Below are 141232 nucleotides of genomic sequence, written 5' to 3'. Positions count from 1 at the left end.
TGTGTGCATGTGTGTGTGTGTTCAGAAAGAGGCGACCCCAGTTCAATAAGATTTAAGGTGCATCTATGAGAGGAACAAAGTAACGGCTATAAAACTAACAAAGGAGTGAGTGCAGATTACTGAATTCATTTTAAAATAAACTGTGAAGAACATGTTTGTGAGTCCAGCTAATGATGTATATGGATGTATGGATGGATGGATGGAGATGGAGGAAGGATAAAATAAGGATAAAACGAGGAAATAAAAAAATGACTGATGAGATGTACAGGAAGAGTCGTACAGGTGTTTGAACAAAGAACAATGGTTATTTCAGTCAGCAGGGTACCCATGACAACTGAGGGACTGAGTGAGGTGTGTATGTGTGTGTCTGTGTATGTGCATGGGCTGGCCTCGATCATCTGTCCATACACTCTTTCCACCGCAACTGCTCTCATTACCAGCTGGTATGATGTGAAACATGGATTCTCAGACTTACCTACATATTGCAGCTGCCGTCGTTAAGGAGGGCACATCTGGGTGAACTCAGCAGGTTTGTTCTGCTGGAACTGACGACTGCGACGCCACCTTGTCATGTGAGAGCAACCTTCCAATCCAGCTGGAATTCATTAAAACAATGTCTGTCATGTTCATTTTTCATAAATTGCACATGAGCTGACTCTTGCCATATAAGAGTGACAGAAACTAAGAGACACAAAAGACTCCTGCCAGGATGGAACACATTTCTATACATTAGAGGGTTCAATCAAGTACAAAGCATCATTGTATTATGTCTGTGATCCATCTGCACACCCATACGCTGGCATTTCTCATTGTAAAGAATATTCCATTGTATCATTATGCTGTAGATAAGTGCTAATTATTCCATTCTGATTGTATTTGATTAAGTCCTTCTCCTCACACTCTCAAATATCACACAATCTCATTGAAGGAGTAATTTTCTACTTCAAAAGCTAATTAAGCCAATCAGAGCACAAAGGACCGGCTCTTGCGATGACCCAGCATGCATGACTTTTAATTATCTAAAATTGCAAAAAAAAAAAAAAAAAAAAGTTTTTAATTTTCTTGTCTTCTCTTTGTGAGGTGCTTCGCAGTAATGTGGCCTAATAATGTGTTTAATATAGTCCAGCATGAGCTTTGTACTGAACCTTGAAACCTTGATTAGATGGCTGTGTTGTAGTTACATTACAGCTCAGGTTACTGTAAAGGACAAAGTGAAGTCAAGCCTTTGGTATGATTAGGGAAAAGATTTAAGGAAATAAAGAGAGGCCGAGGAAATTAAACACGATCAAACAACAGGGAAAAGTACTTTGCTATCTATTATTCAATTTTTCTGCTACTTGTCTGTTTTCTCTCTTCCTGTTTTCATGTCAATTCTGATGTTCTGAACTGAATATAATAATAACAATGAAAGGTGATAAACATTCAGTTGCTAAATTCCTCATCCTCATCCAAACAGGAACTGTCCAATCTGTGTGATTAGCGAAGCAACACACCTGTCAAACCGTGGATTTCTTTGCATTTTAAAACTGTTTGCAAGGAACAGAAATAGGAGCAAGAAGTCAGTGTAGGTTGCTACATTATAATGCTCTATATAACTGATTACAGTCAATAGTAACTGTGCGGTACTTTTTAAAATATTATCATTATTATTATTACAGGTTGCATCAGTGTTCTGTGCTGGATTTGAAAAATGATTAGTCTTTATATCAGTACAGTGAACTGAATTGACATGTAGGCATCAAAAGTGCATGATAAACATTAGTAGCCTATATGGTTGATTAATGTGTAATTTTTTTGAAACAAATCAGTGCTTCAGAATCAAAATGTCATGTAATGAAATCTTCCCTCAATCATTTTTGTTCCTTTTCTTTTGGTTCAACATAATCTGGAAGCAACAGTTGAGATGTCAGCTGGTAAAATTGATGATCACTGACTATAAGTGAGTCACCTGCTTTTCCCCACTGCATCCTAAACTCATGATGATCCATTGTTTTTTTTTAATAACCAAGCATTTCGAGAAGTAAATCTGATTTCACTTTATTTCTGCAGATTATGAATATTCACCTCTGGTCAATGAGATCTTGCTTCATGCCTGTTATTATTACTGGAGCACATTTTGAACAAACTGACTCTTAAAAGAATGTGTGTGTTTTTTTGTTCACTTGAGATCATATTGTTTACATTTCACTTTGATGAAAATCACAGTTGGACGCTGCTGTGACTCAAATTACTGGCAGGCTTCAGTGTTTCTTCTCGTATCATGTTAAGAATCCTTAGCATTCATGGCTCTGATGATGTTGCTTATAAATAACAAATTCATCTCTTTCACACGAATGTGCTTGTAACCAGGGAGGAAAACTGACGCTTAACTAAGCCAGTTGATAGTACAGTTTATCCAGGACAGTCAGCATTAGGTACACATTCAAGATAACTAAGAGTTACCGCTTCGTAGCACAGGCCTCTGTTCTCTTCTTTTGTAGTGTTTCCTCACAGTAAACATCTGTTCACTCCGTCTCTCTAGAGGGACAGTGGACGCTTTCAGTACATACCTACTGCTGTGAATCTACAGCTAATGAGACTGCCTGACACATACACACAAACACAGAGTCCTATACACACAGAGGCACATTTCAGATTAATCATATGCATGTCTAATGCCCTGAAGGATTTAAAAAAAAAGTACTTTCTGGGGTGGGGGGCATCAAACATATCAGTCAGTATAGTAGCTATATGTTCTGCATCATCAGCACCGTCAAAGTAAAACTCCAGCACACTGTATCTAATTAATCACATGTTCAACAAACCGGTCAACTCACTGAAGGGAGGAAGGGAATTGTCACTTAATCTGTTCAGCTGTGACAAACACGTAACGAGAGAGACAACAATTGCCTTAAACATTGTTTTCACTTACGCCTGTGACTTTAGAGTTTAAAGTAGTGGGGTTATGAGAAAAGATAAGACTTGTGGTTTTATTCTGATGCCTTTGATGTGATTCAGTGTAATTGCAGGGTGAGTTGGAGCCATCAGAGTCAGACCTTTCGTTGCTGAACCATTTTATGTTAAAATGGACTCATCAATCAAAGCAGTTAAGGTGGTCTGGGCCTCCCAGATGCCTCCCTGTGGAGGTGTTCTGGGCATGTCCACCTGGGAGAAGATCTTGGGGCAGATCCTGAACACACTGGAGGGATTTCTAGTCCCATTTGGACTGAAAATGCCTCTGGATGTCTCCACAGGAGCTGGAGGATCTGGTTCAAGAAATGGATTTAAAGGCCTGTGGCTCAGTAAAAAAGAAACTGATGAGGTGAAGGTAACTGAGGTCCACACACTCCATGAATTCAAGCAGTAAAAGACACTAAATAAAGATGGCAATAGTAGTAATGCTCCATGAAGGATGAAACCACACACACTTTTACTGCTGGAGTGTCTTCCGAGCCTAAAGTTTACTGCTACTTTAAATATAGCTTTTTGGGTTGAATGCCAGTTTTTGAAGGGTCAGGGCAGTATAGGAGAACAATGTTGGAGATTTCAATCCCTGGTTGGACTTTTAAGTCAGTAGATGTAGGTATATTTATAGTACACAGTCTCCTGTAAAACACTCACTGCACACTTCCAAACTCATATGAAAACCTACTGAGTACCACGTACAGCATGAGACTGAGAGCAACTGTCCAGTGTAGCAGGGCAGGGAACAATTCCTGCAGGATTGTAAAGTCTAAAAATATAGGCACTCAGACTATTGTGATGCACTTGTGTATGTAGTCATGGAATCTTCCCATCTGGACTGGAAAACAGGGAGTGTATGAGAGGTCTTTGTTCCAGCTGGTTCAGTGGTTAAAATGCACCGACTATGAGGTGTTTTCTTTCTTCATCTCTTGCAACATTTAGCTTTCTTTTGTTTTTCTCGACCAAGAGAAGAAAATACTCTACGAATGAACCAGATATGTCCAAATCTTCTTAGATGGACAAAGAGACTTAAAACCACATATTGTTGCAGGTCCATGGACTCAAAACCAACACACACACTGCTGACCTACATATAGTGGCCACTGACTGTGTGGTTTGGTTTGGTTTGATGGGGAAAGAGCATGTCCACTCATTCTAACAGTACTGTCCAAAGAGGACTGAAATTGGTGCTTTTGCATGTGAATACCAGGAATACACTGCATGTGAATTATGATGGCCACCACATTAGACGACTCTTTGTCCAACCGCTGCAAGGCTACTGAAGTTACTCAAAGTGGCCCTCAGTAAGTATAATGTGGAATAACAAAATGTTTTCCACTGCCCCACTAATTGCTTTTACCTTTACCTTAAGTAATAGTCGTGGCATTAAGGTAAGTGAAGGACGATGCCCATTGACGTCCATGTATGAAACATTCACTATGCCTCAGCAGACTCATTACCGTCAAGCACCACCACTTGCCAACAAACGGTCAAATGTCCTAAAGTTACAATTTAAGTAATTAATTTGCTTATCTGATATTGGTTGTGCTGGCATCTCTTCTTTAAACATTATGAAACATCATACCTTGGACTTAATGCTGCATGTTGCCAAGCAACAAACAGCAAACAGGAAGATGAGAGTAAAAGAGGAGGCTGGGCTCATGCTATTAAAATCCTGGCTGATTAACACAAAGAGTAATCTCAGTGATTGCTCTCAAATTGTGTCCATGGTCAAACAAGAACAGAGAATAGTGGTGGATCTCATGCAACACAATATTACTAATTTTCAGAGTGGATACACTCTACACAAGGCTGGACCGGGCAAAATGAACCACTGGCCTTGGGCTTCAGGCCCTGAGGGACCCCGAAGGCTGCAGTTTCACTATGTTTGTCATAATTTGTTTTGCAGTGGCCTATATGCATGGCTACACAATGCAGAGTGAAATGGTAAAAGTCCTTCTCAGCAGAACTTAGACTCTCATCACTCTTCTCTTATCTTTCACAGCCATTCTTCTTAGCTGTTAGTAACATTATTCCACCTCTCTCTTTCTCATTATTCCTCTCCTCTACATTGCCTCAGCTGGATGTTCAGATTTGAATCTAATTTTATGTACTCCGCAACAGACTATCTTTGTGATTTTGTGCTGATTCTGCAATCTACAAAAACACACACACACAAACAACACACATTCCAAGTACCAAATTATTAGTGGACTATCTGTCAGGTTAAATACTTGTCATGGGCCATGGCATACAGCAATAAGCCACCAACTCATCCAATAACTGAGGACACATGCAGAATGACATATTTGAATTTCACATGCTGAGGTTTTTCCCCATGCATGGGGATACATTTATTTACATACATTCATTGTTTTCCTCAGTGAAATATAACTGGTAATGAAGGATCTTTAATTCATGCACTGCATCAGCCCCTTACCCCCTAAACACATGCATAATGTGAGTCTGGGTGTGTGTGTGTGTCTCTCTCTCTGTGTGAGCAAGGTACAGTATATGATACTATACAGTATGTGCCTCAACCTACTTGTAGTACAGGACCTTGTAGATGGACAGGACAGTGACTGGTTTGGGAATGGGTCTCAGGTTCCAAAGGTCTTCACAGAAGAATATGTTTAATAATTAAATTAACGTTCTGGTGTCCACATACATTTAAACATATTTGCATCTCTCTGTCTGCCTTGTAAGCAAGAGATGAGATTTATTGAACTTATTGCTTAGGCATTAATATATCAAAAAAGTTAAATACAAAAATGTGTTAATGCTGCTAGTTTTGTGCAGCCATGAAAACAAGATTTCCACAAAAACACGTAACACATCCATAAATAAATCCATCACCGCTGTCCCCAGTCCACACACTCCTAATCCATTTACCCACTCTATATAGGCTATACATGCCTCCCAAAAGGATACACTCACAATACTCACAATGGCTTACATATGTGACAATATGGCAACCAGAGCAAATCAAATGGACCATGCAGTGCCACAGCATGCCTTTCTCCCCATGAGCTGTCCACTGTAATAGACCAGTGGTACTGGGTGGCATATAGCCTCTTACATACTAACTCTAGGATTCTCTTATAATAAGTCCCTTTTTTCTTTCTTCTTGTTGTGATGTTTCCACTGCACCTTTTGGAAAACACTACACACAATGTTTGCTGGAGTGGGAACAGAGACACTAAAGATTGTAGGCATTTGATTAGAAGCCAAGCTCTGGGAGGAAGTAGTTAGGTTCACTTCCATGCAGCTTTTGTTGTCTGGGCTTGAAATCAGAACTAGTAAGCTATTTCCTAATGTGCTACTTTTTAATGACATTATAAAATATTCATACTGTATTCAATGACTGCTGAACTACAGAATGTAAATTTGCCACTGGACCGTGGCACTTTAAACACTTAAAGCAGCGTCTATGGTTAAAGTGAAACAGAAGCACAGAGAAGTGAAAACCTGGGTCATGATTGTGAAAAGGGTTTAAAAGAACTGTTACAGTGTAAGCGAGGTAACTCATGATTAAAATCATGTACACAGTAGGTAATTTCTTCTCATTTGAAGGTTGGACATAATCGGCCGTGCTCTAGAGTTAGACCTGACATTATTACTGATTTTATTTTATTTCTGCAAACGGCAAAGTGAGGCCTTTATATTGTCTTCATGTCAACCATGCAACATTTGTTCTTCCATCTTAAAATTGATTTCTAAAACGTAAAATATAAAATTATAACCCTTATTAATTCATTGATTGCAGTATATATTTTACTACTTCACTCCAAATCAAGTTTTACAATTTATTTTCAAATTTTACAGTGAGATATCAATCACAGAAAAATAGACCTAGTTTTTGTATTAAAAAAATCTTGTTTTTGACAGCAGGACAGGTGTGGGAAAATATGTTGAAGGATTATCACAGCCAGGTATATGTCAAAGTTAAGTCAGGATACTGTTGTGAAACCATTTTAACACAGTAACCAATTACACCATAGTGGACTTGTCAAAATTGACCCAGGAAGAGCACATATGCGATCAAAACAGTGATCATTAATTACATTTGCAAAAAGTGTGTTAAGGAACCATGCATGTTAATTTCAAACAATTACACCAAAGAAATCTACATTTCTGATATGAAAACATTTGAAAATTGATCAAATTTGGGGACAACAGGAGGACTAGGCTACTCACCCAAACAGGAAGTGAAAGCTGATCAGCAGAGGTGTTTAATGATGGAGCATAATGACATGTTGGTGGCAGTGACCGCAGTGACTAAATAAGTATAGGACTGATGACAGGAAGTAAGTGTGGATTTAGACAGGAAGGAAATGTCACAGGATCTTCTGAATTGCTGCTGCCGCTTGGAGCTGACTGTTTAAGAGTGCCATCTAGTGTTGACAGGTGGAAGCAGTAAATGCATCCAGTCTTGGCCCAAGACCCAGCTTCATTAAATGTACTTGAGCAGAATGGGGAGCCCACAGAGGAAAAAGCATATAGCCCCATTTTGAGTCCCCGAACAATAGCTGAAGAGACATTGATGGAAATGTACTTTGTAATATAAAGTAATTCTGAAAATTTTCTTTGCTTTTTTTCCCCCCATAGTGTTATTCCATTAGCTGAAATGTGCTCTGAAAGAACCTCCTCTCTCTACATCCATCACTGATCATTATGGCATCTTAGTGTAATTGCCCTCCCTCTGTTGTGCATGCACACTCGCCAGTCCTGAATGCCAGCAGTAATATCTCTGGTAGCAAGAGAGCGAGCGAGCGATGGAGGGAGAGAGAGAGAGAGAGAGAGAGAGAGAGAGAGAGAGAGAGAGAGAGAGAGACATATGCAAACCCAGCTCATTTCCACCGCCAATCAAATTACCTGACCCAGCCGCAATACATCACTGCCAAACTGTTTATTAAACAAAAAGCCATGATTAAATTATTAATGACAGAGATTAATTAAGACCCAATGCACCACACATGCACACGCACACTTGCAGAGCATGCACGTTCAAAGGCAGTCAGTAAGGCAGGCACACATGCACATACACATAAATCCATACGCCATGATCCGCACACGGGTGAGGAGCTCATACACATTGAGGCGTAATTCGCCATTAGTCTTTTACACACTTTTCCAGCACACAAATGGATGCACTAACACACAATAAGTTACAATGTCTGCAGCTGCTCCAAACAGAGGGGGAGTGGAGGGGAATATCCTGATGTATGACTTCTATATGTGCATAAGATACAGAAGGAGGAGCTGCGTACACAGCATCAACAAGAAGTAAAGACATTAATGAGTTCATCGTCAGCAAACTTTTCTTGATGTTACCACGAGGGTTTGTTTATTGTGGTGCTTATGCTGCTTTAATGGTTTGTTAGGGGTAGCATCTGTTGCTGTTTGGGGCCTAGCGTGCTTGTGTGTGTGCAACTGTGTTTGTGAAGAATATGATTTCTTGCAATATGCTCAACTCAACTTATTAAAATGTCAACTTGTATTTACATATGCAGAATGGTTTCTAAAGTTTGTTGCTCTTAACTCTAAGAATGCTGCATAAACAACCACAGACAATGAAATGTAACTGCGTTCACTGGAATCCATCAACACATGCATTAACTTTCAAGTGACATCAATGAGCTGCGGCCCGGGCTGAAGGAAACGTGATCTACCAGCACGTTAGGAAATACTGTTAGCAACCCTGCTGTGTTGAATTGCAAATGCAATTACAGCCATATACAGTATGTATACAGGAAAGAAAATCACATAAAGTGATGCTAATAAAAGGAAATCTTTTCATTTGACCTTTTAATACATCTATTTAAGAAATGTCTCTTGAACTTTATTGTTTATTTATCAGGTGCCGTGTGTGCTGTCACCAAGGCAACAGCTCCTTTTCCTGATTCAACAATGTTCAGCACCCCAAAAATAACATGTTCAATAAAAAAAGAGAGATGGAATAATGAAAAGAAGTTACATTTTCTGTTGCACAAGTAAATACCAGTTGAATTACTGCAAAAAAAACAAAACCTTTAGTCCTACAGCTATCAGAAACAAGAAAACCTGTTTGACAGAGTTGGACTTCAGTCTCATATCTATTGTCTCTTTCCTACCAGGTTTTCAGAATGAATGAACTGCAGTGTTGGGTCTTAAATGCACATCTCCAGCATGGCCACACTGACCACACCACTCATTTTACGATAAGGGAGATCTACGGCTTGAGACCAGCCCCAGGGCAGACCAGTAGGCACTAGCTATAAAAGATACACCAGCCATAAAAGTATGGTAATGTGTCTGCATGCGTATGGGTGTGTAAAAGACAAAGAGTGAATATGCATTGTGTGTGTGTGCGTGTGTGTGCGCGTGCGTGTGTATGTGCATAAAAGAAAAAAAAAACCTTGAGAGACCAAAACAATCAACCAGTATCAGCACTTTATGGTGGTGAATACTATATCACCGTGACAACAAAGGCAGTAAAGTGCTGGATGGTGCTGTAAAACATTGTGTGATTCTGCAGTGAGATGATCGTTAGCACAGCTGGTTAATTGCCTGACCACGACTCTCCAGACGCACACACACACACACACACGCACACACACTCACCAAAACAGAGCCACAATGAACTGCAGTGTACGGACGTGTGCACTGAGAGACTATAAGCTACACATACAAGTACTGTACAAACTATTCCCTGGTGGAGCGGTAAAGATGTGTGATGGATGAAGGAGGAGATTGTTCAGTATAATCTGTCAAAGAGACAAGGCAGCATTCAGATGCTGCTTGCCGTTCCAAGACAAATTCATCATGCTGCAATTAGTTTGCAAGACTTCAACCCTGCAGTGTCTTTATTACTTTACCGATGCAACCCCACATGCAGTGCACCTGTAGTGTTTGTCAATATGGCTTGCGCCCAGGATTTTTTGCAGTCGTGTCATCACATCCAGAGCATAATATGTTTTAAAGCTGCACCAACTGCATAATGAGAAAGTGTCGTCAAGTTTTGTGTTGACTTCACCAAAGTTTCTCTTCCCCTTTTCACATTATGGAGCTTGTGTCCTTGAACTTATTATTTTGACTTTCTGGGCCTGCAAATGTACTGATTTGGATCACCGCTCTCATCAAATAGCTGTTCACGGAAAATAAAATAAAACAAAAAAGCAACTGATCATCTCACTGATAAATTCACCATGCATCACCTGCCCTGCACCAAGCAGCAGACAAACAGTGGAGCCCTGAGCAGCTAAAGAGGCAGATATTTCCCTCAGGAGCTGGAGGAGATCAAAACAAGAGTTTAAAAGGAGACTGAGTAATGACCAGATACATGACACTAAAGGACAAAAAAAATCAATGCAGATTTAGTATGGGCAAGCTGTCGAACTCAAAACTGTATATTTTAAGGCAAACTCAACTGTGAATGTTGGCGTGAACAAGCTGCACAGTCATGTTTAAAAAGAGGATGTTGTAACATGTGCAGCCCAAAACCTTATCTCCAAAGGCACATACAGTATACCCTTTTGTGTTGTCTGACGTTTTGCCTGTGATTTGAAATTTTGACTTAAAGGACAATTCCGGGCAAATTCAACCTGGGGCTATAGTTTCTTAATATTTTTGGCCTAAAAGAAGGATTCTGATGTTTTTCTTTTTAATTGCTCCTGTTGTAGTGGTTCTGTCTGTCCATGCATCGTCACAGCAGCGTTGAATGGGATCGGACCAATCTTACTCTTACTCTTACTTATTTACATCCCTCAAAACTGCATTTTTTTCCCACAGACAGCGTCAGATGGCTATTCAAACATGCACCGAGGGGTTTGTTTACTTCAAGCAAGCGGACATGTTTGTAAACAGAGCTGTAATACAAAGTCTTGTGAAGTCTCACGCGAACTCGAAACTATAGCTCCAGGTTGAATTTGCCTGGAATTGTCCTTTAAGCAGCACAATCTTTTAATTATAAAAGGTGAAGACAATGGAGACAGGCCAACCAGAAAAAAATATTGCAAATGCATAAAAGACAAAACCAATTGTCTAAAACTGTCCTGCATCACCTTTCTGTACAGCTAACAGAATTATGTTTATACCTTTGAAATGAATGAACTGACTTGCCAGATGTGTTCAGTCAGCGTAATGAGAGATCGTGGCCATGGTACATCTGGACAGAGTAAAACAGCAGATAAAATCAAAAGTGTCAGAAAAATAAATCATCCAAATGTTATGCCATCTGTGGATTGCGTACTGATAACATGCTTTTGACTGCAGGCGTCATATAGTTTGGTATACATTTTTGGCACATCCAGTATGTTTACCCAAAAAATTCATTTCAGTGTTACCTTGCCTTGGCCAGTGCACTCAATGATCCTTTCAGTCTTTTGCGTAGAGAGGACGCCCAACATGGCTCACTATGGCGCGTAACCAAACCCTAAGACAACAGAGACAAGCACATAGACAAACAGGGGAAAGTACTTCCATATGCCTCTTTGTGTATATATGTATGTCTATGTATATGTGTGTGTGTGAGGTCTGATAACACTAACATATTTGCAAACAGGAGAACGAGTGTCAGACTCATAAAATGCATCTGTCAAATAACTTTCTTCACTCTGCATGGTTTTCTCATATGAACAGGACAGAGGTATCTGTAGTACAAACAGCAGCGGTGTCCTGTGACCTATAAATCAGGCCGTCTTGTGTTAACAGTAGTGACTGCGTAAAGGGTGTGTGTGAAGGATCATTTGAATTTAACCACTGGAAAAAAATAAATAAATCACACGACCTTTCCATCTTTCATTTGTCAGATTCCTTTCTACTCCTCTCCTCTCCATCAAGAAAACATAAACGATGAGATCATCCATGTGTTAACGGAACATTGCGTCTCCTACATGTGAGACGTGGCTTCCCATGCATAGCTTGTGTGATGCTTTATATCATAATACATGACCTGCAAAGTCTGGACTTCCTCCTGCGCATTCATTTTTGGCAGCATTTTGAATCAAAAGAAATATGTTTCATTAAATGTCTGTATCGCACTTCATTTGTTTTGGGATCGTGTAATGCTAAGGAAATGTATGAGCTCACTTTTAAGTGGATTGAACAAGATCTCATATATTGAATACAAAGTATTGCCAAAGAAAACTGATAGAATCAATATGCTCAGGTTTAGAAGTTATTAGTACCCCAAGAGTACTCTACTCATTCATACAATCACACATAGTAAACCATTGTGTAGCCAAAAGATCAGTCAACTGGATCTGAATCATGACCTGCATCCTGTTTCTGCTCTGATTCTATTGTGTCCCACCTCCAGGTTCCCCTGCTGTCTAAAGGTTGAATAGGTTTCTTGGACTGGAGCTGTGTCCCAGTTTAGGGGCTGCATTTTGTGGACGACGTGGACTGCAAAGCTGTGGCCCTTCATAGTCAGGGCAAGGGCCAAACCAAACCAAAATGAGACAGTCTGACCAATGGAGGATTAAAGCCTTGCGTCACAAGCTGCGCTCACCCTCACTGTTGTCTTGCAATGTGTTGTTCCTGTTGCCTAGAAACCTTGACAACACATAACTTAATCTCAAAAACTTGAAGTTTAGAGGCCCATGGTCTTAACTGTTGAAACGCTTTTGAACTGAGCTGAAACCCGATACACAAATTAATAGTGTAAGTGTAATCCTCGCCTGTGCTGTTTGCTTATATTACTGGCACACATGAATCTTGGGATAATTTGGGGCACAAAGGATCCACCCATTGGAGTCCTCATTGACCGAGAGAAGAAGTAACCATTTAAAGGAGCCATCGCTGTGATGTACAGTAATCAATCTTCAAACAGATTTGGACTGCAGCTGGTGACAGTGGTTCTTGTTCTATTCTAGTGGAGAGCTGATATGTGTGTGGCCCTCAGCTGAACTTTGAGAGGCTGCAGACAAGAAGTAGATATAGCATCTTCTAATGATGTGAGATCTGTGATTAAATAGGAAATCATATGGCAGTGTAAGATCATCATATTGCCCGCTCCTTCCACAATGTAATGTATATTGCGGAAACTCAACTGGGTCGCATGCATTGAATTGTCGTGTCTATTTGCCGCTTGTCATCCAGTGGTTAAGAAACCGACAGATCTCCGGAGTGGAGATTGAAACAATACAATCTCTGCTGTTCCTCGCTTTTTGACTTTGTGTGTGTGCTCTGGATTTGCTCTGTGTGTGTGCAACAGTGTGTGCACAGACTATGCTTGTGTGTCCGTGTCAGCCAGTTTATGGCCAGTCAGCACTAATACATGCACTCACCGATAATGAGTAATGAAGGGGCATCAATAACAGCCATGAGCGACATATCTGACAGGACAGCTTTTAATAATGGCCACCGTCAGCAGAGACACATAGACAGATGGAGAAAAAAAAGGGATGCAAAGTGGAGATGGAGAAAGAGATGGGGCAGTAAAGGAGGGGTGCAGAGGAGAGGGGTGGAAGAGATGGATGGATAGAGACTAGGAAAGAGCAAAGGAGGGAGAGGTGGAGTAACATAGAGACAGAGAGTGACTGGAGAGAACAAGGTATGGATGGAAGTAGGGTGATCCATTCATCCATTAGTCCATTATCGTGGCCATGTATCATGGATACCAGACTGGAGCCTATCGGGGTATAAACTGGGCTGGTGGGGGTGACTGGTCTTGCCGACTACTGCATCAATGCAACCACACCAATCCACTGGGATCAAGTATAAAATCATAAAGCGGCTCTGTCACGCATGAGTAAACATCAAAACATTGTGTAAGCAACCTGGAGGAGACACTTTGTTTTTCTTTATACATCTAACATTTTACCCATTTCAATGCTTCAAAAGTTCACTGTGATCTCAAAACCACAATGTGGTTTGGTTTCATATCCATCAGCAGACAATGGGCGACTTGGGAGTGACAGGTTTATGGGACTGAACCTTCCCAGCAGCAAGCTCACACAGCTTCGTTAAGTCTTATGGAAAAACATTTCAGATGCTACCTATGCTGTTTGAAGCAAGCAATGTCTTTAAGACTTTAGTCTTTATGCGAGTTTGTATTATCACAGATAATGTGTGTGGTTCTAAAATTTCAGACATTTCTCTTCTTTTTATCAGTCCCACAGCGAGTTCATGGCTTTTTCCTGAAGGCAGTACGTACCCGTGTGCACTCAATATTTTTTTTAACTTGCAAAAAATCCCAGTCAAAAGTGTTTGGTTGTTCATTTTTGGCCAGCACTGCTCTGTGCCTCAAGTACCAAGGCAGAGCCAGAAGATGATTAACTTAGCAAAGTGGGAAAGAGGAACTGCTGTCTTGGCTCTGCCTTAAGAAAAAACATGCACACTTATCGCCTACCAGAAACTCCAAAGAATATTATCAAACCATAAATTATATATATATCTAGTATAAAATGTATTGCTTTCCAGTTGGATCTTTCAACTCTTGACCTGTACATTTCCTACATCCCATGTTGCTTTTCTCTGCTGCTGAATGGCTTCACTGTTACCCAACATATCTCAGAGGGTCTTCCCCCCTAAGCACCAATGAAATTAGACATAGGCCAATAACATCATAGGAAGCTAGATCATCATCATCATCATCATCATCATAATTGCCATCATCATTATGCATCTCATTCTCCTTAATTTCCCCATTAACGACTGGAGCATGATAATGCACATCCACTTTATTTTCCTTTATTTACTAAACTAGTGCTTGAGGTGCAAATTTCTAAAATGTCACACTCTACATGCATTTACCTGCGGCATATGTTACCCTGACTTTGGTTTAGGTTGACAATATACATATACCTATAGCTACTCCTCTGATATCTAAACAGAGAATCAGATTGACAAGAATCTAGTGTCCAGTCTGTGACATATTGATAATTGCGTTGTAAATATAGGAGATAGAGAAACCACTCCAATTTCCTTCCTTGTCTGTGGGAAATGACTCAGCTTTATAGAAAGCAAAACCAAAAGCAATTAAGACCTTTCGCAGTTCATCACTGAAATTGAATTGTGTGATATACAACCCAGTCGTTATTAGCCGGCTGCTGGGCCAGTGCCAGACACAAAGATATGTGTATTTTCTTTTTTTTTTCTTTTTTTACAAATAATGGGAGAAAGCAGAAAGAAAATGGATAGCATAATTTTAATTAGGCAAGAGCTATGTATTATGTGTGCCATGATAATAAAGAATACCCAGGGCCATGCAAGTATAAAGTGTCTAATGAATGGTATGTCTATTACTACCTTAATCAAACTAATTTCACACAATTCTGGTTGACAGAGAGACAATTCAATGGAAAAATCCTCTGCAGTCTTGGGAATGTGCATCGTTTTTCTCAGTGTCTGTGCAGCAATTTCTTACCATCATTGGACATAATATGCCTTTGATGTGTTTTGTGTGTGTATGTGTGTGACTGCGCAAGAGTTAAAGATGGTGTTAGAGAGACAGAAACAGACAGACGGGATGACAGGAACACAGGGAGATAAAAAAAAGCTTGATCTTCCGTCTTACTTAAAATGTAAATGGTTGTGTTGGGATTGGTTAGGGCTGCACTGCTAACGAGGCACATTGGGGTGATAGATGGAGCTTTAATTCTGAAAAGGAATTGAACTACAGGCCTGGGAAACATTAGTTATGCAGCATGACACTCTTCCCATCCATCTGTGCCTCACCATCCTCCCTTTCAGCTCTCCTTTCTGTCCATTCTGCCACCTTGGTTTACCATTAGTCAGACACCGTGTCCTGCATCGGACATTCGTCTATCTATTGTTCCCTCCCTCTTTCCACCTATTCACCACTCTTTCCAATTCCTCCACTTCTACATACTCTGTTTTCACCTCCAATACTTTACTTTTTTGGCAAATTTGCCTTTTAGAATAAACTCCTTCATTCTAACAGCATGGGTTGGGGTTTGATCGTGAGTCCGTTTGTCACCACTTTGCTCTAGTTGGAAATACCTCAATAACTGTTGGCTGGATTACTATTAAATTGTGTGCACATATTCGTATTCTACTCTGGATGAATTGTAATTTCTGTATTTTTCATCTAGTGCTGCCAGCAGGTCAGTTTTTTAATATATCCACTACTTTGGGTTTACCTGCAAGACTAATGACATTCCCCTCAGCCTCAACGCTCTAATATATTTTCTAAACTGATGAGAACCCACTAAAAATATTGTGATTATATCTTCTGAGAAACAGTTTGGGTTGTAGAACAAGAGGTCAAAATGAAAAAAATGGAAAAATGCAATGCAATTATACTTAATAATGATAACTTATGTGAGGGTAACCCTGCATTGTTATTCCTTTCATCATTCCTTCCCTTGCCTTATCCCTCCTTCCCCTCATCTAGCTTTCTTTACCTTCCTCCCGCCCACAGCGTTCATCATTCATCACCCTGCATCTGACACTGTTTCATTCCTGCTGTGTACTTACCTTCCCTCCCTCCTCCCCTACAACATATTATTCCTCACACCGACCATCCGTCCGACCGGTGCTGTCCCTCCCACTCTTACACTTTATCATCTCTCTTTATCTCACCCTCACATCTCTCTCTCTCTCTCTCTCTTTTTCCTGACTCTCTGCGGTGACACACCCAGCCAACCCTGCCGTCCCTGTTGCTGTTACATATTCCCCCATTTATCAATTCACCTCCTTTAAATTGTCCCTACACCTGTCCCCCCTCCACATCTCACTCTTGCACTTTACCAATTCATCCGTCTTCTTTACGTTGATGCTGTCATCCCGTTTGTATGTTAAATCCTTCCTCCCTCTATTCTCTCATCCATCTAATTTCTTCTTTGTCTTATCCCTCCATCCTAGCATCCAGCTACCTGCTCGTCTTAAACTGTCCTTGCGGTCAAATAAAGTATATATCAGCTCTTTTTGATAGGACATACCCATCATTTTGCAGGTTCAAGCCAGGTTTAGTCATAACCCAACAATCTATTCCTCTGCAACTATGGTCAATCCATCTTCCCGTCTTTCCCTCCCTCCCCCAGCCATCTACCTCCTCTCCTCTCCTTAGTGTTACATATGAGCCAGCGGCGATGTAATGATTGGTTTAAACAGGTAGTCTGTATGCATGGAGGCTCACTAAACTATACTAATGGTGTGTCTGTTTGTGTGTACCTACTGCTATCCCCTATGTGTGTGTGAGGCTATGCTTTCTTTATTATTGACTTCCAGTATGATGAGTGTGTGGAGCTCAGAATTCACAGCCCAGAGTGTATGTGTGTGTTCGGTGGGGTTATTGTCTTCTCCAGTAATTTATCAGGGTTAAATCAGAGTTTCTAGCCAATGGGGACACGACATCGACACACGTTATAAGATGTGGAGAAGAAAGGTTACTGTGTGTGTATGTATGCACCTGCGCATGTTTTGCATTCTTGGCATTGCAAAGAATAAAAACAGCTTGAAGGGTCCATGAAATGGTTTCATCGCCTCTTTAATCTTTATTCATTTCCTTTCCAAACAGCACACAAGACAACTGTAAACCAACTGGCTCTTAGCTCAGGCAGCTGCGACTGCTGAGAAATATATGGTTGGTAATTACCTACTGGTCAAACTTTTCCATCATACTCTGTACATATGAGTGAATTGCTGAAATGCCCAAGCTGAAGCTACCCTGTGATGTTTTTTGTTACTATTTAAATTGCATTCATTCTGGAAGATGAAGTGTTGAAAGCCTTGTCTTCCGCATCCACCAACTGCAAAGCGCTTGGTGTCACTTGACCAGAAGAGACGGGCTGGGGCTATCTGGTAACCGCTCTATCATCATCAGAAGAAAAGATCTAACTGAAAAACTGGCCATGCTTTTCACAGTTGGAAAACAACTTTGTGGGTGAAGGAATTAAGTTTGATGCTGGACTCACAACATTTCTTCTAGATTGGTAAACAGTTGTGTAAGCTAACGCTATCTTAATAGCAAAATGTATAAAACAGCTCCTTCAAGTAAAAAGAAAAAAATTCTTAACAAAGTTTTTTTTAATAGTTACTGTATAATTTCCATTACAGTAGATTGCAGAATCAGTTCAGCTTCAGGATCCATTAGGCTACCACAGATATGCCATTAAGTCATAGCACTGCATAGCATTAAGGCTGAACAAAACTAAATAGTATCCACTATTTTCTGTCTGTATAAAGAGATGCATACCGTATTTGCCTGCAGTTGAAACCGATAATTAAATTCAATATTTACAGCGTCAGCATCAAACACTGCCCTGGCTCGCACGGACGATTTAAGGAATACATTGTACAGATGAATAAAAGCAGAGTTTAGTGGCCCTCTCTGTGGAAATACTGGATTTCCCCTCAGGTTCAGGAAACATTATGCAGCCAAATCACAGGATAATGTGTAGTGGTGAAAAATGGGAGTGTGTGAGGGAGGTCACAAATTGGGCTACCGTCCAACTCTACCATGTTGAAAGGAGGATATCTGTGTCAGTCTAACAAGAGGGCAAGTTCATGTGTGTGTGTGAGAGAGAGTGTGTGTGTGTGTGTTTTTTTTACAGGGAAATAGATAAGAAAGAGGCAGAAAAAACTCTTCAAAATGTCTAAATGGAAACAAAGGGGCACATCCCTGACAGTTATTTGTAGATTATGATAGCTGAGTGGAGTTTCCAGAGTTGATAACAAAACCACTCCTTAATGTCAGTTGTTAATTCTCAGCCAGTGTTAATGTTGTCGGGTATTGTTCCCACCATCAGCAAGATTTCTTCATCTTGCTGGACCTTTACTGTCGCCCACCAGCGGCTCAGCAGCTTGACCCCGACACCGCGGCATGAGAAATGATGACACCCTGACAGATGCAGGAACATGCTTCTTATGTGGGCTAAAGGGCACTGTCTCCTCGAGGACAGCTGGGCAGGGGCCCAAACTCCGGCTGGCTCCGTGTGTGCGCGCATCCATGCCTTATTACTCCAGAGCATTATCCATCTTGTGCAGTGCGCGTGTGCCTTTTTTTGGGGTGTGTGTCTCTCTAGGGCTGGGCGTCTCATCGATGAACCGGGTTTTAACGATGAGAGTTTATGCGTTTCCAGTAAAGAGCAGCGCCGTGCACTGAGGGAGGGAGAGGACAAGAAGGAGTCAGGAGGACACAAAGATAGAGAGGAAGATGAAAGCACAGGGAAACAGAGAGGATGCCTTTTCTCTGGTTGAAACTGCGGGTGAAAGAAATCAAGCACAAGTTCACAGCTGTGTGCTCGTTTTGTGTGAACCGCCACCCACACACACCTACGCACATCTACACACACACACAGTCAATGTGAATGAGTGAGGAAGTCAGACTCTGAAAAGACCTTTGATATTTAGTGCTTTCATAGTTTTCATCATCATTTGCTGCACAAAACCAAATTAGGATAACTTGTTTTCAGCCTAGAACAACAACCAACTGCACATATAAATACTTATTATGTGATATGTTCCATCATGGGTTTGCTGCATACACCCAAGATGGAAAGTCTTACTGTGTCAGCTTACATTCATTGAAAATGAATGGTCCTAACACATATCGGTGTATGGATGCCAACCCTACAGCTTCTTCTGTGCTTCTGTTCCTCACAGCTCATTTATGTGCAAAGTCTAAAGTTGCATAGAGATCCAGAACAAGCAACTCCTCTGCCAATGGTTGTCAGTGTCTCTGTGCTATTCAACAGTGCCACCTAGAGAGGGAGAGAGCAACAATGGTGAACCTGAGGGAAGAGAAACCGCAAGTCTCCCTTCCCTCTGTTTAACCAATCAACAAACTGCAGAATCTGTTTTCTTACTTCAAAGGAAAGATTGGACTTTCCAAAGCTGTCCCACTGAAAGTGTTTTTTGGAGGGAGTCTCTGGAAGAGGAGGGGGAGCACTGTGACGTGTGCGTAAGTTTGTGTGAGCGTGTGCGTTCACGTTATGTCAGTCACCCGAAGCTGTCCACAGTTAGTCAAGAGTGCGAGCAGATATTGATTACCATCATTATCATTCATGATCCGCCATCAGGTCACGACACCAGTCAAAGTGTGGACTCATGGACATATAACACAGTCAGAAAGGCACACATGCACAAATACACAATCATTATTCAGTCCAGTGGTGCCATAAATCAACATATAGATCTATAAAGCTGCAGATTTAATCCATCATGAACATATTACTTTTTCATGTGTATGCACGCGCGCATGCACACGCACACAGGGAGAGAGAGAGAGTTTCCCCTGAGAGTATGCCTAATAAAATAACACTGAGTCCAAGATTATTCCTTTCCATTTCCCACATTATTAAAACAGAGTAATTCAAACTCTGTCCAAGAATTGAGTCATTCTTTGCAATATTAACTTCTTTATTCTGTGTTTGATTTCTGAATTAGTCTTGATCAAATGCCGTGTCTGTTTCCATCATTATCTAGTAGTCGGTGAAGAGAAATACTGTTTTTCCCATGTTGAAGTTGGGAAGCACTTTGTCCAGAGAGTAAAGATATACAAACTTAACCACAGACAAAAGCGCACACATTCAAACATACAATGGTGCTCACAAATACAAAAGTGTGTCAGTACAAAGATGTCCATCAAGGCGTTGAGTGTGTTCCCCCCATGTATTAGTGCAATATTGGCTATTTCCTGTTTTGATGGCAAGTCATTTTGCAGGCGGACAGAGACACAGATGGCCTGGTCACCTCTTGTTGATGGTCTATGACTGGTATGATTGCTGTGTGGTCTGTGTTAGTTTGTTTGCCTCTCTCTCTATATATATATATTCCACTGCGATGCTCTAGTTGTCCACTTCCTCTCCTCTCCTGCTTTCTGCTCTCTCTCTGTTGCTTTATCTCTTGGTGCGTGAACAGGAAAAAAGGATGTGAGTTATTTTCATAGTTAACTCATGTGGAGAATGTCGGGTCAACAGTTGGAGCGAGAGTGCCAAGCGGGATGTACAGGAGGAATATGTCTTGTCTTGTTCTCAAGGTTCAAGTAGACGCAATTGTTCATGGGTGAAAAAAGAACTGTCAGTCACAAAGGTTAAAATAACAGCTTTAAGATGCTCGTTGGCTATCTGAGAGAAGACATGAGATATCAACATGCAGCATTTAGAGAGTCTAAAATGCGAAAAACTAAGGAGGTAAAGATTTCTCTGAGACATTTTCAGCACATTCCTGCACTTATGAAACCCGAAAGGAAGCTGGCTGCAGTCAGAAAGTTCATCCTGGTTAGGTAAATAAAATAAATCACCCTTGTGCTCACACGGTCACTGGTGAGAACTGGGACAAGAGAAACTGTAAATTTTCCATGTTTTTACAGGAGCACCACACCTCCATGTCTGCACAACAGTACTATATCCTCTTCCACCCTGCACACGGAGTGACTCACTCCACTTCTGAAATCACATTATCAGCAAATTATTACCATGTGCATCACATAGTGGCAGAAGAGACACAAATACATGCGGGTGCACAAGCATATTCACAAGAAACAAAGAGTGGGCCAAGGAAAGAAAAATACATTTTTAAAAGTTTAAATATTCTGTTAAAGCCCCGGTACGGAGCTTTTAACTGGATACGCAAAAGTCTCAGGTTTCTGCTGATGTGTCTCTGTTACCTACAACAGCAAATGAGCCCATCAGTGTGAAGATACGCTATTTCTAAGTAGTCTAATTCTATACCTCTGGAAGGCATGGTTGGGTCGGACCACTGACGAAACGATACAAATAGATACATTACTTTCCGATGTTTCCAAAACAGATCTACACGCGCCGGCCAGACAAACGTCTTCATGACAATGGGAAATGTAGTCTTCATTCCGGCAAAACACCACCGCTTTCGTCCACATGGGCCGCCAAAATCAACACTAAATGAAAAGTCTGTACTGGGGCTTTAAATTTGGTCCGATCAATTGATCTAATTCACTAATTTGATTAATTGTCTCCAACCTAACCAACTTTTTTTCCCAGCAGTTTCTCCTAAGATGAAAAAAAAAAACACAAAAACAAACTAAAACTGGTATTGTAGCAGTTCTGCACCAAACAGACAAAGCTAGTGAGTCTCTGGTGGTGATGGTGGCGCCTGAAGCTGCTATGACAAATATTTCTTTCGGGCAAAATTGAAATTTCCAGTCAGCCACCGGCGCCGAGGATGGTGTGACAGCTTTGGCTGAGGAGGTTGGAAATTACTGGATTGTAATGGTGGTCTGTTGTCCACAAGTGTGCTTGGACGCAGCTACTGGTCATCAAATTATTACCGACGGTAATACCAGTGCTTTTCATGGTAGCTCACTGTCTTTAGGAGTTAGGAGAGAGACAGCAGAACTAAAGAGAGAGCCGATACTGGACTTACAGTTGTAAGGCATCACTGCTGATGATACTGAATGGTGTTTTTTGGCGCACTGCCCCCCCTGTAAGCCAAAATTAAATTATGGCAGGTGTGGATGTGGATCCACCACATTTGATTCCGATTATTATCTCTGATGTTGGATTGCACCTTTTGTGCATTGCGAGCACCTAAACAATCAAGGAGAGAGGAAGAAAGGGGTAAAGGAAGGAAGGAAGGAAGGAAGGGAGGGAGGTTGTGTTGTCTAGTCTCTTGACAGCCCTGACCTAATGATGATTGGAAATATGGCCGCTCTGTTTCCTGAGCTTTGTGTCTCTGGTGTCAAATTCTTTCCAGCCACCTTTTGTCTGTGCTTTTGTTTTCACGGCTTCCCTCCCTCCCTCTGTCTGTCTGTCTGTTTGCCAGTCAGCTTCACACATGTACATTCTCTAATATATCACTCTCACACACACACACACGCCTACCGATCATCACAGACCGCTCATATGAAGATCATGTGTCATCCCCAGCCAACATTGTCATTGATTACCAGGTTTAATGATCAGGAGATGCAAATGATGGTGCCACCCTCATTGATTACCGGTGACAGGTAAAAAGCATGGCATAATTCCCATTGATCGTCAGTGACAGTGTGTAAAAAAATGGTGTCATCTATATTGATTAGCAATAAAAGTATGTGGTAAAGATGTGTCATGGGTCCACAGCCCACAGCCCTCTCTCACACACCACTATTCATCATCTGAATGTGTGTGGCGCACGTGAACACGTGTTTCAAAAGGAGCTCAAGAGCCCCGTGACACCCTGCACGAGAATACATCAGCGGTGAAACATAGTATTGGGGATATCATCTTAGATAGTGTTGAAAAGACAGCAGCACCAAAGGTCTTCGCCCATTTGCAGCCATGTAAAATAAAACAGCAGACAAATTAGAGGTTGTTCTCGTAATAATCTCAGCACTTGCAGAAACAAAAACAAGATTTTTTTTTCTCTTTTAGCCCAGAACGTCTGGAAGTTGAACCTTGGCTGCCTCCCGGGGGATTCACACAGAGTTTGAGAGAGTTTATATGTATTGTCTCACCCTAAAAATACACACTTAAGCCTGAGTAAACATATTACTATCATTTCCTTTAGCTTTGCTGTAATTAACTTTTCAACAAGGTCTCTATTGTTGAAATATTACAGGAAATGTCCCATCAAAATCTATCACAATAAGCCACCGTGGATCCTGTGAAACTATCCACTGTCCATCTTTTCTTTTCAAGTGATTGCACTGAAATCCGTGTCAGACACAGAGACAGGGTGGTCAGTGTCAGAAGTCCCTTGGCGACTTGTTCCTTATCGATCTGAGACAATTGCTCGAGGGTCCCAACAATATGATTGCACCGGTTTGATTTAATGAGTCTCTGTCATGACAAAAGAGAAATAAAAATGGATAAAAAAAAAAAAAACTCACTTTTTGTACCCTATTGAATCATTGTTTCAATAAAGGCTGGGCTGAATTTTTAAAGCACTTAGAAAAGATCACTTCTGAATTTCAACATGGTGAACTGGATCAGCACTTAGGGAATTTATACCTCCCTAAAACCTTTTTTTTTTTTTTTCATTTTTCACACATATCTACATGCACACTACTTTATAAATCACTGAGTGTCCACAAAACTTTGTTAAATGTCTATTCTTTGTTTGCCATGGCTTTATCCCTCTGGCTGGGTCTATTTCACAAGTTCTTCAGTTCAGTCAGAACAGTACAAACTGTTTCCCAATTTGGTTTTAAGTAAATCTTAAAAGGATCCTTAAAGGGAATCTGCCTCTTCCACACACCGCTGATCCAAGAGAGAACTTTCTACTGCAGATATTAAACTTAATGGCCATCTGTACCTCGTATATCCCCACTTCAAAAAAGCTGAACTATCCCTTTAAGTAACTATAGAAATCCTAGCTTGTCTTACTTCATCTTATCTAAGGTTAAGCAATCCTGAATAATCAATCCAACATCAGCTATCAACGAACAAATCTGTTACCTAGCAACCAATGCTTTCATTAGCTCACTCAGGTATTTTTGTAACCCATTAGTTTTCTCATAGAAATGTTCAAAAAAATGGCCACTTCACTCGGAAAATCTCTTTCAGCAAAAAAAAAAAAAAAGTCGGGACAGTAAAGTGCACTCATCGGTTGCACCACAGCCAGGAGAGAACCTCATGTTGCCGTGTCGGCCTCTCCAAGGACGGTTAGAAATGCTCAGCTGACTCTCAGTCCATGGCACCGGGTAACCTAGCTGTAGTAATGGACGTTCTGTCATCAGATTGTTACACATTGTTACAGTTTCACACTGAAAACAAATTCTGTTGTGTAAAATCAACAGAGGAACAACAGCACAGATTAATTCAGTCAAGTGGTTAACAGCGTTATGAGTTGTGATAGTTTTTATAAGATTTTGGATTCCATAAATTCATATTACCCAGGGGGCAAAATCCCAGTTTTTTGAAAAACGGACACGGAGCGTTGTAAAAGGTTTGACACCAAAAATGATATGTAGGAACTTAAAGGATTAAAACCTGGGTGGACAACCCGGTCAACTAGCTGCTGGAAAGCTACAGGGGGCCAAAACCCCTTTCTTGGGTCATTTTGCTGGCGAAATGATGTAAATGCAAATATTTAGGTACTACAATGGCATAAATAGTCATACAACTATAATATTTGGCAGAGAGTATCTTGACACATAGGGTGAGGCATGAAAAAAAGATTCTGGGGTTTGTTGCAACTCAATTTTAAGATATCACCCTCAACATCCCAAAAAAGACCAACAAAAAGCACTGTTCGCCTGACAAATCCTCATGAAAATTATTATTTTTCAGCACTTTATGGAGAATATCTATGCTTAACATGTATATAGAAAACTTCCTTAATTCATAAGCTTCCATTTGAGACCAAGATAGCCTTTCTATCTCAAAAGCCCCACTTGCTGTGGCCAACGGTCTTCTCTATCTATCTGTTCACTTTGGGGAGACCAGAAATAATGGTTTCTGATCAGGCCAGTTAACAAGTAGTTTTTCACAATAGGTGTTGCATTGTTTGGAGACAGCCTGTAGCTTTCCAGTAGCTAGTAGAAAGGCTATCTTGAACTCAAATGGAAGCTTATGAATTAAGGAAATTTTCTGTATAAGCATAGATATTCTCCATAAAGTGCTGAAAAATAATAATTTTCATGAGAATTTGTCAGGCGAACAGTACTTTTTTTTGGTCTTTATTGGGATGTTGAGGGTAATATCTTAAAATTGAGTTGCAACAAACCCCAGAATCTTTTTTTCATGCCTCCCCTATGTGTCAAGATACTCTCTGCCAAATTTTATAGTTGTATGACTATTTATGCCATTGTAGTACCTAAATATTTGCATTTACATCATTTCGCCAGCAAAATGACCCAAGAAAGGGGTTTTGGCCCCCTGTAGCTTTCCAGTAGCTAGTTGACCGGGTTGTCCACCCAGGTTTTAATCCTTGAAGTTCCTACATATCATTTCTGGTGTCAAACCTTTTACAACGCTCCGTGTCCGTTTTTTTGCTTTGCCCCCTGGGTATATTACGATCTTAGGAACATTAGAAACCATCTTTTTTTCCTGAGTCATGGCCTCACAACTATCTTCAAGTTAAGGAGTTTCCGTAATAGGGCCCCTTATGGAGTATTTCTATTTTACACATTAGCCTATATCCTAAAGTTTGCTTACAGGCATTGCATTAGACACAGACGCTACTGCTCATAACTCAGAAGAAAAGAACCTTGAGGTTTGGTTTTCTGAATGACACACTGTGCTCTACATCTTTTTATTGCCATCCTGTGCACCTCACTTAGTCCTCTCAGTGACATCTTCATTCACCTCTTCCTTGACTTTTTTTGGTCCTGTCTCTCTTTCTCTTGTGATTTATATGTCCATAGTGTATTTCCCCCCCTGCTACCTTGATGAGTGCTAAACCACACAGACACACACACATGTAGATGGATGAGCTGATGATAACTAAACCAGCCAGACTTCACTGTGAATTATTATCACCTTCAATCTGTGTCTCTGAATCCCTGCCCAGCTCTTATGTTCATGTGTGTGTGTGTGTATGTCAGGAAGCTCTGCTCTGCTTCACCGAGTCTGTGTGAGTGTCTTTTAGGAGTGTAAGTGATGGAGCAGCGAATAGCTTTTCCCCCTAAGGCCTACACATGAGTGTGTGTGTGTGTCTATATGTGTGTGTCAGTTTTCCTGCTTATTATTCTCTTAGTCCCCTGGTGTTTGACCCGTCTTTCTGTTCTGTTGAGGTTTCATGTGAGCTGGAATATAATTCTATTTCCACTGCTGCTCAATCCCACACACACACACACTTTTAGGGAGCAGCCATCAGTGCGACTAGTCCATCACTCACCCTCACATAAGGTATTCAACTGCAGTATGTCAATGTCACATTGTCAATGGCCAAGTGTGTGTGTGTGTGTGTCTGTCTGTATAACTGGTGGTCTGGCAGTCATTGAGGTAGCAGGGGGGAATACACTCTGGAAATATAAATCTCCGGGAGAAAGAGAGGGTGAGTGAGAGAGGACATAGGTTGAGGGAAAACTGTGTATCTAAAGTTCTCAACAGAAACCCACCTCTTGACACTTTTTCCCAAATAGACATAAAAAAAAATTCAAACTCGGTGAGAGAATGTCGGAGGAAAGCCAACGCCCTCCAGTGCAGAAAATGTGCAATGTGAGAAATGTAGCAAAACCTCTAGCGGAGAAAGTCCAGGTTCTAACAACGACATGAATGACCTCAGTGATCTGAGGTCTGTGGTTTGTGATTTTTACATCATCAGGGGACACAAACATGAAAAATCCCCCCTTAGACATGACTGGCGTACCATCGTGCCAACATGAACATGTGTGTAAAAAAATAAATAAATCAACATTCTGAAATACCACCTGAAAATTAATTTCAAGCTTGAAGCAGCTGCCTTCAAAAATTGAGTCTTTTTCCAGATGGGGGACTGGGTGATCAAGATTCAGAAATTGCAAATTGATGAACAGCAAGTGAAGGAACATGAAGTTCCACCACATTATGTTTATCAATGCAATACATCCATCTATTTACTGTCTGTACTGTCTATATGTTCAGGGTCACAGGGCGGGCTTTAGCCAATCCCAACCGACATGGGGCGAGGGCTGGACAGGTTGCCGGTCCATCGCAGGGCCACATAAACAACAATACACGGACACTCACATCCACACACACTACGGGCCATATAGAGTTAGTGTGCATGATTTTGGACTGTGGGAGGAAGCTGGACCTGGAAAATCTGGGGAGAACCCAATAGCTAACACTTAACCAATAATTTTACTTGACAATATATTGACACATTTTCATATAGCCACTGGCTGATCCCAGTACAGTACCAACATAACTGTTTATTAGCAGTGATAATGATTTTTTTCAACAGATGCATTTATTCAAGAACCACGGTTTACAAGTTTGTCTAAGAGAGAAGAGTGAACTTCCTGGATGCTGAGAATGTAAATGTTTATAGAGTCTAAATCTAACACAGATAAACCTCCAGCCCCCATAAACCTAAAGTTCTCATTAATGTCTATTACCTTCACATCATGTGATGTGTGTGGTTTTTTTTGTGGTGCTGAAGATAATGAGAATGAGATGTGACGATAAAACAAGACGATGCACATGAAGGTGGAGACTGAAATGTATGCTAACTTAATCAGCCATGTGGCTCAGATAAAGGAAATTAAGTTAATGAAACATCATACATCGAGCTGACAGAAGCCCCACATGGATGGGATTTGAGTGTATGTAAAAATAAAGCAAGGCTGCCCCCTGCTGTTCAAATTGTGTACAATATCACCATCACATTTCTAATAAAGTAATAAGGGAAAATTCGGGAAAATACATCCAATTACAGACTGTATAAATATATCTTTTGAAAGCTCAGTGATCACCTTTGGCTTTTCTGAGACGACTCATCATTGTTTGACTGAGGATTTCACCGTCTTACACTGAGACCCCTCCAGTGAGTAACACTGTCAGAAGAATGCTCCAAATCGTCATAGCAACCCCAGAGGCTGATGCAAAGCCCATCACCGTGGTGATAGCAGCGTTGGTGAAAGCCTTGTCATGGGCATGTGTGATGATGGAGAGAGCTCCTGCGTACGCCTCCTCACAGGCCGGCTGTATCTGATCCTCTGGCAGCAAGTGGCTGAACTCACCTGGAGGATCATCAAGGAACATGAAAGTCAGTGCATTACATCAGGCTGATGACTCTACGGATACATGATGTTGCTGAAGTCCAGCTCACCTTTGTCCCTCAGCTCAAAGGTATAGGAGAATGGTATTCCAATGAGGCGAGCCCAGTCACGACTTGAACCTGAGTTTGGATCTGATGGTGACAGAGGCACAGAGACAGATGCGGATGAAACACCAATTTATGTCCTTTTAAAGAAAATGTTCAGAATTATCTTTCTTCAATTTGTTCAACTGTATTGTGTAAGAGGAAGAAAGATATATGAGAAACATAAGATACAAGCCCACAACACCTAAGATACAGTATGAGATGAGATAATTTGCTAATGTGAAATTTAAAATGTGGTCCGAGTTGCCTGACTGTTCATTCTTTTTTTATCAAAGTTGCTCATTAGTGTGACTTACTGTATCAGACCATGTACTATTTAAGACGGGCAGGGCATGGAGGAGCAGGCCAAGTCAGTGTGTGTTTGTGTGTATGTGAGTCTCACAAAGGATTTGTGGAGATGTTCCCACAGTGTAGTTCATCCCATGCACCTTCTTCATCTCCACTGCTGCTGCCTGGCCCACTGCAACCTGCACAGTTCACACATAATGCGTTTATCTCTCAGCTAAAGGTCCATTACTGCACACATGCACGCACGCACGCACGCACGCCCCTCCGTCTGCCAGTCAGCCTCACACATTTAATATCACTCACACAAACACACACACACACACACACACACACACACCAGCTCATTGTAGTTGGGTGCAGAGATCTCAGGGTGGCCGTATGGCAGCAGTATAAGTTGTCCAGCAGAGTGGATGGTGAGGAAACACAGGATCCGGTCAGCCATCTCCCCTAAAGGACACAGACAAAAATACTGATGTTATAAGAACGTGAACATAAACCTCTCAAAGGTTGAACCACTAAGTGAAAAGTTGAATTTAATGTAATCTATGACACACAAAGAACTGCTAATTGTTTTTACAGTAATACTGTTTCATTAGGACAGATAATTACCAACAAAGTCCATCACAGCTTTAGCCTCTGGCTCCGACCCTGCTGATTTCCCACAGTAGTTGTTTTCACAAGCATCAAATGACACGCCTACCGCTGAGGAGAGGAACAATAAAGCACATCAGCACTCATTACATGTTTGAAATATGTGTGTTTTCTACTATTGTCAAAGGGAGGAATGTTTAAATCCTGAGCACCTTGTTTTACTTTAATGTGATGTCACATGTTTATTTTATTTTATTTTTTTTATCATTTGTGTTATCAGACACATTTTACTTTGAGAAAAAGTATGTAACTCACTTCCCCAGTTGGCATTAAAGTTTCTGTTGAGGTCGACGCCGTAACAGTCACTACCTTGGGGAGGGAGGGAACGAGACTTTCTCCACAGACGAGTCTTCATGAAAACAACACACAGGTCGGCTTCTGTGAGTCTGCATGTGCAGTGTTGTTGTCACTCATTTACAGCCCTAACTGCAGCTGAATCAATGTGCTGTTCTCACTTAGCAGATGCAGGATAGGCCATAGTCACTCAGTTGTAAAACAATAAACCAGTGACTCACAGTCCTATTTGCTGAATTCACGAGAATGAAAAAGAAGAACTCACGTCGTTGTTGACCCAGGTGAATACATATCCATCCACGTTAATTACAGGAGTAACATAGATGTCCAGGTTCTGCAGCATCTGTTCCAGCTTCTTGTTGGTTTTATACGAGTGCACAATCTGAACAAAATTTCAACACTTATGCATCATCATGAACTTGTTTGAGTGCATGTGTCACTAATTGAACTGATGTCTGTGCGCACACACCTCTTTAACAAACCACTGGCAGAAGGCGGGGGCGATCCACTCTCGAGCGTGGATACCACAGTCCATCCAGATCACCTTCTTCTCTCTGCCCTCTGGGCTCTTCAGCCCCAGCTGGAGGAGACACACAACACAAGCCAGTCTGGGTGAATGAGGGTCATTTTTTTGGAAATGCTGAGAATAAATAATTCAGATGGAGGCAGGTGATGCAAGGTAAGTGAAAGTAAATATTAAAAAAACACCCGTCTCTGCTCTGATTAAAATGTCCCATTTTCTAAAGTTGACAAAGCCGGGTGGTGAAAGATAAAGTTCACCTTCAGCAGCGTGATGTTTCGCTCTTCAAAGGTTTGTCCATACACAGCAGAGGAGACCAGCTCTGGGTCGCCTCGCTCCACATCCTCCATCCACTTGTAGACCTGTGGTGCAGTTTAATCAGAATGATGATTCATTTATGTATTGCTGTTCATAGCTCTCTCTGGACAAGGCCTGTCTCTACTGTACACAGATCAAAGTGAATATTTAAAAAGAAGAACAAGGATTGTGATGCATCAAGGAAAATGTTTATTTATAGGAAAGTATTCCCTGAAGATTGTCTGACAGTGAGAGAGCTTTACCTCATCCATGGGGTGATATTTGGTGTAATCATAGCTCCCTGTTGATTGCAAACCCTCAGTGAAACTGTAAAGGTAAACAATGAATTAATTATATATGCTTTTCAGTATAATTAAAGAAATATAACCTCCAACATGTCAATACTTTAGATTACAGTGAAGATTTGAGTTACACCTGGGTATCACACACTAAAACAAAAACTGTAGAATAACTAAGAAAAACATTTCAGTGTGATATACTTCATGCGATTGGCAATTGGTAAATGGTCTGTATTTTATATAGCGCTTTTCCATCGGAAACGATACCCAAAGCGCTTTACAGTATATCATACATCACATTCACCCATTCACACACTGATGGCGGAAGCTGCCATGCAAGGTGCTAACCACGACCCATCAGGAGCAAGGTGGGTAAGGTGTCTTGCCCAAGGACACTACGGCAGCAACCGGGACAGAGCTGGATTCGAACCGCCAACCCTCTGATCATTGGACGACCCGCTTTACCACCTGAGCCACTGCCGCCCCAATTCTTTTTTTTAAATTAATATTCTTAATTCTCAAAATTGTGTACAGCCAGAATATAGACAGCAATGATGCAATGGATTACCACATCAATAGAAATAACAGTATGAAAAAAAATAGGTGTGATTACACACGGTATGTCGAGATTACTCAAATACTCGAGAAAACAAAACATCCAAGAACAGGAAAGTACAAATATATGTATAAATACATTTGCACACCCGTACAGCAAATGGCAAACCATTGAAGACAACACACTTTAATTGTAAACACGACACAACTCACCCCTGAGGAGTCTGTAAGTCACTGTTTATCAGCAGGAACAAACCCAGCAGCCAATATCTAAATGTCATCTTCATTTGCTCCTTCTCACTTTGACCTCTCTGTCAGTTTCCTTCCTTGGACGAGCTGCTCGGTCTTCAACCTGTTGCACCTGCCCCTGCAGCACCGACACTGCTCTCACCTCCAGCAGCGCTACAAGTACATTTTGTTTGGACAGGCTGTTGCTATGTGGACAAAAAAAGTCATTACCGGTTATCTTTACAATCAAGTCCACACCAGAGGTAAAAACATAACAACTATGAGGGGGATTATGGTGAATCAGTTATATATTAACATTTATGAAATGTCATTAAAGTTACATAACAAGCAGAACTGCTTTGCTTTTTTTTAAATGTGTTAATCTTATCAAGACAGTTCATTCCTTCTCCTCTGGTGCACATGAACACAGACGATCAACAGAGACTACATGATGCTACCAGCCCTGATTTGCGCGTGTGTTAAGAAAGTTATGCCTCTGCCACTGCATTCTGCACTATCAGGAGCTGCTGAACAAATGTGCCATTCATCCCTCAACTGCCCTGTGTGTGTGTGTGTGTGTTGTTGTTGTGTCCCTGTTTGGACTCACGTGGATAATGTAATTGACAGACGGCTCTCATTTAGGGCCAGGAGAGCCAAGGAGAGAGGAGGATGAGACATAACAAGTTAGTATGTTGCCTGGATTTCTGCTTTCCGGACGTTTGCAAATGAGGACCCGTCAGCTTAGAAATATTCAGGTTTCCCGAAGATTCTGGAAATCTGTGGCAGGAGGTGTGACTGTTGTAGGATTACACCAGAAAGGCTAGAATTCTATTGTTGGAAACGTTTACAAGGACCAATGGGTGCGTACCTCACCAGCTGCTGCTGTCACTTCTACCTGAAACACAACAGAGAGGAGAAGAACGCCATTTTACGGTGAGCAAAACACCTGACAAATGACAAATCTGAGGGTCCAGACTTCATTTTGATTGGTCTGTCTCTCTCCTCAGCATGCAAACCACTGCAGCTCCCAGACGACCGGAGCTGATGTCCAGTGAGTCCAGTGACAGCGACACAGAACGGGAAAGTCTCTTTGGGCCGCAGCCTTCAAAAAGCAGCTCGTGGAGGAACAGGCAGGGCCAAAGGGGCACTGCTAATCCATGGGCCAGCAGCACACACACAGCCCATGACTCTGCCATCAGACGAGGATCGGACAGAGAGCTGCAGGCCTTTATCAGCATGAGAGATCAGGCTGACAAGGCCACAGAGGTGAGGCAAAGTGTGATGTTGTTGTTGTTGTTCTGTACGATACGAGGAGCACAAAAGACAGAGTAAGAGGGATTAACACTCGTGTTAGGGTTAGGGTATGAATAGGTGTATGACACATAATTTGTGTCATATAAAATAGGTGATTGTTCAAAATAAACATTTAATAATTTTTTTTTTAATCTAGTTATATGTCTCATAATAAAAACACATTAATTTGCAATGCATACCAGCAGGCAGTATCATAAGAGATATAGCCTAATGTACTGTATAGTGTACATATACAACTGTATAGTACATGGAATAATGATGGGGTGCTCAAAATGCTATAGTGCAGCAAATTAGATATTTACACTTGCCATTGCAATTTAAGATATTTTATTTTAACTAATAATGTCACTTTACAGCTATTTAATATTTTAACCTGTCAGCTTGTCTTTATCCATATTCTCCCAGACTTGATGCTTCTTTTTTGTGTGTAGTTGTAGTTCACAGTTTTCCCACAGCCAGTAATCATCAGTAATTGAACCAATTAACCATGCAGTGACCTGACATTTAGATCTGGACAAAGATTAAATGCATTTCTAAATGGGTACACTTGGAACAGTACAGACAGAGCGCTCCCCTTGTAATTCAGTAAAAAAAGTAATTCTGTCGCAGCTCTCTAACGTATTTATCCAATAAGGGGAGAAGAAATACTGTACACAGGTGGCTCTCAAAGAGGCCTTTAAGTCTTTTTCGTGTTTACTCATAGGAAATGAGCATGACCTAGATTCCAAAATAACTTAATATTAGAAATATTATATTAGCAGTAATTAACTTGGTCTTCTCGGGGTAATGAAGGAAAGTGAGCCAAAGGCCCATTTCACTGGAGATGATTTAAAGAGTGCCATGGGCAAACTGCATTGCCCTGTGTTTGCATCATTCAGAGGAACTGGAAGGGCTGAATCATTAACAAAATCAAAATATAACCAAGTGCAATATCCAAATTACAGGTGCTGCAGGAGGAGTATGTTTGTGATTGGCACACACTCTAACATTTTCAGTTAAAATGTAAAAAAAAAAAGACCATTTCAACTAGACGGTGAGTTGGGGTCATATTCCAACTGAAATCATCTGCCATAAATAACTGCAGTATGACTTTTTCTGAAATTTAGTGTTTACAAGTGGTCTTCAAACTTTTCATCCTTTTGTTTTTCTCAAAGACACCCACATGCAGGCATCACCCCCCCCTTTTTTTTTTTTTTTTTTTTTACTTAATCAGTGATGTAAGTAAAAAACAAAGCAACTTACTGTGGGTTGCACATTAGAGCGTTAGACTGAATTAGACACGGAGGGTCTTGCTCCAGGATGATCCCTCTGATATATCCCAATTTGGGATTTTCCAAAATGCCTCTTTAGTTGTCACTCAGTAATTTACATCTACTTGGTTTGTTTGATTCATTTACTGCACAATGTGTAATGACGTGGCCAAAAACATCTTTGCTATTTTTATGACTGTGGGAGTCCAGAGGGAGTACATTCACAGTCTCACAGTCTGAACCCTCTTCGTGTTGAGAGTAGCTGGCTGCAGGACACAGTGAATACATTGTTTTAATAAATGAATTCCTCAACAGTGATTTGGGCCAACAGCTCCGCATTCAAACAGAACATTCACTGAACCATCCCTGTTCCGCTGAGGGTCTCTTTGCAACATCAGGCCAAACTAATGAGTGATGAATGGATGTGCTGCATTAAAGGCCATTAAGCACTGGGGAAGAATAGCCCAGTAAGTAAAGTAGGACATGCCAGCAGAGAGAAAACTGTTGTTAAACTATGTTTTAATACAAAAGGTCCTGTTCAGATGTCAACATTTGTCTCAGGTGATCTGACCACACGTGGTCGGCTCTAAGTTCACGTGTGAATGCAGCCACAATGTATTGTGGAACGAATTTGAGATACAATCAGTCACATCGTCACAAATAAATATTTTAAAATCCATTCCAAACTCTACCAGTTAGTGTCAGTGAGTGTGAAGTTTTGTCTTTTTAACAGCAAAACATTTTGACTTGTCAAAGCAGTAAAAGCTCAGGTGTTAGGTTTTTAGCTCAGTTTCAGCTCATGCAGGTTTTACTGACACCATTGACATTGGACTATTATTTTGATTTTATTTTCCCTCACTTGAATTGTATGCTGTGACATGTCAAAATGTCTGCAGTGAAATAGCACAGAGCTTAATGTGGTTTTTAAAAGTGTCATTCAGTTACAAGAGAACATGACATGGTTTTTCACGCCTGTGAAGCTGTTTCCACTGGTGATTAGTCCATGAAGGTGGACTATGAATGTCAGCAGTAAAGAGATTTTATTTGCCATTTGTGCTCAAACCAAACAGTCCAGGCACATGTGCAGGGCTCTGTTGGAGTCTTGTAATAAGTTAAAAGACCTATAAAGGCACATAGTCTATAATTAAAAAGTGATTAAAACATCATTCAAGAGAAGAAAACTATATAATAAAGTCAAAGTAAACATATAATTAATAAATTGTAAATATAAACATACACATTGTAAGCATAACTGTCACTAGTGATAAGGAAAATGCTATGGGGGGATATTGCATGTGTCAGAGAGTATATAACAACATTTCACATCATAATATTGCACATGAAAAGCAGAGTGAGGTAGTGAAGATGTCCATATTGTTAAGCATTTTGTTTTTGCCATTAGTCTCACTGTGGCAGGGGGAAAAAAAACTGTTGTAAAACCATGTTTTGTGTCTTTGAACAACAGATAAAAATCTGTACGTTGTACAAGCAAATATTTAGTATGAAATGAGCTGACACCCACCCATCTATTAATTCTGTTGGGTTTCTACACATGCAAGTGAGGTGGCTTTAGTCAGTTGATAATGACTAGAAACTGAAAGTGACCATACAGGTGTTAAAGTGGGGGTTCTGAAGGACCCAGAATGTAGACAGACTCAGGAAACAGGTTCAGCGGAACAAAAAAGATCAGACTTACAGGGACACAAAAGACACAGGCGACACGGAACATGGACAAACCAAAAAAGGGCAACAGTAAATCCTGAGGTAAAATACATACCAGAGAAATGAGACACAGGTGGGACAATCACACACAGGTGAGACAGTAATCACAGGAGAGTGACCACAGGAAGACAAGACATAGGGAACTTCAAAATAAAACAGGACATGAAGAGGGAACAAGGGACAAACCATAACAGCAGGGTTCTATTGGATGATTTTTACCTACATTTTTTACAAAGTAAACAGCAAACACATCTATTTGAAACTATTATACTTAGTTTTGTGGTGTTTTGTTGTAATTTATGATTCAGTATTTACTCTCCATCTTTTTATATTTTGTTTGTGTGTTTACCTATAGGAATGGGAAAAGCTGAATTTTGACATACACACTTTGCGCTATGCAAGACGAGAAGTCAGAGCTCGATGGAAGAAAATCTTGTTGCAGCTAGGTGAGATTCTGAACTTTATATCAGCCTCCTCCACCTCCCTGTACTCTGACTCTGCAGTTCTTTTCTCATGGCTTTTTCCTCTGCTCCTTTGACTTTCCACTGCTGTCTCTCTGCAGGTTATCAGCGTGAGGTGGACGCCTTGCTGTGTGTGAACAGGCAGAGGCGATTTAGTCGAGATCACGAGCATAATAACAAATCTACAGAGCTATTGAAACAGCTGCTGGAACACACCTCTCTGTTCCCCGCTGGAACAGGACCCCAGACCAGATACCTCTTTGTCATGGTATACAATACACAGACACGCACACACACATAGGTTTTGACTTGTGTTTCTTTTCCTCCATCTGCATGTGCGAGTCTCACCTATTTCATTCTCTTCATGCTCCTCTTCTGTCTCCATCCTTCTTTCAGGACTGCCTGGTGTCACTGGACAGTGGTGAGGACTTTGTCAGACTGGCCAAAGAGAAATATCCCAAGAAATAACAGTGAAAGAGAGAAGAGGACATAAAGGCTAAAAGAAGAGTCAATGTTCGACACTGCACAAGTAAACACAAGTAATTTGAAACATACCAGCATACATTCAATGGCAAATTCAAATACCTGTTGTTTGAGTCATTACGCAGTGGTAAGTTGCACTTTTTGTTTATTCTATACAGTCCCTAATAACCAATGTTGCAGGTTAAGATACTGGTTTAATCATGTTTTTTTGTGCTGTGTTTGTTTTTGGTGAAGTATTACAGGTAGCCTATATACTTAGACAGTCAACTCAAAAAGAAACCCTCTGCATGGACAAAGATATATTTGGTGTCTATACTAAACATGACAAATATAGTTTAACACAAATGTAAACTGGTGGCTACAACTTGTATGTATTTTTATTTTTTATTTTTTTTTGTTGGTATTGATCTTGTCACTAATAAAGTATATTTGCTCACTTTCATTTAGCTCCATTTGACACTGTGTTTACAGTTTGTCCACATGGTGGAAGCACATCATCATGTTCCAGTGGGTTAAAGTGAAAGGAGGAAAAAAGTAATACCAAGGTTTCTGACTCACAGCTGGGTGAAACCTTTGATCCTTTTCTAAATCTGAAAGGAAAGCAAATATTCAGCATTTGCTCCTGAAGGAAAGGTGTGTACTATTGAGGAATATAGTTTTCCATTAACATTTTTTTAGTGTCAAAGTAGCAGTGCTTATACTGTAAAATGACAATTGCAATAAAGTATAACAATCAGGTGCATAATGTATAGTGCAGTCTTTAAATTGGAAATTAAACTTCCATTTGTACATTTTCTGAACAGTGAATCAGGCTTTTTGCAGCACACAGATGGAAATTCTCACCCTGATATTCCCTCAAGACATTTATGAATCATTTTAGTTTTGAACTGTACATGCTGATTGACCCATTTGGACGACTGCACTACCCTCGCAGTGTGAGCCGGTTTTCATACAACTGATGACAATATGCTATACACACACTCATGCTTGTGTGGACACTTGCACACAGAAAGACAGAGTTTACTATGACCCAGATATTGTTCTCTCCAAGGCCCCTTCCCAAGTTTGGGAAACAGATGTGGAGCTAAAAGAGGGGGAACAGCTGGGGGAGGGGAGCAGAATGAGGAGCGGGCCAATAGTCTGGCACCACTGAAAGGCATTGTGCTGCTTGCACCTTTTTCTCATTATACCTTTGTGTGTGTATGCATGTGCACTTTAGGTCGTGTAAGGCTGACATCATTCTTCAGACTTTCACTGAAATATTATCCCACAGAGAGAAAGTGAGACAACGATCAGTATTCTTATATCGACTGAAATGGACTGAAATGTGACATGAAAGAAGAAATTATTGAGACAGTTTGAGAGCAAAGATGAGACCATCACACTCTGGTTATTACTATACTCTATTAAAGGGTCAGAATTTCACTACCTTTCAGTGCTCATCTATTGTTTAATGTGTGTGCATGCGTGCGTGTGTGCATGCGTGTGTACAGGAAGACAAAAACTGCCAGTGCTACCAGTCAGTGGTTATGGTTAGACACACTCATGGTCATTCAGACAGTGACTCCTGCTTATGGTCAAATATTTTTGGAGAGGCTGCAGTGGGGTGTTGCCCACTTGAGAGCCAGCAAACGGTTAACTCAAAGACTGGAAACAAAGGGAAACAGCCAACTTGGCTCTATCCAATGCTAACAAAATGTTGCTGTCTAACAATGCTTCCAAAGCTAATTAATTAACATGCTATATTTTTGTTTTCCTACACTTCTCTTTGCTCTCTCTCTCCCTTGTGTGCGTGAAGACTAATGAACACAAGACTTTTGCTGTGTCTCAATCAAATTTAGCATCTAAGACAGTTTATAGTGGGGACCTGTGACTCATGAGGTCAGGACCTTTAAGTTTATGTCCAGATGCAAAGTACTTTGCTGTAGTAACCAATGGTTTACTTACAGTTGATAGATGTCGGTCTAACAATGGACCATGGTGTGCCATTTAAATTTGGAGCTTAAGTGGTGACTCTGACCAAAAGCATGAATCCACTAACTGTATTAACACACCCAATAAACATGGGTGACTTGATACTTATCTCTTCTCAACTCATCCTTCTGAGACTAAACAAACTTACAATCATTTGTCTTTGTGGCTGTGTATTCCATTAACACTTAGTAAGTTTGTATAAACAGGAACTGAGATGAGATAATTTGTAACTGTAAGGCACTGGAAATTATATGCTTTGATACAAAATTAAGACATTTGTCATCAATAATTAAAATTTAAACATTATCATACAGATAATTGAAAGATACTTGATGTTCCTCTGTTTCTTTAGCTCATCCACTTGCTTACCAGAGGTATACTTGTTGAATAATGGTTTATTTGAAACCATCTAAAAATGTACATTTTCACACATTTTTAGATTTACTAAACTACTAAACCAAACAGAATGCACTTACAAATGCTCTATTTTAACCCTTTTCAAAACATGCAGTGTTTATATCTCATCTATGATAAGACAGTGATGACAGCAGTGTTACACCCATACACACAAACTGAACAGACTTACAAATACACACACAGTAATTTGCGACGGATGTTTAGAGAACTGAACAAATAAACCAGGCAATGCTGTGCTGACCTCTGTGACTCCCAACGAAGGTCAGAAGTCAAGGGTCTGCTCAAGAAAGGCAACACTATTATGTTGCTTAAAGTCAAACTCACCAACTGCATTTTAATATTGTTTGTAAGAGAAACCAAATAAAGGTCTTATTGGCTCTAGCTGAGAAGTGAAAGTTTTCATTTTTCATTATTCATGAGCCATGTAAACAAGACTGAACTGTGTTTGTCTTGAACTAGATTCTGTGTGGTGTGTCTAATAACTTTTAAGATCCCAAGATCCCCTTACGTATGTACATTTGGGAATAGCATGGCATTGTCAGCATAGAAATGGACATAAATCAATAGTGTGATGTGTATGATATGACCCAACAGGCGCACGTATTTAAAAACAATAAAGGGTCAAGGATTGACTCCTGTGGAACACCAATGAAGAAAGACCTAGGCTACACTACAGTCACTACAGCAAGAGCAGAACCAATCCAGTTATTTCCTCTATTCTTACCCAGTGGACATATGACTTTAAGGTACATATCCTTAAATTATAATCCAGCAACCTAAGATTTGTTAGGCTTAAATTGCATAGAAAAGTAAAGCTGTAAATTATTTCAAGAAATTGTAACCAAATAGCCATTTTATAGTGCTATAGTAATTTTATATTCAACAACCTATTATGGTGCACCACTTCAAGATGATTGCCTTAAAATATGTTGAAAATCAAAATGCATGCACACAGATTAACAAAAATGATGAAATGCTTCACTTGGTGTCATTCTTTGCTTCTATGCAGAAGTTGCAGATGCATCCATACCGTATACATACGCACACACCACAGATGGCTTGAGTAAGCCGTTGGGCAGGGCAGGGTGTGTTCTACAGCATGTCTGTGGTCATCAGTGGTGGATCAGTAATTACACAACTGATGTTCTTAAAATGTCCTGATTTATTTCCCTAAAACTGTGCCTGATTAAAGGACAAAAATATGATTCTCCTGAATTTAAGACTGCATTGTTACCGTAATTGTTAATCCTGTAAATGTGTTGATCCAAGCCTCAGGATTCAGTGATCACTGCACAGTGGATCAGCATCTGGCAATAGTATTATCTAGACACAGCATGTTTTAATAAGCCAAGAAATGTGGTTTGAACTGATAATCAGTATTAACATGGAAGTTAAGGATATATCGGGATGCATCTGTGTGTATACGTAATATACTGTATGTAAAGTGTGTGTGTATGTGGGTTACGGCACTCACTGATGTGGTTTTGGATCTTTGAGTTGTCTCATCCAGCTGTTGGAGCCATGCCACACCCCCTAACCTCCCAAAAACTTCACTTGTGCGGATGTTTCGATCTTCTTGTGTGTGCATTCTCTCTACTGTCCACAAGTGCTATTGCTAAATGAGCCATCCCTTTCACAAAAGCCATTGCTGTTGGCTGGTTTTATGGCAGTGAAATGATAAGCCACATGGTGAGTGTATATGGAAACCACGGCACACATTCATCTGAATCACCTAATTAATACTTTGTATTTCTATTGGGGTGGTGAATATAATCTTATGACAAATTAGTGAAAGAAAACAAGAGGAAGAAAGAATCTTCTCTAAAAGGCTGTGACACAGATTATTTTTGTTATCCCCATCTCCCCCTCTCTCCTCTTTCCAGGGCAAAGTCAGACAGTGAATCATCCCTCATTCTGATCACCTGGCTGGGTTTTCTGTCAACACTCATTTGATGCTCACTCATACTACTTGACTTGGCAGCCGAGCAGCTCAGACCCACTCATGTCCACAGTTCCTTTGACATGAATCAGAGGCTGGATCAGCAGGTTGTTCTGATGACATATCGACTGCATGCACAAAGACAAGAGAAGAGCCTTCTTTAGTTCTAACAGACACTTTAGCAGTGTATGATGATGTCATGTAATGATGGAGCAGATGGACGAGTGGCTCTGAGACAGGGATGAATGATGACAAACAAACAGGAAGGAATACTCAAATAGACACATACACATACATGTAGACCCAATATACAGCATTAAACATATGGTGTTTGTACTGTAACTACTGTGTGTGCGCAAAATACCAGTGAGCTATAGGTGGCACAGCTGGGAGATCAATCGAGAGAGAGAGAGTCCCTTCGTTGGTCCCTTAAAGCAGCTCTGGAATACTAATAGATTCTTTTCTATTTTTTCTGATTCCATGATTCTATCTACCGCAGGACTGGTCAGACCAGAGCACTGACATCATACTCTATGTCTGTCTCTGTAGCTGAGTTTCCATCCTAGTATTTTTTTCTAATTATGATGTACTGAATTATACAACTTGTATGAACCTGAATAACAGAGTAGATACACATCTACATTCATACATCCAACTTCAGTTCTAGTCACATATCTGCTGTCTCCCAAGGAGTTTAAAGCAGAAGTAAGCGATCCGGTCGTTTTGGCTAATGCTGCGTTCCAGGCAACCCACTCGTGTTTTTCCGACCTGTTTTACCTGTGAAAGTGCACTATAACGGCCACTCGTAACTTCCGACCCGTGAACTCGTACCAGATCGAACTGGTACGACTTCACAGGTCGGAAAAACACGAGTTGAACGCACCATAACGTCTTGTCAGCCGATGGAGTTAGCAGCCCCCGCCCTCGTCATGGATCTATTGGTCCTCGTCCCTACGTCACCACATTCAGGCGCATCCCTTGGCTGCACACACAGCCCTTCATGCCGTTCTCTCTCCTCATTGGATAAAACTTGTAGGATACGAGAAAAGTTTTCTCCTTGGCTCAGAGCAGAGCAGAGTGACTGAGAGACACGTGTTTCGGTCAAAACACTCTATGTAAGTGATTGCTGTCGGAAGATATAACTATTTAAGATTTATATTAACACAAAAATATCGCTTACCTCTTGGCATAAAAGCTGAGAAAAATGAATGAGAAATGACTTCAATGGAAAGTATGTATATACTGTAATTGTAACATCTTAAAGACAGGTGCTATCTTACATTTTTCTTACTGTCAACAAATCATATACGGTATGTCAGCACATCAATTGTGAAAACTTACTGATTGCCTCATCTTATTTGGCACTTTGGTTTATTTGTTCCACTTGAAGTTGGAAATCTTTAGTAACCACAAACACAATGGTGTAGAACAACAACAACAAAAATCTTACTCTGCTGGAAAAACATTTCTGAGTTAAAGTTGTTCTCCATTCACCATAGTAACCTATTCAAATAAATAAAATAAAATAGCTTGTGCTTATGGCAGCATGTGAGGCTCAATACACTGTTTTGGACAACAGAGGAGTACAGCACAGTTACATTCACTAGATTATATCAGGCTCTGGCTAAAGGCTGTACACCGTCCACTGTCAAATAACAGATCCACTGCTTTAACTCACACAGACACAGGCACTGTTTATGTGTTTGTACTGCATCTCTTCCTATATCCTATACAAGTGTACGCACAGACGCACACACACAGTAAAAAACACACCTTGTCCTTCTGTTTTGGCTCAGATGTCAGTTCTCATGACATTGCCAATTTTAACTGAGGATGTTATTGTAAATACTCCAAACTGACTTTCCAGCGGTCTGTCTACTCTTTAAAGCACTGTCTGCGGTCATCACTGATGGAAATGAAATTATGTAATAAATTATGAGACAGGAAACTGACACTGGATTGCCTACAACTGGCAGAAGCCTTCATCCATTTTTATCTTTATGAGTCTTTGTATATTCTCCCTGTGCCTGCAAGTGTTTTCTACAGGTTAGGTTAACTGGTGACTCAACCTGGCCCATAGGTGAGTATGAGTGTGAACGATTGTATGTTACCTCCACCCATTGTCTGCTGAGATTTACCCCCACTCGTCAACCTATAACAATCAAAGTGGCTAATGAAATGAATGACTGTACCTATCAGTTCCTACTGTACAGACTGATTACTGGAAGTAGATGCACACTTATCTTCTCAATCACTGTGGTAAATCAGAGTCTCAACTTACCTCAGATGGATATCTTTGGTAGACACTGATGCTTGATGCAGGATGATTCAGTAGCACTCTGAGAGTGGAGCAGCTGTTTGTTAGTCAGACAGACGCTGTGTGAGACAAAATAAGAGAGATACTCCGTCATCCATTCAGCCAAAATCACAGCACCGTCTGAGTCTTTGATTAATGTGGTTGGTGAATTGTCAGATAACGTTGTGAGGCCTTGAGCAGTGGCACAGCAGCAACTTGGAAATGGCTTCTGGAAACATATACAGTAGTCTGCATGTTGAATCATAGTCAGTGTTTTTTACCTGTTCCACTGCCTGACAACAGGACATGAAAAAGTTCTAGATAATAACAGATTTATTAGAAATGCTAATGTTTATCAGAAATAATGTATAATCTGAGAAAGGCCAGAATCTGACTGAATGATGATGATGATGTCAGTTGATTAGAGGTCCTGCAACTGTTTTTCTCTATAAGTCCTAAATTTTGAACCTTGACCGTACATGTCTTAGCCTTAAAGGAGAATTCCGGCCCTTTTTGACCCCTAAATCGTTTTCCTGATGGTCACCCAGTGTTGGGGGGAGAAAAAATGCGACTAAAATGATCTCTATTTTTGTAAAGAAATCATCACAACAAGGAAAAAGTGTTTGTTTCTGTGGCGGGGAGAGCAGGCGCTCTGCGATCAGATAGTAATTCAATTTCAGTTTAATTTATTTAAAAGGGACAGTGTACAGTTCAAACATAAATGTTGCCATTTGATGCACTGTACCAGATTATAGCTTTAAGCTAATTTGCATCTGTAATGTCTTTCCAGGACGCTTCAGAGTTAGGCTGTCTGAGGTGAGTGATTACATGCAAAAACACAAAGTTTATACTGTTTAATACTGTACACTGTATGAGTTCAGTGGTGTCTCGTAAGGATTTGATAGGTTGGCGTAGGTTGGCGTTGTCGCTATCCCTAGCGCCGTCTAGCCATGGTGTAACTCTGGTTTGCCTGCATCAATTTTAGTCGCGTTGGGTGACCATCAGGACAACGACTTAGGGGCCAGAATTCTCCTTTAAACAAGGTTTCAACTCAGTCTCGATTATAGATATTTTTCAAAATGTTGTTTATTGGGGTTTTTATGGAATGAATTGGTTGAGAGTCCACTGAGATCTACATACAGGACGGGTCCTTGACACAACACATGACAAGAATCTGTACCCTCAGAGTAACCTGACATTTTTTATCAACAATCATAATAAGTGAACCATTTTCTCTACCTTTACAGTAATAGTAAAGTTAGATCCTCCCAGAGGGACACACTCTGACTGTAAATGAGGTAGCACACACACAGACAGAGACACACACATCTAATGTCAAACATCTGCTACTGAGGTGATTTCTGGCCTGCGTCTGTGTGTGTGTGTGTAGGTAGGGGGTGTATTTTTGCTCAGGGACACTGGGATATGTATCTGCCTGACTCTGCAATCTCCACTTTCTGTGACTCACCGCCCAGAAATCCACTCTGGTAGGTCTACACACAAGCACACACACAGAGACACACACCCACACACACATATACAGGCAGACATGACAAATACTGGGCTTCCACCATTATGAGCTCATTGAAAAACAGCTGCCATTTGCTCAGAGGTCAACTGAGGGAGACAGCCTCGTATGTCTAACTGCCTCCTGGCCTCCTTATCTGACTCTACTCCCCTGTTTATACATGCCAACATTCAGTGTACAAGTAATCCTGGTTCAGTAGACTATGATCATAGTTTTGTAAATGCAGCCCTCATTTGAGTTTAGCCAGATCAGCAACCAGTTAACTTGAAGTCAAAACTGAATTCATCTGAATGATTGGTAATAATACCTCATCTCTCTGTCATTTCTTTTCTTTTGAAACCACTACAACAATGTTTCCCCTGCTAATACACTGCTTAGTGTTGTGTTACAAGCTTTGAATACCCAATATTATATTAATTATATCAATATTGTGAAATAAATCATATTTCGGTGCAGATACTTTAGTTCAAGGCGTGACTGAAAGTCAATAAAATTGATTGTTGGCATGACAACTTCAGCTGGTAAGTTGAACATGGCAGCTACATTTTCTGTGTTCTTTGTATTTGTTTGTGTGTGTGTGTGTTTGTGTGTTTATATGTGTGCTTGTCTTTTTGGCTTCATTTCAGTTGGCGGAGCATCCTATCTCATCCAAAACTTTGCTCCTCCCTTCCCTTTGGGAGAAACACATTAGACACACACACAAACACACGCACACACAAGGGCAGAGCAGAGCAGAGCAGAGGTAGGCTCATCTAATGGGAGTCTTTTCCCAGTGCGGTATGGTTAAATGACAGAGCGAGAGCGCAGCAGTGGTTAAGCAGAGAGGAGAGGAACGGAGGGCACAGAGGAAAGTAGAGTCAGCTGCTTCAGCGTGGAGGCAGAGAGGGAGTGATATTAAAACCACGCCTAGAACCCATGAGGACAACAAGTGATGAATACATGCAGAAGGAAACAGTTCTTATAACAAAAATCTCTGAAACTCTTCAGGGAACCTTTTCTGCCGTCATGTGAAAATCTCATGACTGCTGATTTCAACACTCCAAATCCAAATCGTCCTCCAGCTGAAAATTCATGTTTAACCATATTTGAAAACTAACAATTTAAGTAATTTTTTGCCCATTGCATGTGTGGCAAGGTGAAGAGGGGCAGGGATTGAACCCACACCTCCCGGGTAAGAGTCATGCGCACTTGCCAGTCACCCAAAGGGACATCCCATTGGCCAAGTAGCCAGGGCGCATCATCAATTGGACGCATAGTGACAGGCACCTCAACTGTCACACATTATTTTAAAAAACCTGATGCATTCAACACATTTTTTTTTAAACCATTATTCTTGAAAAATCTGAAATTGCAAAGATGAACCATACACTTGTGGGGTCTGGCAGCTTTATGAGACGTTAAAGTCTGAGGGTGAGGACTACTTGGTGTATTCAGCTGTAATGGTTAAGGTTAGGGTGAGGGGCAGTTTGTGTATGTGTGTGTTTAGTTAGGAGTGACGTGAAGTTATCTTAAATCCACTTTTTTCCCCCTTTCGCTTCAAACTCCATCCCCGCCCCCTCTCCTCATCTCTCCATAGGCCTACCTAACCCCCCTACTCTCCACTTTGTGTGAACTCAAGTCCGTGCTGATACAAGACTTACGTATATGAAAAGCCCCTCTAATGACCCACAGTGGGATGGGAGTTTTTAAGACAACACAGCGAGGGAGTCTTTGGTTTGTTATTCCTGGCTATGATTCATAAAGCCTTTAGCATCATAAATGAACCATGACTGGATCTAGGTCCCTCTGAAGGCTCTCACATTCTGGCTGACATCACGTTGGACTGAAACAAAGGGGTTGCTTATGTGGAAGGAAGTATAACCTACAAAGTTGCTGTATCACTGTGATTAAGTAGTTGAATGCAATGTTGAATCATACCTCATTCTTTGAATCTATATTGTTAAATATGACAGTTCATCTTTCTTTTTCACAATTTTTCCCAGATGCCTTGAGGTAGGGTTGCCGTTCTTGCACCTTTGCTTAAAGCAGAAGTAAGCGGAATGTTTGTGTTAATATAAGTCTTAAATAGTTATATCTTCCGACAGCAATCACTTATATAGAGTGTTTGGTCTGAAACACGGGTCTGTCAGTCACTCTGCTCTGCTGTAAGCCGAGGAGAAAACTTTCCTTGTATCCTACAACCTTTATCCAATGAGGAGAGAGGCCGGCATAAAGGGTCCTCTCTGTGTGTGCAGCCAAGGGATGCGCGTGAATGTGGTGACTTAGGGACGAGGGCGGGGACTGCTAACTCCATCGGCTGACAGGAAGTTAGCCAAAACAACCGGATTGCTTACTTCTGCTTTAATTACTGAAAGAAAATTTGTGATGATTTTACTAATGAAGGACAGGATGTTAGAGAATATGACACCCATTGGTGTTATCAAAACCGTAATACTTCACACTATGCAAGCTTTCATTGAAGAAAACAGAATATTCATGAACATAAGTGAAGCTGGCAGGTCTTTCGTAACTGACTCCTTATCTGTGTCTTAAGGCAGATAATGGAGGAGGGAGAGATGGGGGTAGGCGGAAGATGAAATTAGAGAAGAGATGGAGGAGGAGGAGGTGAGAGGAGAGGAAGTGGCTGAGGATAAGATAGAAGTCTGAAAAAAGAGGGGCAAAGAGGGACGTGAATGATGGGCAATGGGGGGAGGAGGAGAAGGAGGAGGAGGAGGAGGAGGAGGAGGGAGTCTGATATACAGATTGTGGACAGAGAGCTAGTCTGGCAAACTTCCTGCCCTGTGACAAGGGGAAAGCCAAACTTGGCTCCACCGCTCTTTTCTTTTCTTTTGCTCCTCTCTTTCTTTTCCGCCTGCTCAGAGAAGTTGCCAAATTCAGTTGTACTACAGAGCTGCGTGTCTTTTGTGTTGCCTGCTTGGCTTGGCTTTAACTGACTCATTTCTGTTTTGTATCTGTGCCATCTGAAACGGGTTACAGTCCCATGAGGTCTGTATGATGATTTTAGGTCAGTGTAATTATGCTCATTAGGGGCGGTTACACTTGCTGCAACTGTCAGTGCACGCGTGTGTGCATCTGCTCAGTTACTGTAAAAACCTGGTAACCTACATAGTGGTAAGTTAGTTTTTTTTTATACAGTAGCATCAGTTTATTACAGAAACATGATATGTAGACACGTGCAGCACTTAAAACTTAGATTAAAGAAAAACATGGATTCTGCTCATATCAGGTGATGCCTGTCTGACAGATGTGAGAGTCCTGCAGCTCAGTTTACATAAACAAACGAACATCTGTGCTGTTTCTCCATACATAAGTGCCAGAATGTTTAAAGAAATCAAAAAGTGAATCCTTCACTGTCACACTGTTCTTTAACTGTGGGTTTGTCTGACTGATTATGGTGGATATCACATTCAGATTAGGTTTCAATTACCATAATGTCTGGGGTGCGGAAACAGTTTGTCTTTGTTTGTTTACAGATGAAAGGATGAATCTGCAGAGAGAAACAGCAGAGAATGGAAATAGAGAGAGAGAGGGAGAGCAAAGGGGAGGGGACGAGCAGATTAAAAGGCAGAAAGAAGATGAAACGTGACAAATTAGAGCCGCATCTGTTCCTCTTTGATGTTAGCAAACTCTCAAAGGAGAAATCTGTTTTCTGCCTAGCAACTCCAGATCGGGGCTAATTAAGAATTTATCTTCCTCAATGGCTGATGGTCAGCCCATGATTTCCTGGATGACACACACAACACACAGACACAAAGACCAAAAAAATACAAATTCATATTGACATAAAGAGAGGCATAAATGCAGTCATCTGTCACATGACACACACAACATGCTCTGACTGTGACCATAATGTATTTGGAGGAGATAGGAGGCTTTCATTCAGTTGCAGTGGACACACACACACAGCGTGTAAAAACATGTACAGCATCAACTCTAAGACTGTGGGGCAGATAGAGTGATTAGAGGTTTGAGCTGAAGGATGAATGAGAACACTGCGGTTCTCAGATCAACTCAGGTCATTGGTGCTGGGAGGAGGGTGAAACTAATTGAAAAGAAGAGGAAGAGACAATAGTTGACAGTGAATAATGGATATAGGCAAGGGTGGAGACAGAGTTTAAAAGAAGAAGAGAAACAATAAGAGGAAGTGTGAAAAGCGATAAAATATGAAGTAAGAACAAGACCAGGACTAATGTGGCTGGACCACCTATGGTCAAATCCTGATTTTATAAGTGCAATGTCGTCTGACCAAATCAGCCAAAACATAAATGAAAGACAAAGACTGAGCTGAGATTTCAGCTGTGACTTTCAGAGAGAGTTTGAAAAGACAGACTGTCTTCCTTTCATTTTAATTTATTTCTTCAGGCTTTTGCCTTTAAAGAAAAGAGAGAGAGGAAAAGAGTGAGAGTGGGATGGAAAAATTGGAGACAGAAAATCACAAACTCCTCTGCCAGAAAACTTGGACATATTTTCAGTCCGTCTCTAACAAAAAGTCACAGCAGTCCTTCTCTGTGGCTCCATGGCTGTTTTTAAATCCCATAAAAAACTGGACTGTTTGAAACATATCAGATGCATGAAGTGCCAGATGTGGTATAAACATCATAGCCATTAAGCGAGCCATATCAAAGCCTACAAGGTCAGCACAGGTTTGACAGTTTCAATAGGGATGTGCATTCAGCTACACACCCTGAAGTCAGACTTTTAAACATGGCTGTATTATATATTGCAGGTTCCACTGGTTTCAGGCCAGAGGAAGATTACAAATCAATGTTAGTTGTTGAAATGTAGGTAATAAGGACAAAACTAACCACAATTAAAACATAACAGAAAGGGATTACTGTATGTAGGCAGTGGGTCACGTCACATGAAGGAGATGTTTACTAAAATGCATCTGATAAAGGGAGAAAAAGGGTGAGAAAAGTTGTGTGAGAAACTGTGTGAGCAAGCCTGGGAATCTGGCCTGGAAAAGATGGAAGCAGGATATGTGAGAGAAAGGAAATTCTTTCCTTAAAATACCACCAAGAGTTATATTATTAATAGCTGTTTCAGCATGTGTTCGTCTGGTCTCAGTGAGTGTGTCTGCTGTACTTACCCTCTTCTTCAGCATGGCACCATGCAGTCCAAGTCTCACCCTTGTGTTTAGCCTCTGTGGTTCCCACATCTCTCAGGAGCCAAAAGCAGTGAGGAAAGGACAGATTGTGCACCAGTATTGTCTACCTTTGCTTTGTGATTTTTTTCTGTTAGATTGAATGCACAGTTTCTGTCACACATGCAATCACCACCAGAGATTTCCTTTTATATGTATATTTCTGCATGTTTTCTGCATCTCATGTGGTTTTATTGTTGTGGAGCTTTGTTTGCTGTGCACCGTTTCTGTTTCTTTCCTGTGTTTAATCATGAGAACCTCCCAATGTGACTGAACACAGTGTGTAACAATGCAGGTGACAGGGAAAGAAGGTGCTCTGTGGCAGGTCGGTGTGTCCGGCTTAGAGGTGTCAGAGGCAGGCAAGCGACCTCTCTGCATGACGCTGAATCAGCAGGGAGATTGGAAACCACAACGTTCAAAAAGTGTCCAGGATGATTGGACTGGGTGAACAACAGAGGCCAGGAGAAGTAGCCTCACGCAATGTAGCAGCCTACTGATCGAGCGTGCGGACATCTCGTGGCTCACCTCGTCACCTCTCCAGGGAAGAAAACTCCAAGGATTGGGTCACCTGAGCTCTGTGCACGGCTGGGACTGGAAGGGCCAGCAGCCCGGAGACACACACAACACTGTCCTGAATCTTTTTGAGATTTTGGTAATAAACTCCTTGAATCTTAAGGGGATAGTTCGACATTTTGGCAAGTTTGCCTAGTGCCATTATCCCTATAGTCATTACCTGTAATTATAGGTGCATGTTGTTTTGAGATCGGCGGGGCAGAGGTGAACGGTACAGGTTCCCTGTCCCTCATTAAACTGATCAAATACACAATCCAACAACTCTAAAATGCTCTCGTGGACAAGTTGTGACCTGCACATTCACTATGCTTTTAAATAATAATTTAACATTATGAGACAGAGTTGTTTTCGAGAGAAATACATAGCCGGAACTACATTCCAGACATGGCTGCTGTGCGGAGTGATTTCAAAAGTGCACGTTAAGCGCAGCGCAGTTTAATCAAGAAAGAAGTTACGAGTATTTGTTTCATATGTGATATGTTGTAATATTACATAGTGATTGTGCAGGTCACAACTTTTCCACAAGAGCGTTGTGATTCAAAGTGTGGCATCCAGACTGTCACTTTGGACGTGTTATTTCTCAACATAGATCCTCTACAGAAAGATCTCAGCAGAAACACATGTGCGATGGAGAAGGCTTTCTGAGTTGCTCTCCATTGTATATTATTTTTCATTTTTTCCTGTTTTGAAGCATGCTGTGCAGAGTTTCATGTTCTTCCTGTGCCTCATTCTCTGGCTTCCTCCCATAGTCCAAAAACAAGCATAATAACCAGGCTGATTAGCAACTCCAGTCAGGATTATAGTGTAAGAGGTTGTTTGAGGTTACATGTTTGTGATGGCCTGTGTAGGGTAGACCCTGCACTCACCCAGAGTCAGCTGGGATTGGCTCCAGCCCCCCACAGCTCTGCATGGATAAACAGTACAGCATATGGATGGATGGATAGGTGGTGTTTTAGGAGCATTTTTCAGTTTCTTTGACTGAAAATGGAAGTCACTGGGACTGTTTGCATAACCACCATCGTGTTATTACAGGTTATTTCAGGACCATACAATTGCACAGGGAGAAACAATGTTTTGTTAATCCCCTAGTTTTGTAACGGTAAAAAGATAACCATGAGGGTTTGGATGAGACAGTGTGTGTGGTTTTCTCTTTTCATTGTAATTTGAATAAACCAAAGTTGGTGGGCAAAGCCAGAAGCTTGTTTTGAGTCACTGTCTTTTTACATTGGAGATGTGTTGTTTCAGAAAACAAAGCGATAATGTTGCAAGGCCTGAGGCATGCACACATGCCCATGTACAGACACACACACAAATACACACACACACACAAACATCCAGAGCTACAGCCTGCATGTCCATCTATGGTGGGGAAATTGTGATGCAAATTCCTTAGATTGTAATACAAGTGGTGAATCATTGTTTTTTTTCTCCCTCGACCCATAATTAAACAATTCAACATTTTTTTTATTTTAATTGTCTCCATTCTTGTGTTGATTGTTAAAAACGTTTACAGTATCTTGCATAGAAAAATAAGCGCTCTATAGGTAACATCACAAGCCACTGTAGAACGAAAAACATACTATTATCTGTTTCAGTTCTGGATCTCATTGGAATCGGTCAAATTCTTTTTCTGCATTTTCTCAGTAGATTTCATCTGTCTTTGTGTAGCAATCACAGAAGGCTGTGGTTGCTTTTCAGTGCATTGTATTTGGTAATTCATGGCTCGCATATCTATTTCAAAATGTGCAAAAAAAAAAAAAAAAAAAAAAAAAAATGCTGCATAAGTCAAACCAAACCAAGAGTGTGAGAAAAGACAAGCAGAACATGGGAATGAATCAGTTTATGTTGCTTAAGAGGGAACTTTGGGATGTACACAATGTCTGGAAAACAATGACAAACACATTTTTTTTTCGCTTAAAATTGGCTTTATGTCTGAACTTACTTGACGTAACAGGGTTGCAACACACGTAGATGGACTATGGGGAAACACAGTCCCGTGTATTTATTGGTCAAAACTGGCTTAATGTTTAAAGCAGGCGGGGTGGCCCCTTTTCCTTTTTCACCCACTATAGTACAATTTAGCATGATTTATTTCATTTTAAATGGAACTGGATATAAGTATTTTTGTTGCAATTGTCTCTCTGTTGTTTTCAATTTCTTATACTTTTAACTGAGACAAAACTGGTCTGCTGCACTGGCTCAAGATCACTATTTGAAGCTACACTTGATCATTACAGTTGAGCCATCTATGATGTGACATTTGTCCCCTCTCATTTTCCTGTCTCTCTCCACCATATATTATCAGAAGGATTAATAAAGAGCTCCAGGAGAGTGGGCTGCCTGGCCTCAGTTAAACAGTCACTCTTCTGTTCTGATAGTGGAGGAGATATTTGGGGGCAGGTCACTGCACAACATCAAAAGAAACGACCTGATTTATCTGCCCTGGTTCAGTGGACAGGTAGCAAAGGAACAGAGGCTCCTCTAATAACGTAGCGCCAGCTAAAGACATGAAAGAAACCAAAACCTTCTCTTGATCTGTTCTATTTACTGCACACACTCACACACGTGCACACACGTGTGTTACTCTCATGGTGTTGGTGTCGATGTAAATACTTAGTGAACAGCAATTTAAACTGTTAAAACGACTTTCAAGCACAAGAAGATGAAGCTTTGTCATGATATTTATGCTCAAATCTTTCTTTAATTATGACTTTATCTAGTGTTCCAATAACCCTTTGTTCTCACTCAATTGATTCACTCATTCTCTCTTTTTCTTTTTCACCAAATGAAGGTATCATTATCCAGATGTGAAAGTATCAAAATGTCAGTTCACATAGAAATGTGCACAGCCTGTATCCTGAAACTGCCAACATGACTTCTGTAATTTTGTGATGTCACAACTACTTTTAGTCATGCTCCTTCTACGGGCCTCCTGGACCCACCATCCAACCCTACAGTATTTGTTTACTCTGAGTGTTTGACCCTAAGATCTGATGGGCATTTGTTTTATCAGAACACAGTGGGTCTCATTCATGAAACATGAGTAAATATGTGTGTAGATTTGCACATAAAAGCTCACTCTACTAAAACTCTACTCCGGATTCATGAACGGTGCGGGAAACTCAGATTTGATCGTAAACACGTGTGTAACTTCATGAATGCCAACCCATCGTAAACTAACAACACGCCCCCGGTGATCAGCAATTAGCATAGATCTCCATACATGAATAGCCATATAAGGAGATCCTGACCACCATATTAGGAGGTAGGTGCAACCTGCTCACCTGCGGCCATGACGCAAACGAGGGAAGAGGGAGAGAGAGAAAAAGAGAGATCACGGATCAAAGTCATTTTGGGTGAAGTGGAGTCCAGAAAAAATATTTAATTCTCTTCTGTTAGTAGTGGTGTGACTGGGACAGAGGTCAAAGGCGTGGAGGGAAGAAACAGATTTAGTGAATTAAGTAGGCCTATCCTTGGTTGATTAAAGAACCGTTTAAGAAGTAAAGCCAGAATAGTTCGATATGAAACATGAAAAAAAATAAAATAAAAATACACACAACTACAGAGCTACAGCAGCGACGGGAGGAGGAGGCTCTTCACAGCCTCAGCTGTAGAGGAGCATGGTTGTATCAACACATGAAGTTATATAGGCAGGTTATATTGTTACAGAAGCACCAGCCGTCTGTCACAGCTCCATCCAAACCGGTGCCGACTGCGCTACTGTAGGGTGAAGTGTGCGTCCACATTGCGTATACTGTAGCAACACAAAAAAGTTTTTTCCGGTTTTATATCAGATTATTATCATCATAAGATGGAGCCTTGACGTGTTTGTGCGTGTCCGATCCCTAAAACGTCTCTCTCTCCAAATATTTCTAATTGTTTGTCATGTTTAAATTACGTGTTTCAAAGGTGTCGGCGTATTTTGAACATGAGAGAGAGTAATACAGATTAAAATTGTAATTTTCAACAGTGACAAGCCGTATTTATTTGCATTCCTACATTTACACAAGCGCTACACACAGTCCGGAGCAGGTGTAGATTTTGTGAGTAGCTACGAAAAAATCAGCACTACTAAAAGATTGATGAATGCGGAAATCCACGTAAATTTGCGCTGCTCAGGGTTTACACACAAATCCGTGCTGCTCACGTTTCATGAATGAGACCCAGTGAGCCTATCAGAAGAGAGGCTCACAGCCTCCTCTCTTCTAATTGGCTGACTGACCCTGATGATTCCAGAGAGAAGCCTGTGGAGAATAGATGTAAAACCACAATGAGATGGTTTTGGTTCCTGAAGCCACAAATATATCTTCTAATGGAACATCACAGAAACTAGGACTGAGTAGTCGGAATATCACTGTCAGGATATATTTCAATACAGAACAGATGATATGTGTATATATAACATGCAAACATTTGATCACATTCACAAGTAGATTTCCAGAAAACCAAGCACAGATGGATTAATACAGATTACTTCAGCACAAACACACACTACCACTTCCTCTCCCCACCCCTCCCTCCTGGTGATCATCTCATAATAGCCCAGTTGATGTATTTCCAATACTAGTGTCTAGAGTCTGTCTTCTTTCTCTATGTGTGTGTGTTTGTAGTTCCCAGTCTGTTTCCATAAAGACCAAATTGACTCATGCAGGTTATGCTGTAACACAAGAAATCAAAGCAATTAATTTTTATAACCATTAAACAGGCAAACCTTATGACATGATACCATCCCAGACTATAGGATAAGTGGTAAGTAAATTTAAACAAGGATACCTTTATGACAAAAATGCCCCTTATTTTCTCATGTACCTATCTGTCTTTGAAAGTTCTGCCTCCATCTAACTATAAAGGAGAGGAATGATATTTCATTTTTGAAACAAGAAACATTAGACTAAAAAATAAAAAATAAAAAAGAGAATATTGAAAGAAAGTAACAATGAGCCGCCAAACTATGTCTCCAGTAAAAATGGCATCAAAGAATTTGTTTTGACTTTCTTCACCTTATACCCAAACTGTGCAGGGTCACATCAGGTTCAGTCATTCTTTCCCTTCAACAACTTACTGCAACCAGAGTCAGTCCTTACCAGCTCTGTTGTGTCATCTAACTGTTTTAGCTGTTTCTCCTTGTGGCTGGAGGGTGGAAAACATGTGATATATGAGAAAGGAAGATATTCCTCGACGTTTGGTCCCTGATCACAGGGTGCTACAGCACACAGCTGATACTTAACTCCGCTCCAGAGTGTAAAGACATACATGTTAATAGGTTCCTCTCACTGTACCATTCAGGACGCACACATACGCAAAGACACACACAACTGCAGCTGCTCCCAAACATCTTCATCTGTAGTTATATACCTCTAATTACAACTCCACTGACTATGACTCAGACGTTTGAGTAAAGTCATCATTTCCCAGCTCTCCCAACTTTCCATGCCCTCTGTGCTTAGTAACGGTTTTTGCGAGGATGTTTTAACAAACACATTTGCGCACGATGGCCATGGAGGGTGCTTTCTCCTTTTTTTGGCCTCTCTCATTCTTCCGCTTTCTCTCCTCCTATTCATCCATTCAGTCTGCTTCACTCCCCCTTTCCTCTAGAAACTTTCTATTCCGCAATCAAATCTTGACTCTGGAATTCCTCCCTGGTGTTATGGGGTAACCATGGAAACCCAAATCTGATTCCTCCTTGGTAACTAAAATGGGATGTTTACTTCATGTGGTCGTGACAAAAAGTCAACAAACGCATTTGTGAAATCCCCAAATTTTACCCAGTTAAAATACTGTGCATTTTATTTTGAAGGTCAGGAAGCCCAAAAATATCACAGATATTCAAATCAGTTATTTCAACCAAGAAAGATGTAGCTACATTTTGTCTTTATCATTTGTTGCAAATGCAAATGAGGTTGTTGAACATTTCCAGGTCAGATGGGGGACAGCAGGGTGAGACTGGCCTTTGTCTGGACACATGAATCTTTTAAATAGTCCCAAAGACTTTGTCCATTCAACCATCAGTACATGGCAACATTTTTCAGTCTGACAAACCACTCTGTCCTTTAGACCAGTTCCCAAACTTCAGACACACTCATGAGTCTGTGTGATTTATGAAAACAAGGAGCCTACTTCTGCCATATATAGTGATGCCCCATCAGAGAGGGATTGTAAGTGTTTTTCCAGAGTCTGGGGCCTGAACTGAAAACTGTGCATCATTAAAATTATATATATAATTATATATAAATTGTATATATAGGCTATGTTTAATATATAGCTATCTCTATATATATACAGTATATTCTTAGTACTGTGCATCCTTAGTTTTGTATGCACACTAACTACGTCATTTAAAAATAGCTGCTATAGCGATTCCTGCAAACATGTGATAGCACTAAATACGTTTCCAAACAGAAAATGTCAAAATTGTGTAATACTGAATACAAAATAATGTTTCTCCATAAAGAGCAGCACCACGCCAAAGCAGCAACTGACATTTGTTATTCCATCTATGCAAAACATGTGTAATGATCATTAATCAGTGAATTAGCAGGGTAAAAAGGAAAATGATACTCACTTTTCCTTTTAGTTTTGTGATGCACCCTGTGTTTCACGTAAGCAGCTCTGGGAACACTTTAGTACACATTATTAAGCTTTAGTTAAGCATTATGGAATTAATAATTTATAACGCATGAATCCTCATTAGTATGTAGTTTATAAACACAGTTAAAAATGTTTTACTCATCATTGGTAAGCACTAACTGTATTTATAAACTACATAAATGAGTATTCATGTGTTATAAATGAAGAATTCAGTATTAATGCTTAACTAATGCTTAATAGTGTGTACTTACTGCAGCTCTTATTTACTTGATGCTCTGTCATGATCAATACAAATAATCTGTTGAATGTTTGATGAATGTTTAAGTCAATTCTGAAAATAATATGGGAATTAACATGCAAAACCAGTAAATGTCGAACGTGCTGGTAAACACTAGACCTTCATGAAACACATAAAATATCATTTATATTAAAATACCAATTTCCTTAACACCCCTGTCTGATACATATCAATAAGGGTCTTGGGTTTCCACTGCAGTCATTATATAAGCTATACAGTATATTAGAATTCGTTGCAACCAGCATCACTGTCAGTCATGTCACAACAGGCACAGTTTTAAAAATGTAAATTGTAGCTGCTGTAAAGCTTGTGTATAGGTCTGTTCAAAGACCCACAGAGGGCTGCTGAGCAAGTAGGTGGAGAATATGGTGCCGCAATACAATTCACATCTGTCTGTTAGATGTACTGGCTGTAATACACACACACACACACACACACACACACACACACACACACACACACACACACACACACACACACACACACACACACACACACACACACACACACACACACACACACACACACACACACACACACACACACACACACACACACACACACACACAGACCATACCCCCTTGTGTCCCTAACTTCCTCCCGTCCAGCTTGCCTCCCTGTGGGGGTCAGCAGCCCAGCGTATTATGTTCTGTCACCAGGAGATAAACCAAATGTTGCAGTGATGACATCATCTGTGTGTTTGTTTACAGAGCGTAGGTGGGGGGGGTGAAGGGTGATGGAGAGATGGGATGAAGGAAGAGGCGGAGATAGGGAACAAATGAGGAAAGTGGGGTATTGAGAAAGACACACAGAGAGAAAGACGGTCTGAAGCTGCAGCAGAGATGAGAATAAACGAGAAAGAATAAAACAGGATGCATTCATAAACCCTGAATAAGCAAATTTAACCCACTTTGCCTGCTCAGTTTGTTTAGCCCATGCTATATTAACTGAATAACCAAACACTCACAGTTTGCTCCAACAGACTGTTTGCTTTCAGAGCACAGCTGCTTAGTCTATGGATCAGCTTTTCAATTAAATGCAGCTTACATCTGTGTGTTTTTCTTTGAAGCTAGCAGACACAGATGTATCATCTTATGGTGGTAGTTTTTCACAGTCAACATTCACAAAGTGTGTTTCAACAATAGTGAAACTGCAACTACTTCAACTTTTCTGTTGAAAAGTCATGTTTCAATCACTGGCATTTTTTTTATTGAACATTTGCATGATCAGAATTTGTGATATACAAATACAAAAAAAAAAAGATTAGTGAATGTAGGAATGCACAGCACAAATGACCCAGTTTCATTTTTGATGAGCGTGTTCAGTGTTCATATGGTATATAAAAGGTGATGGTGTATGTACTGTAGTAAATAAGGCATACATGTAGCTTACTGCATGTTACAGAAAGCATGTAAATGCAGGACCAAACCACTGGGACCAATCAAAAATAAACTGGAGTTTAGGTCAAAATGATCTTGGATGGCTCATCTAAGTTTCTGAATGAAAAACAAAACAAAAGAACAGTATATAGTCTACACTTATTTGCAGAACTGTGAAGAATGGGGAAAAAAGAGAACTGCTATACACCTATCCCTGTATGCCGTGTGACTGTCAGATCGTGAATTGGAGAAAGTTACAAAAATGATCAGGAGCAGAATCAAATCCCCCAAACCAACAAACCTTGTCTGAAAACAGGGTTGGGTTTGGGATTTTAGTCATAGACCAATTTACCAACTGAGGAAGACTCAGAAAGCACATGTGGTACCTTCACAAACAGCTGAACGCTGGGGGAAAAAAAGAAAAGTACCAAACAAAACTCATTCCCTAGAAACAAGAAGGGAAGTGGTGCATGAGGTGTACATGACACACTTGAAAGTTTCCCGGTTATCCATAGTAACTCAATATATATCTGAATCACTGTGTCTGTGGTGTTCTGCAGCTCAGAGTCTTGTAGGTGGTTAAGGGCCATGTTGCTCTCACGCTCTCTAACAATCTTCCTGCACGTCTCCTCAGCAGATGACTATGACTAAAGCCACAGAGGGGGCAGAAATCAGAATCTCCAGGGGGGGTATGTTATCATTGTTTCAGTTCGTTTGAATGGAAGCAAGAGAACCAAACATCCACAGGCTTTGCATCATGTAGCCCACAAACTATCTAAATTATATCCATTACATGTGAGCTTACGTAAAATGTGCATATGGGTCCACAAAGACATCAATTGCCTCAGTGTGCGCTGTGTTTTCATGCATGAGGGTTAACCACAAGTGGGAAACTTATAACATCTAACAGGCCACCTCTGTGAACTGACCATCTGTGACAGTGAGAGACAAATGTCGACAGTAGCTGCTCCAGTGGTTACTAAAGGGATGAAGGATTATAACATAATCATTTCTCCTGCTCTATTCACCAGTGATTTAAGATACACTTTAAAGCAGGTCCCAACAGTTACAAATACTGAGATGTTTTTGAAGATACCCAGAGCTAATCCACCCATGAAAAACGTGGAGTCTGAACTTCTAATCACTCCATCTTCCCTCAGACTGTGACCTCATCTCCCCTGAGGAAAGGGAGGTTGGAAGAGGAGGAGGGTGAGGAGGAGGTGGGTGAGGATAGAGAAGCAGGGGGGGAGGGAAATTAGATGTGTTTTTGTTTCATTTTGTGTAATTCAAGCTTTTTTCAATAAGATGCACGAAAGAAATTCTAATGGGATATTAAGTGCCTGTAATGTAGAGTGACAGCAAGATAAATAAAGAATGAAAAAGGTGACTCAGGAACAAAGAAGCTGTGCTCCATTTTAAGGACTTCCACCATCATGCTGAAGTGTAGGTGTGACAGAACTGAGTGTTAAACCAGCAGTTTAATCTCCTCTCCCCCACCATTTTTCCCCCATCTTCCAGTTGGGAATTCCCTCCCTTTGCCTCACAGGGACAAAAATGTTGGTATACCCTGTCCCTGGGCCTACATTCCCACATCTGAGTTTTAAAACACATCGCTTTTTGCACATTTATGCACCCACTCAAGTCTGGAGTTTTCAAGCAACTAACAGAGACTTTTGAAGACGCAGTGTGCACATATTTTAGCTCTAAAACTTCAGGCTTGCATTGAATGGATGGGAGGGGACCTTTGGCAAAGGAGATGCAAAATCTGATTGGATCATATTGGTCACAACTACCAGTGGTAAATGCAACATGGATGAAATTCAAGCATTGTTAAAGGGATAGTTCACCCAAAATTCAAATTTCAAATTCAAATTTCAACTCATTATCTACTCACCCTCATGTCGACTAAGGCTTGGGAGAAGTTTCAGAGTCCTCCGTGCCTTCTCTGAGTTACTGCGGGGCTCCGTGCAGCACTGTATGTCCAACTGCCTGTGCCTGACACTGCCTGTGTCGGTGCAAATCTTGCGCGATTTGCATTGACAGCCAGTTCACGGCTCCACAAATCACACAAGATTCCGGCAGAGCAACACTGGGAGCTTCCGCTACAAACAAGCTTAAAACATATACTTATTTAATTTTTTAATGAGTGAAATTTAAATTTTGGGTGAACTATGCCTTTAACCTTGATATTTTCGCTAACAATAAATTCAGCATTGTAACGCTGCACATGTCATTTTACAATTAAAACTTATGAGTGTGGTTGTAGCCTGAGGCTGCTGATCAACCCATAAATCGAGGAGGAGAACCTCTTGAAAAAACAGTGGATATTTGGGAGCTTACAGCATAAACTTGATGAGTGATGATACTTTACTGACCGAGCAACAGGTAAACTGCAGAGGTCTTAAAATTTGTAATTTAAGCACTGGTATTTGCATAAACTTTGATATACATGTCTACAAATGACAATAGTACAACATGTTTATTTACAGATAAACATATATGAACATGTCCAGACAGTGTTTACCCCTAGCTTCAGTTTTCCATCATCCATGCATCATGTATCTCTACAGGATTTATGACCATGACCAGTGACCTTGCATAGACCTGATCCCTGGGCTGTGACAGACAGACCATAAAATTCTTGAAAACAAGCTCAGATAATTGTAATCAGTCTTGACATACAGACTTTGAAGGAAAGAACACAAAGATAAAGAAAAAAAACAGAGTTCATTGAACACGGAGACAGAGACATGGCAGAGCATTAAAGATGTGTGAGGAGGTTCCAGGATCACAAGATGTTTAGAAAGATGGAAAATATACAGTCAAAGAAAGAGGAAGGACAGACACCTCTGGGACGGTACAGTGATATGCCAAGAGTGATATACACAGACAACCTGCCTCATTGAAGAACGGGGGTAAACAAAGACAGATGGAGACGGAGGAAGCTCCTGAAGAAAAAGCAAAAGAGTCACAGACGTCAAGAAAAGTCAAGGGCAACATTTGAAAAGATTTGGAGAAGGATTCAGAAAGAGCAAGTTGGATGAAAAAGTGCAGCAGCTGTGCAGAGTCTCTGCAGCTGTCAACTCTCTTCTCACCCGTGTCCTCTTTCTCAGGAGGATCATTCTGAATGTGTTGTGTAATGCAATCACAAAGTCACAATATGATTTCCACACGTCAAACCTCAACAACTCCCCAAATTTCTTAACTCTCCATTCACTGCATGATCTCAGCTCAACTTTCCCTTACTTCCTCCTGCGTCTGTGAGGATTATTCATCCCTCCAACCTTCCACTCAGACTGAAACCTTCTCCTGAGGTTTTGATGTGTTACTTTTTCTTTTTATTTCAATTTTCTGCAATACAACCCATTTTCTCTCTTTCATAGCTTTATTTCATGCACCTTTGCCCTTTAACTTATCTTCCTCTTTGCTTCTCTTGTGTAGGATTTTGAACATCCACAACAAGAATGGTTGTAATTTCATGGATAATCTAAAATAGTTTTTGCAGTCTTTGTGCTTAATGCAGAGAAAAATACAAATTCACACTTCATTTCATACGCTCTCAACAGCAGGGCCTTTTCCTCTCCTCTTGTGACCATCTTTTCCTATGGCCTCGGGTGTTGTCGCTATCTGATACCCAAACATGCATACTGGAAATAATTGCCACAACTCCCAGTGTGAGCCCCCTGCGTGATTCGCTTTTAATGGCCAATTTTCACTTAAAACCACTAATTTTGCCCACAAGAATGTTAGTGTGTTTACACGTGAAGCCACAGTAGCCAGTTAGCTTGCACAACAACCAGAAAATTACTTTTAACTGGGATTTCCAGAGTCATCATCACCCATCCCATCAGTGCAATAGCAGAAGTGGTTTAGTAAAGGTAACCACACATAAGTGATTTATGTCCAGGATAGAACTACTAACATAGGAGGATATAAAAGATGAAAAACTGTGTATGTGTAATGTAACTTAGACCATGTTTTTGGACAAATTTTGCATTACGTATGAAAAGATGAAAGAGGCAAAGAGCAGTAAATGAAGCCACCACCCAGTGGAAGAAATGAATCAGGTGGTTAGCGCATCCGTTAGTGTCAGTTTTAATGACTACAGCAATGACTATCTCAATATTACAGCAATTTTTCTATTTTTTGCGGTCCTGAGTAATAGTTCAACACAAAAAATACAAGATAAAGGAATATACTGTATATCTGATGCCCTTTTCACCTCCTCATCTTTTCACATGCTTTTATATACGGATGAGAGTCCTCTGAAGGGAGAACAGGGGAGGAAAGAAAGAAAGAAGGAAAGAAAGAACAATCTCTTATGTAGACAGTTGGATAAGCAGATTGCATTTACACTGTAGCTCTCTAACTAGAAACATATGTGGAGCTCCTCTGCTCAGGAGCTGAGCTGGATCCTGTTAGAAAAACACAATATCACAGGGGTGAATGCATGTCTGTCCTTTCCCTTCCACATAACACGACCTGTACTGAATACAATAGATGTTGAAATCTGTGGGTTTGTATTTCATGTATGTGTCTCTGTTTCAACAAAGAAAAAAAAATCCCCAGCAGTCTGTGTTACAATACGTATGCATGCCATCCAACACCATCTGCACATTTCCCATGCATTAGGACATAAAGTAACAGATGGGTCCTCATGTTATTATATCACCAAAAAAAAAGAAAAAAAGAAAAGATAATTGTCTTCCTGTGTGGAGCAAATGTGCGATAAAATTAACTGTTCAGATCGATGTCATGGTAGAGCCAGATGATGCCAACATAAAATCTCTCTGACACCTCCAAAATGTTTCTACAAGCCACAGATTTCCTGACATACATAAAATAATCCACATGCTTGTAAGCCTGCCATCACATTTAACCACGGTTTGATTGACCGGATTTAGCTGACTGACTGAATTTATCTGATTTACGGCTGTAGCAGGTGAACTCATGGCATTTCACTGCCCAGGGATATATTTTGTGAACTGATTTAAAACAACACATCAACATATTAATGTAAATGACGGTGCATGTCCATCATCTCCTATTCTCCTCTCTCTGAGGCATTTATGTTTTGAGTTTGTCTATCTCATCTTACTCTTAAAAAACATATTCAGGCTTTTAACATTATTTTCCATACTCCTCAGCAAGAAGGTTTTGGCTTTGATCCCAGGGCCAGGGAGGATTTCTGGGTTTGCATTGGTTCTCTGGATTCTTCAGCTTCCTCCCACCATCCAGAGACATGCACAGTTAGTGTATCGGAGACTGATTGCCTGTAGGTGTGCATTGTTTGTCTCTGTATGTTGGCTCTGTGAAAAGCTAATGACCTGTCCAGGGTGAACCTCGCCCTCGCCCTCACCCTATGTCAGCCGAGACTGCCCCTTCAACCCCCCAATGGCTCTGCATAGACAAGCAGAATAAATGATGAATGGATGGATGTTGGGATATATATAATACAAAAACGCAAGTCATCAGAAGCAATGACGTCAAATGAGTTTCACTTCCCAGTTCACTAATGAAGTTTGTGTCGAAATCTTCACTTGTTAACAACAGGTATCCTCAATCTGTATGGAAGATTTTGTTTTCAGTTTCATTGTCAACTAAAGGCTGTGCATCATCACTGTGGGGTACATAGCTATATTTTAAAACTTTGCTGATGCATCCATTCGATTAAAACCAGATTTGAGAAAGCCGTAGTTGTTGGGGTAAAAGAAATTCAGGGACTCGTCATGCATGAGTGTTTCAACCCCCAGAGATGACTAAAGACATGGAAAGGAAGTCACAACTCATGGAGGGCAGAAACAAATGTGTCATGAGACAACACAGGAGGATTACTGGAGCTTTCCATTTGCAAAGTGGTCAGTGTTTATAATATTAATAATAGCAGAAAATGCAACCAAAGTTGAGGAAAAGATCAAAGAAAAAGTTATTTAAAGAACCCTTAACAGAGCTATTGCCAAACTAAAAAGTATGTAATAGACTTTTTCGAATAGCCCAGGCTATTCCCACTTCATAACAGTACTGTACAAAGCACTGAACAACTGAGGAGGACACTCTTAGATAGAGAGGCCCCATTATAAACTGAACAACCATAAGAGTATAGAAATTGACCTCTTGACACGCACATTACAGAAGTTCACTTGTAGTTGAGGAATCATCTCAATAACCGCCCTGGACATATAAACACTCTCCAGACATTGAAACTTATAAGGCTACTGGAGGCTTTCCAGACACTGACGCCATGTGACCCAATTCCTGCAGATCACCACCAGGACCGTGTTAACACCGATAGGCCGAGATACCACTGCATAACATCACTGTCCAGCGGCAAAGCTGCTCTTCTAAGATGAAAACTCATGCAGCATCTGATTGTACTTGGGTGTAGCAGAGCTCTAGATTACTCATGTCAGGATATGAAGGAGGACCAAGTATCAAGTGATATCAGGCACATGTTTACAGGATAAAATACATCTGTCTTGACATGACCCTACACTTTCAACCACCAGTAATTTACACTGCGAGACCACCTGAAATAAATGTAGACTATGGGGAGATGGTTGTTTAAGTGTCCTTAAGGCAATAGTAAAATCATAGGAGGTCTGAGTGTTTACTGCTAGGATTAAGTTGTCTCCCTGGATGAGAGAGCTGCTGGGAGCAGGGCTGCACCCCTGTGGCCATCAAGATCCTAAATCTTACAACATAGGCGGGTGGGCTGGACATCCTTACCCGGGTGGAGCAATTAAAATCTACACAGGGAGCATATCCCCTCAAGTTTGTTTTTTCGGTTATGCAGGTGGCATGGACTCAGCCGCGTTTTTTTTTTCTTTTCAAAAAGTAACCTGTCTCCCCTAATCCCAGAGCAGGGCTTTGTGATCTCAAACGAGCGTTTATCCATCTCTATGTTCTAAAAGTTTGTCCTCACTTCTCCATGCTGCGTGAGTAGTCAGTGACTTTGTTGGGACCTCCCACCTCCGGCTGAAAGCCATGCCCAGATAAATCACTCCCCCCAGACTGGTAACCTGCACAGTGGGGCCGCCGACCGGAGAGGGGAGCAAACAGACAGAAAGGGGAGGCAGGAGCTGCTGCACCGAACAAGAGTTGCACTGGAACCGACTTCTCTCCGTCCCCTTGAGACATTAGGACAAAAAAAAAAGTGGCACCTGTGACCACACTCTGCAGTAACCGAGAGGCTCGCATTTGCAACAAGCACTATGACCGGCGGCACCATAGCCAGGGTGCTGGTTGCGCTCTGCATCGGGAGCGCGGTGAACTGCATGCCCAAAGGGACGCACAGGAATCGGAGACAGTCGCAGCAGCATCACGTCTCCTCGGTCTCGCAGGGTAAGTCCTCGTTATGAGTCACCGGAGTGATTTTAGTGTAGCAGGAGAAGGTCCCCGGGGCCACCAGAGGTCACCTGGCGAGCTCCTGTAGACTACGTACGGAGTAGCCAGATGAGAAATCTTTATTTTGACATTTTATGTTTTTTAAAATGGGGAAACAAACTGGACACATTTTTTTTGTGCTTGTGGTCTGTGCCTCTTTGCAATCAGAGCAGCAATTAAGGCTAAAATGTGGCTAATGTGTCTTGGGTTTGATCAGTTGTTTATCTCCAACAACTTCTCTCATCTCCTTAAATCCACCCGTGTGTGAAGGAGGATCAGGGCTATACAGAGAAAAAGTTAGAGAAGAGATGTGTGTGGCATGTGAAGTCATGGGATGTGAACAAAGAAGAAGCCCGGTGGGGGAGAGAAAGTAAAAAGTGGATATTATTCTCCATTCTGTGCAGCTGATTTATTACTCAGCCTGGAGGCCCTTTGAAGTCAACTTAACACATCCACACTCACTTTCACAGACATGGGTGAAGTCTTGTCCTACAATAAAATGTGTATTCTAATTTAGGGTTTGCTTACTTTGGTTTACATTTGTCTTTGTCTTGTAACCTGTAATACTGACCAGTGTTTGTTACTGCTGGAGCAATTTCCACTGCCTGCGTTTGTCTTTCCATTTTGTAAAAGGACATAGTGAGCAGGTATGGGGTTTTTGGGTGTGTGTGGGTGGAGTGTGTGTTTTTTTTTCTGTCTCATACACACATTTTCCCTGCACAGTGAGTGTTTTGGAGTATAAGCAAAGGCAGGGGGTATTTTCTTTTATGAAACCTCCTGCTGCTAAAATTGAGCTCATACTAAAGTCTCATCGGTTTTCCCTCATCCCCCTCTGTCCTGTCAGACGGCTGTCTGGAGAATGGCAACACGTATGCCATTAATGAGCAGTGGGAGCGGCCGTATTTGGGAAGCACGCTGATCTGTACCTGCCATGGAGTCGCTGGCATCAAATGTAAAAGCAAACCCGAAGGTGAGTTTGTTTCTGATGCCTTTCACACGTCTTTTTGCATCATTCCCCACATCAGTCTGTCTCCACTAGTTCCATCTGCCTTTAGCACAACACATGTAGGACAGACCATTTCCATTAGTTTTTTCTTTTTTTATAACAGAGGAGAAGTGCTTCGATAAAATCAACCAGCTGTACTACTCTGTGGGAGATACCTACGAGAGACCCAAGGATGGCATGATCTGGGACTGTACCTGTATTGGATCTGGGAGGGGCAAGATCAGCTGCACCATTGCCAGTAAGTGTGTTTTCTGCCAACTCCAGACCACACAGCCCAGCTCGTGTGTTTCATGTGTATATCCCGATCTGCCAGACTCAGGCCTGTAAACTGGTTATACTCCCTATTCTCTACAACTGATTAACAACCGGTGCCATGCAGCTGTTTGCAGTTAGCCGGGCGGTTAGATAATGGGAGAAATGTCTGAGTGTGTGTTTTTTCTTTTCCTTTGCTTTCTTAATGTGAATACACACACATGTAGTCATCTGGTCATCTCTGGATCACCTTTTTTCTCTCTCTCTCTACCCAGACCGCTGTCATGAGAATGGGGCATCATATAAGATTGGTGACACCTGGAGGAGACCCCATGAAACAGGAGGCTACATGTTGGAGTGCGTTTGTCTGGGTAACGGCAAAGGAGAGTGGACATGCAAACCCATCGGTGAGTCATTAAGCCTGCCACTGACAGACGTGGCTATATTTACATAACTACTGGTTGATGTATGTGCTAGCTTAGCTGAAAATGTATCAGCATTGTGAGTTTCTGAAGGCTAGTGTGTATCATAACAACTGTAGCAGAAGCTCGTTAAGCGTTAATTGCCACCACCTGTTTCCCCCAAAAGATTTTAGTTGGAAAACCTACAAGTAACTCGTTTTTCAAACTATATGCAAGATATATTTTTGAGTGATTCACAGCTTGAGTGTGTTTTTTGTTTGTGTTTTCGCAGCTGAGCGTTGCTACGACAACTCAGCGGGAACTTCCTATGTTGTCGGAGAGACGTGGGAGAAGCCGTACCAGGGGTGGATGGTGGTGGACTGCACCTGTTTGGGAGAGGGAAGTGGACGCATCACATGCACCTCCAGAAGTAAGATATGTCTATATATCTATATCTACAGTAAATAAGGGCTCTAGACTGCCCCTAAATGGTGGCATTTTGCCCTGAAATTTTAGACAGTGAAAGTAATTTTTCATCTACTTGTGCATGTGCAACCAGTACATTTACAAAAACAAATTGTAACACTGGTAACACGTGGAAAGGGCAACTCAAAGAATCTAGAATCTGTCATTAGAGGTGGCAGGCCAATGTGTGTGAGTATCATGAATGAAAAGGAAATGTGAATATTTGCTGTGCAAGTCGATTTACAGTGTGTGCCCCAAAATCTTCTGCTTGTGCATTTAAAATTCTAAGTTAGGGGCCACATAAGAGTCTGGAACCCTGAAATCTATATTTTTATCTTCATTAGCCTACTTTATCTGTAAGACTTTTGGTGTTTACCTACTAGTCCGCAACAAACAGGAAGAACTGGGTCACAGGCAGAAAATTAAATTAGCTGCTGAGGAAATCCTGCTGTACTTGAACAAGGAGCATGCGTGTATACACATGTACCGCTTAATCCTCATGAAATGTCTCACAGATAAACTTTCCAGCCACACTATCAGGACTACACTAAAAGTTATGTGTTGGGAGGATTTCTACAACCTCTGCAGGAAACATTTACCGGTTGTGTTTCTCATTAGAAGCATTACTTGTATCCTTAATGGTTTTGACTGATGTAACACATGATAATGAATGTTATTCCTTGTTGGTTTGTTGTCGCATGCAATTCTTCAGGGTGGCCTTGCAAGGTTTTCTCAGTGGAGCTCATCAATAAAATGCCATCATGCATGTGTTCAGTAAGCTATCCACAAAGTCACCAAAATGCAAACATGGAAACAGCTGGTGGCCAGAAGGAGTCACTCCCCACAGCACCGTTGCTGATTTTCTCATTCCTCTCAAGGCCTTTAGCAAAAAAGCCACAATCTTTATAATTAATCCCAGTGTATCTCTACTCTCCTAGATCGCTGTAACGACCAGGACACTCTGTCCTCTTACCGTATTGGAGATACCTGGACCAAGACAGATGCCCGCGGCCACCTGCTCCAGTGTCTGTGCACAGGAAACGGCAGAGGGGAGTGGAAGTGCGAGAGGCATGCTTCACTTCACACCACTGGCCTGGGTGAGAACTGATAACATCCCTGTCTCTCCTCTGGCTTTTTCCCCCTCTTTCACACTCTGTGTGGAGAGAAGAACGTACACCAGGGACAGATGCTGTGAGGGGGGAGAGATAACAGATGCCAAGTGTCTGAGTGCTGAAGTGAGAAAGACGAGTCTTGTAACTCATGATCATGACCTCATGAAAGAGAGACACAGACATGGACCAGGGGGATGAAGAGGGAGGAATGAGGCACAGGAGAGTGGAAAAATGTGCTTAAAGTGGCTTGAAGTGATTACAGGGTGTGAGATGGAAACATATGCTCATCGTGACTGTGTTTTATTGTGTGTATTATACAGCACAACTCATTGATTGATGATTTTAGGTGACTTTTAACAGTCTTTCCTAAATGCTTAATCCATGACATTTTCCCTAGAGTTGTCACGTAGATGTGATTTTAGGATTAAGAAGTTAATGGTATGCTTTTGACATTTTTTCTATGTCCGACTCGTCTCTCATGTTACACCTTAGGCACTGGCTCTCGTGTGATCACTAACATCCAGCCTGCGGTCTACCAGCCCGCCGGCGTGCCAGAGCTTCCTCAGGAGGGGCCCTGTCGCACAGAAACAGGACTGTCATACTTCATTGGCCAGCGCTGGCTCAAGACCCAGGGAGCCAAGCAGATGCTCTGTACCTGTCTTGGCAATGGAGTCAGCTGTGAACAGTGGGGTAAGAGAGGTTTTCACTTAACCTGTGAAGCAACAATAAACCCACAACTCAGCAGGTGAAGTGAGAATCTCTTGTCATGTGATTAGTGATGTTAATGTATTTGTCTATTTTCCAGATGGACCAGCTCCAGTGTATGGTGGCAACTCTGGAGGTCAGCCCTGTGTGTTCCCCTTTGTCTCCAAGGGAAAGACCTACCACTCCTGTACCTCTGATGGACGCAGCGATGGACAGTTGTGGTGTTCCACCTCCTCTGACTTTGAGACTGACCAGAAGTACTCCTTCTGTACAGAGAAGAATGGTGAGTGAATATGAGTGTTATTAGAGCAGCTGCATCATATCTCTCACATCAGTTTGTAATTGGGCTTAGCCTAGATGTACATAAACAGGAGTTGTGGTGGGGTTTGGGTGTTGATAAATCATAAGTCAAAGCGATGGTGATCTCTTTTCTTCCAATAGCAATTGTGGCAACACGAGGCGGTAACTCTAATGGTGCTCTGTGCCAGTTCCCCTTCGTCTACAATGGCCAAAACTACACTGACTGCACTGCTGATGGACGCAGAGACGGCATGAAGTGGTGTGGCACCACAACTGAATATGATTCAGAGCACCGATTTGGGTTCTGCCCCATGGCTGGTAAGTTTGTGTGTGTGAGATGGAGAGAGTTTAACACAATCTTAGGCCATACTATTAAAAATGTTGTTTAAATGGTAGCAGTAAAGAAAACAAAGGAACAACAAGATAAGAATCTGCTTTTAAACATGTCTGCGTTAATGTGGACATGGTCTCACAGGCCTGGACAACTGACCAACTTGTAGACCAGTGAGACAGTTTGCTGGCCACAGGGGTAACTAACGCGATTAGCTCAGCTAATTGCAGCATCTCTCAGGTCTTAAATAAAATGCCACTCCCCCTGTTTGAATCACATAATTAACTTGGCCTCTCTATCCTTTGTCCTTTGTTTGTTTTTGTTTGACAATGAAAAGATTTGATGGGTGATTTTATTTAATTAGCATAGAAGCGATTATAAGAGTGATGATAAGAAGGGGCTGGAGCTGACAGCACAGACAGTGTAATTTACAGTTCTTACGCCTTTATGTTTAGCAAAGCCAAATTCAAGTAACAAATTCACAATTCACTGTTGCTGTGTTGGGTTGGTGTTAATTAGATCTCCTTAGGCAACAAAAGAGGCTCAGGCCAGTGAAACACCAGGGGGTCATTGACACTGCACTTCTGTCTGTGAAACTGTAATGAAATGGTAATGATGACACAGACAGGCTGAACAAAGAGCACAAACTATGAAAATCTATAGGACTTGATGTCAGAGTAAGCCCAACTGTCTAATTTAGAAACCACATAATTACAACAGTTTATGGTGGATGCAGTCAGTGCTGAAGCCACTTTATACAAACACAGCTGAGTCGTCACAACAAGTGAAGTGAGTCACTGCTCTGAATCTCTTCAATGGGGGATCCAAGGTTGCAAAGGTCTGAAGACATAAATCTAGTTTTATCTAGACATGGCTTCAATTTGTTGTCTTTGTTTGCTGTGATGCTATGAAACAGTATCCACAAATAGAAGTGGGAGTATCTTTAATTTAAAACAGTAAAGTCGGATCAACTTAAAAGCAGACAGGCGGAGGGTGTAATAGTCTGTTTGGCAGTGGGCTGCAGAATGTGGATGGTACAAAGTGGAAACATCTACAGGATCTTATCAGAGATTCTCTTATCTTTGAATTCTGGAGAAAAATGGAGCACTCAATTTATTTCATGTCATAATCTGTTTGAAGATTTTTTTGCTTTGTGGCAAGACAGATAGGCAACCCTTTGAAGTAGCTCAAATAGTTTGTTCCTGCTGTGAACATGGTGGGGAGGTGGGCTGCCGTGTCCAAAGGTTTGCACATGTCGACGGCCTGCAGAATAGTAATCTTTGTATGCTAAAACTAACCTTTTGTGGTTATTTTTAAGGGATCCTTTTCTTCAGAATTTCTTGCATGTTAACTTCTGTCCTGAGACGAACCTTTGAGACAACACCCTGTCGTTAAAACACCGTGTCGAGATTTAACAAGGGCAAAAAGAGCATTCACGCCCTCTAGCCAGCCAGTGTCAGAGCAGGTTGTCTGGTGGTAAACCGAGGCCAGCAGTCTGAACAGCGGGGGGCCTTTGATATTGACATTAATGACTCCACAAGGACTGTCAAAACAAACACGGTAGTTGAGATGTTAATGGTGAAGTTTAACTCTGCTATCTGCCATGTGCCCCTGGGTTGACGGGGCAATGGTCTCCAGCTGTGAGCCAACATCCAGGGTACATTACACAAACTGTAGCTTCATTACGATTAGATCCACTCATATAAACATTATTACTTATCTCTCTTCAGCACCAGGAATGGGGTTTATGTTTGGCAGCAGGAAAACCTTTTGTTTAGTTTAGCCCTATGTGTTAGTAACATCCTCCTATCAGGTGGTTATAAAACTGCTTGTCCCCAGGGGGGGGTGTTAATTGTTTTAGCTCCCACAGCTGTTGGCTGTGGTGCCCAAACAGCCCGTTAAGTTTTAAATGGCCACTTTCAGAGTCATTAAACTAGTGGTCGGATTACCCTCAGATAGTATTGATTGGTTCTACAGAAAAGACATGCACTTGGCAGTAGAGAGACAGGAAAGCAGGGAGAGAGACTGGAGGGGAATGACATGCGCTAAGGATTGTCTTGGTCTGGAATTGAATCAGTGATTCAGGCATATGCCAACATGGGAAGGACTTAGTGATATTAAATAGACTGATCAGGCACAACATTATGACCACCTGCCTAATATTGTGTTGGTCCCCCCATTTTGTTGCCAAATATACAACAAACTGTAATGCACTGTGTATTCTGACACAGTGCACTGCATCAGAAACCAGCATGGACTTCTTCAGTAGTTTGAGCAACAGTAGCTGGTATGTTGGATTGGAGGCCATGGGCCAGCCTTCATCCCAATGTGTATCAGAGAGCCTTGGCCACCCAGGACTCTGTTGCCGGACCACTTCCGATCGATACTGACTTACTCCCGATTATTCAAATGTCTACATCAATTTTAAATGTGGTAGCCACAGCTTAGGCCAAGGGACATGTGTGTCCTACACCATGTTCTCAACATCTCCAGCCACTGTATTTCTGCTTCAGCTACATCCTTGCTGCACAGCTACCACACCAAGTCAAGGATCTGTACTTCCAGGAGCCAGATGTCTGGCTCTGCTCCAGATTCTTCTTGGCATAGAAAATCCCTGGCTGGGCTCCAAGAGAGCAGATCTGCTATCTCTCTCCTTCTCCTCCTCCCTTCCCTTATGGCGACTTAAAGAGACGCGTTCATGGGCATGCATGCATGTCAGTTTTGTCTGCTCTACCTGCTCCACTGCAACACAACTTGAGGCAATGTCAGTCATTTAATCTGCAACCGAGTCATATTCTCTGCATATTTAAAGTCAATCTCACATACGGTTAAGATCTTCATTATTAACATCGTTATTATTTTCCACATGTTCTCTGCCCCACAGAGGAACACAGACAGGCCTCTGCTTGTCCCACCTACCTTTGCACACTTTCTATGATTTCCTGATAAAAACCACTCACTCTTATAATTACTGGAGAACATGTGGTGAACACACACAGTCAGTCATACACACAACAGCTGTTTCTCACTTTTAATCAAATCTTGGTTTCAATGGACACAGGTGCTCTGTGATGGTTACATACGTCCTCTACATCCCTGTGTAGTAATTATAGGGTAGAATCAGTCATCTTCAAGAGCACTCATTCATTACAATGTGCCTGTATTTATTTTGCTGCTGGTATGCACTGCTCATGTTGCTAGGTAATATGTGCAAATGTGTTGGATATTATGTCTGTACAACTGATAATTCTGAATGGGTTTTCACCAGAAGTTAATCAGACTAAGTCAGTGGCATGCCTTATTACAATGTTTTTTTTGTCTTGTGTATTCTAGCCCATGAAGAGGTGTGTACAACCAGTGAAGGGGTGATGTACCGCGTGGGAGACCAGTGGGACAAACGGCACGAAGTTCTGAGTCACATGATGCGGTGTACCTGTGTCGGCAATGGCCGAGGAGAATGGAGCTGTGTCGCTTACTCCCAGCTGAAAGGTGTGTATCTGTGTGTGTCTAACAGCAAGAGACAGAATAGGTCACTAAGAGTCAGAACAAGTGATTCCATCCGCTCACATGTGTGGCATTATAATTACTGAGTAGTATTATTAGGCCTCTCTGAGAGAAGAGGTTAAAGGTCATGTGTGGATGTAGTCCCTCATCCACCTAAAAGGTCAGAAGTCAGCCTGCACACCTGCACTTTATGGGGCCTCCGTTGCACCTGCAGCACATGCATACAGACAGACACACACACACACATGCAGGAACACACACGTGCAAACACACGCAGCATTCCGATTTTTCCCTGTTAAAAAGGGTTTCCATGGAGTTTTTCCTCAGTCGATGTGAGGGTCTAAGGACAGAGGATGTTGTTACGATGCCATGTAAAGCCCTTTGAGACAAACTGTTTGTAAAAACGGGCTATACAAATAAAATTGCCTTGCCTGCCTTGCCTTGCCATTCAGAAGAGCAGATGAAGAAAACAAGAAGAAAAGTTTCCTCTGCACATTTCTCTACCACGTCTCTTCAAGTCTTGTTGTTTCTGTGTGTGTTGCAGACCAGTGTATTGTGGACGGTCTGACCTATGAGGTGAATCAGACCTTCACCAAACAACATGAAGAGGGATACATGATGAACTGCACTTGCTTTGGTCAGGGGCGTGGCCGCTGGAAGTGCGATGCCATCGGTGAGTTTACTGTGCTGACATCCTACACGCTGCAAAACTTCAATCTGATGTCAACTACTACTATGGAATGGGCATGATAGATGATTTCTGAGTTTTATTTGCCCCGCTCCATTACCTGACTCCATGTGACTCTGCCCCTAGATCAGTGCCAGGAGCCGGAGACGAAAGCCTTCTATCAGATCGGAGAGTCTTGGGATAGAATGATCCATGGAATCATGTACAAGTGTTATTGCTATGGCAACGGCGTCGGAGAACTCAGCTGTGAGCCCCAGCAGGCTTACCCTGGTAGGATGCTAAATTGACATTATTTTCTACAATCTTGTTTGTTTGTCTTTTCCCCACATACTCATCTTTTGACTACTTTTTCCGTGCTGTTCTTGTCACTTTGATTCTCGATCCAGTTTCAGCGTCTGGTAATATTGTGTTATGCTGAACTTGTTTGACTGTTAGATATTCATTCAGTCTTAGTGTTGGTAAGCTTTGGAAGCTGTCCCTCTGTGTAACGCCAGGTAGATAATATCACTTTGCTGGAACAGACTAAACATTCCCAGTGGCAGTAAAGACTGTTAGGCCTCAGTGAGGATGTGTGCACGGCTGATCAAATGGGTAAACTTCTACAAATTGTGCTTAATTTCTTGCTGTAAAAAATGTTTGCTTAAGTCACTTGAAAATGAGGCCCTTGACTTTGATGTGAAACAGGCAGAGTTGGGGAGGGGGGGTGTGATTTCCTCTCTTACAAATACACCCCCAACTCTGAGCCTTTGTTCCTGCTAGCATGTGGTCCATCCCCTGTGCTGCTATTGCCACAGCTGTACAAAATACTTCTCCCGAACACAAACTCAACTTTTAATGTTCACTGATGAACAGTTTCCAGTTTTGTTGATTTTAGCAACTTAAAGTGTAATCTAATGCCCCATAGCTATATCCCTCACAACAAGGTCATGCTTCATTGCACAGCATTATATGACCTTGATGGTTACATTACCTTACTCCTAATGACTTGAAACCAAGCTTGGCGGGATCACATCGCTCCAAACAAACAAAATCTTTCTCACAGTCTTGTCTGGACTTTTATTTTCTCTCTCTCACAGCTGTTAATGTTTACTTGTCACTCTTCCTCCTTTGTCATTACAACTAACCACACCATGTAGCCCATTGTGCAATGTCTTCAACTTTTCAGGCTTTTGTCTTTATATATAGATTGCCATTAGTTAGGGGTAGACACCGCCCTGTTAGGATTCAACTGATTTTTCTTTCTCCACTGCCGTAGTCGGCCTCTTGTGTTGATTTGCTCTCCAATGGCAAGTAAATCAACATGCCATGTTGTTCCCTTTTACACTTACCCTAATTCATGGGGGAAAAATAGTGATGTGGATGTACAATGTGTGTTTATGGCTTACATTTGCTATTTTGAGCAATAAAACATTTTAACATATCCCACAGCGGACATAAATGTCAGTACAGCTCCAGGCTGTGGTGTCAGTGCCTCAGAGCCTCAGGTTCGACTCGTCTTACGTAAGGGAACATTTGAACTGTTACTTGTTTGCTGTGTGTGTAGAGCAGGTTGATGGGAGATACAAAATGTAGGGCACTATTCTGCAGTTAGTGGCCATAATGGCAACCAGCTGTGAACTTGCTGTCTGTGTGTGTGTGTGAGTGTGAGTGTGAGCATACAATACAATATAGTAAGATTTAGGGCGAGCACAGAGCAGATCCAGACTCCCAGTCAGTTGGCTTACTGGGTGAAACACCATAAAAGGTAAAAACGGCAAACAATGGGGGTTTTGCAGCGCTTTTCACAAGACTTGATAAGATCTTCTAAAAAAATTGTTTTCTTTTCTGCCTCCCGTGTCACCCTAGTTGTTTGGGGTTTCATTTAATTGTTTGAGGCGTGTTTTATTGTTCGGATGGCTCTCAGTATTACTTCCCTTTACTGTGGTTCTTCCTTATCACAGTCTTGTCATGCAACTGCTTGTATCAAGACTGAATGTTGTGTCTATATGTGCAAAGTAAAGGGGGATGTTTGTGCTTGTAAGTCACACAGATGTGTCTAAGTGCATATAATGCTGCGTGTGTGTGTGTGTACGTACAAGTGTGCATCCGTTTTCATTTGCGTCCCACATCTGATTCTATGTAACCCTTACCCTCACCAGTGGCCTGTGGGTCTGTAATAGACGGTAATTGGTTCCAGATTGTTTTTGAGGTCTGCGTATCTGCTCGCAACTTCTGGTTAACCGAGCCACTTGCTCAGTAACTTTGATTACAGGTCTGCTATTTGGAAAAGTGGTCAGAAAACCTCAGTTCTTTATAGAAGCTACCAGTTTCTATCAGCACAGCTTATGTCAGGATTCTGCTCACCACATGACTTCTGTTTGCATTAAAGATGATGTGATTTGCTGTTTCATCTCTGAAACCAGTTCAGAGACTACTACTAGAGTGCTGGTGTCAGTCCTGTTGTCTTTTGTTATTTACTAATCTGTCTGGAGTGTTAAGTGTTAATTCAATGTGAACGCTCTGTGCATTATCTGATAAATTGTCTGTTCGATGCAGTATGATACAATAACATGCTCAAGCTGCTGTAAGCTACAAAAACCCATTGCCTTTTTCCAAGAAATCCAGTGACAGACGTGGCCAACTGTCAAAGACAGCTGTTTGGCAGTCTGTGGTGAGGCTGTGAGGAATTTAATTGAACATCAAAACCTGTATTTCTTGGAGTGAAAAGAGTTCATCCAGCACAATGAATTCCATGACTTTCTCAGATCAGTTTAAATGTTTTTTTTCTCTCCAAGTTTGTCATATTCACTTGTGCAATGTTTGTGCGAATTAAATGCAATCTACTCATCTGTACCACATGAAGCTCTACAAGTATTCCCACGACATTTCAGGGTTTATTCGACAACAGGTCATTCTGTAGAGGAAATTCAATTTTCTTCAGATATTCGATCCAGCATTTTTACTAATGCCTGTTAAATTCAATTTTTTATCGGATTAGACTCATACTGTTTTGATTATTGACTACTTTGGTAAAATCCAAAGCAGATGAGTCCTAACAGTGGTAAGAGGTATGACAAACTATCCCTGCATTAGATAAATACCCCCATGAGAACAGGGAGGGTTAGAAGACATGGTGAAGTGGCGAAGGTTACAGAGTAGAGAAAGTAGAGCTGTTGAAACCTGTGCTGGAATCTCACAGGGATGTGTGATCTTTCCCTCACTCTCTCTGTTCAGGAAAATACTTCTACACATTCACTGATACTCACTCACTCTTAAGTCAGGTTATGTGAAAGTCCAGGTTTGAAATTGAGATAATTTTCTATTGCAGTATTTTTTGTACGTTTGTGCTCATCACAGTTACTATTTAATTGAGGTATTGCATAATAATGTATATTTCTTTCAGGCCATATTTTACTGTCTTTGCTGTTCAACCCAGTGATCCTGGTCTGCTTACCCATCTGTCTGTGTGTTTTCTCTGTTTCCCAGGTGGTCAACCTCCTGTCCAGGTGATCATTACAGAATCTGGAAACCAGCCCAACTCCCACCCCATTCAGTGGAATGCCCCAGCATCTGCTCACATCACCCAGTACATCCTCAAATGGAGAGTGGTGAGTTTTCACCAATAACAAGGACATGACTTCTCCCCTGCACCTCATTTGTATATCAAACGTCCAACTTCTGGTTCCACATGCTGGCCATCAAACCCACTCACATCTCCTGTCCTAACCTCCTTCAGAAAAACACAAACACCCCATGGAGGGAGGTGATGATCCCTGGCCATCTTAACTCCCACACCATCTCTGGCCTGAAGCCAGGCATCACCTATGAGGGTCAGCTGATCAGCATTCTGCGGTTCGGACGCCGAGAGGTCACACGCTTTGACTTCACCACCACTTATGGATCACGTGAGTCGAGAGATCTCAGTTACAAGAACTCCTCTTGGTGTGGAAACCCTTCCTCTGCAGTGTCACTGAATAATATTAGTGTAATGTTATTAACTGTTGCTGCTTTGCAAAATATGGAAGATGATATTGAAGACAGGAATCTAGGGAAATACTTGCAACAAAAAAAAACCCAACAACATCTTTTTCTGGCTTTTTCTGTTGCTCTGCTTGATTCCCTAAATTCCACCCTTACTAAATCGGGAAATCCTCATTCAGATTTAGTTTAGAACTCTTTTGCCAGAGTGTCGTAGCCAGTGGTGCCAGTGCTGATCTCAGAGGCAGCAAGTTGCCAACTCTTTTATTTTCCATCTGTGTTTCTCCTACAGTGGCTACATCGCAAGGAGAGACCACCCAGCCTCCGCCTGTGGTCGACACCTCAGAGTCGGTGACTGAAATTACCTCCAGCAGCTTTGTCATCTCCTGGGTTTCTGCCTCCGACACAGTTTCTGGTTTCAGAGTAGAGTATGAGCTCAGTGAGCAGGGGCAGAGCACTGGACAACCCATCGTGCTAGGTAACTGCAGATACACACATGAATTAATTTGCTCAGCTACAGCTTGGTTTTTATATTGCATTGCTATATTTTAGCCTTCCTTAAGCTGCTCATGAATAAAAACCATTGTCCTCTTTAGAAACTAAAGACCAAGTCCGAAACCTTGGCGTGCTGTTAGACTCAGATCTGACCTTCAACAGCCATATCAAATTAGTCACCAAATCAGCCTTTTATCAACTTAAGAACATATCCAGAATTAAGGGTTTTATGTCCCAAACTGATCAGGAGAAGCTGATTCATGCTTTTATCTCCAGTAGACTAGACTACTGTAACGGCCTTCTGACTGGTCTCCCCCAAAAAAGTATCAAACAGCTGCAGCTCATTCAGAACGCTGCAGCTCGAGTTTTAACCAGAACAAAGAGATCAGATCACATCACCCCGGTTCTTAAGACCTTACATTGGCTCCCAGTCAGCTACAGAATAGATTTTAAAGTTCTGCTACTGGTTTACAAATCACTGAATGGTCTCGGTCCAGAATACGTACATGAATGACATGTTAGTAGAGTATAAACCCAATAGAGCTCTGAGATCTACTGACTCAGGTCAGATAGTGGAGCTCAGAGTTCAGACCAGACATGGTGAAGCAGCATTTAGCTTTTATGCTGCTCACAACTGGAACAAACTACCAGCAGAACTGAAATCAGCCCCAACTGTGAGCACTTTTAAATCCAGGTTAAAAACATTTCTCTTTTCACATGCTTATAGCTGAGAACTTAAAACTTTATCTATTTTATTTTATTTTACTTTTATTTGCTCTTGCTTTTAACTCTGTTTTCAGTGTTTTGTTTGTTTTTATTCTGTCTTATGCTTCTTTTTTTATGTTTTGTCTTTATGTAAAGCACATTGAGTTGCCTTGGTATGAAATGCGCTATATAAATAAAGATGCCTTGCCTTGCCTTGCCTTACAATATATCTTTGTTTCCTGTCAGACCTTCCCCGTACAGCTACCTCAGTGAACATTCACGAGCTTCTGCCTGGGAGGAAGTACACTGTCAACGTCTATGAGGTTACAGACAGTGGAGATGACAACCTCATTCTTACTACTTCACAAACCACTGGTGAGAAGAAGCATACAAACACTTTCTCATTTTTCATTTTTTCCCAACCATCTTCTTTACTGTATGTTTTTCCTTTCGTCATCTTAGGCACAAATACTGCTGCTAGACTGAAATACAGTTTTGCATCTGTCAGCTGCCTAATAAACACGTGCCAGGGACAAATCAAGCAATCCAGTAAAAATAAAGCAGTTGGTTGTAATTTTCCGTCTACTTACACTTCATTTGTTCCATAGCACCTGATGCTCCCGTCGAGCACGAGGTCGAGGAGGTGGGAGAAACCTCTATTGTGATCACCTGGGACAAACCACTGGCTCCTATCACTGGTATGTTATGACACTATCATGTCGGTCACAGGCAAAGTCTATCAACTTTCTCTAGCAAACTGCATGGTCTGTGTGTCGTCCGTGCAGGATACCGCGTCGTCTACACACCATCACTGGAAGGTGAAAGCACGGAGCTGAATCTCCCTGACACAGCAACATCTGTGACCCTGAGTGACCTTCTACCTGGCAAGCTGTATAACATCAGCATCTATGCTGTGGAGGACACCCTGGAGAGTGAGCCTGTCTTTGTGCAGGTGAACACCGCTGGAGATCCACTGCCAGGTAACTGAAAAATGTGTGCAACAAAGTGGAGCTAGTCTGGGTGTGGAATTATTCAAATCTGTTTCATCTAGGTGCACACTTCCCCTGGATTAATAAACTGTAGGAAACTTCTCACTTTTCTCCCTGGTCCACCATGAGTTACTGTGCACTGTGCAGTGACCAAAGAATCTGCCGATTTGGTGATTATGATCCATAAAATCACACCCTGCTGTATGTTTGTATGAATTTTACTTATTACTCTTGTCATGAGTGCTCTCTCCAAAATCAACCTGCAAGTCATTTTGTGGCTCATTTAGTGATTTATGTCAAGGTCTCAGCTCTCTTCACCAGAAGTGAAGGCTTTTCCAATGGAAAGTGAAGTCATTGAGTTCACAGCTGTTGCGCTCTTCTGCTGAATTGTAGTTATGTAAAACTTCTCAGTCTGCCAAGTCGATCACACTGTTGGTGGGTCAGTCGAGCAGATGCTATACTGGAAAAGCATGTGTGTCGATGCAAGTGTGTGTGTGTGTGCTTGTTTGTAAAGTCTTAACATAACCTTGTTGAGAGTTTGTGCTGCCATCTCTAGACAGAAAAGTGAACCCCTACATGCTGTGGTAGATGTGTAGGCTACTATGACAAATGAACTGAGGCTCTTTACTACGTACAGGTTGTCTGAGCTGCTCTCACTGCTACGTGGGGTGCAAAGTGCTCAGCTCAATCACTGTCATGAACATATAATTCATATACGTTATAAGCCAATAAACTCAGAAGAGCTTTAGTCCTCTTGATCAGCTGCATCTGCTCTGATGTGCTTTTATAGGTCAGCAGCAAACAGCTTTGAAACTCAAATCATGTAAATACTGCAAACTCAGTCCAACATCTAAAGCTTGACAAAGCACTATCACAAGTTTCAGTCCCGGGGCTCTGCCCATGGCATAACAATGGCTAAACCTAGATCAAAGTATAGTGTTGTAGTTAAATTACTTTTCACATTTGCACATGATCTGGATTGAGTGTATCTGGTTTGAACAAAAGTCCAGACATCTCCACTTAATCATCTTGACTTGTCTCTCTCTCTGTCTTTATACAGCTGGTTACTATTAAAAATGTTTGTGTACTGCCATTCAGTCTGTTCGCAGTGTAATAATTTGGCACTTTCTTTGCAGAAATGTTGTCATACATACTGATATGATCATATGTATATGTGCTTCGTTGATAGGCAACATCAAAACAAATGCACTGAATCACTTATCAGAGGCTTATTTTAAATCATGTTTTTACACACAGCCACACAGGACATGGAATTGAATTGGATTTCCACATAGCTTGCTCCGTTTAGTTGATAATATTTCAATTCTGACCAAATAAGCTCTCCCATTCTGCTTAAGATGAAAAAGGCGTAAACTGTCTATCTGTTAGGGTTAGGCTTATATAATCTTGTTTTGGGTCGTGGTGAATTGTTGGACCGTCCCTCATAAATGACATGTTTCCACACAGTCACCAATTTTACTTCTAACAGCTGCAAGAGAGTTATTCCAGTTATTCAATAAGAGACCAGTTGGGATTTAGACCAGCTCTACCCAGGTGCCAGAGAAAGGGAAAGGCATGAATCTACAGACTAACCACTAACACATTTTTTTGGAATTACTGGGATGCCACGTTTGGACATATATATGAATATATGCTCAGATCTGCTGATATTAAGTGTACAACACTAAGGAACAAAATATTTAATGATATGTTTGTTTTACCGTTCCACAGATGAAGTGGCTTCTCCCACAGACCTGCGGTTCTTTGAGGTGTCGGATAAGAAAATAGTTCTGACATGGACCAGTCCAGGCAGTGGCGTCTCCGGTTACCGCGTCACTGTCGTCCCCATCGATGAGTCTGGTACTCCTCGGGAGGTGATGACGCTGCCCGTCGGCCAGAACTCTTACATTGAAGTGACACATCTGCAGCCTGGAACATTGTACCGCTTCAGTGTCTATAGCATTCACAATGGAGAGGAGAGTTTACCACTTATTGGGGAGCAAACCACCAGTGAGTATGACAGATGCTCAGTACACACATGCAGTTTTGTATTTGTAATGTCAAATACGTGATTATTTATTTTCAACCAACCTAACGGTGTTAACTGATCTCTCTCTTGTCAGAGCCTGATGCTCCCACTGATATCCATTTCACCAACATCACCGAGGACAGTGCCGTGATGATGTGGTATGCCCCTCGTGCCAAAATCAGCGGCTACCGTCTTTTCCTCACCGTTGAGGGCTCTAACCCAAAGCAGCTGCGCCTGCCCGCTCGCCTCTCTGAGTACACGCTGCTCAACCTGAGGCCCGACACAGAGTACACCGCCACGCTGCACACAGAGCAGGACAACACACTGAGTGTCGGAGAGACCGCTGTGTTTACCACTAGTGAGTGTCTGACAGTGTACATACAAATGAGTATAAAGCAATTTGTGGGCGTGTTCTGCATATGCAACTGATCCATACACACCTGTGCTCTTTGTGTGTTTATAGATCCACCAATGGGAAACGCTCCTCATTTCAGCACTGATGTGACTGACACCTCCATTATCATATCCTGGACTCCAGTTCCCCGCATTGGATACAAGGTACATTCACTACAAAAGCATAATATGCTGTGTCTCTTTTTTATGGTTTTATTTCCTGCATTCATGTATTCTCTATGTTTCCTGTCCCTGTCTGAACACCTAAATTGTGTGACTGTTGTTCTCTGATTATTACAGTATTTCCTTCTGTTTGCTGTTGAGACTAGATTCCAGTTATTTTTGGTTCAGTGTAGGCCCCTTTTGGAGCAAGCTAACATGGAAACTACAGACCTCAAGCGTAAATGCGATTGGTCAAAATATGTCACACCATAGATGAGAATGTTCTGCCGGCTTCCATGTTCTTGGGAAAACAATGACCTCTGACCTTTACCTCCTATACCCCAATCCCTGTGTCTCTCTCCTCCGCCTCTCTGACTCTGTGTTCATTTATTTCCTCAGCTGACAGTCCGTCCCAGTCAGGGCGGAGAGGCCCCCAGAGACGTGACCTCCGAGTCAGGAAGTATTTACGTATCTGGTCTGACCCCAGGAGTTGAGTACACCTACAGCGTCCAGTCGGTCATAGATGGACATGAGCAGGGAACCCCAGTCACACGCCGCGTTGTCACACGTAAATACTGACTCCTTTGGTCTTTTACATATGTCTTTGACTTCCCCTCTCCACCTCCTTTTGACTTCTCTCTTTCCTCTTCCTCACCAGCTCTGTCTCCTCCTACTGATCTCAACCTGGAGTCTAACCCTGGCACTGGAGAGCTCACCGTGCAGTGGAATGGAGCTGCTACACCAGGTACGCACACAAACACCAAAATATGGATGGACCCAAATGGATTAGTCACTCATGCAATACTCAAACTAATAGCTAAATACCAATATTGTCTCTCCAAGACATCACTGGCTACAGAGTGACATGCACCCCTACCAATGGACAGCAAGGAAACAGCTTAGAGGAGTTTGTGGAGGCGGGAGAGAACTCCTGCACCCTGGATAACCTCAGTCCAGGAATAGAGTACAACGTCAGTGTTGTCACTGTGAAGGATGACATGGAGAGCACACCGATATCTACTGTCATTACACCCGGTGAGTTTGGTGGGGTTTATGAGTTTGTTGTTTTGTTTAGGAAGTTTATATGTGACCATATAAGAACATCCTTCAACAGATGCTCTGATAGCGTTGTGCTCTAACTTATCAGCAGCAGAAACAGTATTAGGACTGTTTTGTAATTGCTTTATTTCCTGGCCATATATGAAAGATTTTCAATGGAGAACCTTCATTGAATAATAGCTAAAACCTCACTAGATGCTAATATATACCAGGAAACTCAGCCATTAGCATTAGCTCTTCCATTGGTCTGATATATTGAGTATCTCAACCTACTGGAAGTGGACAGCTTTTTTCCTTAACTGCTGTTACTAAATGTCTGCCTCTATCCAACCTCTTCCCTTTTCCTCCACCTTTGTCTGTGTCTGTTTTGGTGTTTCTGCTGTCCTCTCTCTCTTTCTCCCCTCCTCCCATATTGTGTTTCCACCTACTCAGAAGTCCCAAAGCTGCCGGACCTCAGCTTCGAGACAGTGAGCGACACCACTATCAGTCTCCGCTGGTCACCGCTCAACACCACAGCTATCACTGGCTACAGGATCACAGTGGTGGCAGCTGGCGAGAGCGTGCCCGTCTTTGAGGACATGGTGATGCCAAGCACTGGCGAATACACTGTCTACGGACTAGAGCCTGGCATCGACTATGACATTAGTGTGATCACAGTGACGGAGAATGGCGAAAGTGAACCCACCACCCTCACTCAGCAGACCTGTAAGATCCATTTTTCCTGTAAAACCAAAATATTTCCCCCAATAATTATTTCATTTTATTTCATCTTTATTTAAGTCTCAATAATTCATTGAGGGCAAATCCTCATTTTCAATGATCAGTGGAAAAAAAAACATGAATTATTATGTTTTGTTTTGTCCTGTTCTGTTCATCATATAAATAATGAACAGAACAGGGCCCAGTATTGAACCCTGTGGAACCTCCCTTGCTAAAGGCAGAAATGCAGGATGATGGTTTCCCAGGGTTTAAGGATTATGAGTAATTAACCAATTATATTGGTAACATTACCAATCTGCCAAAAGTGTTTTTTATGTCTGTGAATTGTGTTTGTGAGGGAGTCATAAATCACGCTTTGTGTGCTGAGCCCATATAATGTAATACAGTTCTTATTAACCCTGATACATAGCTCTTCAAAGCAAACCTTTTAAGTTGCTGATGTAATTGCTCTACATGCTGTGTTGTCAGTTTAATAATACTGTGTCTATGTGTTCGTGTACACGTGTGGACCATCTGGTTTTAGTTTAGGGGATTTATCGTACTGTGGCTCATTTTGCCCCCAATGCAAACACTGCTTGTTTTCTCACATTTACGGTGTTGTAAAACCCCAGACATGGATTTACACTGACACACGCACATAAAACATCCCACTTTTCTAAAGATTTTTTTTTTCCCTTGATCCCTTTTCTTCAGATTTAATTTCTCTTACGTATTTGCATTTCCCCATCCTGTCACTCTTTTACAGGATTATAGCAATTATATGACCAACCTTTTTAAGCAAAAAATCATCTGAAAAAATTAACTACTCTCCCATGACCTTTTAACACAATTTAAATCACACCACACTCTCTTTTCAACAGCTGTACCTGCCCCCACTGATCTGGGTTTCGGCCAGGTTGGACCCGACACCATGGAAGTCACCTGGGTCTCTCCCAACACCTTAAACCCTGCTCTCATCAGCGGCTTCCACATCAGGTACGACAGTAAACATGCTCATTCTTTTTTTTTTCCAGAATACAAAAACACATAAACCACGTAAAAGACTGCAAGTGACAATACTAGCTCTTTATTGTTGGTTTTCTGATTACTCAGGTATCACCCCATTGATGATGAAGATGATATCACAGAAACCAGTGTAGGAGCCGGGGCTAACAATGTGGTGCTAAAGCGTAAGTTGCAGAACGAAAAAATAATAAACCACAATGCACAGATATGCACAGATAGACAACTACATATGTGTCTTCTCCACTGTCTATAGACTTGCTGCCTAACACAGAGTACCTGGTCAGCGTGGTGTGTGTTTATGAGCAGAGGGAGAGCTCACCCCTTGTTGGCACACAGAAAACAGGTGAGTCTTACTGATCCGGTTTAGCAACAGTAGGATGTCAGTCCAGAAAAGACAAGTTTCATCCTTTTTTTTCTCCTCAGCTCTGGATTCACCAGTGGGTCTGCGTTTCTCTGAGATCTACACCAACTCCTTCACCGTCCACTGGCTTGCTCCTCAGAGCAAAATCACCGGTTACCGTATGCGTTACCAGATGGCCAGCGGCGGGAGGGCTAAGGACGAGAGGCTGCCCCCCTCCAGGAACCACTTCACCCTGACAGGACTCACTGCAGACACAGAGTACCTGGTCAACATCTATGCTGTGAGCGGGAGTCAGGAGAGTGTGCCACTCAACGGGAAACAGAAGACGAGTATGCATTCCTTATTTAATACTTAATTATTTAACACTTATTCTCCATGTTATTATCATCATGTTGTTAATGTACTTTTCTGTCTCTCCCTCTCTTTTTAGTTTCTGATGCTCCAACAGACTTGGAAGTGCTGGAGTCCACGCCCTCCAGCATCACCATCCGCTGGGACGCCCCTCCTGTCACAGTGCGTTACTATAGGATCACTCATGGAGAGACAGGTAAACCAGTCATACTAACTCCAAACACTTTCAGAGACATGTTTTTGTCTTTGGTTTTGCTTTCATCAATTGCATAAACTTTGTATTTGGAAGGGGCATGTCTTTCTCCTTAAATTTTATGAATTTCAATAAAGTTTTATTGAAGTCCCATCTGTTTTTACATCGGTCTAAGAAAACACAACATTGGTTTCTCTTAACATATGTGGCATTGCTGATCTCTATACAGGAGGTCACAGTAATCCCAAGGAGTTCACAGTGCCTGGCTCTCAGTCCACTGCCACTATCTCTAGCCTGAAGCCTGGAACTGACTACACTATCACCGTCTATGCTGTGACTGGCAGAGGAGACAGTCCTGCGTCCAGCACTCCCATCTATGTCACACACAAAACAGGTACACAAAAACATCCACTGTATTCTATATCCATTTCAAACAATTATCTTACTTCCAGTCACAACCCTCTCCTCCATCATCTCTCCGACTTCTCTTGTAGGCGTTGATTCTCCCTCTGAAATGGAGATAAAGGAAGTGAATGACAACAGTGTCACTGTGAGGTGGAGCCCCGCACAGGGCCCAATTAAGGGATACAGGGTGACTGGGGTCCCCAGAAATGGACAGGGGCCATCTTTTACTGAAGTGGTGGCTCCAGGTATGTTCTTTGTCAAGATTTGTACTATTGTAGGCTACTATTTAAGACTTCTAAGTTTGTGAAAATCTCATCTATGTTTTCTTCTTTTGACCCTCTTTGTTGTATCCCTGTCCTTCTTTGTTCTAGACCAGACAGAGATGACCTTCTCAGGCCTAATGCCAACAGTAGAGTACGTTTTGAGTGTGTACGCTCTTGGGCAAGATGGAGAGAGCTCACCAATGGTGGTGAATGCTGTAACAAGTGAGGCTCTACACCCTCTAGAGAGTTTGCTCAATTTTCACCAGTAGGAAAAACAGCGTCCTTACATTCTGCTTACTCCTCTGCTGTCCTCACCTTTTCAGACGTAGACCGTCCCAAAGACCTGACCTTCTCAGACATTGACTCCACCTCTCTGCGCATCACCTGGGACAGCCCTGAGGGGATCGTTACATCTTACCGGGTCTTGTATTCTAGTTCGGAGGAGGGTGAGAGAGAGCTGCGTCCTGCTCCCCGAAGTGATGCAGAGTCTGCAGTTATCTATGGTCTGCAGCCTGGCACTGAATACACTGTGAAAGTCATCGCCCTGCATGACGACACAGCCAGCACACCGCTGGTTGGGACACAAGCCACAGGTATGGGAGGGAAAAATTGAAAAGAGAGAAATCACATTCAGAAACCATGATGTTCTTATTTGACAGTTTAGATCACCTGTCCCTCTAACCCTCTATTTTCTTTTCTCCCTGCAGCCATCTCACCTCCCACCAACCTCCAGTTCTCCGAGGTTGGCCCCACCTCTTTCACGATGCGCTGGGCTGTGCCAGGTCAGGAAAACCGTCTCAACGGCCTTACAGGTCTCACAGGTTACCGCGTGGTGGTAAACCCTAAGAACAAGAGCGGACCAACCAAAGAGATCAACCTGGCCCCAGACACCACTCAGACACACATCTCTGGACTCATGGTGAGTGTTTTCCTTTGTTGGATCTCTATCATTTTGCAACAATGGCATACAAAAAATTCCATGTATTCACTGTTCAATTACATTGTGGTTTATTTCAGATGTTTCTGAATTGATTGTATGCCCTTGAGAAATAATTGCGGGGAAATGCTGCTTAGAACACAGGAAGTCATTATAAACACTCGATAAAAAGCATTTGCCTAATGGAAAGTTCCAGCCCCAGCGTTAGCGTGCTCAGGATGTGCAGTAACAAACACACACGTGGAGGCATGCAAACTTAATGATCATTACTCACAGACCAAAAAATAACACACAGGCAGGCTGATATGCAGGCATAAACATGCACAAACATCAATTGTAGGAGCAGCCAGTATACTTACGTCAACCCCATTCTCCATGTCTTTATCTTCTCTTTTTCCCTATCTCCTTTAGGTTGCAACTATCTATGAGGTTCATGTTTATGCCCTGAAAAACTCTCTGACCAGCAGGCCGGTCCAAGGAGAAGTCACCACTTTGGAGAGTGAGTCTCATACACTTTGACACTGATTAATGGTTGTGATACATGAACACAATGACATGGCATTACTGTGCTTCTGGTTTCGCCCATCCCCTTCACCTCTTCACTCTGTCTTTCCCTCTTCTCATCCACCTCAAGATATCAGCCCACCTCGTCGTGTGCGTATCTCTGACGTGAACGACTCCACCATCACTCTGACCTGGCGCTCCAAGACAGAAGCCATCTCTGGTTTCCTGGTTGAGGCCACACCCACCTCCTCCCTTACAGGCTACACACCAATCCAAAGGACCATCGGCGGTGACTCGCGCTCATACACTATTACAGGTACACAGATATACACAGACTTAAGAGAATTACATTTAATACGATAGTAGAGTGATCACCTCAGTTTCTTTACGTCACTCTACCTCATGAAGTTGTCTCTGTCTTCACTTCAGGTCTGGAGCCTGGCACTAACTATAAGATCAACATCTATACACTGAAAGGAAATGGACGCAGCGCACCTCTCACACTGACCGCCACTACAGGTAACCATTACACTGTCCTGTAAGCTCAGTCAAGGACAGTGCATTGCTTTGAATGTGACCTGTTAGAAAGTCTTTTCTCTTACCTCTTTATGATGCCCAACAGCCAGAATTAGATTCATACAAACCTGTGTTTTGGTGGAGGTGTTATGAGTACTTACTCTCTTGTATATGTCTTCCAGCTAAACCAGCAGTTATCCCACCCACCAATATCCGCTTCACCTCCCTGAACCCAACCAGCATCTCTTTCACCTGGGAGCCATCGCGCAGCCTTGGGGTCACCGGATATTATGTGACCTATGAGGAGGCCGGGGGACTTCCTCGAGAACTCATCCCCAGACCCCACGCAGGCCAGAGCTACGCCCTTATCAGTGGTAGGTGCAAAGCATGAGATGTACAAACATGCAGCTACACTGACTAAAAATATGACACAAAAGAAACCTTTTGATCTATATTGTGTGCTCACAGGCCTGAAACCAGGAACAGAGTACGTCATTAAGATTGTTGCACTGCAAAATTCCCTGAGAAGCACATCTCTAGTGGGCAAGGCCAGAACACGTAAGTACACCCATCATTCACTTGCTCACATTAATGCAGCATGCAAACTGTAGATATGAGTTTTTCTTCTGTCAAAAATTAGTTAGGGGCTACATTTAACAGAGAAGCCATTATGACTTACCTACAATAATGTTCAGTAAAACTATGAACACAACATTATGGTCTGTTTTCATATCATCTCATATCATCTTGCACTTGATTCTGTTTATGACTGACAATTCCTCTTACAGGCATAGCAGATTTATATTAGTCTTTCGTGCTTTAATAGATCATCATAATAAAAAGGGCAATGATTATTCCTGTAAGGAAAAACACTTTAAGAGGAACAACTCATACCAGCTCCTGCAGTTTGACAGCTGTGCTTTGCTGACCCCTGCTGGCTTTATTCTCCACTAATAGAATTACAGATTTCTGCCCTTGGCATTGAGTGATAGTCATTTGTGTTATTCAGTGTTACATATAAACAAGTGTAGACACACAAATGTTAGCTCTCCTGGGAAAATTGACTCTCATGCTTAGATTCTGAAGCAGGGCTCCAGGTAAACTTTTTAAAGTGTCATCATACTGGCCAGATGAGACCATTCAGATTCTTAGATATTAAATAATGATAATATTCACCCAAGAATAAATCTGCCGTTCCATCCCAGAAGCTCACTAACATGTGCTAGGATGAAATACAGATCCTTACACACGTCAGTCTGTGTCTATGGGCTACTGCAGCTTGTGTGGGTTCACCAGATGCATTTTTATTCTTTTTTTCCCCATATAATTTTCCAGAGAGAATGCTGCAACTGTCTAAGGTTTCATTAATTTTCTGTAATTTACATAGGAGTGCAATGGAAACATAACACCTTTGTGTTTTTATGTGCTAAAGATTCAGCTGGTGGATCTATGCATTTGCTTTGCATTGCTTGCTTCTAACAGCTAGCATGCATATGTCTGTTATCCAATCAGAGCCAGCCACAGATCACCACCTATTGGTTCCTGAGCTGCCTCAGCTTCCTGTTCCTCACCGACCCCGCCCTGACATCTTGGATGTCCCAGAGTCCTTTGATGACAAGACGTAAGAACCCGTATAATCCTGCAGTCTGAAATCATTAACCAAGCTACGGAAGGCAACATCAAAACTATGTCCAGATTAAATACAAATATTTTTAATCATCTCTCTTTTACCTTCTCTTTTTCTGTGTCTAGCTTCAACTCCAATCATGTGCACTTGGCCGGTACTAGTGGCCAGACCCAACCAGGGCAGCAGGGCCAGCACATCTACACAGAGTACCAGAGTCTAGGCCCTAATAATGGACTTAATGGAATTAATGGCCCATATGGCGGACCCAAAGAGGGCCAGAGACCCACTCTCAGGGAACCTCTCGTCTATATTCCTGTAGCAGGCCCTGATGGAAACAGAGTACCCTTGGTCAAGGTGTGTGGGACTGAAATCTGTTAGATCTGTTTGTAATTGTAATCAATGATTGTATTTTTTTCCTTATTCAGAAATGTAACACTCAGTCATGGTGGCTAATAACTGTTGATCATGTAATGTTGAACATTAATGTCTCTGACATTTGCTAACGGATATTATGGTCTTTGATTTTGTAGGTGAGTGAGGGTCCTCTGCCAGGTCTCGCATTTGGTTTCCCTGACAATGAGACAGAGCTGCCCCAGGAGGCACAAACTGTCACAACCATCTCCTGGCAACCTGTTCCTCAGACCTCAGAGTATGAGGTGTCCTGTAATCCCATTACACACATGGAGGAAAAGGGCTTCCAGGTACACACTATACGGACAGTCACACACATTAATACTTCTGGAGATGTAAAGACCACTTATTAACTTTGTATTCCTCATTACAGATGCGTCTTCCTGGCACCTCAAACAGCGCTACACTGATTGGACTGACATCTGGAGCTTCCTATAATGTTGTAGTTGAGGCCATGACGGGCGGAGCCAAAGAGAAAGTTCTGGAGGAAGTTGTAACTGTTGGAAATGCTGGTACAGTGCTCTACACTAGAGTTTTTCTTTTATCAGATGTTTTGTTTTTTAGATGAATACTGATATTGTAAAAGGATATTACCTTTTAATTACAATCACATACACACACTAAATCATTAATGTTGTTAGTATTAGAATAGTTTAATAAATATAACATGTCAGTTAAATGATTAATTAAGCAACACCACATCCCTTGCTCTTATTCTAAACTCATAATTTCTTCCATCCCATAGTTCCAGGTGACATTCCCATTGCCACCAACCGGGATGTGTGTTACGACACATTCACACAAACCTATCACGAGGTGGGCTCAGAGTGGGAACGCATGTCAGAGACGGGCTTCAAGCTGTGGTGCCGCTGCCTTGGCCTGGGCAGTGGTCATTTTAGATGTGATTCATCCAGTGAGTGGCTTAATAACCCCATCCCAGCATGCTTTGCAAAAAACCCAACAACACACCATGGAATTAGAAGATATATAATTCTATGTGATTTACATTACAGGAATTTATAAAAGGGAATTATGAAATCATCATATCACGCAAACGCAAAATGTTATCTTGACAGCAAAATTTGCTTCATATCAGAATTAAAATGTCTCAATTAGTGTAATGAAATAGATTATTATAACATATATTTGACATTAAACATATTATAAATTCCTTTGCTATTACTGTGCAAAAGCCATAGAATTGTAGTGCTCATTTTCTATGTGCTGCAGCATACTGTGATAAGATACTGTTTTGTACATGAATACATTGTTAAGATAATTATGTCTGTGCAATGTATTACATGTTACAACCAGTTTTATTGCTTCATGTTTACTGAAGCAATTTGCACATACTGTACCAGCCTGTCTTTTCTGGCTCTGTTGACTGTGAACATTTCACAGTGAGAGGGCAGAGGGCTACGCTCACTAACTAGCAACGGTCTCAGTTGTTTGTATTGTCCACACAGCTAACATGACAATACCAGAAACTGAGATCATCATCCATCAGCATAGGTCTGAGGTCATCACACTGTTTGTCTGTTCAAGTGTTGTCATTATAAAGTGTTTGACCCACAAGAGTATTGTTTCACAATGTGAGATTGTGTTTTACTGACACTGGGATTTATAAGTAGTAGTAGTTTATTTGTCCCTGTTATAATGTGTGGAAATAAGTACCATTACACTGCAGAATGTAGAAAGAAAATTTACTTCACATTAACTGAAGTATTTCTTTCATTTCTCACTTAAACCCTCACTCTGTTTACCCTTTTCTTTCTTCATCTCCTCCTGTATATCTGTTATTCTGTTTCTCTTCCCTTCTTTTTGTCCTGTCTCTCCCTCTGTCTCTGCGTCTCCTCTCTCAGAGTGGTGCCATGACAATGGCAACAACTATCGCATTGGTGAAAAGTGGGATCGTCGCGCTGAAAATGGTCACATGATGAGCTGCACTTGCCTGGGAAATGGCAAGGGAGAATTCAAATGTGAACCCCGTGAGTACAAACAACACAGACAAAGAACTGTGCAGACATTTGCTCAGTATCCCCTCTGGCCTGACCTGGTTCACTGTTGCACCTTATTGTTAACATCACTTGGATTGTTAACTCTTAAGCTGTTGTTAAACATAATTGATTTCATCATTATTACACCTAAGTACTGTTGATGTTTAACATGTGACTTTAATCCTCCAGATGAGTCCACGTGTTATGATGATGGAAAAATGTACCAGGTGGGAAATCAGTGGCAGAAAGAATATCTGGGTGCCATCTGCACCTGTACCTGCTACGGAGGACAACAGGTGGGTAACACTGTATGGTGTGTCTTTATGTTTGTTTTAGTTTTTTCTATTCCTTGCTGCTTGAGGGATAATGTTTAAAGTAATAATGTGTGTTCTACTCCAGAGCTGCATGACATCTAGAAACCTCGTGGCCTAAATCTGTCTCCTTCTGTAGGGTTGGCGTTGTGAGAACTGCAGACGGCCTGGAGGACAGACTGACGTGGATGCTGACCTCCTGCACCCTGTTAGCTCAGATGTATTTGACCGGTACAGGGAAAACGCTCTACGCAAACTGGTCAGTGGCCCGCTATAAATTTAACCTAAGCCTAACCCTAATAGTCATGTCTTCTCTTTCCATGTTGTAGTATTTTTGATCTCCCATTTCCTTTAAGTTTGTTGCTTTAAAATGCATGATTGTTGATCTGTTTGACCAGGAATTGTTGTAATATGAATTAAGATGTGCAGGGTTAGGAGTGGTCATTCACTCATTCTACTGTATATAAAATGTTAGTCTGATCTGATAATTCATCTTGTAGAAGGTGCTATAAACTAATCCTGTCCTCTTCTGTTGTTCCTTCTCTTCCTCCTATACTTTTCTCTACTGTCCAGAACATCCAGTGTCCAATCGAATGTTTGAGGCCTGAGCTGCTTGCCGATGCTCAGAGTCCCTCAGAGTAGAGGGAGGAGAGTGAATGAAGAAGGAAGACATGAGACCCCTTCCAAGAAGGAAGCCTCCTCCTGTTTTCATGAAAAGACCTTTCCATTAGATTTGTGCCTTAAAGGTTTTTCCCAAACCAAATTTTAGTGCCTTAAGACATTTCCACACAACATCTGTGCCTGTTCAAAGATCTGTCCAACGTCTCAAGTTGGCTGTGAGCCTCTTCTTCAGCAGAAACAAGGACTTCTTTTTGACACAAATCTATAAGAGCACATATCCTGCTGCTTTATCACCTCCGCTGCATACCCCAAACACACACACACACACCAGAAGCAGTATTATATGTACTTTTACTGTTGCATTAGGACTTTTTAATTTTTAATTTCAGAACATTCCATCACAGTTCTCCTCCTTTTGAACAAGACAAAACACACCACTACAAGGGTCTGTCCCTGATAATACCTGTAGCCACATTTGTTGTATTTCCCTTTGAGTCTCACTGTGACTAATGTATATTCACAAGACATTTAGGTAAAAATAGAATGCATTTTGTGGTTCCTTAGATATTTCCAAATGAGGAGAGAGTTTTTGCAAAGGAACTCCAAAGCCATATGTTTCATATATTCACCAACTTTTAACAGCTCAAGACTCAGCTTGACTGACATTTTGACTGACTATCATGTCCGTTTAAGGTAGAGTTTGAAGAGAAGGGGATTATAGCTGTAATGTCTGTCTTTCTGAGGTCAGTGTCCTTCTATTTTGATTAGCAGAACAACTTTGTCACCCAGATTTTACTTTGAATCACAAGAAATACAGAGCTACAAACTTTCCTTTACAAAGATAAGCACTGTTACTTTTGAGTTTGTACTAAAACAAACATTTCCTTGTTATTATTACCATGTAGGCTGTTGGAAGTCTCCAAGTAGATGGGAGTCTGTGATCTGTAATTTGGGCGTTTCAAAAGTAGTACATAAGGTATAGCACCTAAAAAGCCAAAGCTGACTGACCAAAAGTTGAACTCTTATTTCAAAAATGAATGGAAAAACAATCACCATTATTTCTGAGTGAAATGCATTTTAATTACATAAATGTTTGTATTTTTTTAAATTCATTTCTTTTATTTATCCCTTTTTATTCAGGCATTTTGTTCAATGCTATTTTGGGGTGTACACTTTATTTTTGATTAACATGTTTTTATATTGTTGGTGCCAAACTCTGAACTACTGTGGACTGAATCTTTTTAATAAACTGAAGAAAATCCCAGTGATTTGTTATTTCTTTTTTGTTTGGAGGACAAATATTCTCCTGTCATTGTATAAACATGTCACACTAGCTCCAGGAAACAAAGGGGAGCAGTTGAATGTGTGTTTATGGAACTTTCCACAACTCAAACCATCTCAAATGACGTTCATGGTTGGTTCTCTCCATGGCTAAATAACCGATACAGACACGGCCTCAGTAAGAAAACTCCAAGTGACCTTGCTATAAACTGAGGTTAGGAAATATCATAAGTGGACATTATGAGTGTTTGAATTTACACCTAAATATCCACTAGAGAGCAGTAGAGTAGAATGGAAATGTCTGATAGACTGAGGAAAAAAGAAAGAACTTGCAGTTCTGTAAAGCATTTTTCAGTATAAACCCTTTAAGATATTGTCTGATTAAATGCAAAATATTGAATCCATGCATATGTTTTGTGTGGTTTGAAATATAGGCTGTTTAACACTGTGACTCTAATCTGTCCTACCTGACGTTTTTTTCCTGAATGAGCAGAGGATCAGGATTTTTTTTCTAACCTTCATTTAACCAGGCATATAAAAGGGTGACCTGGCCAATGATTATTACACAATGGCCACAACAGACGTAGGAGTTAAGAGCACAACAGAAAGTGCAAATGGCAGGCAGATAAGAGCAGATATTACCTACTGTACACAATTTAAAAACATGGTAGGCTACTGTTCAATGGTCCCATGTCAGTCTTTTAAAATATAGCCTAACAGAAAACTCTGGAGGTGAAATCTACCAGTTTAAAACTGCCAGAGTGTGTACCCTGTTGATGGCACCACATTTTGCTTGGAAACGACCTCTGAGCCTAGAAAGACAGAGGCCACAGAGACCTGACACAACCTCTGAAGTAATTTACCTTGTCAAAACTCTGTTCCAAGATATGTGTAGCACTTCTGTAGTTATAATGACATCTTGATTAGGCAGAATAAAAGATATTACTAGTCATTTAAAGATTTCTGTAATTTAATCATTCTGAAATTTCATTATGGCTAATTGTTTAATTCTGACTAGTCACAATTCCAGTTCAAGCTACCTTGTTTTGACTGGCTAAAACATAGACATCTAAAAATCTAAAACATCTAAAAAGGACAATTGAAGTTACATTTATCACAACCAGTCATATTTCTGACTGAGATTATGGATGGCCATGATTTAACTGCACATACAGTATCCACATTTCTCATCATGAATATAATGACATTCCCCATACACATAGCAGCCTACTGCGGTCAAGCCAGCCGCTCCAACATGTCAAGTGCGCCCTTATTGCCAGATTCCTAAGAAGAATTGGTGAATGGCCCAGTGTGACTATATAGGAATGAATTGCGGACGTGTGATAGCCTACCTATCAGAGTGTTGAATGTTAAAAAAAAAACGGCATTAATAGGCTTCCTAATGTTTTTGTTTGTTTTTTTGGCGATCGGTCTGCTTAAAATGCGCGCGACTGAAGCGTGCGTGTGCGTCACAGGGGGACTGGGTCTCTGCTCTCCTCTCGGTCTGACAGAGCGGGTGGGTTTAAACCCCACAACTCTCGGCGAAACTGAAAGTTAAACGAACAAAAGAGGAAGCAGAGCACATGCGTGGTAATTACACGGACACGTACAGCGTTACGCACCGGCGTTGAGCGGGATTTTCATGCGCGCGACAAGCTTGCAGACATCTCCCGTCGGATCTCCTGAAAAGCCTCTACGAGAGAATGGATAACGCTAACATTGACGACGTAATCCTGAAACTACACGAGGTGGACGGTGTGAAGTTTGGAGAGTACAAGATGAAGAGCGGTATCATGACTCCCATTTATATCGATTTGAGAGTTCTCGTGGGTCACCCTGCGCTGATGAACCAGGTAAACACTTGTCTTTCACTCCGAGTCCTCTCACCGACCTCCTTCATTGCTACAACATATGTCGTCTTGCAGCGCATGCAGACTACCAGGCATTACAGCGGCTGTTGGGTTACTCTATTTTCTCTCAAATGATTGCTAACTAAAGCAAAACATGCAAGTCTGTTAATGTAGCCTAGTGATGATGCAAAATCCTCATAATCACACTGCTCTTTGTGTGGAAGTACATGCGCCGCTTTCAGGAGGACAAATACATCTCATTGTTGGTGCTGTAATATGGTCAAAAATATATTTTGCACCTTTGGTTTCGAACGAGTGCCTGAAACCCGGAAAAGCCTTGCCACTTCTGGTTATCTTGCCGGAGCGTCGAACGTCATCACGCACGACGTTTGACAACTTTTTTTTTTTTTTTTTTTTTTTTTACGTTTGACAACTGGACTCTATGCTCTGAACAATACATCCATGACGCTGGTGGACTGAACTGGACTGAAGTCTCTTGAAGAAATTATTTAAATTCTTAGAGACGTAATCCTATTAAAGTTAAATAGACCAACGCCGATAAAAGCTTCCACAAATAGACCGCATTTATCTGAAAGGTGTAGCCTACTTTGTTAATACCCGATATCAACAGAGCAGGTTTCAGCCATATCCATTAAACATTTTATGAGTTCAAAAAATAACAGGGACATAATATCTCATGAATGTTGGTAAATTGTATATTTGTCCTTATTGGTACATGGGATGAAAACTGTAGCTGCAAACACAATTTGTTGTTATATTTTAGGTGTCAGACCTCATCTACCAGTGTGCAAGAACTGCAAACCTCAAGTTTGACTCTGTGTGTGGGGTTCCCTACACAGCCCTGCCTTTGGCCACAGTTATCTGCTCCAAACATGAACTACCCATGATCATCAGGAGAAAGGAGGCCAAGGACTATGGTGGGTGAAGCATGTTCAGGCTAATTTTAACACCGTAATACATTATCAAGCTGCTACTGCATGCTCTGTGGGCCAACATGTTTATTTATGGCACAGCCTTGGCCCTTACCTCTGTACTGTAAGTGATCTTAGATCTTAAGTGTTGTCTCAGTTGTCCTGGGTGAACCTCTAATCTGACAGAGAGCAAACAGGAAGACAATTGGAAACGATTACACAGGTCTTAAAAGCAAAGTTTCTGATCTTCACTTAAACAGTCTTGACCCAGATGATTCAAACAAACATGCAAATTAGTATTTTCAGAAAAGTTACTTTTTCTTAAGTCTTTAATAGGCCTATGTGACAAAGTTAAGTTCACTCAGAACTGGGACTGATAGGCTTTCTCATGTAACCCTGCTAGGAACCAAGCGTCTGGTGGAGGGGTCGTTTCTTGCAGGTGATGTCTGTTTGATCATCGAGGACACAGTGACGAGCGGCAGCAGCATCCTGGAGACTGCTGAAGTGCTCCACAGCGAGCAACTGAAGGTGCAGTATGAAATTATGAATTATGATATATCACAATGATCCTCTGCAGCAGCATATAAAATCTTAAATGTGAAATATTTGCTTATTTATTTGGTAAAGGTGACAGATGCCATTGTACTAATGGACAGAGAGCAAGGCGGCATGCAGATGTTGAAATCTCAGGGAATCACACTCCATCCAGTCATTTCCATGTCCAGACTGCTTGATGTGCTGCTGAAAGAAAAACGCATTGACAAACAGACTCACCAGAAAGTGGCCAAGTTCATCAAGGAAAACAACACTTTCAGGTAAAGTTGTGTAGCTTTTCCCCTATAGCATGGCAAGAATAGTTGGAGTGTTACTGTATGCATTTTAATGATCCTAAACCTGTAAATTAACATTTCCAACCCAACTCTTTCAGGCCAAAGGAGGAGAATGCCAATGTAGTTCCTGCCAAGAGGCAACGTACAGGCCTAACCTATGCAGACAGAGCCGAACTTCCAAGTATGGTGTTTTTCAACTTTGTGAAGTGTGGTACCTGCATGGGAAGTTAAAAATCATGAAAATGTGAACATCTTCCCTGCTGTCTGCAGATGTTCACCCTCTGGCATCAAAGCTGCTGAGGATCATGGAGGATAAGCAGTCTAACCTCTGTGTGTCTGCTGATGTGACCAGCAGTGAGGAGCTTCTCCAGTTAGCAGACTCTTTGGGTCCCAAGATCTGCATGCTGAAGACACATGTAGACATCCTCAAGGTAGATGTGCAACAAGTCCTTGTGCTACAAAGAGAACTCTGTCAGGACAGATCAACTGATCTTATTGTCATGTGTTCCAACAGGACTACACAGCGGCCTTCAGCCAGAAACTGCAGGCGTTGGCCGAGAAACACAACTTCCTCATCTTTGAAGATCGCAAGTTTGCTGACATAGGGAACACAGTCAAGCATCAGTATGAAGGTGGGAAGACATTTTAGGGTTATTTCAGTTGGTTTATTTCTGATTTTTCTATGGCTTATCTTTTAAATATAAAAATTAAAAAATAACTATAGTATCATTGTTTTTTTAAGTAACCATGCATCTGTTCTCCAGGTGGTTTGTACCAGATCTCATCTTGGTCCCACATAGTAAATGCTCATGCGGTGCCGGGGCCTGGGGTGGTGCAGGGCCTCAGCGCTGTTGGAAAGGATCTGGGCCGAGGCTGTTTGCTCATTGCACAGATGAGTTCACAAGGGTCATTGGCAACTGGTGATTACGCTAAGGCTGTGGTACGTACCTCTCTCCTTAGAGCTTTTTAAGTTTGCTAAAATGTCCTGTCAACCAGTTTACAGCTGTTTTCTGTCTTTACAGGTGAATATGGCAGAGAAACACTCGGACTTTGTGATCGGCTTTATCTGTGTTTCTAAGGTCACCGACAGCCCAGAGTTCATCCACATGACCCCCGGGGTGCAGATGCAGGCTGGAGGTAAAGTGAATGGTTTATTTTTAGTGGACATCCACTTTTTTTGGGGCAGAAATCACTGTCATTTTCATTCACAAATATATGTATATTCACTTGGTTGCAGCACACCACTGCTACTGTACTATACTACTTTATACTTACTATTTTAAGCGGTAATACATGGAGTATATTCCATACATTGCCCACACCCACCTGCAAAGACGATCAGATACCATCGTAGTTCCGACCATAAACGGCGCTCCGGCGGCATTATTCCCGTGACCCGCCGGGCAGCGTCCGGGAAACCGAAACTAGGAAATGCTGGGTGAGCCGACCACTAAATAATAATATCAAAAACACTATGAACACAAAATGAAATATTTATCAAAAATGGACCCATTAACAAGTGTAGATTCATCCACATTAATATGAGACTCTTTTATAACCAAAAGCAAACTTCTCAGGGTCTCTTTAACAGAACAATCTGCATAGCAACTGGAAGACAAAGGGACTGGACACTGACCCAATACAGTACAGGCTATTACACTGGTTGGTTAGGAAGAGAAAGGATTCAACCTTTATACTTGAGTAGGAAAATTTCACATCCATAAATGTAAATTTCAAAATTCATCACCATCATTTAAATTATTTTTGATTGAGATTGATAATTATTTTAAGTCTCTTGAGTTAATTTCAAATAAGAAATGCATCAATAATGAATATACACTCAGAAATTTTCAACCAATAATCTTTCACAACAATTAAAATTACAATTCTCATTGGATTATGAGGTCTGTCACACCAAGAAATGTTTTCTTTTTTTTTTAGTAATTTTATTGTTTCCCTCTTTTGTTTAACTCTCATTATGCTGTCATATATGTGTAACTGTACTGTTACTATTGTACAGAAATGTGAACTGGAATGACTGAATTATTTGCTGTTATTGCAACTTTCAATAAAGTTGAGGAAAAAAATAGGAAGAGAAAGGATGATGGCGACCATGGAGTGGCTGAGGTTAATCAAGTCAATAAGGCGTGCAAATTTGTGTTGTACAAATGCATATACAGATTAGACTAAATAAAAATAACTTATTTCTTGTTGTCTACGTACTAAAATATTCTCTGGAAAAACGACTTGTAGTGCAGATGAGGGAGGAAAGAAGAGCGAGAGAGCAACAAGGAGGACAGGAGAGAGAGGGCAGAGTGGTAGGTCATGAGCCTGGTCATTTAATTTGAAGATACTTGGACACACTTTAATACAGTCAGGTGTCACATCCTCATGGACACTGGCACAACAACAAACAATTTGTGGGAAACACTGTTTTTTTTTTTTTACATTCCACTTCACAAACATAAATACATGTCTGTGTGCATACTATGAATCTGTATTATGTTGTGTCCAGTTGTCTTGTTGGTGTCTCATTAGAAGAAACAAATTCCAATCATGTGCATATATTTGATTCTCTGTTCATTAATTATAATGGTAGGTTCACATAGAAATGGTGATTAGTGTTATGTGTATCGGGCAGAGCAGAAGCTTTTCTATTTGAATCACTTAATACATGCCATCTACGTGGAAGCATGAGCTGAGCTGCATGTTTATCATGTGCTAAAGAAGTCATTTCCTTTTGGACTCAGAGTGTTTTGAAATGACTAGAGTGTTTCTGGTCTTTGATTTTGTTGTGTTGTTGTGACTCATTTTAAACACAAGGTGGTGGGATAGCACAAGAAATAACATCTGAGTCTGGTTCCTCTATGCTGCCATTCCCCAGCAGCCCCCGACATCGCTCTTACTCTGTTTCTGTCTTTCCAGGTGATACGCTGGGGCAGCAGTACACCACTCCAGAGGACGTTATCCATGAGAAAGGCTCTGATGTCATTATTGTGGGACGGGGCGTGTTGGAGGCCCCTGATAGGCTGGCAGCAGCTGAATTATACAGAAGGTCAGGGTGGGATGCTTACACAAAGAGACTGAGCCGAAGTAGGTAGTAATGCACCATGCACTTCTACATCTAACTTTGTCAGATGTCTGCAGAGGAACTAGAAATATATAATTTAGATATCCAGGAACAGCAGTGTGCAAAATATTGTATATACAGTCAGATGTAGACATGTGTCTCTGAACCACAATTTTGATTTTGATCAAAAATCTAAATCAAGTTACACCTGTTTTTGCATAGGTTTACCAAAATCTGCAGCATATACCTGAAAAGGGTTTATTATTCTTTTTATATTCTGGTTATGGACAATCTGTTTTAAATGTGATTCCCTCCTTTTAATGAACTGACATCAGACACCACATTCCCTGATACCAGTGTTTTCAGTATTTAGTATTTAACTCAGTATTTATGTACGTGTAGTAGGCTACACATGGCAGCTCTCAAGATCACTGAGATACTAAAGACTGAAGTCGCTTTTTAAAAAATGTTTTTATTTGAGTGAAAGGATGGTTAACTTTTTTAACCCAAACCTTGGCCATCACATGATTTTTGTGAGGAAAACTGTTTCAATTAAGTCTTGCAGCTTTTCTTAACCTGTTCTGTGAAAAGATGTTCGTAATTGTATTAAGCGTTCCCATTCCCACACAAACATGACAAATCTTTTTAGGGAAGTCTGCAAATGTACAGTACAAGACTGGTATTTTCTCTTTTTTTAACATTGGGTTTTTACAGTAAGTATTTGAGTCTTTGTGTATTTAAAACTATTCATAATTTATGTGTTTGTTAGATATACGCAAATTCTCATGATAAATGTTGTTTTGGTTTTTTTTGTTGGTTTTTTTTAAGCAGTTTGTGCCTTTCCAGACACATGCAGTTCACATTTAAGTTGTCATCTTTACTAATGCATAAGGAGATAAAAGGGATTTGGATTTTAAGACTTAATTGTTGTCAAGCCTGCTAATTGTAAGCACTTGTCTCTTTTTTCTTTTAACATTATGCACGATCAAAGAGAGTAGCTGCACAAAAAAAATCACCCTAGGTTCTACTGTATCTTTTCAGCCTCACATCAGGGAATCAGCATTTGTCCATCTCCATAACCTGGCTAAAATCAGCCCTGTTTTGTCTTGTTGCAATGCTGAAATTGTCCTCCATGCTCTTGTGTCTTCTAGACTAGACAACTGTAATGTTCTTTTCTCTGGCCTATACTAGTCTTCAACTTGTGCAGATCATGCCGCTAGAATTCTGACCAAAACTAGCAAGTGCAATTATATGACTCGCGTCTTGGCATCTCTCCACTGGTTGCCCGTCCAGGCCAGAGCTGATTTTATAACCATTCTTTGAACTTATAAGGTATGAAATGGTCCTGCCCCATCTTGTCTATCTGAATCGCTGTCTGAACTCACACCTTCTGGTCATTCCCATAAATGCCATGACAATAAAAAATCAATTGGTTTGCAGGGCCTTTTTCTGCCGCATTCCTTACCTATGGAATAGCCTCCTGTTACATAAAGAATCCAGCTCCACTGCAATATGTAACACACCTTTTTACCAAATGTTTTGGTGTAATTTGAGTTTCTAATTATTGTATCCTTGTCTGTTTTTTCCTCTGTGTTTTTGTGTTCTTTTGCTTATTTGGCCTGTCCTTCCCTTGATTGTTTTTATGGTAATTGATTTTGTAAAGTGTATTGAGACCACGTAACTATGGTGTATTTACACTCTAAATAAACTGAACTGCACTGAACTGAACTAAGATTAAAATGTTGCTGTCAATATGTTATTAATGTGTGCTGTTATTTCTGTGATGTAAAGACTAACAATTCTGTTTCACTTAACAGACCGAAGCTATAGGCCTACTAACAGTGTTTTTCTAATAAGTAACAACACATCAATATGTTGGTCTAATTACAGCCTGTGTTGCTTAATGAAGTTATAATAGGGCTACTTTGAACGCAATGTCTATTTCAACAGAATTTGAAAATTAGCAACTTCCTGTCAATATAAGTTTTGATCTGATTTAAACTATTACCTTGTAAAATGTCATATAACACTTGTGTTTGGATCCCATATTTGGTTTTTTTATTTGTTGTGTAATAGCATTTTAGGTATTGTTCATTTTAGATCTGATGGAAAATCATATGCAGCCAGGCTCTTAACCTTATTGCTGATGGTTTGCAGACTCAATATGCTCCACAAGAGCCGCACTACAGACTAAGTCTCTCCATGTACCAAGACCCCATTGAGTTGAAATGATTAGTTGATCAATCAATTGAGAAAAAAATAAATGGCAATTGATATGATGATATATGTAGGCTAAATAATTAGGCTATTAAGCAAGCAAAAACATTCAGTTGTGCCAGGGAATGGATGTTTCATCACTATTTCATTTTATAATGATTTTATTTTTACAGTAGGCTTACAGCCATGAAATGACCTCTGTGATTTTCAGTGTTTATGAAAACAATGAAAGCAGTAGTGAAATACTTAGGCCGAAGCAAAATAAAGTGAACGTTTTCAAGCTATTTACGACCCATAATGAATTATGAATATGTAATTTGGAATTGTATAGGCCTAAGTAACTTACATCCATGGTTCAGCAGGAATCAGGATCCAGCGGAGAGCGGAGAGCGTTGGACTCATAACACACGCCTCCGGAAGTGAGGTGGGGCCACGCAATAACAGTGGCGGGAGCTTCCTTCCTTTTTTTGGAGCCAGCTCTTCACTAAGCGTGTGGGGCTGACTGCACGGCACATAAAAGTCGGAGGAGACACGCGCTAGGTTAAAACTCTGTCGGACTTTCCTAACTGAACGGGAAAAATGGCAAACTATTGTATTGACAGTTTAATCCTGAAACTCCACGACGTGAACGCGGTGAAGTTTGGAGAGTACAAGCTGAAGAGCGGCATGATGACTCCTATTTATATCGATTTGAGAGTTCTCGTGTCTCACCCCGTGCTCATGAATCAGGTAAACACGTGGTGCTGTTTTAATCCTCAGAGCCTGGTTGAATTTAAACTGACTTTAAACACCCTGTGGCTTTATTGTACAAAGACCAGGCACTTTATTTTTCGTGTGAAAAGGTCTGTTGTTCGTACTGGAAGTTATTTGAGTGCACACGTGGAGGTGGAGAGGGATCTTGAACGCCCACAAACTTTAAGCGTCTGTTATATCAACTGTAGAGGCCACGGTGAAGTTTCTGTTTCTGAAAACAACAAACACTGCCAGCAAGGAGGGGGGTCTAGCCATGTAGATGCTAAGAAGTTGAGGAACTTGGGGGCAAAATCCCACAGAGGCTCCACTAATGTAGGCTGCTACCAGATCAGGTCTGAAAGTGAATGACCCAGTGAGATATCAGAGAGGATAGATAAATCCACTCAACCATCATCACAGGCATAAAGTGTATTGAACCTCACAATGGTGGGTAAATTCTTTCCAATGTGGTTACAGGTCCCTACACAGGATTTTAAAATGTATATCCTGCAATACTACTATTATAAAAACCATTAAACATGAATTGTGATGTATTTTCAGGTGTCAAGTCTCATCTACGATCGAGTGCAAGAAGAGGGGCTGCAGTTCGACTCTGTGTGTGGGGTTCCCTACACAGCCCTGCCTTTGGCCACAATTATCTGCTCCAGACATGAACTGCCCATGCTCATCAGGAGAAAGGAGGCCAAGGACTATGGTGGGTGAAGCATGTTCATGCAGCTTATCATATTCTAGTTTTCAGGAGTTCTGGCCTTGCCATATGTCAGTAGCTACAGTCGTAGAAAGCACAAGAATGACATTTGTTAGGAAAGCGTTCGAGATGTATCCTATTTTGTAACGCTGTGTGCTTCTTGTAACCAGTAAGACAAGTTGACAAGATCCTATTGTATCAGATTTTTGTTAATCTATTGTATCTTTATATCTCATTAAGCTGCTACTGCCCTGCTCATTGTGCATTGAGGGGGCAAAATCGTTTGTAAGTTGAACCTTTTTACAAAAAAGTGTTATATGGGACATTTGCATTCTTTTAAAATGCCATGGATATCCACCTAATGTAACACTGCTCGTCAAACATACACACTCCAAGGTCCCTACAAATTACATTTTGAGACAATCACTCTGGTCTTGGAAGCAGAGTTTCTTACTTTATATCCAGTCTGTTCATACTGAGGTGATTGAAACAAACATAAGAATCTGGGTTTTTACAAAATTTTGCGGCAGTAAAAGTTTTACGAAATTCATCAATAAGTTACAAAGTTAAGTTTGTTTAGAACTGGGACTGATAAGCTTTCTCATGTAACCCTGCTAGGAACCAAGCGTCTGGTGGAGGGGTCGTTCCGTGCAGGAGATCTCTGCCTGATCATCGAGGACACGGTGACGAGCGGCAGCAGCATCCTGGAGACGGCTGAAGTGCTGAACAAAGAGGGCCTGAAGGTTCAGTATGAAAATACAGTCATTATAATGTTACAATGATCCTCTGCAGCAGCATACAAGATCCCTTCCAGAACAATACGGTCCAACAGGCTGTGATTTTCATAAATAAATATGTGTTTGGTCAAGGTGACAGATGCCATTGTACTAATGGACAGAGAGCAAGGCGGTGTGGAGATGTTGAAATCTCAGGGAATCAAGCTCCATCCCATCATCTCTATGTTCAAGCTGCTTGATGTGCTGCTGGCAGCTGAACGCATCGACGCCCAAACTGCCCAGAAAGTGCGCAAGTTCATCAAGGAAAACAACACTTTCAGGTACAGTTGTGCAACTTTTTTTTCCCCCATAAAATTGGTCACAGCTCTGATTGTTTCCAGTGTAACACCTCAGAGCTCTGGCCTGTCAAACTAGAAGTGCTGCTGCTACATAACTTGCTGGAATGAAACAACTGCTTCAAAATGAGTTTGAACACAGAATATGACTGTTTTGTCTCTCATAGAGCATCAGAACAAATCTGTGCATATCTTCCATGTGCCAGTTACAGAGTAATATTTCCAAGCCAACTCTTTCAGGCCCAAGGAGGAGAATGCCAATTTAGTTCCTGCCAACAAGAAGCAATGTGTGGAAGAGCTGAGCTATGCGGACAGAGCCGAACGTTCAAGTAAGTTTCTACTCTGTTACGTGCTCAACCTGTATGGCAAGATTTTAAGAATAATAAAAATGTCTCTTTAAGTCCACACCCATCTTGACAGTTTTCCCCCTCTTTCCATCTTCCCTGCTGTCTGCAGATGTTCACCCTCTGGCATCAAAGCTGCTGAGGATCATGGAGGATAAGCAGTCTAACCTCTGTGTGTCTGCTGATGTGACCAGCAGTGAGGAGCTTCTCCAGTTAGCAGACTCTTTGGGTCCCAAGATCTGCATGCTGAAGACACACGTAGACATCCTCAAGGTAGAAGGGCAACAAGTCCTTGTGCTACAAAGAGAACTCTGTCAGGACAGATAAACTGATCTTATTGTCATGTGTTCCAACAGGACTACACAGCAGCCTTCAGCCAGAAACTGCAGGCATTGGCCGAGAAACACAACTTCCTCATCTTTGAAGATCGCAAGTTTGCTGACATAGGGAACACAGTCAAGCATCAGTATGAAGGTGGGAAGATTTCATATATTTTAGTATGTTTTAAATTACTTATTCCCTTTATCTATAAAATATGTTATCACAATAACTTAAAACAGTCTTAATATTTAAAGTAACCATGCATCTGTTCTCCAGGTGGTTTGTACCAGATCTCATCTTGGTCCCACATAGTAAATGCTCATGCGGTGCCGGGGCCTGGGGTGGTGCAGGGCCTCAGCGCTGTTGGAAAGGATCTGGGCCGAGGCTGTTTGCTCATTGCACAGATGAGTTCACAAGGGTCATTGGCAACTGGTGAATACACAAAAGCTGCGGTAGGTATATCTCGCCTTTTTAGAGCTTTTTCTAAGCCCATGTCCATGGGAAACGCTTTTCTAGATGAGCATTTTATATAGTCGCTCGCTGCCCATACTCTTATGCCTATAGTATGAAGAGAATGCCGATTTGTCTATGCTGCAAATACAAACAGGAACAGCAAAGGCAGCATTTTTATAGAAGCAGCATTGTAATATGCAGACTCTGACTGCATATGCTTTATAATTTACCATCCATGTTGTGTGCGGGTTTCTAGGCAGGCATAAACTAAATCGACGCAGTTAGTAACATTTCGACATGTATTGGTGTGGAGGTATAGCCTAGTTTGCAGAAATGCCTTGTCTACCAGTTTACAGCTGTTTATCTCTATCTCTGTTTATCTCTGTCCTTATAGGTGAAGATGGCAGAGGAGCAGTCGGACTTTGTGATCGGTTTTATCTGTGGTTCTAAGATCAGTGATAGGCCAGAGTTCATCCACATGACCCCAGGCGTGCAGATGAAGGCTGGAGGTAAACTGAATGCTTTTTGATTTCATCTCCAATTGTAATTTTCTTTGTAGTATTTGGCTGAAATATTTAATTTATCTACATTCACATACAATACAACTATCTGAAAGGAGGCAATGAAGAAAGTTTTACTTGAACATTCCACCACAGACACATAAACACATGTGTATGCAGATTTTGAACATTGAACAACTTTTTTTTTTTATGAATTCATTTGTGATGCTTTATATTGTGTTTTTTGTTGTTGTCCCTCTAGAATTCAGTATTACAACAAAGTTGAACTATATGCAAATGAATAAATAATTACTTAAAATGAAACATTCTGTAGAATGGGAAATTTATATAGTTTGGAATAGCAGAAACGGAATCAATCTGGACCGTCTAAGCGCTCTACTCATGCTATCCACCAGGAAACATGATGTGGATGTTTTTACATGTCTAACTGCATTGATTGCTTGTTTCCAAAATTTACAGTGGCCCTGAGAGCTTTAACACACTGCAGTGTAAGAAAACACATTGCAGATCGATAATCGTGCTGCAGATTTCTGAAAACATCTCATTAGTTTGGCTACAAAAAGTTAGAACCCATGAAGTAAAACTTGCAGTGCTGATTCAGGCCAACAACTGTGCTGAGCTCACAGGGCCACCATGCACTTCAGATTTTGGACCTTGATTCTGAACCACTGAAGTAAAAACTATAAATAATAACTAGGTGACCTTTTAAATCTTTGCTCTCTTGGTGTTGTGGCTTATTGTCGACATGAGGTGGTGCTATAGTGCAAGAAATAACATCAGCAAACCTCTTCAGCCATATCTCTGTGTGTCTCTTGTCTTTGCAGGTGATGCGTTGGGGCAGCAGTACACCACTCCAGAGGATGTTATCTACAACAAAGGCTCTGATGTCATTATTGTAGGACGGGGTGTGTTGGAGGCCTCTGATAGGCTGACAGCTGCTGAGTCATACAGAAAGTCAGGCTGGGATGCTTACACAAAGAGACTGAGCCAGAGTAGAAAATGATAGTTCAGGAGCGCCATGCATTATTACACCTAACTTCAAATTTAAACCATACAATCAATAATGATGTCTGCAGATGAACTACATTATCCAGGAAGAGCAGTGTTCAAAATATAGTACACAGTCATATGTTTACATGAGTGTCTCTGCACCACACTGCCAGATCAGAATTCACAGCTGCTCCTGCACTAATTTTACTAAGGTTTTCAGGGGGTAAAAGACACTTTGTTCTGTTTTGGTTCTGTCCAGTGAACAAGCTGCTGCTCTAAATGTGTTCTTTCTGTTCCTTCTCATTATTGAGCCGCACAACCTAACTGGACATCTGATACCTCGTGGTACTTCTATCCATAAAATGTTTTCTAATTGAGGATAAACTCTGGGTCACCTACAATATCCAGTTGTTTTTAAACCTGTTTTTTATATTGTGTATTGTACCCTGAGCTGCTAAAATGTCACAATCAAGGTGTCATTCCACTGGCAGGAGGTCACTTTGAGTCAAGAGGAAGCCTTTTGCCCCACAGATTTGTCGGACCTGTAATTGCGGCATGTGCGGCTAATATTGTTTAATTATTTTATAATATTAGTTAATATTATAGTATGTAGTTCACATATCACTGTTTAGTTAATCACAGGCAAAATAAGTAGTGCAAGACAGTCTCTTTTACTCCACAAATCTAACTAATCTCTACTAGTTACAGTATTCCTTTGATCTCCATCTTCCAGTGTAAGTATTATAAAATCAGCCATATTTCATTTATCGTTCAAAAATGATGGCTGCAGTGTACTTTTCAGGACCCTCTAATTATTAGCTGTATGTAGTTTATTATTGAGAATTACAAAACGAGGTAATGCTGACAGGAGCCAGATTAATCATAACTGTTATGATGAAATCCGCTGCCGTCCATGTTGCTTGATTTAAAAGAACAAACTGTGTTGAGGCAATAATTTTTGTAACGGAATGAAATGAGTTCAGGTATAATGTGATTGGAGAGCTCACAGAGCAAGTCTTGAAGTTTCCTGCACTTTGTTTACCTAGACTCTGTCCAAAAAGAGACTTGATGAACAAGTTTTGTTTACGGAGGAGAAGTGTTGACACCTCCCTCTAAAACAATTTTGTAAACAGTGTCCTGGAGCTGTAACAGTTGTGTATTTACTAGGCCTTCATGCAGTGAAAGGGCTTCATGGTACTCTTGGTGTTATCTTCTGCCTTGATTTAAGGATGATTATCTTATGCAGGTCTGGGTTTTTCTTTACATAAGTTCCCTTAAAAGAAATGCAGTGACTTCTGTACTTGAATAAATCTTACAGTAATAAAGACATGAATTGTTGGGAATTTACATGTATAATTTGCCCTAAAATCTAGTCTGATCTTCATCCAAGTCACAGCACAATGTACATCAATAACACATTGTTCTTGTTCTCTGAAGCCCTCATCTGACTACATCAACAGGAGGTTTTTAAGCTTTAGAGTCAAGTCAGTGAAATTAGTCTTAAGGTGTGAGTTAGAGCTGCTTTGAAAGACATTTGGAGTATGCTGTTCACAAAACACAATTTGCTGATATAAGATTCATCAGGCCAAATGGGGATGACTTTCTGGGTGCCAATTTAAAATGACTCGGAGGCACAAGAGAATGATCAGTACCATTAAAAGGGAAGTGAACAACATACCACCTGTGTGATACTGTAATTAACATAGGCCTACTATTTTTAAAAAGCTTAATGTAATGTTGAAATGCTTCTTCTTCATACACTATCATTTTTTGTCAGTAGAAATCACTTGATTCACTTATATGACTCCTTAAAACATTTGAAAGGTCATGACAAGTACAAAATAACAGTAGGCCAATGGCATAAAAATAACTATTTGATCAAATAGAAGCTTCACATTCACAAAACCTATAGTTTCAGTAGTTTGCCATAAGATGTTAATGAAAAAACCCTCAACAGTATGGTGGTTGAACTGTTTATTGCACTATTTTGATTTATATGTAATGAAATAGCCTATTGCAAGATATTAAGGTGATGTTGATTAATGTTATGTAACTGACACAAAAAAAAAGACATTTCATTGGCTTGATATTGTTTACCTTTATAAAACTTACAAAATGTGCAAATGAAATTGTAAAATGATTTTCGTTAAACTGCTTTGATATGGATTTGCAAAAATATATTGCTTTCTATTCAGTTGAGTCACAGTTCCTTGTTACGAAATGTATTCACTATCCTGCAGGCATACTTAAAAAGATGGACACGTCCCATAATCCAACGCAGTGTCTGCACTAGCGTCCGCCTTGTCATCCCTGTTACAGTCTTTCATCTTTCAGACTCCATCCTCCATCCTTTTAGATGCGTCCCTTCTCTCAGTCCCATTTAAATCAACTATCAGAACCGCCCCCGTTATTTTCCACAGCCAAAACAACCGTACAGCTGTTTCCTCCACCTGGGAACTACTGGTAAACTGACCTTTGTATGTGTAATTGGAGGTGAGACCCTCATATGCAACACAGGGGATCAAGATATCTGTGGATGTTGACCACTTTTCTGTGTCAGATGAGTCCTTAAAACAGATTTTAAAGTCATTTTTAAAAAAAAGTTTCCAAATTAAGGCACAAGTGCTAATTGACTAATACACTGCATTACTTTTTGCTTTAAAAAGCATCACATTGACCAACTCCAACTCTGATTCCCCTACTGGGGAAACATGTAGCCCGTGCATTTTCCCTCCGACAGTAACGGACCCAATTTAAACCACATTTTCCATCCACAGCATCGCTGGAGTTCCAGCTTTTTCCCCTCCAAAGTTGTTGGGTAAGTTTCTCCGCCCCGGAGCTGAAAGTAATTTGCAAGGTATATGATATGGAAATGAAGTCTGTGCACGCGCTGAATGGGAGAAATTGAGCAGGTCGACAGGTAGCGACGTTACAATGAGCCTTTTTACCGGCACAAAGGTCAGACTCGTTGCCTGGCACAGAGGAGGAGGAGAAGGACGAGGGAGGGAGGGGGATGGAAGAAAGGGACTGGTAAGGATCATTCAAATCGTGTGTGTGTGTGTGTGTCCGCGTGTCCGCCCTTCCCAACACACACACGCACCCTTCCCCCCTTTATGTCAATATTGGATCAGAGCAACGCACCGTGCGACAGGTGTCTGTGCGCGCCCTGAGGATCCTCTCTCCCGTTTTCACCCAGGAGGAGGGGTGGAGAGAGAGAAAGAGAGAGAGAGAGAGCATGTAGAGGTATAAAAGGTGTATACCTGTCACTAAGAGCACACATTCAGTGCGCGTAAAAGGTGAGCCAAACCTGATCCATGGTTGGGCTTGTTGACCTTTATCTCTCTGCCTCCCGTGAAGGTAGGTTCAAAGGCTTTTCTCTCACCCTTTACTTCATTCATAGAATCATTTTCTTCTACTTTCTATTGCCTGTTCTAACATTTTTTCAATCCTCCCTCCAAAAGGTCGCCTGACACAGAGAAGCCAGATGTTACGCGCACAGCGCGCCTCGCATGGACCGTCCCGTCGCCTGTCTCTGATCCTTTTTTGTGGCTTTTTCATGTCCGTATTTGCTTCACGTTGAGCCTCACGTACAATACCTGAAGATGAAGTTTTGTTCGTTCGGCTCGCGTTATGCAGGTACGGGTTGGCAACTGGAAAAAGCACAAACAGGTTTTTTTTGTTTTTGTTTGTTTTGTTTTGTTCTATCCTTACACAAGAAGATTGCTGTTGTAGCACTGTCAAGCCTAAACTCATACAGATTGTTTCCTGGAGGTCTGCTCTCTCTCTCTCTCTTGTAGTTGTAATGAAGGGCGCCAAATAGGCAAGGCCAGATGTTGCTACTAAACTGCAGCATAACTGAGGCAAGTCTTTGTAATGAAAAGAAAAGGTAAACTAAACTGTCCAGGGGTTGAAGTCAGGACTGTAGCTCCATCTAAGACTTCTCAACATCAGCATAGGTTGAGTTAGTGAGGCACCAGGTGGAGAGAATATCCACTCAGTAGGTGAGCTTATTTGCATACAGGTGGCAACAGGCACTGCTCTAAAGAAAGCAAAGGCAGCCTTTGATAAACATATTGCTGTGCAGTCACACAACTTTGTTCTAAGGTAAAACTGAAATATGTTCATGGAAACGTCAAGGAAAAGTTCAAGCTTGACTCAGACTTGATTCTTTGTGTTTATGTACAAAGTTAGAAAAGCTCAGAGCAGGTGATGTTACCACTGCAGGAACTTTCATTATAAAAAGATAAAACCTTTCGATCCGCGTGATCATGTAAAACCTGCTGCATTGCACCTGTATGTTAAAGGTCAGTGATCCTGTCACCACTGATAAACCTGTAACTCAGTCTTTAGTTAGTGGTTGTACTCATCCGTCTGTGTCCCTGGACGATATCTTACCATACCAACTGAAAACATTGACATTTACAACAATTGGGATGATAATCTCTATGTCTCCCTGTGGAGCCTTCTTGATAATCATTATCCTGTTAACACATTCATGATGACAGCGTGTATTTTCCACTGGGGGCCTATTCATTACTGTCCATCTCCTACGTCACCAGCTGAGGCTGCAGGCAAGCACCAGGGAGCAGGGAGATGGGCTTAATGGGAGGTTATGTTAATCATTAACTAAACATTAACCACACACAGCAGACATCTGATATGGGCCATCTGTCACTAAGATGTTAGATGCAGTATTTGCCATTCATTACGTTCTCCTACGGTAAAGATAATAGATGTTACTCTATGTTTTACAGTCTAATTTAAATGTAAGTTGTTTTTGTTTGTTTTTATCTTGTTTCAGGTCCCAATAAAATAATGACAACAGTTTAAGCATACTATTCTATTGCACTAAATAAAATACCTCCTTTCAAAATGGAATTGAGGATAAACCCTTAAAAGGAAACACAAAAGTGACATTTCATGTAACAAAGTATCAAAACACAGTAAATCCAACATATATTTTAATAGAATTATTTTCTTCCCTGTTTAACTAATTGGAAGAAAACAAATCTTTAGCAAAATTACATTTTATTCCTTTAAGATCCTTAAAATTCAAATGCTGCCCTATGATTTACATGCACTAGTGGTGCCATAAGAATAACTGTCAATTTTCTCTACTTGTTAATGACTGGTTCTCAAAATTACTTTGAAATTGAATAACATGTTTCATGTAATTTGGAAAAGCACCTCAAATATTGAATATGGTGTGGTGTGGTGTGGTGTGGTGTGGTGTGGCCTGGCGTGGCATGGCATGTAGGTGTGGCATGGCGTGGCGTGTTCATCTTCTCCAGCATGCTCACTAAAACTGAGGATACAATTTTTAAAGTTTAAAAAAACTTTCAGCCCTTTGTGCAGATCATTAACCCCCCCCCCCCCCCCCCCACACCCACCTCCCCAATCATGATTCTTTATGGTCTCAAAAAAACTAAAACACATTATGACAAAGCCAGTCCTACATGTCATTATTTACCTGCAGAGCCTATTTGCCTCTGCCTGACGCTCTAGCCAATATTTGTTTAAAGTCAGAGGAAGGGAAAACTCACACTCCTCAGTATCCTGGTAACCTCTCCCCATTTCAAACTGACTGTCCCGACTGGTCCTGCTGCTGCTGCTGCTGCTACACCCTTCCTACCAGCTGCAGGAGCAGCATTCGCTCACAAGTCATTTGTTTAGGATTTAACATGGAGGATTAGCTACCTGCTTTGCTTCTGTGTCTAGGAAAGGGTCTTAATGATGTAATGTGAGGAAACTTGGTTCTAGTGCAGCAAGCTGTTTGAATTATATTTGAAACAGTCTGAATTGGATGGCAGGCTATATTGTAATCTTAGTCAACGCCTGTCAAAGCAACAGAAGAAAACTCCAGGAGACAAAGGCATCATTGTCAGGACCTAAGGAACACCGCTATACAGCAGTGCTTATAGATTCTCTGTAATTGACATATTCAGTCTTACACTGCAGAAAATAAACAGTTTATCATATTCTCACTCTCAACATCTGATGAACTCAGCACAGAAAGTTGTTGATTCAAGGAACTGGAAGCAATTAATTACAATATAGCCATATGGATTTGCTGGAATAGTTTTTTAAGATTTACTTGTCTGGAGACAACGTCACCATTACACAACAGGACATTTTCTCTGTTTGAAGCATTAGTCCATGAACAGAGCAGGCACACAGAAATGATATTAACATAGAGAAAGATCATCTGTGAGTTCTGAAGAAACAGTGATATTTTTCAAGCCCACATTTTGCACTAAAACTCTTTACAGAATGAATATCTTGTTTACTCAATCTTGTCATTTGGCACATTTTAATTCTGCTGCTACTGAGGTGATGGTTGTTCTGTTGCTCTGCCTCCAGTGCTTCTGCTGTGTAAATACAAAAGGAAACCCCAGTTGTTGCCTTCTCCTGTGTCATCATGACTCCTGCTGCCCTGGCAGTGACCCTTTAAACTCTGCAGGGCCATACAGTATCAGCATCATTAAAACCCCTCTTTGTATCTGTACAGCGGAGACATGATTACATTTGTGGTGCCTGCCCAACAGTTTGCTGTAAATGGTGGAGCAAGTGTTTCCCAGAGGGTGTGTGTGTGTGTGTCTGTGTCTGTGTCTGTGCTGCCTGTGGGCTGTGTGCTGTTTCCTCTGACAGTTACTGATAATGAAGAGTCATGCAAATGCCTGAGGCCTGCTCCCACTCCTGGTTGGCTACCCTGTCCTTTTGTCTCACTCTCTGATGACAGAGTGAATGTTGTGGGATCAGGGTGATGATAACATGGAAGATATTAAAAAAAGGTAGTTCTATCAGTTGGATTTAAAAAAAATTTTTTTTTTAAGTTTAACACCTTGTTATTCAGAACATTACCTGCCAGTTGTAGCAAGTGTGTGTTTGCCTGTCAACACAATAAATGAGTAATTTCACAGTAAAAAATATCCTAATATACATTTTCTCTCTCTTTGTTTCATGAAGGTGAATCCAGCTGCTTGTGTGTCAGCACAGAGATCAGCAGGGACAAACGGAGGTGGTACAAGCAGATGTCCTGCTCGCATCATCCTTACCTGGATTAGTCACCATGGTAACCTTCCACCTGAAGCAGGGCATTTATTCAGTGCAATCTGTGTGTATGTATGTTAGCATGCACAAACAGTTGGAGGTGTGTGCATGTGTGTGTGTGTGTGTGCTTGCATGCAAACACGTTTGTGCGTGTGTGTGCAGGTGCATTCACTGACTATTCAAATAGTTCAGACTCACATTGACCCAGAAAACAAGATCTACCTCAGCAAGCAGTGTTAACACACTTCCTACACCGCAACCTATTTATACAAGTGCACAATAATAACATATAGTTGGATCATTTATTTGCGTTAAGAAATAAGAATGAGGGGTGTGTTTATCTTTTATACATTTCCTACATGTTAAATAAACTCTCTCATATCATTAAGGAACCTTGTGGCACGCCAACGCAAACTGAGAACTGACTTAATGTGTGTCTATCAGTTGAAAAACGTTTTGTTAAAATATGAAGTTGCATTTCCAAGAGTTTAAACTGCCCATTGGTGGGATGCTGTTTAGCTCAGGGGGTGGAGCAGGCACCCCATGTGCAGAGGCTGTAGACCTAGCCGAAACCAGTTTGAATCCTGCATCGGTTGGCCCCTTGCTGCATGTCATTCCCCCATGTCTCTCTCAACTTACCTGTCAATTAAAGTTAAAAAGCCCCAAACATACAAAACAAAAAACCTGCCCATATGAATAGTTAGTTTAGTTTAGTTTATTATTACAGGACAGTGTACAATACCATTAATCAATTGTAGAACAACGAAGAGATGGTTGTACCAGATTTAGCCTCTATGGCTAATTTCCATCTGTAGTCCCAACATAAAACTTACAATACAAATCACAATAAAACACAGATCACAGTAAAATCCAGGAGGAGCCTCAGGGCATAGAACGACACAGGTGAACACTTGAACAGCACAGGCAGCACACAGACGGGGCCGCACAAGTAGCCACATGGACAACAGGGGGACAACATTGAAAACACAGACATATACATCTCCTCATTCAGAATGGAGGAACACAAAACACCAAAGGGTGGGCCAGCAACAGCTCCTGGTGGCTGATAAAGTGCAGGGTGTTTGCAATGTAAAAAAAAAAAATGTACATGATTAATTAAAGTGCTAGTTTTCTCGAATAAAGTGCTGTTTTTCCCATTTGAGATAGTTAAGGTGCAAAATGCTCATAGCAGCGGGGAGAGTAAAATTATAATGGGAGTAAATAGACAACAAAGGCTTTTTCCTAAGAATGTACAGGGGATGAGACAGACTCTATAGTATAGTTCAGTGGGGGAAAAATGGTGATGCAAAATCTTGAGGGATGAGCACTGAACACACCGATACTGTGAAAATGACTATTTTTGTATGTATGATCTGAGACCATTACAAGACCACGCAACAGGTTACCTCACCCTGTTGGCCTATAAGGCTGTGTGATCCATAAGTCATCACTCCTAACATTTAGCATTTACCTGCTTGAGTGGGACGTGGAGGCAAATATTTGACCTGCTCCAAACATAAACCAATTAGAATGCAGGAAAAGATTAATCTTTGTGGCCACTATAGTCTGATCTATGATGAAAGATGATCATTTGACAATATTTGCACATTAACGTTCACTGACACTTGTGTTTTACATTTTCTTTGTCATCCAGTGTGGCAGTGTATCCAGTTAAAAGTCAGTAATACTAGTCCAACATTCCGGATCTATCACCTTTGGTACATGGGCATGTGGTTTCTGTCTCCGACAGTGTAAAAATAGAATTGTAAGCGTCCGAAAGTCTGAAAATCAGCACATTGATCATTAGACATACTGACTTCTGATGCCTCCGTACATTTCTGTAGCCTTCAGTGCTGAGAGCTAACAGCACAATTTGATGGCCGCACAGTTTCTACTGTATTTGAAGATGGAGAAAAAGGTGAAAGAAAAGAGGTGTAGTATGAGCAGTGAGAGGAAGTGAATGGGTTTTTTTAATACAGTCAGATAGGGATTCAAAGTAGAACTGTACCAGCTTTGTACTGAACTACACTGTCCCTGGCCCATGCAAATCCCTGTATTTACCAGGGAAATAAGTTCAGCAGTGTGCATGTGTGAGTCTGTGTGTGTGTGTATGTGCGTGTACATGAGGGTAAAGATCTGCAGCTTCTTACCAAACCTTTAGAAAGCAGATGGAAGTCCTTCTTCACGCAGTAACCCCACAAAGACACACACACACACACACACAGATGGAAGAACACACGCACACACACCAATATGCACACGCCCAACACCCAACATCTGTGTCTATATAAGCCTGTTGTTTCACCTGCCCATCACCTGCTCTGTAGGTAAGCAGAGTGACACACACACATGTAAAGAGAGAGACAATGAGTGGGTTAGCAGAGGACAATGAGGGAGCTGTTCATACAAGTAAACAGCTCACACATGCCCCCAGGTGTAGGGCACCTGAGGGGAGCCCCTAGGCCCACCCCTCCCCCAACACACCCACTCACACACACCTCATACATAGTACAGACAGAGCTATAGACGATCTGAAATACGTTTTGAACTTGACTGTCTGTCCTGATGTCAGCTGTGGTCTGTCACTGCTGTGCTGCAGGTCAGGGTTAGGGTAACAGGTTGAAGGTAAAATACTCTAAATGGGAGAGCCCTGTTTCACAAGCTTCTACCGCTCTGAGTGTAATAAATATCTCCACCACTAGATGTCACCAATGACGAAGGAAAGTCTATCACTAAAATACAGTGTGTCTTGCATGACACCCCACATGGAAACAATGATGTATACTAAAGAACAGACAAGATGAAATAATAGAGAAGAACAGAGTGTATTGATGACTTCTGAAATAAATAATTGTTAAATGGAGTTCAGTTTGCAATGGATATTTTTTCAACATTTTTCCAATGCTCAATTACGATGTGTGAGTGAATCTTTTGTCTCCTGAATTTATTCATGTAATTTATTTGCTATGAAATTAAAATGTCACAAAAGAGAAAATAAATAAACCAAAATGAGAGAACACAAAAGAAAAGAACATCAATGGGTTTCATTCATTCAATAAAAATACATGTCAATGCGGTCTTTTACTGTCCCAATTTGCCAACAAAAATAGGTTTCAAAACAGAAAGCTGGAGTCCATATGGCCCCCATTATTACATGTCTGTTCATTAAGTCACCAGCACTGTAGCACTGTGCAACATTAGACTTATTACTTATCTGCGTTGTCAGCTTACAGCCGAAAAGGCTATAACTACTTGTTTATACATCTATAATATCCATAGAAGTTAAATGGTCAAAATATCACTGAGTAGCCTATCTAATTGTACATTGGAATTAAGCAGCAGAAACTGAAACATCCCTTTGTCCTAAATGATAAACCTAAGGGTTCATACAGTTTCTGTGACATTTTATATATATATATATATATATATATATATATATATATATATATATATATATATATATATATATAGGCTATATATATATATATATATATACTGTATATATACACACTGTAAAGGATCATACTGTATACAGACATGATTATTATAACTGAGAACTCAATATTTGCTGCATCTTGAACAATTCTCTCTCTCTTTTTTCCCCCCAAAAAGATAATTAATGGGTTGCCAAGCTACAGAGCACCTTAATGCCTTCCCCATCATGTAATACTTCTGTCTTGTCACACTGTGTATCAAATCTTTTTGGGGGATGACGCACTTCTATTACCAGATTCATATGTGAGGATGCCAAGACCAGTTTCCAAACCCATCCTATGTAGAAAGTATTAACACAACTGTAGCTATTTCACTATCGCAATCCATCCTGCTCACTCCTTCCAGATCGTCCACCTAAGGAGCATATAAGGATGCCCTCTAGATGACATGTCCTAATACGGACTGTGTGGGAAGCCTTTGGGCCCTTTTCCCACCTCCAGTTTCGGATCCAGTTTACCTACAGCAGAGGGAGAGAGAGAGAGAGAGAGGGGATCAGCTCCCAGAATGTGTCTATTATCCTGCCACACCAATCAAACTGTTGTGTCAGTGCGTTACCATTGTATAGTCCTGGGTCAGGTTGCCACTGAGCATGGCTGCCATATTGATGACTAAGTCAGTTTGGGGCTCTGAGGACAATGGTGCTCTGGAGCCTCCACAAAGCACGAGGCTAATGCTTCCCTTTCAGCCGGCCCGTTCAGCTGCTGAGTGTGCAAGGCTGCTGGGCTAATGGAGTGGCGTAGGTCCAGGGGGCCCGGCCCTATAAAAACGCAGGCGAGGGTCTCTTCCCCGACATTGATTATACTGGATCTGTCCCACCTCAGTACTGTCTGTAAGTATACCAACACACTACCTCAGACTCAGCTTAGAAACTGCAATCATGGAACAGCTGTGTACTGGGGTGGAGCCCGACAGCCACCAGGATGCTGCTCAATATCTGATAGATGGATAGACTGCGCGATAGATGCACTTCAAAATGAGGCTTGTTTTACTACGAGTGAAAACATGGAAGCCACATCATATTTGTGCTTTTAGGTTAAACTGGTTTGTACCTCAGCAGCCATTTGTACAGGGAAACCTGGCGAGCTGGAGCCTTATTGAGTGGTTGTGCGTTGGCTTGTACACATCATACAACCATTTTATCTAAAAGTCAAAGGAACTGGGATAATGGGAGCTACAGAGGTTTGGTAGAAATGGAAAACTGTGAAAGTAAAAGACTCCAGTTTGCTTCGAAGCTATCTGCTGTGGCATTTGCTTTCTACAGAGCTCCTACAGTTCAGCTACAGGGTCCAAATTACAGGCAGGTTGTTCTCGATAGAATCTCTCTGAAACAGAGACAAATCTGTACTGGTGAGAAATGGAAAAAAATGATGAATGAGTGGAGTTTTTCACTTCCAGTGAGACCTTAACAGAAATGGCTCTCCAGAGAAAGGTACAATAGTGTTCTCTAGATTGAAGCACATCAGAGCAGCACACCTAGCTTATCTTATTTACTAGTATTTTTCAAGCTAGAAGCCTGTTGGGTCAGAAGAGTCTGATAATGACGGTTCCTCTTTCAGAATATTTGTTAGCATTTCACATTTCGTAGCATATTTGACAGTACATGTACCTGCTCTGGACATGCAGGTATGTCATGTCTATCCATCCATTTAACCTTTTAACCCTTTACATTCTTCAGAGAGTAACCCCCAAGGGAGAAGCAGCAGCCATGAACACTCAACAGATGGAGCAGATGGGCCAGTTCAAGATCACAGTCTGGGAGGAGGAGAACTTCCAGGGAAAGCGCTGTGAGTTCATGCTGGAGTGCCAGAACATCATGGAGAGGGGCTTCAACAAGATCCGCTCCATCAAGGTTGAGAACGGACCGTAAGTCGACACTATTTGTGACTTTCATCTATCAGTCTCCTCTGGATTTTGCTGCTTGTGTGTGGATCAGCCCATTTCTGTTGCTCCTTTAGAGTAATGCAGTTTATGTGAAGGACATATTTGAGATGATCTGAAATTTGGTTAGAATTTAAAGTCAACTCTCTGAATGTCCTAACTGCATAGATACTATAAGAGTAATATGGATTAAGTTGTTCCTTCTCTTACATTTGATCAAATACACATTGCTGCTAAAGAATATAGTGGATAACTGGGAGGCCTACAACAACATTTAATAAAATCACAGCATTTATCTTACAATCCTTATTTTATCTGCTTGAAAAAGTCTGATTAAAGCTCACAGGACTCAAACACCAACCCTAATCAACAAGTAAAGAAAAAAAAAGGGCAGAAAAAATAACAAAAAACATAAATTACAGCCTTCAGCATTATTATGTTGCCAGTTGGCATGTGTCGTTTGCGTGTGTATGTGCATGCATCCAAGTGTGACCCTGTTGTGATATGAGTTGGCTGTGTGCAGCTGCTGGCTGTGAGCCAGAGAGTCTGACTGACTGACGATCAGATAAAAAGCCCTGGGTGCAGCAGCAGCAGCAGTAGCGGCAGCAGCAGTGGAGGCAGGAGCAGCAGTATCTAATGTTTGCTTTGTGCTCAGTGACAAAAGAAGCCGCATGCTGATTTAACTCAAAGCCATTCTGTGGGTGTTGGGCTGTATTGTTTAACAATGATGACAATTTCACTATCGCTGCTCTAAAACCTCTTTGTATCTAATGGTTTATTATAATTTTTCGGGTGCGTCTGAGCTGGTCCTCGGTTTTGGTTTCATGTTCTCTTTGGCCTTTTCCTGTCTTACTTACTTACCTCACTTCAACATTTCTGTCCCTCTCTCTGTCCTCCAGTTGGGTGGGTTATGAGTACCCAGAGTTCCAGGGACAGCAGTTTATCCTGGAGAAGGGAGACTACCCCCGCTACGAGGCCTGGAGCGGAAACAGCAGCTACAGAACCGAGCACATGCTTTCCTTCAGACCCATCAAGTGCGCTGTAAGTTCCCTCATCCTCTGCTTATTTTATTTTATTTTTTTAGTCAGCCTCTGTCACCTGTCATACAGTAAACAAATGACTTCCCTGCCCCACCCTCCCTCACATGACCCATCACCTATCCCTCTTGAATCCACAACCCAACTGAGCCTTTGAGGGGTTATAGTAATCTTCTAGACCACACATATTTGGTTACATCCGCATTTAAAGAACAAACACAGTTAACCACATATAACCTCCAACCTTCCACATCCTCCATTTGATTACAAATCAATATTCCTGCCAGTAAACACACCAACACCTGGCCTCAAAGTAGCAGTGTCATCACAGCTTTGCTCTGTCTATTTCTCTGCAGAACCACAGTGACAGCAAGGTGACCCTGTACGAGTGCGAGGACTTCCAGGGCCGTAAGTTCGAGATGTGCGATGACTACCCCTCCCTACAGGCCATGGGCTGGTGCAGCAAGGAGGTGCCCTCTATCAAAGTCAACTCAGGAGCGTAAGTTATACACCTTCCTCCTTGTTTATTGCTCTCTAGCTTGGTCTCCTTTTTTCCTGATTCCTCCTCCATTTCCTTTTTGTTTTTATAAAAACACAAAGCACAAACATTATTTCAGTCATTTCATACATTCTGCTTGTAGTCTGAAGCAAATGTAAAAGAAAATGTTGCTACAGGACAATCTATTCTGGCTGGGTGTAATATGAGGATGATGATGAATATACACAGTATATATACAGTATATCAAAATGATATATTTATAAAGTCTGAACATACTAATTTTCACCAACACATTGATTATTTACTGATATCATTTAAAATGAATTAGGCTGGCTCTGTCAATGTTGTAATGACTCACCCTCTCTCTCTCCCCCTCTCCCTCCCTCTCTCTCTCTACCTGCAGCTGGGTGGCCTACCAGTTCCCTGGTTACCGTGGCTACCAGTACATCCTGGAGAGAGACAGACACCAAGGCGAGTACAAAAACTACAATGAGTACAGCACCCAGGCTCACACCAACCAGGTGCAGTCCATTCGTAGGATCCAGCACTAAGCCTTCTTTCTGCCTGACCCAACCCTGAAAAGAAAAAACTCTACCCGAACCCTTTCCTCATCTTGAACCCTGGAAAGCCCGCTGTCACAGAACACTAGATGGACATACCCTTTCTATCACTCTGTGGCTCTGCATGTATGGATATCTAAGTACCTTCTTCTTCTACTATGCTAAAGCATTTTCTTGAAATAGGAAATAAAGGCTTTTCTTCAAAACTAGACACTGTTTGTTGGTATTTATTTTTCTTGCTTTCTTTTTCCCCTATGAACTCACTTAAATAAACATAAATCAAAAAGGTAGAGTAACTGGCTGCAGTTATTAGCGGTATTAAAATGCCAGTCATTTTATAGCTTTGATTATAATGGTACTACAAGCAAAACACTACAAAGTTGGAGCCATTTTTCAAAAACAGAAAGAGGTTTCACTTTGTATTGACTTAAACTAAATACTCATCCCTTCATACATGGAAAGCTTTGCTTCTGTTAGGCCTACCATGTTTAATATTGTTCTTGTCAGACTGTTTTCTGGTTTCCAATAAACAAGAGCACAAGATCTTATTTGTTTCTATTCTATTCTTCAACTGTTCTGGGCACAGTTTGACTAAAATGCCAGAAATATGAACCTAAATTAAAAGCACCAGTTCACCTTTGGCAACTGGCAAGTCTGAAACCATGCAATTCACATTATTGAGTTGAAGCCCTCAATAGAGACAAATAAAACCATCAATCATTAAAAAAAAATCCATTCAGGTACTTGTGATTGACCTGTTTCATTATTCTTCACACACTTTAGAGGAGGCCAACACAGTGACAGGACCTCAGAGACAAGATGTGATCCTGATGTTTGATGTAAAGTAGTGATTATACAGTATACACCACTGTCCAAAGTCCTGAATGCTTGAGCACCGAGCTTGTACGATGACTCACACTAAAGACGTTAAATTTAAATATGAGAATATAAATATAAGTTCACATAAATGTTTAGAAGATGTGTAACACAACCACCGACCTGAACAATGTAGTCTATGTACTGTCCCCTGGCATGCAGTCCAAGTACTTCAAGGTACCACCTTTCTTTTAGTCACCAGAAACAGGTGATTGTAATTGATTTATCAGATGATTCAGAGGACTTCTGTTTTTTTGTAATGAGGAACATATTTTAAAAACCCATGAAAGAACTTTTGATCTGTCTCTTTATCTAAAAAGAAAAAAAATTGGTTTTACTGGACAGTGACTCATAGATGGAGTTTATAGCTGCAAAATCACTAACAGCATAGGACAACATCATTACCTGTGGGTGTAACTTGTACTTTTCATTGTTACAATAAAAGAATCAACAGTAAATGCAGTTGTTCGAAGTCTCTCTCTCCTCTTCCCCACCCCTCTTTCTTTTCTCAAACCAAACTAGTTGAGGCCCTTAAGAAAGGTCTTAACCTAACCGCCCAAAGTACCTTGAGATAATGTGATCTGGCTTTAAATTAATGAATGGATGAATTAAAAGACATGTTTGCTGAGGTACAGAGAAGCAGCATGGACAGGTAAGGAGATTTCAGCTGCAATGCCCAAACGCCACAGAGAGGCCCAGGTATATACAACAGGAGATGAATGTAATCTCTGATAAAAAGAAATAAATAAAAACTCTGATTTACAATAAAACAGCACATGACAACAGTTCTTCATATGAGAAAGTAGCTTGGCATTTGTTTGTTTATTCCATTGTGATACCATCATGTTTATCTTACAGCCACACGCTGGGATCCTGGAGTGTGTTTACCTCCGCACACACTCCTCCTGTTGGTCCAGGACGTAGGATTCCGTGTTACACACCCACCGGCCTGCTCCAGCTCACAGTCCCACACCCAAAAAAACAGGATCTTTTAATAAATGTGTAACTATGCGCACACACCTTTCTCAAATATACATTCCTCTGCAGACTGATTAAAGAGGCTGCACTCAGGAGAGCTGAGGAGTGATACTACAGCCGTGAAGTAAGTTACAAGCTGGAGTTCTTCGTCTACACAGGTCAGGTCTCCAAGGTAGGTTAAAGCCTTCATCATTTTACAATGATTGGCTTTTTTTATTTAAATTAAAGTTGTTTGGAGTTGTTGTCTGTTGATATGAAATAAAGTGCTGTAGAATAGATCTTAAAATACAGAAATGTGTTTAAAATATGAAATGACATAATTTGGCTTGAATGTTTACATCTGTAAAGGACTATCTTGCATTTACTACCTAACCAGGTGGCGTACCTGTATGACACACTCTTTAATGAAGGCGTGAGTTCTTGGATATATCCAAAACTAACATGCTGTCAGGAGATGTTGACTCAACTCCAGCACAGAGTTTTTTTTGTATTGGAAATTAACCAAATCCTTCCTTTTCTGAGAAGATTTCTGTTGTTGGATTTCTGGCCTCATGGATTGTTGGCCAATTTATACATCCAGATTAATGTGCCTCTTCATCAGTGGGATACAGTCTAGCTTTCGAGGCTTGTTTTAAGTTGCCTGCGACTCGTACTTGGACACAGGCAGCTAAAGCAAGTCTGGGACGCCAGAGACAACACCTTCAAGCCCAGCCCTGAGGAAGTGCAGAGGGGAGTGAAGAGTGGAAAATCCAGCAAGAAGAAGGGAGATGGAAGATTATACTGTTTTTCCTGTTAAAATCTCTCTTTGAGTCAAAGGAAAATCTACAAGGACATTCAGCCTGATCCAATCTGCTTTTACAAATTCGGTTTAGGTGAATTATCCTCACAAATTGAAATGCTATAACTGACTGTGGAGTTAAATAAACAAAAATAACCTGTCATGTAAATATATACGACCCTGAGCTCAGTTACCTGTTCTGAATTGTTCCGACAGTTTGTTTGTGTTTGCATGTTGGAGCTATGACACATCATGGAGGAAACACCTAAAGCTGACAATGATGATGATGAATGATCAGAACATTCACTTTAATCTCAGTCAATACAGGCGATAAGTCTGATTTGAATTTAAGGGTAAGGTTAAGATTTTTATAAGTTTCTGTTGTATATGATGTCATTACATTTCTGTTTTCAAATGATTTTGATTTTCTGTGTGTTTTTTTTGGGGGGGGGGGTGAGGCCTTTTTTCACCTTTTCAAAGGGTTTAGATATGAAAGTAAGGTTCTACAGTGGCTGCATTAATCAATTCCTATAGCACTGAAACATGTGAGAGACATAGTGTGATAACAAAAGTCCATGTTCAGGTTACACAGCAACATGTACAGGCCCCTACACTTTGCCTTCAGGATACTCCCTCTGTTCAGCTAGTAGACTTTATCATCCTATGCGATTTTTGGCACACACATACACACGTGGCTTAATCACTTGAAGATGTTTTGGCAGTGGTAACCTCAGTCTTAACAATGAAAGGCTTTGAAATGTAACAAAAGGCCAAACTGATCTCAAAGGTCTGGAGTTGAAATCATGTGACATTGATTCACTGTAACCAATGTTTTCCACACTGATTACATCTAAATAAATCTTTTTGAAATGTTCTGGCTGTGAAATGATATTTAATAACATGTCATCTGCTGCTCTAGTTTCACTGATGATTCTGATCACAGGGGGTGTGTAGAGATACTGTAGTAACCTAGAAAGAGGCAGATGCAGTGTGATCTGTCCACAAAGCCCATCACAGTCCACTGCTTCTAAAACACAGCAGCAGAAGAAAAACAGGAGGACATGATAACGTCAGTGAGCATCAGAAGCCATGGTTTTAAAGTTACAACCTCATTAGCCTCAGATTGAGGCTATATAACCTTAAACCCACAAACAGAAGGTTCAGGGGATGAAATGTTCTTGTTTTCTCATGTGCACTGGAGCGTGCTTTTCAAGGTAAATGTTCTTTCCCCCAACATGAAATAGGTCTTTGTTGTTTGCCCAGAGGTAAAGAGGCGGAAAAGTGAGGAGGATCTGAACTGGTTTCCATGTCAAACACTTCAATTCACCATAGAAACTCAGATCTTAACGTGGAAACTTTATTAAACTGTGATGGTGGATTGATAAGGGCCGAATTTCTATCGGCCTCTTTTTATTGTGGGCACCAGGCGGGCTGACAGAGGTAAATTGCTCTTTTAATTAAAGCAATGCACCAGGGGAAATTGCTGTCTGAATATTGTCTCAGAGATGGGGGCCAGTGACAGTTGCCTGGAAACTTCAATCTGTCCACCCGCATTTATTCCAGATCACAGTTATGAGATAAAGTTTAATAAAAATCGTTTCCTCCGCCACCAACGAAATGAAATCCAACCCTTTCTGAACAAGTGAACACAATGAGACAGGACTGCGGAGGAAACCTCATGTTCAACATGTATCTCTCAGGTTGGTTCTTTAATCCTGCTCAGACTTATACAAACAGCCTCTTATGGTATATATTTTTTAAATTCTGCGGGTTGTCGGTGTCCTGAGGTGGCGATGCTCCGTCTCCGGGGCCGAGCATTGTTCAGCCTTTTCAATCTGAAAGCCCGTCTGCTCTTTTGTCGGAAATCGGAAATCCTTTTTCCTGGACGCGTTTCCTGGCTCCTCGCGGTAGGAGACCGAGAAGACGACAAGCTCCAAGCATTAGACCGCGACCGGACCGGGATACAATGGGATTTTAATCACTTTTATTTTATTTGGCATTTTTTGGTTGATATTTTCAGATGTTGAATATTACATTTGCATCTGGTCAATTTTTACAACGACGCTTTATGAGAGTTTCTCTCCACTGAGAGATTGATATTATTTTATATTTCCGTGAGAACAGATTTAAACAAATTTATCCTTGAAGTGATTTTTTCCCCCATTCGCATTCGTTTCTTATTAAAACATATGACAAATATTTCTAGAAATTTCCTTGGACACAAGAAGATTTAGTGGATTTTTTTCTGGTACAATTACAACAGTTAGCCTTTTACCTGTTTGTATTTGTGAAGCAGATCAGAGAGAAAACAGAGAGCAGGCCTGCGGCTGTTACACAAAGCTTCGTGTAATAATTTAACAGGGTGGACAGGCAGCTGCTGGTGGTGATGGTGATGATGATGATGATGTGTCTGTTTTCAGATCCAACAGAAAACCTGTTGAAAGACAGCAAAGGAACATCATGGGGTCCGATAAACACAGGAGTGCAAAAAGGTAAGAGGGTGAAAAGAGTGGTTCTGTCATTATTAAAGTGCTATTTCATAATTTGTTTATTATAATAAGAAATGAGCCTCTCGCGTCTCCATCTGAAAATACCAATGATATAATCATGGCAATAAATAGGCTCATAAAGAACTAATAATATGAACTATTACGTGATTGTATCTGTATAAATAAAGCCTTTGGTCACAGTAACGAAACCTACATTGAAACAAAAATGGGCGGAATCAATACTTTATTATTAGCAAGGGAAAAAAACATCCCTAATTATCAAGACAGTTATCACAATATGACTGTTCACTGCTCAGAGACAAAAAGGATCAATAAATCAATGGCTTGGATCTAAAATCACAGATCAAGATAATAATAATAATAATAATAATAATAATAATAATAATAATAATAATAATAATAATAATAATAAAACATTCACCGATATTATTATTATTAATGACAATCCATCAATGTGTCTCGTGCAGAGAGAAAAAAAAGACTAAGGTTGGCATAATTTGACAAACTAGAATAACTTTATTTGACCCCGTATGAGAAATTGTTTTTTTTTGGCATAATCCCAAGGCATTTGAACTCTTAAATGTAAACAAGTTTTGACATACATGAAGCCCTATATGATCATTACACAGTAGCCTAATAATTTGAAGAATGGCATGATGTCTACAAACTGATAATATTATATGAATTTAAATAGACCTTCTAATAGAATAATATTCGCTTGTGATGCATTAAAACATGACACTGACATCTCATTTATAAAAATAGAATTAAGCTTATAAATCATTGAGAGCAAACGTGTTATTTAAAAGATCAACTTTACAGTTAAAGTATGTATAAACTATAATCTCAAAATTGTGTCTATGTCCAATTAGTCTGTAATGTGCCTCGAAAAATTAAAAATTTGCTGCCAAGATTTCAATAAATAAAATGTTGAATTCCCCAAAATGTTTTTGCACTAACCACAGATTGAGAAATTGTTATCATTTTCACATGGTTTCACTTCAGATTTATACATTTCTTTTTCAGGTTTTGTATTTATCGAGCCATATGATATCATATGACCCCTGTTTATTGTGTTTGCGCTCAGGCAGCGGTCAGATTCAGCTGTGGCAGTTCCTGCTGGAGCTCCTCTCCGACAGCACCAACATGTCGTGCATCGCCTGGGAGGGAACCAACGGCGAGTTCAAGCTCATCGACCCGGACGAGGTGGCCCGGCGCTGGGGGGAGCGCAAAAGCAAACCCAACATGAACTACGACAAGCTGAGCCGGGCGCTGCGCTACTACTACGACAAAAACATCATGACCAAAGTCCACGGCAAGAGATACGCGTATAAATTCGACTTCCACGGCTTGGCGCAGGTGTGCCAGCCGTCCACCACGGAGCAGGCCATCTACAAGTTTCAGGGGAACTTCTCCCCGCTTCCCTTCTCCGGGATCTCCAAACTGAACCTCGTGGCTCCCGGCGTGGGGCCGTCGGGTTTCTCCTACTGGCCCGGGTCCCCATCGGCGGCTCTGTATCACAGCCACAACCTGCAGCCTCCGGGGCCCTTTGGCACCGTGTCCCCGTCCCACATCAGCTGTGTCAACAACATCAGCAGCCTGAGTAACATCAACAACCATTACAACTGACTTTGAACGGGTCTTTATAGGCAGACTGAACGTATTTTACCACCGGGTGTGAAGCGGCATCGAAGGAGAGGACAGAAAGACCGGGGGTTGGTAGTTTGCAGGTGAAAAATACGGTCCAGACTGAAACTGTTTTGATTTTGTTAAAATTTGACAATTGCGCACGAATTGATTCATCAGCACGCAGCTGTTTGTAAAGGTGAAGCCTACATACTGCCTCCAGTCACAGGTGATGCTGAAACCACAGGTGTATAGCACAAGACGTCTAAAAACAGACATTTGTACAGTACAATCGATATATCCTAATTTAATCCAACAGGCCCGGACGTCTTTTAATCCACGAGGAGGGTCGCCAGTCCAAATCCAATTACGCACAGTGTTTTGTACCTTAATTCGAGGTGCTTCAATAATCGTATTAATCAAGCACAGCGCACAATATATTTAGTATAAATTCCAACCCACACAGACCACCAACCACAAACAGTGAAATTAAATCATACCAGTAACAGATGCACTGGGAGACCTGTTTACCAAATGAACAAATTATAGATTATTATATAGAAGGATAAAGAAAAATCATCTTTCGACTGTCACTTATCCTTTGCAGTTTCTATTTTTCTTTTTACCCCTTCATCCTTCAGTTCTGGGTATATTTTTACACACTAATGAGTGTGTTGCACCAACCTGGGAGCAAATTGCCCGCTATTACTGGACTACTGGCGCCATCTCGTGGTGTAATGAAATAGCCAATTGCTTGAAGACATCATACTCGTATATCACCATCACCACCACCACTGTATCACCTGAAAGGTCAGTCTCTAGTCTGGTTACTTTACTCCATCACCACATCCTTTATGAAAACGTCCATGAAATGAAACTCTAATGTGACTTGCTTGCAATAAGAATAAAACTACTTCAGAGGTGTAAGAGTTGTTGTTTGTGTGACATAGGCTCTAATGTGACTAGTGAGGGAAACTGTGAATCTTCTCTGTAAATACTGTAGGGTACAGACAGGCTCAGGCTATTGCTGCTTTTTAGTGATTTTGAAGTGAATTTCATTCACTAATGTGCAAACTGTAGCTGTACACCAACTGTACCAATGGAAAACAAGTGAAGTAAATAAAAGCAGACTGTTATGATCAAACCTCTTCGTCAGTATGTGTTTGTGAATTTTGTGCTGATGCCCTTTATTAACTTGGTCAAAACACCAAGTCAACATGGTAACATGGAACAACCGTCCATGCTCAGTGCTAATGTCCTAATTTATGTTGTTGATGTGTTTGAACCTTTAATGTCTTTTTTAATGATATTAAGTGATTAGGATAATTAGCCTCAGGGTAATATTCTTATGGTGGACATAATTATACATGTGTGCCTATAGAAGCTCCCTCCAAAATCAGATATAAAGGTGTTGCTGGCCAAATAGAGAGTGACTCACTCTGATTCGTCTACCCAGAAACAATTACTGTAGCTTTATGTATTATGTTTCCACTGACATCCAGATGCCATGCAGATGTGACCCAAGGATGATGAAAATGACGAGAGAAAGCAGCAACTAGAATGTGAATGAGATAAATCAAAACTAAAATCTTAATTCTCATTTATGTTATCTGCTTGTGTATTTGGATAAGTGAGAATATCGCTCCAAACTCGCACAAATGACTATATCATTGAATGTGCTACAGACTAAATATAGGACTTCCAAGTTATTGTACAGTGGTGTACTCCCAGTGTGGGTTGCTGTTGCTAAGGTAGCCCAGAGCTGTGTCATATTGTGAATCTATACAGCCACATGAGGGCGCCATGACTCTTCCACAATCAGAGCAGCTCTTACATAACTAGGTGATAACAGAGTTGGTCTAATACTGAACATAGAAGCAGCTGCAAAAAGCCTCAAACCTCATTTTATGAGAGAGCAAGTCTGCAGAGATTTAAGCAGGTCTGATCAGGTCACACATCAGAGCGGACATGAAGGTTATCACGTAAAACAAAGATTCAGAAACAGAGAGTGAGAGAGACAGAGAGAGAGAGAGAGAGAGAGACACACAGAGAGAGACAGAGAGAGAGAGAGAGAGAGAGAGAGAGAGAGAGAGAGAGAGAGAGGTGTGCATGTGTGCACGTGCATGTGTGTGTGTGTGTGTGTGTGTGTGACAAAGAGAGACAGACACAGAGAGAGAAAGAGATGGAGGGAGAGCAAGCAAGAGAGGCACTCATTCACTCATTTACAACAACAGTGTTTGTGTGTGTGTCCTGCATATCAATAGGACAGAGGAAGACATGAGGTCTCTATGGACAACTGAGTCTCTCTCTCTCTCTCTCTCTCTTCCCCTGTGTATGTGTGTGCGTGTGTGTGTATGATAGATAGATAGATAGATAGATAGATAGATAGATAGATAGATAGATAGATAGATAGATAGATAGATAGATAGATAGATATAGAAAGAAAGAAAGAAAGAAAGAAAGAAAGAAAGAAAGAAAGAAAGAAAGAAAGAAAGAAGTGAGGTGTTGCTCATGTCCCTTACACACTTAATGAAAGACTGGAAACTCCACAGGGATCGAATCACTTCCACAACATCATAATCATCACTGTCTTTCCTGCCTGCTACTCTTCCTCTAATCTCCTGTGTCTGTTGTTGCTGCTAAGCAGCACTCATCCTCTCTCTTCTTCTTGCATAACAACCTAGGTGGGTGTTTTCCCTGCAAGCCACAGGATTAACGGTGCGAACGTAGAAGACTGAGGAGCGAGAGAAAAACACGACAAGGAGGAGGAAGAGGAGGAGGGGAGGGGGAGGAGTGCAAAATAAGAAGAATATCTTTGTACCTGTTTTACTTTGCAGCACTTCTGAGATAAATTGTACGTTTAAGTTATAGAAAAGAAAAATTATGTGACACAAAACATGGCAACTAACTGACTTACATGTACTGTAGGATCTGTTATGAGCTGTTTGCACTCTGTTCTTTTGGATTCACACAGAGACAGTCTGTCAGTGGGTCTGTCACAGCTCTCCTCGAAGCAACACGCTGAGCTTACATATGCTGAAACATTTCTATGTTTTCTATGTTAAATTTGGGAATTTGTGAGGAGGCCTTTTTGCACCTTTTCGGGCGTTCAAAATCACTTTATCTGCTTTAAGTAACCCCCGATCAAAGTAAGTATCTGACAGCTAAGAGGTTGTTGCAGAGTGTTGCATTCACATGCTGTGCGAGCTTCTCTAGGAAAGCTGAAAATGAAGACAACATGGACATGAAAAGCAAAATATAAATCAAGTCTAACCTGGCATGTTTGCTGTTTGGCAGCAAGCCCTTAATCCTCAGAACACTTCAGCCTGGATGTTTGTAGGAGAAATCAACCTGCATTTACTCATTTGAATTCAAAATAGAAGATACAGTAGCCTACTGTATGACATTGTCATACATATATAATAATATGAAAAGTAGGTGTAAATCAACGTTTCACCAAATACTTAAAAAGTATTTGCTGAAATGTCACAACACTCCATGTGAATCCATGATTCACGTTCTCTGTGAAGAAAATAGGTCCTTCTTTTCTCCACACTGCACATTATTATTGTGGGGACACAGGGCAAGTCAGTCAGTGGGCTTTCTGTGGCTTTGTGTAAAGTGTTGCAGTCACTGAGTCATTCCTCCAGCTGGAGAGTGGTAATCAAGGCTCAGCTAAATCAGAACATTACACCTACACAGTGCTGAAATAGACCTGAGAATCAGAGGCAGAGAGAAAGAGGCGTGGAGATGTCAGAGAGACTCAAAGATGAGAGGTGAGAGGTAGGAGAGTGAGCATTTCTACTCCAACGTATTTTACCTTTCTGTCAGAGACACCCACATGTCTGGACACCTTTTGTCTGCTTAAAACACAGAGACAGCTCAGTGAAATCAGAAACTGTGGTTATAATCGAACTTTCATATCTTCCATGCGTCAGAAAGGAAAAAGTTCAATAAATGCAGACATGCAATATAGCTCAGGGGAGACAATTTCTCTGTCAAGCCACTTTGTTGTTATTGGCAAAGTGCTGTGTTATTTTTAGGGGTCTGCACAATTAAATCTAACAAAAGAAAATCTTCAATGAAAGAAATTGGTGCGATATGAAGTAGGAAATAGGAAATGTCCCAACACTGCAAACATTAAAGCTTGAAGACAGTTGTTTGAAATGTTAATTAGTCCATTTAGCTAATGGTGTGATATCGGAGCTCCTCTTTGCTTTAAAATCCAGGGTTGGATTTTGTCTGTTATATAAAACTAAATGGATGAATAATCATGCAGATTCATATGGCGTGAAATGATTCACTGGTAAATAAAGAGAAGAAAGTAACAATGAACCCTGCCTGAGTGGGTGTGTGGTGAATGAAGGAATTAGTACACAGCTCTGGATTGGTTACATAATGTATGACACTTTAGATTTAAATATAAAAAATGTCTTATGCATATGACAGTAGTTATACAACATAATAAAAAGAATGTAACATAACAATGCTTGAAGGATATTACTCCCCAAGAGCTGAACAATGAGAGGACAGAAGTTTCCCAGTTAAACCCACTTCATCCTGCAGCGTGAAAGTGGCGACCAACTGCCTCTCACTGCAACTTGACACTGGAATAATCTAGTTAAAGAGATTAGCAGGGAGCAAAATAGACATAATCCCTATAGGTGTTTCCTTAGTTGCCCCAGATTTGGTTCTTTTTCCACCCGGATGAGGCTGATATTAGTCAAAGCGACACTCTTTCCAAGACAGTGGGAAGTCAACACAAATAATCCAACACAGACTGAATACACATTGCTCTGGTGATCTCAATGAAGCTATAGAACAGTAAACATTTTAATCTACATTTCTGATGTCCTGTTTCATCACCAGTGGTAAAAGTGTTCAGTTCCTTTGCCTGAGTTGTAGTGAATTCAACTGAGCAAGTCAATGGGAATTGTAAGACCTGGGCAATAAGGTAACATACAAATTATATAACATAAATATACTGCTGGCACTGCAGCAAAATGTCCTCTGAGAGCTGTTGACCTTGTACTACTTTCATTTTTATGTACAGTATGTGTATAGAAAAGGCACTTTGTGAGCAGTCCTCCACTGAAACAGCCCTGTTGTCCGTGACATATGCTCTAACAGGGGCCAGAACTATAGGTCAGTCCTCAGTTGGTATCTTGCTGAACCTCTCAGCAGCACTCCAGTGTATCATGGCAAAGGAAAATGCCCTTGGCCCATATTTTACAGCTATTCAACGTAAGTTAGAAGAAGATTAAGGTGGTATACACTTACATACATACCTGGTTGTGGACCCAGTCCCTGAACATGGATGCCGTCCACCAGAAGGGACAGACCTGGCTCTTTTCTCTCATGTGTCTGTGGTGGCCAGTGAACTGTTTTATGCTGCAGTCTGGTAGCAGCAGCATATCTGACCTGAACACAAAGAGACTGGACATACTGGTTAAAAAGGCTGGGACTGGGAACTCACTCAGTACTATTGTTGAGGGACGCGTGCAGAGTAACACACAGGACAATGGAGACACAAACCATCTCTCTCCACAATACTGTTGTAGGCAGGTGAAGCGGCTACAGCAGCAGCCACAACAGCACGACTTAGAGGTTCGGGAGATCCTTTGTTCCCACTGCCAGACTGTGCGACCCCTCAGCCAAAGGAAAAAGCTCATGAATGGAATCACTGAACTATTTTTGTATATCATTTCTTGTGAATTCTTGTTATTATCATTAAAATGAGCTGCTTGACATTTCAATTTCCTCTAGGTGATAAATATCTGTCAATCACAGACAGAGCTGGATGCCCTGATGCAGAGAGGCCTCCTGAGGACCAGGATGAAGATATGAAACCTCCACCTCAGATGCAGAAAACAACTTGGTGCTGTTTGTTTTTTGTCAATTTTCCATACATCCCCTACTGCTGCTCCTCTCACATTTCCACGTCTCGTTGCTTCTACATTCAGTCTCTTGCTCCTACTTACTGTATGTCCCTGCTTTCTGACCTGGTGCTTCTGCCTTCAGTTCCTGCAGGTCCCGATGTTGCTTCTGCTTTCCTGCCTGTTCCAGTGAAGCTAATCAATGGCATAACAAAATAACTGGCTGACAGGACTGTGTCTCACGGAGAGAGCACATGGTTAGCAACTGTAGCAATGAATAATCCTGCACTGCACAGGGATGGAGAACAACATCACCACCTGTCTATTGACTAGAAAAACACAAAAAACAGAGGAAATGATAAAAGCTGCCTTCGCTATGAAATCAAGGCAGTCTGGATCAATCATCAGTGAGAATGACACCTGAATGTATATAGGTTCAACAATGTCTTCCAATGGCCAGCAAGGTGCTCTGGATTCATCCCATAGTCCAAACATGCAGGTTTAGGTTTATTGTGAACTCTAAATTGCCAGTATGTGTGAATGTGTCTCTACATGTCAGCTCTGTAATAGACCAGCCAGTCCAGGTTGCCAGGTTACATATTCAGAGATTTGTGAAATGATGTAGCCTACCTTGGTCTTGTTTTCGAAATACAGCATCTGGTCCGAGGAACAAATGTAAACAAGTTATAGTATAGTATTTGGCACCCAGAGAGTGCAAACATATAGATAGATAGATAGATAGATAGATAGATAGATAGATAGATAGATAGATAGATAGATAGATAGATAGATAGATAGATAGATACTGTAGATGGATGGATGGATGGATGGATGGATGGATGGATGGATGGATGGATGGATGGATGGATGGATGTGGACACATGCCTGCACTGACAGACGCTAACAAGCACAGTGTGCATGTCTTTTATTGATCACCGCAGCATGTGTGTGTGTTGTGCAGTTGTTCAGCCCACGCTCAGCCTCACACAGCTCACTTTGTCCAGCTCTCATTCACTTACCTACCCCGTTACTATAGAGACACAGTGGAGAAGAATGCAGAAAGCTGGCTGGCAGATAGATATGCAAGAGACCTGGGTTGAATCCTAATAACGAAGCGAAGGCTGACAACACTGTGCTGGGAAGCTGTTACATAACACTGCTGCAGGATTCTGCCATGAAGTCAAACTGTAGAGACAAAACAAAAACAAAAAAACAGATAAAATTAGAAAAATATTTTCACCATCATGATGTGGCATTTCCAAATGATTCCCTGTGTTGTCAACTTGTCACAGACCAGAGTATGTAGATGTTCACTACACAAGAAAGTTAAAACCTTGTGTATACAGCATGCAAGATAATTCATTTTAATTATATATAAAAACAGATTAGGATTTTAATTAATAAATAAACTGATAATGAAACAGCATATGTAGTGTGTTTTGGGCTATGCAACAATTGGAAATATTGAAAATGAACAAAATGGGGCTAAATCTTCACCTAATAGTTCAGTCAGGATTATGGTGAAATGATGGATTGATCTAATTTCTCTTTACCATGAGATTGACATTTGAAGAATGTGAATGAAATAAATGGAGACGTGTCTCCATGTCCCCTCTCCCTGTGTTTGTCTCATTTTGTTTTATTTCTTTGTGTCCTTGTTCCACTTTCTTACCAATCTCACTGCCTCTACCTACTTTCACTCCTGTTCCCTTTCTGTCATGATTTTTTTTTTTTTGCAAATTTGTCTGCTTTCCTCCATTTTTTTTCTCTTAAAATAGATGCTGTGTGTCCCCACAAGACCGACAGACAGACAGAGAGGGCGGGAGAGAGGAGAGAGAGGGAGGGAGAGGGAGAGGGATAGAGATGGAGGGGAAGTCACAGACAGTACTGAGACTGCAGCAGATTCTAACCAATCACATGAAGGAACTCTCCAGCCCATGTGGCTTATTCATAAAACCAGGAGGAAATCCTTATCAATCCAGCTCCATTCTCTCGTATAGTGAATCACCGATGCACACATGCTTTACGCTGGGGAGGCTGCTGAAACTTCATGATTAACATGTTTTGTATCCAACATAACTCAAGTTTGGCATTGTCTTATCTTTTGCAATATCTCTGAAAGTCGTTATCCAAATGTAAAATGCGAGAGCTGTTGAGCGGAGGAGTGCATTCAGATCCTTGTGTCAACTGTGAGGATTTCACAGTTGACTTTCTTACTGTTTAGTCGTCTGTGTTCCCATTTCAGCATGTGGCCCCATTTGGAATACCCAGGACACAGAGATGGAGATACCAAAAATATCCTTTATATGTGTCAGCATGCCTCACCGTCCTCAGTGCACAACACAGATAATTCAACTGCAGTGTACTCTAGTGTGTATTGCAGCTGGGTGTACAGGTTAGCCATGTCCTTATTCATTCATAATCCTCCAGTGACTGAGTGTTTATGTTATAAGATATCCAATACGAGATTGCAATAAATTAAAGAAAACTGGAGCCCTGCAGTATGCAAGACTTTTGTTTGTTGGTTTGTTTTTCAGTTCAGTACCTGCCCTATTTATTGCTTGGATGTGCGCACAGCCACACACACACCTCCAGTTTGTGGTTTGTCAATAAATCTTTTGCATGTAATTTTAACCTCTACCTGATACATACAAGTTTCACAGCATCCAATGAAATCTCATGATTTCCAGTCTCATGGCAACCTCATGGCAAGCATTTTCGTCATGGATTTATTTCAGTTGCATAACTGTGTCTCAAGGGCTGCCTTCGAAACAAGGATTAGTGGGTGGTATGAGTGGATAAGAGGCTGTCCATATTAATTACTGCTTCAGCAGACTGCATTGGTACACACATGGGCCACAAGCATGTGAGCTATAGTGGAGCAACACAAACATTTAGACAATTTAAATGATCAGAACAATGCGAGAGACCAGAGATCCTACATAAGTTTGGATTTATTTCATCATGGTCACCATAAACAATTACTGTATTGACCTTGTATATCATGTACAGAGAGTGAATGCAACTGTGGTGCAACACCACAGACAACACACACATCTAAGTATTACTTTCCATAGCTGACACATAGGAAAAATGGACTATACAAAAGATCTAATTCACAGATGATCATCCTACAGCGGGACTTGGTGACTGCAAACTTAATGGCAAACACTCCCAGCGCCTGAAAGGAAACACCACTGTGTTATACCACTGTGCAAAACATCAAAGGTTTGTTCAGAGCTGTGCAAAAATAGCAGCATTATATTCAACTTTCCAAAAACAATGAGTTCACAACACAACACAATGATCACTTATAGACGGACCCTAATACTGAATACTAACTGTCACATTTGCCCCATAAGTTTGGTTTCAGCCTTGGAGTCAAATCACTTTTAGCTTATAGAAACTGCAATGACACATGTGCAAATGATCACCTTCTGTCACTTATTAATGAGACGTTCACGCTCAGTATTTACATCACGAGGGAAAA

The 141232-nt window shown here is 41.2% G+C and overlaps 7 protein-coding genes across 7 annotated transcripts; 6 read left to right on the top strand and 1 right to left on the bottom strand.

Moving 5' to 3' along the window:
- Positions 1-28244: 28244 nt before the first annotated feature.
- LOC311004765 (carboxypeptidase O-like) lies at positions 28245-31787 on the bottom strand (the record flags this gene model as incomplete). Its single annotated transcript, XM_083996934.1, has 11 exons — positions 28245-28459; positions 28549-28629; positions 28985-29069; positions 29228-29337; positions 29500-29592; positions 29797-29890; positions 30101-30217; positions 30305-30415; positions 30616-30717; positions 30916-30979; positions 31720-31787. The coding sequence occupies 11 exons, from the start codon at positions 31785-31787 to the stop codon at positions 28245-28247; spliced, it is 1140 nt and encodes a 379-aa protein (XP_083853060.1).
- An 803-nt stretch (positions 31788-32590) lies between these two features.
- On the top strand, positions 32591-36949 carry LOC311004764 (melanoregulin; the record flags this gene model as incomplete). Its single annotated transcript, XM_083996933.1, has 5 exons — positions 32591-32667; positions 32742-33000; positions 36376-36466; positions 36583-36749; positions 36878-36949. 5 exons carry the CDS (start codon positions 32591-32593, stop codon positions 36947-36949), a joined length of 666 nt encoding a protein of 221 aa, XP_083853059.1.
- A 29193-nt stretch (positions 36950-66142) lies between these two features.
- fn1a (fibronectin 1a) lies at positions 66143-96488 on the top strand. Its single transcript, XM_083997312.1, has 49 exons — positions 66143-66440; positions 67327-67452; positions 67592-67726; positions 68016-68147; positions 68434-68571; positions 69545-69703; positions 70211-70408; positions 70524-70706; positions 70865-71041; positions 74388-74543; positions 75103-75231; positions 75373-75516; positions 78712-78833; positions 78962-79130; positions 79496-79681; positions 80650-80778; positions 81012-81101; positions 81189-81383; positions 83124-83402; positions 83516-83779; positions 83885-83979; positions 84376-84544; positions 84635-84721; positions 84820-85011; positions 85468-85740; positions 86616-86730; positions 86848-86924; positions 87014-87103; positions 87184-87450; positions 87552-87668; positions 87895-88059; positions 88160-88315; positions 88442-88555; positions 88657-88926; positions 89041-89252; positions 89682-89769; positions 89905-90090; positions 90204-90293; positions 90473-90664; positions 90759-90848; positions 91803-91911; positions 92043-92271; positions 92448-92618; positions 92702-92840; positions 93074-93241; positions 94191-94316; positions 94515-94621; positions 94776-94895; positions 95210-96488. Exons 1-49 carry the CDS (start codon positions 66311-66313, stop codon positions 95276-95278), a joined length of 7524 nt encoding a protein of 2507 aa, XP_083853438.1. The 5' UTR covers positions 66143-66310; the 3' UTR covers positions 95279-96488.
- Positions 96489-98127: 1639 nt separating this feature from the next.
- On the top strand, positions 98128-104737 carry LOC311004583 (uridine 5'-monophosphate synthase-like). The gene is made up of 10 exons (XM_083996696.1): positions 98128-98391; positions 99173-99326; positions 99724-99848; positions 99948-100135; positions 100249-100331; positions 100421-100581; positions 100665-100782; positions 100915-101090; positions 101173-101287; positions 103076-104737. Exons 1-10 carry the CDS (start codon positions 98242-98244, stop codon positions 103249-103251), a joined length of 1446 nt encoding a protein of 481 aa, XP_083852822.1. The 5' UTR covers positions 98128-98241; the 3' UTR covers positions 103252-104737.
- Positions 104738-105893: 1156 nt separating this feature from the next.
- Positions 105894-111917, top strand: LOC311005083 (uridine 5'-monophosphate synthase-like). The gene is made up of 10 exons (XM_083997404.1): positions 105894-106166; positions 106731-106884; positions 107497-107621; positions 107748-107935; positions 108191-108279; positions 108407-108567; positions 108651-108768; positions 108892-109067; positions 109463-109577; positions 110414-111917. The coding sequence occupies exons 1-10, from the start codon at positions 106017-106019 to the stop codon at positions 110590-110592; spliced, it is 1455 nt and encodes a 484-aa protein (XP_083853530.1). The 5' UTR covers positions 105894-106016; the 3' UTR covers positions 110593-111917.
- A 10912-nt stretch (positions 111918-122829) lies between these two features.
- LOC311004347 (beta-crystallin A2-like) lies at positions 122830-125089 on the top strand (the record flags this gene model as incomplete). The annotated part of the gene is made up of 4 exons (XM_083996359.1): positions 122830-122987; positions 123902-124043; positions 124396-124538; positions 124942-125089. 4 exons carry the CDS (start codon positions 122830-122832, stop codon positions 125087-125089), a joined length of 591 nt encoding a protein of 196 aa, XP_083852485.1.
- Positions 125090-129235: 4146 nt separating this feature from the next.
- Positions 129236-131869, top strand: LOC311004212 (protein FEV-like; the record flags this gene model as incomplete). Its single annotated transcript, XM_083996165.1, is given in 4 exon segments — positions 129236-129362; positions 129365-129430; positions 130151-130222; positions 131328-131869. Coding segments are annotated over 4 exon segments (807 nt in total).
- Between the last annotated feature and the right edge of the window lie 9363 nt (positions 131870-141232).

Source organism: Trachurus trachurus (genome assembly GCF_905171665.1).
Source record: "Trachurus trachurus genome assembly, chromosome: 21".
Taxonomy (NCBI): Eukaryota; Metazoa; Chordata; class Actinopteri; order Carangiformes; family Carangidae; genus Trachurus; species Trachurus trachurus.
The sequence above is the reverse complement of the archived record's forward strand: the minus strand, read 5'-3'. Positions and strand labels throughout refer to the sequence as shown.

Coding starts and splice junctions, on each gene's coding strand:
- LOC311004583 (XM_083996696.1), top strand. CDS start 98,242: ATGGATAACGCTAACATTGACGACGTAATCCTGAAACTACACGAGGTG. Junction 99,849..99,947: donor TCCACAGCGAGCAACTGAAG/GTGCAGTATGAA, acceptor TATTTGGTAAAG/GTGACAGATGCCATTGTACT. Junction 100,136..100,248: donor AAGGAAAACAACACTTTCAG/GTAAAGTTGTGT, acceptor CAACTCTTTCAG/GCCAAAGGAGGAGAATGCCA.
- LOC311005083 (XM_083997404.1), top strand. CDS start 106,017: ATGGCAAACTATTGTATTGACAGTTTAATCCTGAAACTCCACGACGTG. Junction 108,769..108,891: donor AGTCAAGCATCAGTATGAAG/GTGGGAAGATTT, acceptor TCTGTTCTCCAG/GTGGTTTGTACCAGATCTCA. Junction 109,578..110,413: donor CGTGCAGATGAAGGCTGGAG/GTAAACTGAATG, acceptor TTGTCTTTGCAG/GTGATGCGTTGGGGCAGCAG.
- fn1a (XM_083997312.1), top strand. CDS start 66,311: ATGACCGGCGGCACCATAGCCAGGGTGCTGGTTGCGCTCTGCATCGGG. Junction 88,316..88,441: donor TACTGAAGTGGTGGCTCCAG/GTATGTTCTTTG, acceptor TCTTTGTTCTAG/ACCAGACAGAGATGACCTTC. Junction 90,091..90,203: donor GCGCTCATACACTATTACAG/GTACACAGATAT, acceptor TCTTCACTTCAG/GTCTGGAGCCTGGCACTAAC.